Genomic DNA, 138,551 nt, shown 5'->3' on the forward strand with positions numbered 1-138,551 from the left:
CATTTTGCCTTTTGCTCTTCAAATCTTTGGACATTTTTTCAGTTATGTATGTCTTCATTTTTTCTTAAAATAACAAAGTTCTAAAAAGCATATATAATATCTTCTGTGCACTAGCATGTATTTCTCAGAGTAACACATTTAACCTGCTGTGCTTCTGAGGCAAGTAATTGTTTTACCTTTATGTCCAAGAACCACTATCACTCCATTTTGCAACCAGTTAGCAAGTCCCCTTAGAAAGCTCCTTCCTGTGGTGGTTTTACCTTGCTAGGCAGCTGAACTCCACCGCAACCGCTCTCTCACTCTCCCCTCCTCAAAAGAGGAGGGGAAGAAGAAAAGGAAAGAAACAACTCACAGGTTGAGATAAGGATAATTTAATTAAAGGGAAAAATAATTACTAAGGGGAAAATATTATTAATTTAAAAATTTAACTAAAGGGAAAAAGGGAAAAAAAAAACAACAAGCAAAGGCTGTATGGAAGTGCAGAGGAAAGAAATTACTCTCTACTTCCCACCAACGAGTGATGCTTGACCACGTCCTTGAAGCAGGGCCTCAACGCACGTATATGTTGTTCGGGAAGACAGATGTTTTCATGAGAGCCCACCCCTCCCCTCTACTTCCTTTTTCCACCTTTTATTGCTGAGTGTGACATCATATGGTATGGAATATCCCTTTGGTTGGTTTAGGTCAGCTGCCCTGGTGATATTCCTTCCTCACCTCTTGTCCACCCCCAGCCTGCTAGCTCCTGGGGGGTTAGAGGGAGTCCTGATGCTGTGCCAGTATCGCTCAGCAGTAGACACAACACTGGTGTGATACGAGTGCTGTTCTAGCTACAAGTGCAGAACACAGCACTGTATGGGCTGCTACAGGGAAAGTTAACTCCATCCCAGCCAGACCCAGTACACTTCCATACTCCAGAGACCAGATGCTCTTGTTGGTGATTGAAATAAATGCATGCCCCAAAACTATGTATTGCAATTGGAGAAGCCAGAAGCTGGCTTCCTCTAATGGGCACCATGTGGCAAGTATTGAGGATATCTATAATAAGAATACAGACTATTAGTGTGGGGGTCACATAAGACATGGCCACAGTGGAGAGGACATTATTTCTAGATAAGCATCTGCACCCATATTAATTTGGGCACAGCTATGCTATCTCATGGAAACTGCCAGGCTCAACAAGAAAACACTAGTCATAGAAGGGCTCAGACAAATGGGGGTACCCTAAGAACAACATTCTCTACCCATGAATACCTTGCCAACTTTAGAACTGCTACTAGTTCTTCTGCATCTATACGATTGCATTTGTTCTATCAGCAATGTCAGCTCTAGTGAAGAATGAGCACTGTTGCTCTTTATCTTTGCATCATCTTAGCCACCTGACATGGCTGTAAAAATGCTTGTCCACAGCCTACAACCTTAGCTGCTGTAATGGCAGCTCAGAATAGTCTCCTTTGAATGCAACATCCAAACACATCACACATTAGCCAAGGCTCTCAATGCTGTATTTATGTAGAACTATTCATATTAAAAATAGTAGCTGCTATAGGTACCCGAAACACACGTTAATTAGAATGAGTCCACTATGCCCTAAAACAACATATATATTCTAAGAAAACAGGACTGATGTATTGGTTCATCCAGGCAAGTACTGTTTCTGAGGAGTAGGCAGGGAATATGAACAGTCAGTACTGGAAGGAGCTGCACACAGAGGAAGTGTCATCTCAGTCAGGGACCAGAAGTTATCTAGGTCACAATGAGATTTCTCCCACATCACTTTAGCCATACAAACAAGATGCAAAATGTAAAAACAGTGCCTGGTTCCTGTCAGTAAAGTGAGAGGAACATCTCATAGAGACTGATTTACTTTAGACTGCTCTATCCCATTTTAGGGGAAAATAACACACTATTAGGAGGTGATTGAGTTTCTCTCAAGTGGGTCTCAGTGAGTATCAGAAAGCCGATGTCTAATATTTACATGGTAATCAAAAGGAATCCAGCCTTTGTTTCTGTAATTGTAGATGTTTTCTGATACTATTGCTCCCTGGAGTTGCTCAAACCTAATCAAAATTAGGTTACTCAAAGCCCTTTGAACTTCTGGAGCCTTAAAATTATGGATTTTTCAGCTAGTCCAGAAACAGTGCTTTTCTGGGGTGAGTCAAATATATCCATGGGCCTTGAATACGTGCAAAAAGCTGCTTCCAAAAGAAAAAAAATTAATAAGAATATTAGATTGCCAGTTGTGAGGGGGGGGAAAACATGGCTCAAATTTTGTGGTAGTGTTACAGTAAGATGCAGGAGACTGGACTCGTGGCCTTAGACAACTGAGCTGCTTTTTTTCATTCAGTCAGGAGTGCAGCTGGAGCCCCAATGCCAGCTTTTCCAGATGAACTAATGAGGTCTGCCAGGGATCACCTGTGGCTCCTCATAGCACGGCCATCAGGCTTCCAGGACAGCCAAGCCACAGGCTGAGATCTTAGGAAAGCCTTGGGGAGTGAGGGATGGCCAAGCCAGCAGAGTAAGACCAAGAGGGAACAAACAACAAGGAATGACCAAACTGGGAGGGTGAGACCCCTGAAGGGCACAGGGGGAGAAAGGGAGGTGGAAACTGCACCAAAGCAGAGGGTGCCAAAGGAAGGGGCCCTCGCCCCTAGTCCCAGACAGGTCCTGCTGCAGGCCAGGGCACACTCCAAGGCTGTCCCCACAGTACCCCCTCGGGGCAATGTTCGCATCCCGTATCCTTCCTGCTTCCAGGGGCTGCCGCAGGGAGGATTTGCTGCAGATGACATCAGCTGTGGATGCTGGAAAAGCAGCAGTGGCAGTGCGGGGATGTGCTGGCTCCCCCCCTTCCTCCTCCTCCTCGTTGCCAGGTCCCTGCCCTGCACTGTCTCCGTATAAAAGCGTCACCACCCTTCCAGTCGATCTCAGTCCCTACCGCTTGCGGATCTATCGCCGAGCGGCCCTCCTCCCCTCAGAGCCCCGGGGTGGAGCGGGCGACCGCAATGGCCACTGAGGTGGTGGAAATGGACTCGGAGCCATCTTGTAGCATCCCCAACCCTACCTCGTCCAGCCTTTCGCACCGCTTCCTGGACAACAAGTTTTACCTGCTGGTGGTTATCGGCGAGCTGGTGACCGAGGAGCATCTGCGGCGGGCCATCGCCAACATCGAGCGAGGTGAGGCGGCGGCAAGGTGCAGGACGGCCGCAGGCGTGGCTGCACCGCGGGGCAAGCCGGGGCGTCGCGGAGCGCGGGCGGCCACTCACGTCTACTACCGTCCGCCCCTTGCTGGTTGTGGGGAGCTAGGGGAGGAACAACACAAACATGAGCTGCAAAATCTGTTCGCTTCTCATTTTATGAGGGGATTATCGTCCCGCCTGACTGCACGTCCCTCCTATTCCCCCCCCCCGCCCGGTCGTGTACGAGCGCCGGGGCGCGGCGGTCGGAGGCTACGGGCTGACCCCCCTGAGGCGTACGGCGGCGGCTCCTCGCTGCCAGCCGTACAAAGATCCACAATCGTCTCAGCATGCGCCGCTCCTCCACCCCCGCTCTGCCGCTGGCGGCGGGCGAGGGGGGTGAGCCCCCTCCTCGCCATTGTCGGGGTGGAAGCGCTGGAGCTGCGGCAGGAACTGGGTACTTGCCAAGTCCGTCTGCTCGGAGACACCGACGGGTGGGTGTGGTGCAGTCCGCACTGCAGTCCCTATGGCAGCCCAGAGCGGACAAAGGGCACCCGCGCCGCCGCTGAAAAACGCGTTTGGGTTAGGACGGCTTTTCTGTTTTCCCCCCTCGGCTCCCGAGCAAACGGTTCTCCTTCACCGCGAAATCAAACCGACGGAATTCGGGGATTTTTTCCTCTGGCTAGCAAATTCTTCCCGAGCAGGAATGCATCTGTGCCTATTGTGTCTAACTTTCAGCAATGAGACTTTCTATTTGCTACATTTTTTTTTTCAGGACCTAAGCTTTATATACACACTCGTATGTATATTTAAACAAAAATATATAGGTAACAAGGCTAATATCTGAGTGTTCAGCCTCATTATTGTCCAGCTACAGGCTGTTATGAGTCAATGTTTATTTGTGATACCTTCACGTATTGCTGTCTTAAGAAAGAGACAAATGAAATAACTAAATATTATAAGTTCTTGATGTAGTTTCTAATAAAATATATAGCGGTGTACATGGAGAAGGGAAAAAAACCCTGTTGCCATAATAGTGGTATGAAACACAAAGGAAACTATTGCTGGACCCTATAGTTTAATCTCAATTGAAACATGATTTTGTAACATCTATTTTGTTCTGGTCTGATGAAAGCAGAGATCAGAAACCTGCCATTGTTAGAGAGGAGAAAGACCACGCAAGGGGGAACTGGTAGCAGCCTTGTCATGTGGGTGTGGTTCAGCAGTCTAGTTAGGACTTGAATAGTCTCTATTGTTTTCTCAAACGTTGTTGGTTTAGTTGGCTATTTCTCTTGTTTCTTTTTCATGTCTGTTTGTGGTAAAGGGCTGCCTCATCACAGATAACTAGCATTACTGTGACCTGTTCATCTTTATTGTGACTATTGTGTTTTAGGGAGAACTACTGAGGTAGATGCTTTGTCATTCAGAGCCTCTTCAGCATTGCACTTTCCTAATTTTATCTAAGTTTTGATTGTCAGAAGTGACTTGGCTGCATTTTAATTAAATAAAATTTATAGAGCAAAAAACTTCTACCCTCAAGACATCTGATGTCATCCTTCCTCTGAAGAAATGCCCTTCAGTCTCTTCTTGAAGCTTCTACTATACAGTTGCTGCTACCTCCTGTCACTAAGCATAACGCCCACTTACAGTTTTAGATGTTCAGAGGGAATGCTTTGGCTCTTTCATCATTTTAGATTAGAAGTCACCTCACTGCTCCTGGTGTCAGACAGTCTGATGGGGATTTTGCTCACTAGGAAAAAACCTTGATCAAATTTTGCATTGTGTTGCTCTGGATGAGTATACTGGGAGTCTGAAGCTCTATCTGTGTGAGGCAAATATGGACTTGACTAATCTTTCTTCTGGGCAAGTATGCTGTAGTCTGAGGGAAGAAAAAAAAACAAAACAGCTTCTTTCAAGCTTTATTCTCAGCAGAGCCTTAAATGAGTTTAAGGTTCTTGATTACTGCCTTGATGTCTTCTCTTGTACATCTCTTGAGTCATCACTGAAAAGTGTGAATTTATGCACTGAACTACAGAGCAATGTGTCAAAGACAATATTTGCTGATAACACAACAGTGGCGTGACGCTATACAACCTGGTAGAATGCAGAGTCATATCACGAAGCAGGAATGGCTTGAAGCTTCATTTTTAAATGATTACATTTGGGATGACGTTTTTTTTGCAAAAGGGGCAATCCTCCAATCTGCTGTTCACCAAAAAATAAGGGAGGAGTGAAAAGAAAGCTTCAAGATCTTTCCACTGATTCAGCAGATGCTACTGGGTGTGCTGTCTGATTAGTCCTGTGTCTAGTGGCATTGCACTCCTAAGACTTCAGAAAGAAATAGCTCCAGCTCGGTCATACTTCCAGTAGTTAATTCCATCCTGTTAATGCTGTACATCATTGGATTGACCTTGAATTTTACTTCCAGACTTACCTCCGTTCTATTCAAACATGATTTGGTTACATAATGAATATAATACATTATACTAGATTATAATGTACATGTACAATTTTTGCATTCAGAATGCTGAATCATGCAGCTGCAGATCTGGGATATTCTATCTAAATCCCAACTTCAGCTTCTAGGACTACCACGTGCACGGTATGTCTAGGCTTTTTTAGCTATTTATTTTACATCGAGTGGTGTATTTTGGACACTGGCTCAGCAGTTTGACTATGCCTAATCAATCAGAACTTTATCCCTACCACAAATCTGGATTCACAACAAAGGTCTAGCAGAGGCAGTCTTTGGCAATAAGCTGACTAACCTAGTGAGGTGTGCTTTAAACTGAAGGACTTGGGGGGTGGGGTCCATAATAACAATGCTTGTGCCATTGCAACGGACTGGGGAATGAGCCAGGCCAGCCTAATGAGCAACAAATGTTCCTTAGCTGCCTCCAATGACAGAAGCCAGAAGGCCAGCTACTTCAATAGTGAGTATACCTATGGGAAATCCTCTTGCATCCCTCTAGGGATACCTGTACCCCCTGCTTCCCTAAAGTGCCTGTATACCAATGCATGAAGAATAAATAGGAAGAACTAGATCTGTGTGCGGTCACAGGGCCATGATCTCGCCGTGATCACGGAGACTTGGTGGGACAGCTCACATGACTGGAATACTGTCATGGATGGTTATGTCCTTTTTAGGAAAGACAGGTCAGGGAGGTGAGGTAGTGAAACATCCCCTCATGTGAGAGAGCAACTGGAATGTATCGAGCGCCACCTGGAGGTGAATGATGAATGAGTGGAAAGCTTGTGGGTGAGAATTAAGGAGCAGGCTAATATGGGTGACACTGTTGTGGGTGTTTACTACAGGCCACCTACAGGCTTTCTACAGACAGCTAGAAGTAGCTTCATGATCACAGGCATTGATTCTCATGGAGGACTTCAATCATCCTTATATTTATTGAATAAGCAACACTGCCAGGCACACATGATCCAGGAGGTTCCTGCAGTGCATTGAAGATAGCTCCTCTACCATCTGCATCAGAAAGTTAATGAGGAGAGGTGTGCTGCTGGACCTTGCTCTTACTAACAAGGAAGGACTGGTTGGGGGCAGCCTAGGATGCAGTGATCAGAGATAATAGAGTTCAGGATCTTGTGTGGAAGAAGCAAAGCAGTTAGTAGGACTGCAACCCTGGACTTCAGGAGAGCCAACTTTTACCTCTTCAAGGACCGACTTGGAGGTATCCTAGCTAGAGTGTTGGAAGGTAAGGGGGCCCAAGAGAGTTGGCTGACACTTAAACACAGCTTGTTCCAAGCTCAAATTGGTGCATCCCTAAGAGCAAAAAAACAGGAAAAGGTGGCAAAGGGCCTGTGTGGATGAGCAAGATGCTCAAGGATAAACTCAAAGGAAAGAAGAAAGTCTATGAAATGTGGAAAAAGGGCCTGGTCACTTAGGAGGAATACAGGAATGCTGTCAGGGCCCACAGGGATGTGACAAGGAAGGCTAAGGCCCATTTGGAATTAAATCTGGCAAAAGAGGTCAAAGATAACAAGAAAGTCTTCCTTTTACTATTGACATAAAAAGAAAAGCCTAGGGAAAATTTGGGTCCACTACTGAATGAGGTGGGTGCTCTTGTAACAGGGGACACTGAGAAGATGGAAATGCTGAACGCCTTCTTTGCTTCAGTCTTTACTGCTAAGACTGCCCCTTGGGAATCCCAGACCCTGAAGGTAAGAGAGAGAGTCTGGAGAAAGGAAGACTTCCCCTTGGTTGAGGAAGATCTGATCAGAGAGCATCTAGCCAAAATCAGTGCACACAAATCCATGTTCCCTGATGGGATGCACCCATGTGTGCTTAGGGGGCTGGCAGATGTGATTGTTGAATCACTCTCTATCATCTTTGAAAGGTCATGGAGAATGGAAAGAGGTACCAGATGACTGGAGGATAGCCAATGTCACACCAGTCTTCAAAAAGGGCAAGAAGGAAGACCCAGGCAACTACAGGCCAGTCAGCCTCACCACCGGTCCCTGGAAAGGTGATGGAACAGCTTGTTCTGGATGCCATCTCCAAGCAATTTGAAGAGAAGAAGGTTATCAGGAATAGTTAACATGGGTTCACCAAGGGGAAATCATGCTCGACCAACCTAGTAGCCTTCCGTGATGTCATCACTGGCTGGGTAGATGAGGGGAGAGCAGTTGATGTTGTCCACGTGGCCTTCAGCAAGGCTTTTGACACTGTCTCCCACAACATCCTTTTAATGAAGCTCAGGAAGTGTGGGATGGATGAGTGGACAGTGAGGTGGATTGAGAACTGGCTGACTGGCAGAGCTCATAGGGTTGTGATCAGCGGTGCAGAGTCTAGTTGGAGGCCTGTAGCTAGCGATGTTCCCTAGGGGTTGGTACTGGGTCCAGTTTTGTTCAACATCTTCATCGGTTACCTGGATGAAGGGATAGAGTCCACCCTCAGCAAGTTTGCTGATGATACAAAGCTGGGAGGAGTGGTGCACCAGAAGGCTGCGCTGCCATTCAGTGAAACCTAGACAGGCTGGAGAGTTAAGCAGAGAGGAACCTGATGAGGTTCAACAAGAGTAAGTGTAGAGTCTTGCACCTGGGGAGGAATAACTGCATGCGTTAGTACAGGTTAAGGGCTGACCTGCTGGAGAGGAGCTCTGCAGAGAAGGACCTAGGAGTCCTGGTGGACAACAGCAGCGTGCCCTTGTGGCCAAGAAAGCCAATGGCATCTTGGGGTGCATTAAAAAGATCAGGGCCAGCAGGTTGAGGGAGGTGATCCTCCCCTTCTATTCTGCCCTGGTGAGGCCACATCTGGAATACTGTGTCCAGTTCTGGGCTCTCCAGTTCAAAAAAGAGATCTAGAGAGTCCAGAGGAGAACCACAAAGATGATTAAGGGCCTGGAGCATCTTCCATACGAGGAAAGGCTGAGAGACCTGGGTCTGCTCAGCCTGGAGAAGAGAAGACAGAGGGGATCTGATCAACATTTATAAATATCTAAAATGCAGGAGGCAAATGGATGGGAGCCAGGCTCTTTTCAGTGGTGTGCAGCAATAGGACAAGGGGCAATGGCTAAAAATGGGAACACAGGAAGTTCCACACAAATGTGTAAGAACTTCTTTACAGTGAGGGTCACAGAGCACTGGAACAAGCAGCCCAGAGAGGTTGGGGAGTCTCCTTCTCTGGAGATCTGGTCTCAAGACCTGCCTGGATGCTTTCCTGCTCAACCTACTGTAGGGAACCTGCTTTTAGCAGGGGGCTCGGACTTGATGATCTTCAGAGGTTCCTTCCAACCCCTACGATTCTGTGACCCTGTGGTTAGGGATGGTGGACAGGCTCTATCATTAACAGTATTGCTGAATTGTAGTCAATTTTGCTTAACTGATCTCCAGAAAACTTTGAAGCGCCCCCCCCCCCCCCAGCTTGCTGTTAGTGACCTGTTATCTTCTAGCTTCTTGAAGTTCAGCACTCATTCATTCAACATACATCAGCCTCATGATCAATATCAGTTTACTCATCAGTTTTCAAATGCACTGTACATGCATGGTATTACATAGTCTTTACTTTCCTCTTTTCAAATATTCCAACACCTGGAAAACATTAAAGCTTGCTGAGCTGTATTTTCCTGTCAATACCAAATATACCATATGGCCAAGAGGTTTCTGAGAAATGAAAATCAGGAGACTTGCAGAAGGATACTTGTTGCTTATGCCTCTGAACAATGATGCATAAGTGATTAAGTGGAGGTAGATGATCATAGTTCAGTTATATTTTAGAAGAGCTTCAGAGATACATACAGGCAATGCTGTATTTTGAAATCTATGTAAAGCTTAAAATACCAACTACTTAATAGCACATGCTTCTTATGGGGATACACTACTAGTTCATACCTTGACTGTCCTACTGACAAGGAAAAGTGCTCAATGAGTTATCTCAGAAGAGGGATCAGACTCTTGAAATGCAGATATCCATAACTGCATGGAGAACCTCATCAGAGCTGCAATGGGAGATCAGCAGTACAGATCTGGTTTATCTGCTCTTCCCCCTCTTTTTCCTCCTTATCCTTCAATCCTACAACATGGCCTCTACCAGAGTGAGGCTTGACATTTCTGCTGCCTTGAAAGAGAATAAAATATGAGAGGTAGCGTTGACAGGAAAGTTAGCAGCCTGTAGTGCTAGTCTCATGGTAAGGGGTTGGCCATGCACCTCTTCAGGCTTTTCTTCCACCCCAAAAGGTACCAAATCTGAAAGTGATTTAACTCAACAATTTTATGCAAAGACGTGTTCGGGCATGTGGGAAGGGGCCACTAGATCCTTCCTCACCTGCACTCCATTCTATATTTGCCAGTTGATTTGTATAAGTCTAATGACATTCTGTTAGGAATCAAAATCGCAGCAGTACCTAGGCTTACCTTTAGTGCAACTACCTACTCATTATTTTTCAAAGCTAAACAAGAAAATTATAGAAAAATGTTAAAACATATTCTCCTGTTAGTAGTGTTGGAGGTTTTATTTTTTGTTTGTTTGTTTTTTCATAAAAATCTTATGGTAGGAATCTATATGTTTATCTTTTGGCTGCTGTGAAGTTTTTTCTTTTTCCCCAGTCAAATTTCAGTCCTTAAAATCTCTGCTTTCAAAATATCTTTTTATGTTCATATTATGTGTCAAGTGTCTCACTTTTTAAGTAGCTGGGGGGGAAGCTGTAGGGAATAAAGATGTGATATTTATTTTTATTTATTTATTTTTAAAGAAAAAGATCAAAAAGATCTATTTTTAAATCTCAAAACTAGATTTTAATATTTAATAAATAAAAGATCACTTAAATTTTAATTTAAAATATGGGATGCTTCAAAGCTTTTGAATGAAGAGGTCAGCATTTTAATACTTCATATTTAAGTATTAATTTACAATGTTAGATGATGCTCTTTTTCCACAGGGGGACAAATAAAGTGGTCATGGAATGTGGCTAAAGTATCTCCTGAGTGATTCACTCTACAATTTTGTAAATTGCTATTCTAAAGTAAATTCAGGGACATCAATAACTTCTCATAATGTCACTACTAGGATGCAGGGCCTTAAAGGACTGTTACCTCTTGGAAAGGCAAATTTCTTCTTGCTTTTGACTGATCCCTGTCCAGAGTGCTTCTTCTGAGCACTCAGCACTCTGCAGAAGATGATTGTGTGGCTTGAAAGGAAGAGAGGCTGTTTTTGGAATTTAGAAATATGTAAATAACAAGAATGTAAACTGATTAATAGTGAATTGAAACTTCTAGTGTTCATATGTCAAGCTAGATGTTTTGTATTCTGAATTTTAGGAATCCGGTCATGGGACACAAACTTGATTGAGTGCAGCTTAGATCAAGAACTGAAACTTTTTGTGTCCCGCCATTCAGCTCGATTCTCTCCTGAAGTTAAAGGTGAGTTTTTGGAAGTTTGTCAGTTTTTTTGAGAGGAGAATTAATAAATATGCTTAGGTATCTGATGGCCCATTTTTCTCTCTGGTTCTTTACAATGAATACTTTTTTCCTTTATTTTAAAATATGGTTTAAATTTGTCTTAACTTTCTGACAAAAGTAAATGTCACTTACTGAAGCTGTCACTTAAATGAAACTTTAAAATATTGTCTTTTACATTAGCTTGATGTGTATATGATCATGATTACTTTAGCAATGCATGTTAGTTTTGGGACACCAGTAAAATTAACTGAAACTTACTTTTTGACTGAACAGTTTATGTAGTGCCAATCTATTAGTCCCGGAGACTTAAGCTGTTCCTTATTGTGGTAGGTAGAGCATATACAAAAAATAACCTGAAAGCTTAGCTCTACAGTTTGACAGAGCCGGAAATGGTGTCACGGCTGTTGTACAAGTGTAGCTCAAGCTGTGTTTCTCCCTCAATGGCTTGGAACTTTTTCTTGGTATAAAAAGCTGAGGGGTGAAGGGTCTATCTTGACTTACAGGATCTTTGTTTTTTATGAGAAAGTTAACATTTTACAGGACTCATGAGATTAAATCTGCTTCCTTTTCAAGGCTGTCCTTCCTTTAGAGGATTCATAAAATTAAAAATAAAAATTAAAAAAAATTTTGAAGTGTAAAACTTGATTTTGTTCTGGTTGCATGGGACTCAAGTGTTTGGTAAGTTTTAACATTTCATTACTTTAACACAAATGCTGAGTGAGCATGTGTGAAAATTAGTCTTGGTTTTCATATAAAAATATATAGCCTTCTCAAAGGAGTACAGTTTGCTTTCATTGGTGAAATCATTGTGGCCATGTGCACATTGACCAGTACAACCTAGTACTAATAAACGTTATAAATTCCAGCTTCAGCAACATCTCATAAGTATGGTGAAAAGGGCTATGAAATGTTGTATCATACTACTATATCACATTCCTAGTGTCAGTTACTATACACTGTTGACAAAGAGATCGTGATGTCTAGCTAACATGACAGCATTGACCTGATGGTGTTGTATAATGTACCAAAATGTCTTATGTAACTAATTATTCCTTTTGCAGCATAGATTATAGCAGACTTTGTCATATCTGCCCATATCTATAAAGAGTAAAACATGGCCAGATTTAAGGAAAAGATATGCCTCTATTTTTTCCCTGGTTTGAAAACCAACAGATCTAGTGAATACTCTGAAGATTTAGGGTCAAGACATGTAGTTACTGAATTACATGGAAGTAGACTCAGTCCTGGAATACATCTCTTATTTCAGTTTAAATATAGTGATGCAAATTCAACTTTTCAGTGACACCCATTGCCTTGTTTTACAGAGAGGGTATTCTGGTAAGTGAAACTAACAAAATTTATCTTTAAGAAATGCAATGTGTGGTACACCTCATCTTTAACATGTACAAAACTTCATCTTTAAAACTTCAGGGGGAAAAAAGATCCTATGCTGCTTCTTCAGCAAAAATATTCTAGTGTGTTTAATAATTTTTGCTGTCTTTTTAAGATGTTATCTCTTGATAGCATTGCATGAATTAAATACTCTACTTTTATATGGTAAATGAAAGATTATGCCCCTCTTTTTTTTCTTTCTATAGAAATATTATAGAATCCTTTAGGAATTGTATTTTTTGTTTGTTTTTCTTGTTTGTCTAGACCTGTCTGAGCCTGTCATTGTGTTGAATTACAGCTTAATTGCATGTGACTGGAATTAATCAACATCTCTATGTCAACCAGTAATGTATGTGTTTTTTCAGCACTGCTCAATCTTTAAACAATAAGTTGCCAAAACTGATGAGGGTCCTTTGTGTCTTCTCTACTGTTTGATGTGAAGGAGAGCTTTTTTTGTTGTTGTTGTTGCCATATGTTCATAAAATTTTAGAATGCTTCATTTGTTACAATGCCCAAATGTTGAATTTTGGTGAGTGTTCAATCTATGAAACTGGCAACATAAATACTAAAATGATGGTTGTAAGTACATATTTCATTATGGTCTCAAATTCAGAAATTCCTTGTATAAGAGGCTACCCAAATTCTTCAGAAAGTGTTCATCCAAGGTGAGAGGATAGTGTATGGCATGTCAGATGGGATGTAATTAAACAGCTTTTTTTAATTCTCTCCAGTCTTCTGAGACTGAACTCTTTGTGTAACACAAAAATAGGGATAGTTTACTCCTGAGGAAGGGCAGAGGCATTTAGTGTGTCTGCACAGCTCTTACTGTAGTGAGGTTTGACTACTGACTGAAGCCTCTTTATTTATGCACCACCAGCTCAGTACGTGTTTCAATGCGAAGGGTATGAGTCATTCTTAAAAAGGAAGTTTGGAGGAAATGGGGTCAAATCTGTCCCCACACCATATGCCTGCAGTGTTGTGGTGGTTTTACCCTGCTGGAAAGCTGAACTCCACAACTGTTCTCTCACTCCCCTTCCTCAAAAGAAGAGGGGTAGAAAAAAGTGTGCTTGAAAGAAAAAAAAAAAAAAAGTCACAGGTTAAGATAAGGATAATTTTTTCTTCTTTCTTTTCCCTTGAATTAAAAAAACAAGCAAAGGCTGTGCAGAAGCACAGAGGGGAAAAAAATTCTCTACTTCCCATCAACAAGCGATGTTCAGCCACATCCTGGGAAGCAGGGCCTCAATAGATGTGTTGGTTGTTTGGGAGGACAGACATCTTCATAAGGAGAGCCCCCCTCCTCCTTCCCCTTTCCCAACTTCACTTTCCCAGCTTGTATTGCTGAGTGTGACATAATATGGTATGGAATATCCCTTTGGTTGGCTTAGGTCAGATGCCCTGGTGATGTCCCCTCCCCACCTCTTGCCCACCCCTAGCCTACTGGCTGTGGGGGGGGGGGGTTGGAGAGTCTTGATGCTGTGTCCGCACTCCTCAGCAACAGACAAAATATCGATGTGATGCCAATGCTGTTCTAGCTACAAGTGCAGAGCACAACATTATATGGGCCACTGCAGGGAAAGTTAACTCCATCCCAGCCAGACCCAGTACAACCTCCACCACTTATTCCATAATATGTGTGTCAAAATCAGCTTCTGCATATTTAGTATATTTGTATTCCCATCACCACTGTTCCCCGTCCTTTAACAGATATATAGGTACTTTTTTCCATTCCATGGGCCTATCCCAAAATGTCCATAGGAATTGTTTTTAGGCTTCATCTGCCAAAGTGGTCACTCAGGACAGGTGGAGTAGGATTTCTGGATGCCAGTGCCAGCTTAGCTCCAGTTACTGCTGCACTTGCCCGCTTTGTTGTGAAGTTGATCTGTCATTGGTTATAGAATCGTTAAGGTTGGAAAAGACCTTCAAGATCATCTGGTCCAACCATCAGCCTACTACCAATGTCACCCACTAAACCATGTCCCTAAGCAGCAAGTCCAAACTTTCCTTAAACACCCCCAGGGATGGTGACTCCACTACCTCCCTGGGCAACCCATTCCAATGCCTGACTACTCTTTCTGAGAAGAAATGTCTCCTAATTTCATAGAATCACAGACTATCCCAAGTTGGAAGGGACCTACAAGGATCGAGTCCAACTACTGACATCGCACAGGTCTACCCAGAAATTCAGACCATATGACTAAGAGCACAGTCCAAACGCTTCTTAAACTCCAACAGGCTTGGTGATGTGACTATGTCCCTGGGGAGCCTGTTCCAGTACGCGACAACCCTCTCAGTGAAGAACTTTTTCCTGCATAAACCTCCCCTGTTGCAGCTTAACACCATTCCCTCGGGTCCTATCACTGGTCATTAAAGGGAAGAGATCAGTGCCTGCCCCTCCACTTTCCCTTGTGAGGAAGCTGTAGACTGCGATGAGGTCTCCCTTCGGCCTCCTCTTTTCCAGGCTGAACAGACCAAGTGACCTCAGCTGCTCCTCGTATGTCTTTCCCCTCTAGGCCCTTCACCATCTTCGTAGCCCTTCTCTGGACACTCTCCAATAGTTTCACATTCTTTTTGTACTGTGGTGTCCAGAACTGCACACAGTACTCGAGGTGAGGCCGCACCAGCGCAGAGTAGAGCGGGACAATCACTTCCCTCGACTGACTAGCGATGCTGTGCTTGATGCACCCCAGGATACGGTTGACCCTCCTGGCTTCCAGGGCACACTGCTGGCTCACATTCAGCTTGCTATCAACCACAACCCCCAGATCCCTCTCTTTGGGGCTGCTCTCCAGCATCTCGTTGCCTAGTCTGTACGTATAGCCAGGGTTGCCCCTTCCCAGGTGCAGGACCCGGCACTTGTTCTTGTTAAACTTCATGCGGGTTGGTGATTGCCCAGCTCTCCAATCTGTCCAGATCTCTCTGCAAGGCCTTTCCACCGTCAACAGAGTCCACAACTCCTCCCAGTTTAGTGTCGTCAGCAAATTTGCTCAAAACACCTTCTATAGTTCCACATCCAAATCATTTATAAACAGATTGAAGAGGACTGGCCCTAAAATGGAGCCTTTGGGGACCCCACTAGTGATCATCTGCCAGTCTGATGTGGCCCCATTTACCACAACCATTTGAGCCCTGCTCGTCAGCCAATTGCTCACCCATCTTATAATGTTTTTTTTTACCTGTATGCTGGACATTTTGTTGAGTAGGATCCTATGGGAAACCGTGTTGAAAGCTTTACTGAAATCCAAAAAGATCACATCAGCTGGTTTCCCTTGATCGACTGGATGGGTGATCTTATCATAAAAGGAAATCAAGTTAGTTAAACAGGACCTACCCCTCGTGAACCCATGTTGGCTGAGACCAATGACTGCATTGTCCCCCAGGTGCGCTTCAATAACTTCAAGGATCATCCTCTCCATAATTTTACCAGGCACTGACGTGAGACTGACAGGCCTGTAATTGCTAGGGTATTCTTTCTTGTCCTTCTTGAAAACTGGCACAACATTTGCCGGCTTCCAGTCCAATGGGACCTCTCCAGATTCCCAAGACCGTTGAAAAATAATCGAGAGAGGTCTCGTGATGACGTCAGCCAGCTCTTTAAGCACCCTGGGATGAATCCCTTCCGGACCCATGGACTTGTATGGATCCAGGTGGAGCAGCAAATCCCGCACACGTTCAGGGTTGGCTGGGAGTTTATCATTCCCACCGTCACGGTCCTCCAGCTCAGGGCACCCTGGGTCCCAAAGCCCATCATCAGCATTGAAGACGGAGGCAAAGAAGGCATTAAACGTCTCTGCTTTGCCTATGTCCTTGTCTGTGAGGTGACCATCCCCATCAAGTAGCAGACCTATGTTTTCTCTGGTCCTCCTTTTTCTATTCACATATTTTAAAAAAAGCTTTTTATTGTCTCCCACAGACCTGGCCAGCTTCAACTCTAATTGGGCTTTGGCCGCAGAAATTTTCTCCGTGCAAAATGAACAGCATCCCTGTAGTCCTTCCATGTTGCCCGACCCTTCTTCCAGCAGCCAATGACTTTCTTTTTGTGCCTAAGCTCCAGAAGAAGATCCCTGGTCAGCCAAGCCAACCTTCTGTCCCGCCTGCTTGACTTCCGATATTTTGGAATTTCCAACCTAAACCTCCCCTTGTGCAACTTGAGGCCATTCCCTCTTGTCCTATCAGTGGTTATCTGTGTGAAGAGGGCAACCCCCAGATCCCCACATCTTACTTTCAGGTAGTCGTAGAGAGCAATAAGGTCTCCCCTGAGCCTCCTCTTCTCCAGACTAAATAACCCCAGTTCCCTCAGTCACTCCTCATAAGACTTGTGTTCCATACCCTTTACCAGCTTCGTAGGCCTTCTCTGGACATGGTCCAGGGCCTCAATGTCTTTCTTGAAGTGAGGGGCCCAAAAGTGAACACAGTACTTGAGGTACGGCCTCACCAGAGCAGAATACAGGGGGATGATCACTTCCCTGGTCCTGCTGGCTACACTATTCCTGATACAAGCCAGGATGCCGTTGGCCTACTTGGCCACCTGGGCACACTGCCAGTTCATGTTCAGCTGAGCATCAACCAGCACTCCCAGATCCTTTTCCTCTGCACAGCTTTCCAGCCACTCTGTCCCGAGCCTGTAGTGTAAGTAGACCTTATCGCTCTCTATAGGTACCTTAAAGGAGGCTGTAGAGAGGTGGGGGTTGGTCTGTTCTCCCACGTGCCTGGTGACAGGACGAGGGGGAATGGGCTAAAGTTGCGACAGGGGAGTTTTAGGTTGGATGTTAGGAAGTACTTCTTTACCGAAAGGGTTATTAAGCATTGGAACGGGCTGCCCAGGGAGGTGGTGGAGTCACCATCCTTGGAGGTCTTTAAAAGACGTTTAGATGTAGAGCTTAGTGATATGGTTTAGTGGAGTACTTAGTGTTAGGTCGGAGGTTGGACTCGATGATCTTGAGGTCTCTTCCAACCTAGAAATCTGTGTCTGTGTCTGTGTTTCACAGGGTTGTTGTGGTCAAAGTGCAGGACCCGGCACTTAGCCATGTTGAACCTCATTCCATTGGCCTCTGCCTAGCGATTCAACCTGTTGAGTTCCCTCTGCAGGGCAGTTGTGGTTTAACCCAGCTGGCAGCTATGCACCACACAGCCGTTCGCTTACCCTCGCCCCTCCCTCTCTTGGATGGGGGAGAGAATCAGAAAAAAAATGAAAGCTTGCGGGTTGAGATAAAGACAGTGTATTACGACGGAAAAGAAAGGAAACTAATAATAATAATGACAATAATACTACTAATAATAATGTGTAGAAAACAAGTGATGCACAATGCAATTGCTCACCACCCGCTGACCGATGCCCAGCCTATCCCCGAGCAGCCGGCCCCCCCCACCCCGGCTAGCCACCCCTATATATTGTTTAGCATGACGTCAGATGGTATGGAATACCCCTTTGGCCAGTTTGGGTCAGCTGTCCTGGGTCTGTCCCCTCCCAGCTCCTGCTGCATCCCCAGCCTGCCCACTGGCAGGAGAGAGCAAGAAGCTGAACAGTGAGGCCTTCTACTGTCCACTAATTTACTTAGCATTTCTCCTTGTTATGACTACACAACTACCTTGGAATACAGAAAAGTAATTCTCTACTGCAAAAACACAACTTTGTTTCTCACACTGAGTTGCCTGCCCCTTCTTCCAAAGGTCATAAACTCTCTCTTTTCTTTTTTTTTTTTTTTTCCCTGAGTTCCAGAAGAAACTCTCTGTTCAGCCACATTGTTCTTGTTCCCCACCAGCTTGTCTTTCAACATATATGGGCAGCCTGCTCTTGTGCCTTCCGGATTTCATTCTTGAAGAAGGTCCAACCTTCCTGGACTCCTTTGCCCTTTAGAACTGTGTTCTAAAGCCGTCAGCCAGGTCCCTAAATAGGCCAGTCCTGCCCTCCAAAAATCCAAATTAGCAGTTCTGCTGACTGTCCTCCTTGCTTCCCCAAGGATCAAGAATTCTCTCATCTCATGATCACTGGGCACAACATGGCCTACAACCAAGAAAGACATCACCCACAAAGACCTTCCCTGTTGTTGTGTTAAAGGGTAAGGAAGTTTGGCAGGACCTAAACCCCCTTGCCTTCCAGCTTGTCCTCAGGTATCAGAGGGGCTGAGGGTGGCTGGGCTTAGATTCCGAGTGATGCCCAATTTGACACTATAAGTCTGGTCGCATTCAATATACTAAATTATATTAAATTATCACGATTACGGATGCACAAATAGTGTGATACACTTTCAGTCTAGTAAATGACTGGTGTAGTTTATCGAAGCAACAGGAGTACAGGTTCTTTTGGTTTGCCTGCGATAAATACACTGTCTGCAAAGCACGTGCAAATACCCAGAATATGAAAACCACAACCAACTACACATGTACTAACTTATGAAACAACTGTATAGAGAATGTTAGATTTCCCGGGGAAGCACTCGGTATAACCGAGAGTTCGAATCTCACCCAATAGGAGTCCCTGTGGGGGGGGAAGAGAGGTTCAGCCTGTCAACTGATCCCCGAAGTCAGCGATGTCCTTACAACTTATCTGTGATGGTGTCTTCCCCTACATTTTCCTTCTCTTGAGCCATTTTTATACTATTTTCTTACTTTTAGGTGGAACTTGAGTGACTCCAGTCATACGTGTCTTCGTTGATTGGTATAAATTTTTCTCGCTTTTGTTTACAGGTATAGGCTCAGAGAAATTCAGAATGCATGCTCAGTGAAGGGTGGTCGCACCCTGGGAGGTGGGTAGCCTTTGGGATGGAGGTGTGTTTTGGCATTATAATGAGATTATAATGAGCAAAGTTCACCCAGAGGACATGACTTGGTTATCAGTTAGACTAAGGGCTGGCCATGCAATCTGTCAGTTCCATAGTACCATCAGGTTCCCCATCCCTGCAGTGACAGCACAGAGCCTGGCTGCGGTGTCTTCACTCCACCTTCCGTGCTATATCTCTTAGAGTCAGCACACCGAGCTTCCCTGATGCTACCAATACATAAGGTTGCAGGCTATGTTGCCAAGGAGACTATCATGGAACAGATTCAATGCATAACTGTCGTATTTCACCCTGGAAATTTCTTCACCACTGAAGGCAATGGCTCAGCTGAAGTGTATCTACACTAATGCATGCAGCATGGGCAACAAACAGGAGGAGCTGGAAGCCATTGTGCGGCAGGCAAACTACAACTTAGTTGCCTTCACTGAAACGTGGTGGGACCACTCCCACAACTGGAGTGCTGCAATGGATGGCTACAAGCACTTCAGAAGGGACAGGCAACAAAGAAGGGGCGGTAGTGTGGCTCTCTATATTAGAGAGTGTTTTGATGTTCTTGAGCTCGGGGCTGGAAATGATAAGGTCGAGACACTATGGATAGGGATCAGGGGGAAGGCCAACAAGGCAGACATTCTGGTGGGGATCGTTTATAGACCAACCAAAACCAGGATGAAGAGAAGGATGAGGCGTTCTATAAGCAGCTGGCAGAAGTCACACAATTGCCAGAGCTTGTTCTCATGGGGGGCTGTTGTGGTTTAACCTGGCCGGCAGCTAAGCAGCACACAGCCATTTGCACACCCTCCCACTGACCGATGCCCAGCCTATCCCCAAGCAGCTGGTCTCCCCCACCCCGGCCAGTCCCCCCATATTAATTGTTCAGCATGATGTCAGATGGTATGGAATACCCCTTTGGCCAGTTTGGGTCAGCTGTCCTGGGTCTGTCCCCTCCCAGCTCCTGCTGCATCCCTAGCCTGCTCGCTAGCAGGACAGAGTGAGAAGCTGAAAAGTCCTTGGCTTGGTGTAAGCACTGCTCTGCAACAATTAAAACATCAGTGTGTTATCAACCTTATTCTCATCCTAAATCCCAAACACAGCACCCTGCCAGCTACTAGGAGGAAAATTAACTCTATCCTAGCCGAAACCAGGACAGGGACTTTATCTTCCCGGACGTATGCTTGAAATACAATACAGCCCAGAGGAAGCAGTCTAGGAGGTTCCTGGAGTGCGTGGAAGATAGCTTCCTTACCCAGCTGGTTAGTGAGCCTACTGGAGGGGGTGCCCTGCTAGACCTACTGTTCATGAACAGAGAAGGACTGGTGGGAGATGTGGTGGTCGGGAGCTGTCTTGGGCAGAGTGACCACAAAATGGTAGAGTTCTCTATTCTTGGCGAAGTCAGGAGGGGGGTCAGTAAAACTGCGACCTTGGACTTCTGGAGGGCAGACTTCGATTGTTCAGGACACTGGTAGGGGAGGGTCCCTTTGGAGTCAGTCCTGAAGGGCAGAGGGGTCCAGGAAGGCTGGACGCTCCTCAAGAAGGAAGTCTTAAAGGCCCAGAGGCAGGCTGTCCCCATGTGCTGTAAGATGAGCTGGCGGGGAAGAAGACCCGCGTGGTTGAACAGGGAACTTCTGCTGAGTCTCCAGGTGTACAGGATCTGGCTGGGATGGAGTTAACTTTCCCTGCAGCGGCTCATACAGTGCTGTGCTCTTCACCTGTAGCTAGAACAGCATTGGTATCACACCAGTGTTGTGTCTACTGCTGAGCAATACTGGCACAGCATCAGGACTCCCTCTAACCCCCCCAAGAGCCAGCAGGCTGGGGGTGGGCAAGAGGTGGGGAGGGAACATCACCAGGGCAGCTGACCTAAACCAACCAAAGGCATATTCCATACCATATGATGTCACACTGTTCTGGTTTAACCCGGCCGGCAGCTAAGCACCACTCAGCTATTTGCTCACCCTCCCCCTTCCCTCTGGGGGATGGGGAAGAGAATAAGGAAAAAAAATGAAAGCTTGCGGGTTGAGATAAAGACAGTGTATTACGACAGAAAAGAAAGGAAACTAATAATAATAATAATAATAATAATAATAATAATATTAGTACTACTACTACTAATGCGTACAAAACAAGTGATGCACAATGTAATTGCTCACCACTCAACAAGCAATGCCCAGCCTATCCCTGAGCAGCAGTCCCCCCACCCCGGCCAACCACCTCATATTATTGTTCAGCATGACGTCATATGGTATGGATTATCCCTTTGGCCAGTTTGGGTCGGCTGTCCTGGTTCTGTCCCCTCCCAACTCCTGCTGCACCCTCAGCCTGTCCACTGGCAGGACAGAGCGAGAAGCTGAAAAGTCCTTGACTTAGTGTCAGCACTGCTCTGCAACAACTAAAACATCAGTGTGTTATCAGCATTATTCTCATCCTAAATCCCAAACACAGCACCCTACCAGCTACTAGGAGGAAAATTAACTCTATCCTAGCCGAAACGAGGACAATATCCACCCCTTATTCCATACCATTTATGCCATGCTTGGGTCCCACACTTTCCATTATAATATTATGATAATTAATCACCACTTTTCATATATGTATATAAAATGTCCACTGAGTTTGTGTAGTCCATGACTGACTTTGGGCTCCATCTGTCACAACAATCTTTCAGGGCAGATCAGATAGTGTGTGATGTTGGATCGTCGCATGCTGAAGCCTGTTCTGGCTACAACACACCGCTATGCTTGTCCAATTCTAATAACATTCATTCGTTGTTATCTACATGACTGTTAGTGTGATACCATTAATAGGACATATAGCCATCATAGTAGTGATGACATACAGTATTATATAGCAATTAACATCATACAATTCAAATCATATACTATTCTCTTCCCAAGTCAAATCCCCTTCAGGTACATATCCGATTTCCGGATTCTTCTGCATTACCCACCAAGTGCATCCAGGTCCCTGAGCAAAAGCAATCCCAAAGTTTGCCTTTGCCTGAGGCAGGAGTAGCCTAGAGTGCCTTCCCCAGCATGTTTTTTACGTGCACTACAGGGACTTTGTCCCCTTTTACAGCATATAACAGTTTTGATTGGGCAGGTCCAGCTCGACTGTCAGATCCCCTAGTGTCAACTAACCAGGTGGCCTTTGCCAAATGCGTATCCCAATGTTTGAATGTCCCAGCACCCATTGCCTTCAGTGTAGCCTTTAACAATCCACTGTATCGCTCAACTTTCCCAGAGGCTGGTGCATGCTAGGGGATATGATACACCCACTCAATACCATGTTCTTTGGCCCAAGTGTCCATAAGGTTGTTTCGGAAATGAGTCCCATTGTCTGACTCAATTCTTTCTGGGGTGCCATGTCGCCATAGGACTTGCTTTTCAAGGCCCAGGATAGTGTTCCGGGCGGTGGCATGGGGCACAGGATATGTTTCCAGCCATCCGGTGGTTGCTTCCACCATTGTAAGTACGTGGAGCTTACCATTGTGGGTTTGAGGGAGTGTGATGTAATCAATCTGCCAGGCCTCTCCATATTTGTATTTCAGCCATCGTCCTCCATACCAAAGAGGCTTTAACCGCTTGGCTTGCTCGACTGCAGCACGTTTCACAATCATGAATAACCTGTGCTATAGTGTCCATGGTCAGGTCCACCCCTCGGTCACGAGCCCATCTGTATGTTGCATCTCTACCTTGATGGCCTGAGGTGTCATGGGCCCATCGGGCTATAAATAATTCACCTTTATGTTGCCAGTCCAGGTCCACCTGAGCCACTTCAATCTTAGCAGCCTGATCCACCTGCTGGTTGTTTTGATGTTCTTCAGTAGCCCGATTCTTGGGCACATGAGCATCTACATGGCGTACCTTTACAACCAGGTTCTCTACCTGGGCAGCAATATCTTGCCACAATGCAGCAGCCCAGATGGGTTTGCCCCTGCGCTCCCAGTTGTTCTGCTTCCATTGCTGTAACCACCCCCACAGGGCATTTGCTACCATCCATGAATCAGTATAGAGATAGAGAACTGGCCACTTTTCTCGTTCAGCAATATCTAAGGCCAGCTGAACGGCTTTCACTTCTGCAAACTGACTCGATTCACCTTCTCCCTCAGCAGCTTCTGCAACTCGTCGTGTAGGACTCCATACAGCAGCTTTCCATCTCCGATGCTTTCCCACAATACGACAGGACCCATCAGTGAACAGGGCATATTTCTTCTTATTTTCTGGTAGCTTTTTATACAGTGGGGCTTCTTCAGCACGGGTCACCTCCTTCTCTGGTGATATCCCAAAATATTTGCCTTCTGGCAAGTTTACGATCACTTCCAAGATTCTAGATAAGACTTGGAGCAACTTCAGTGAAGTCCAAAGTTGGTGGCTTTGAGTCAGGTGGCCACTATGTATCTTTGTGTTACAAATGAAGATACAACTTAATCTGAATTTAGTAATATTTATAAAAGTCAAGTAAACAGCGCTGGGTGCGCGGGGAGTCTACGCTCTACGAACACGCACACACAACCGTTGAACTTTCTAAATATATAGATCATTGCTTTTACATATTCATAAGAAACCCGAGTATGCCTATACATATGTACAATCAGAAAAGGTATCAATTGAAACATAAACATGACAAAGTTTTCCGAATTCTGGCAAGTGTTTAACAAACAATCCTTTAAGTCTATTACTATTAATGTCCATGACTGGGGGAACATAGCTGGAGAGGGCAATCCTCCTTGAAGTGCTCCCATATCTTCCATGACTTCATTAATTTTTCTCAGATCATATAACAGTCTCCATTTTCCATTCCTTTTCTTGATTACAGATACCGGAGAATTCCAGGGCTAGTCGTGGGAACAATATGTCTCGCTTTAAGTTGTTAAGCAACTCGGCCTTCGGGCCTTATGTATCCTATTCCTCCAGGATCGAAGGGAAACAGATCCGGCTCCTTTTCAGGGCCTATAGGGCCTGGATCAAAAGGAACGTTCAGGTCACCAGGGGGCGTAACAGCAAAGGCCTGCGATGGCAGTAGCGGCGGGGGGGCCGATGGTGTAGCAGAAGGATCGGTGGACGAGCCCGCAGCTCCCTCACTGGCAAACCAAACGTTTCTGATTGTGGTCCCACATGGCTCTTTAAGGCCTCAGAGATTGCTCGCCAGGTGCCGAGCAATCCCACCGCAACCTTGTCGTTTTTAATAGCAGAGTCCCACACCTTGACCTCAATTTGGTCCCATGTTTCAGGATCATAAACTGTCTGATTGTTAATAAAGGGAATAAGCTGTAAGGTTACCAGGACAGTGTTTCTAAGGACATATGATTCCCCATAGTACGCAACTGCTTACCTTCGGCCAGCGAGGGGCAGTTGTGTGCGCGGGTCCGCTTCTCTCAGCTTGAGCTTCCTTCCAGCTCCGGTGCGCCTATTTCCAGCGACTTTCTATACGAGCTTCTTTGAGCTGTTTGCTGAGTTTGGCCGAACCTATCTTCATTAGGCGATCAATGTCCCTGTTCCTGTCCTGGTCCCTGTTCTGTTAGCCTGTCCCTGTCCCTGTTGTTCATGTCCCTGTTTTTCTTTATGTCCCTGTTTGTTTTCTTCAGGTCCCTGTTCGGGTGCCATTTGTGGCGTAACGACCACACGGACACCAGGGTTCTTTTAGGATCAGTAACTGCTACTACTTTATTGATAACAGAACTTCATCATATCGTGTTGCATCCCATATTGAGGACAGGCTCCCTTCTTATACTATTCGCCCCACAGCAGTCCTTTTCCACTAACTCTTCATTGGTCAAACAACTTTGCCCGGCAACAGCAAACCCCCAGCAACTTCCATGCCTTAAGGGCTGGAGAACAAGCAACCAGGAGACGGCATGGGGTCTCCTGAATCACCCTTCTTTGTTCCCTCTCAGCTCTTTACATTCCTGATGGTCTCACCCTTAAGAGTCCGATGTTATCACCAACCATGGGGCTTGTCGACCCCCATGGCCACACTCCCACATCTCCCCCTTCTTTATTAACATCAACCATCTTCTTGACACGAATTATTACTTCATATATCACATTTGTCTAACTTTGCATATGACTATTCGCATTTCTTTTCTAACTACGTTACTTTGTTAACTTCTATTTATATATGAAGCTTAGTTTTGCCTAAAGCAAAGTGTGTGTTGTCTGTCGCCAACTATTACATATGCAATTTCTATGGCAACTAAAGGGAGACAGTTTCTTTTGCTTCCTTTCCAGTGATAAAGACTAGTTCCAATAAACTCTGCCTAATGTCTTCATTTGGGGGGAAGGGTGCAGGGATAACTAAATTGTCAGATCGTGGGGATCTTCTATTAACAGAGCAATTGGATGTTTTATTGTATGTAGCCTTATGTATGCGTTCCTGTTAGGCAAGGAAGAAGAGCTATTAAAATAAAATGAATTACAAAGGCTAATGCCAGAACTGGATGCTACAGAGGGAGACCTGCCCTCTTTCCCTTTCACAATATACGGTCTGTCTCCTTTCAAATAAATACACCAAAAAGAACAGATGTTAAGAAAACTAGCTTTCTTTAAATGAGTTAGATCATTAGCCCCAAGTCTCTAGGCATTGTCACACACAAGACAATAAACAGCAACCCCATCTCACATTTTGAGAACATTCTTTTTTTCCCCCCCTTCTTATTTACTTTCTGTCATTTGATTATAAGCTTACATGCTTATATAAACATGTGTTTATATATGCAGAGCTTCCCCAGAGCAACAGCAAAAGATGCATTGAAATTTGAGCTCAGTGAGCTCAAGGCAAGGAGGATAGGTGCAGGCAGGACAAGGAGAAGGAGGGGTGCAGGAGGGGTGCAGGCAGGGACAGGGGCTGTGTGGGAAAGGCTGGCTACCCACCCTCTCAGACTGCCTTGACACTGCTCTTGTTTTTTTCAGGAATGCAGTTTACTTGGAAGGGAAAGCTATTCTGGTTTTCAGACTAATTACCAGTTTCTCAATGACAACACAGCTGCTAATTAATCTTACTGCAGTTCTCACAGAAAGACATGCTGATAAAGACTTGCCAATTACTGTAAGAAAAAAAATGTCAAGAGTAGTGTTGTGTTTTTCTTGCATCAAATCCCAGTCAGATGAATATCATTATTAAATACACAGACTAAGTATGAAAGCCAATGGGCTGTGAGACTGCACAAAAATTGCCTGCATATTATTCGTCCAGGAGCTAGCTGTATTTTGCATGTCTGTTCACTCTTGTTGCCTATCATTGCTTGTTACAGTTTGTTAGGGGATCCCGTTGTTTCCCCTAGCAGAATGGGTCTCCCCAGGCATCCAGAGTTCATTCAAAGGGTCGACTCTTATTTAAAGCAGCAAGAATTTAATGGTACCCATATATCAGCTTGAGCTGGGTGCCTCCAAGGAGGGACCCCACTCAAAAATTTCCCAGGGTTCTTCTACCTGTGCAGTCTTTATTTCATCCTCTATAACCCATTCGGTTCTTAACACATATATGTTATGTTCCTTCAGATTGTTCTTTGTTGCAAAGGAGGATGGCTTCTGTTAATAGTGCAGGCTCTGATCTGGTGCTGTCCTTAGTGAGCACCCCCCCCTTCCCCCATCGGTGCCACCCAGGCCCCCCAACACAATGCCGCTCACTGTTGCTCAATCACCACTACATACCAGGTTCAGGTGATGCAGAGCTCATGCTGTGGCCTAAGGTTTCACTAAATTTACTCTACTAATGTGAAACAATAGCTACCTGAATTCTTTACATACCGGCAACTTGTTTCCCTTTCTAGTTTTTCTAAGTAGGAGAAAGATTAATCAGTACAGCAGGGCAGTGGGGTAAATATCCAACCATCCTGATAGGGAATTTCTCACATTGTCCTGGTATTAATCAATATTAGGGAAAGGCTGAAAGGGGAGTTTCGTCACCATAGTTTTAATTAACCTGGTTCATTTGATATGTCTGGGCACGTGGGATTTACATGGGATGCTACCTGGCTTGAAGTGCTCCCATGATGCATGATGGGGAGCACGCGTGTGCCATGCAGGACAGTGCTGCTGGTGGTGGGGAGTGGGGGACAACCCCTGTTCTTTGCTCATCTCACAAATTGTGTTTGACAGGCAGTGTGGGTGTATGTTGCAAATATTCACTTTGCTTCTTGTAGGGGAAGTTTGCAGCCCATGCTGACTTTCCAGCTGCTGTGGCTAAGCTGCTAATAGTTCCTGGAAAACCTCATTTAAAACCACCTGTGCATGTTACAGGACTGTGTAGTCTCAGCTATATCTGTGGTGTAGATAATGTTATAAGTGAGACCACACAATTTTTCTGGTCTATCAAAAATGTTTTATTAATCAAGTAATTAAGTAAGCAGACACAAGCAAAACAGCGCTGGGCGGCCAGGGAGTCTCCGCTCCACCACGGCACGCAACTTCCCTTTTTTCGCGTCGCTGTTTTATAGCATCCAAGTTCCGGCTTGTCAAGACCTGTTGAATCTCTTGAGGCTGCGCAGTCCGTTGTTGGGGGTCGTCGCTCCTCTCTCAGTGTTCACGCGTTGTGCTCGTGCTCAGGAAAGGGGGTAGTGAAGCAGCAAACAGGATGCCTTGTGACCACAGAGTCTTTATTTCATCAAGGATGTTTGCCCAGCACCCCCTTCCCCACTATCTACTTTCTTAATCCTCCCCCTTAACAAGACCATAAATTGTGAAACCTTATCTTCTCAGCAAATTCTCTGCATTCCTTTTAGAGACAATGAACAAACACCCGCTAATTTATCACAGATAAGTCCATAAAAATACAGGGCCATATGCTCAGCTGGTGACAGTTATAGTCCCTGATCCGCACCAGCTCAGTGAGACCAAGGTGAGTAACAGGGAGTCCTCCTGTCAGGGAGAAGGGGCAGGACCCATTGCTATTGCCAGTTTTTTTTTCATTGCCTTGAATTTCTGGAGTTTCTGGCCCCTAGGACTGTTGTTTGAAAAAGCGGATCCTTTGCCCGGTGTGCAATAATCCAATTCTCACACACTCAGGAGAGCTATTGCTTTTATTTAGGCCGGGGTGTTCATTGGATTTTCCACAAATCAAGCACACCTAATGCCAGTTTCTTGATTATATTTATCGTCATACTTCTTGGCTCCTTTTCAGGACCTTCTGTGCATGCCTTCCTTTCTCTGGGGGTCCTTGGTGGTCTTTGGTGGTCTTTTCTGATGAAGTACCCTAACCCTTTTTAATCCATATATGGTCACGTGTCACCTAAGGACAACTTAAGGCTACTTTCTCTTGCCAACTTTCTATTGTTTCTTACAGAGGGAGTATTTTGTCCCTGATCAAAGGGAGCCTAGGTTAAATGATAAACATTTTTTGGGTCCTGTACTACATAAATGATACTTGATTATAGGGATGTTTATTTAAACATAGACAATACCTCTTCTTTTCCAAGGGAGAGTTTGTTCCATTACAGGACAACATGATATCGTATTTCTGAAGACATGAGCCAGTTCAGCTGCTGTGGCCAGTGTGTGATGCTCTTGGTTACCAGAGAGCTACTGAATGGTGGGACATATAGCTAGCTCATGGAAAGTGCTGGTTTAAACCATGCTGGATGGCTGGTTTAATTTAAATTTTCTTTTATTTTTTTCTCTGTGCTTGCAGGTCAGAAAATTCTTCACCATAGAAGTAATGTCTTAGAAACTGTAGTCCTGATCAATCCCTCAGATGAAGCAGTTAGTACTGAGGTAAGTCAGTCAGAAATATTTCATTGCATGGACCATAATGTTACCGTAAAAGTTAATCAAAGAAACTCTCTAAGACTCAATTTGGAGTTTTAGAAAGCAGGCATTCTTTAATTGCGGCGCCGGACACACAGGGGATCGCTCCACCTAGTGTGCATGCTGAATTGTTCAAGCTACAGGGGTTATATACAATCAGAATACACATATTCATTAGATTTCCAAGAAAGAATCAACATATTCATACCATTTTGCGGGACTCATTAAAATATGTAAATGTACCTGATGCATGCGCATTTGTTTCTACTGGTGGTCTTTCTGGGTCTTCTGGTGGTCATCGATAGTCAATTTAGGCATGCAGATCAGTCATTTACATATCCAAGGATCTATGCATACCATGAGTTCCTCACCTATTCTTTTTCAGACACATCCTCCAGGCCTGGGTTATCTTGACCTCCTCCCCCATCCTGGGATAGAGTTCTGTATGGTCTTATAGATAAGGCTGACTAATTAGTGGGTAAGGTGACGCTAGAGATACAAAGTTTCTAGACTTCCTTCTATCTAACTAAACATAGTAAAGGTTTGGCTCATCTGTTCATAAAATATTTCAAATCTGGTTCTATTACTCTACCAGGGAGAAAACCATATGTCCTTCTGACTCAGTATCAACAGGAGCTGCATTAAGTGTAAAATCAATTCGCCACTGTTTCCCAGGAACATTTCCCTTCTCTATTGTTCCCATTTGGGGTTTGATTCCTGTCTGTGAGTTATTTTTAAGACATATGACACATTGTTTCAATACCTGTCTGACAATGGTATACAAATTAGGTCCTATCCATTTTCTACTTAAAATCTGATTATTTCAGCTCCCCAGCACGTTTTATTATGTTCCTCAATTACCATCTGATATAACAGTTTGGAGTATATTACGATACCCCCATCATTTATTTGCGCTAAACCTGTAGGTAACATTTTCCATTTACATCTTCAATTAATTGCTTATCGATCTTAGAATATTCTACTTCATTTTCTAAAGCTTTTGTTAATGCCTGGTTTTCTGTTCCTGGTACTAGTACCAAAATTTGACTCTCAGATGCCTGTTCTGCTGCCCCTTTGGTGTCTGCGTCAGCCAATCTATTTCCTCTTTCAATATCAGTATCCCCTGTTTGATGTCCTTTACAGCGCATAATGGCAACTTTAGTAGGCAGGTATACCACTTGGAGTAACTTCAGTATCTCTTCTGCATGTTTAATTGAGGAAGATAAAAGTCCTCTCTCCTTCCAAATTGCCCCGTGTGCATGCACCACACCAAAGGCATATTTCGAGTCTGTCCAAATGTTAATTCTTTTCCCTTTTGCTAGCTCAAGAGCTTTTATCAAGGCGATGATTTCAGCCTTTTGGGCTGATGTTTGTTACTGCATATCCTGTGAGGTGAACTCCCTGGCAGACAAAGCTGCTGCCATCTATATACCAATCCTCCGCATCTTCTAGGGGTGCATCCTTTAAATCTGGTCGGCTGGAGTATACTGTGTCCATGGTCTTGATGCAATCATGAAGGGGTGATCTGGAAACTCTGTTACTGAGGAAAGAGGCTGGGTTCACAGTATTAGTGCCAAAAAAATTTAGTTAACTAATAGTCCACTCTACACATTCTTTTTCTTCTTCGGTAGCTATCAACAGGTCACTTATGTGTTGCAACAGTGTCCCCTTTTCCTGAAGGGGTTTTCCAAGCTTCAAGATCACAGGCTAGTTGGTTCCTGAATATGGTGGGGCTATTCTTGAATCCCTGTGGTAACACAGTCCAAGTAAGCTCAGTTTTTCATCCTCTATTGGGATTTTCCTTTTCAAAGGCAAAGAGTTTCTGGCTTTCAGTCACCACGGGCAGGCAGGAAAAGGCATCCCTTAAATCTAGTACCATGAACCAAACTCGACTGTTTTCTAATTTTGTCAAAAGGTTATAGGGGTTGGCTACTACAGGATATAAATCTTTTGTGATTCCATTGATGGCCCTTAAATCCTGGACTATATGATAGGTTCCATCTGCCTTTCTAACTGGGCCTATATGGAGTGTTATATTCTGACTCACATTCTACTAATAGTCCATATTTAAGAAAGTTACTGATTATTCCTTCCATTCCCCTTCTGTCTTCCACCTTTAGTGGGTATTGCTTTTGGCATACCCTGGGAGCATTTTCCTTTAAATCTTTTTTTTTTTTTTTTTTCAGGTACTGCATTCTTTGCTCTCTCAGGTATTCCTGTAGCCCAAACTCCTGGATACACTTGATTCATACTTACATCCATTGAGGGAGTCCTGTCTGGAGCTTCCTCTGGACTTGCCAGGGATAAACTTCAGAGTTTAATATGTTACTTTTATTTCCATTTTCCCTTGTTCAAAATAAATTTTTGCATACAATTTTTCCAGCAAGTCCCTTCCTAATAAGGGCCTTGGTGAATCGGGTAAGTATAAAAACTGATGTATTCCAATCATTTTTCCCAATTTAAATTTCAAGGATTGCAAAAAGAACACCTTTTCCTGTCAGCCAGTTGCTCCTATTACATTTACAGACTCAGCGCTTTTCCAGAATCAATTTTTGGATTAACACAGGGAAAGAAGCTCCCCTATCCAACAAAAAAAATCCATGCCTCTCTCTTTGTTCCCTAGCTTTATTTAAACCAGTGGATCTGCTAGTGTAGATGCCCCAGTTCCCTGTCATTCCTGCTCTGACTGTTGCAAGTTTATCCTGCAACAACCTAAGGCAATCCCTTTTTTTTTCTTTTTTTTCTTTTTTTTTCTTTTTTTTTTCCAGTGTCCTTCCTTCTTGCAGTACGCACACTGGTTCTGTCCTAATGTTGCTCTAAACCCTTCTAAAGGCCTTTCTTTACCTTTTTCAATTCCCCCTTTGCCGCCCTCCTTCTCTCTTTCTGTTCTAGTGCAGCCACTGTTTGCCGTGGCTATCATCTTAGATAACTTCTGTCCGTCGCATCTTCCCTATTCCTAAATACTTTCCACGCTGCATTCAATAACCATTCTGGGTCTCCCAAATCTTGTCTCTCCAATTTCTGTAATTTCTTTCCGATATCAGGGGCCTATTGCCCTAGAAAGAGGCTAGCCCATTGCCTCTGTTTGTCTTCCGAAGCCAGGTCCAAATTGGTATATATATATGTATATATATTTTTTTTTCATTGCATTTCAAAGTTGGTCCAAAAATTCCGTAGAGTTTTCTTTTGGACCTTGTTGGATACTATACAGGGTTGAATGATTTTTAGCTTTCGGAACTGGTTCTCAATTCCCAATTGAATCAGATTTTGGTATTTACATAACCGTTCAAAATTTCCAGGGTGATTAGGGTCTCGGTGGGGGTCGGTCAGGGGAATACAATCGTCTACAGTTCCCTGAGCAGTCCCATTGGCAATCTGAGCTTGCACATGAACTCAGGCTGTTTTAAGAATTAGCTGATTTTCTGTTTCCATCATCTCCGCCAACATTAGAACAATGTCTCCCCAGTCTGGATCCTGATTTTTTTTTCTTCTCTCTATTAAGTCCACCATTGGTTACAATACTTAATTAAGGTCTTATGATTAACATTTCCTCCAGGTGGCCTATTAACATCCTTCCAATGGGCCAAGATACAACCCAGAGGGGTCTTTTTATCAATAGTACTTGAAATTCTTCCCATTATGATGTCTTTTCTCAATCTCTTACACTTCGTCTGTCTCCAGCCATATTCCTCGCGGAATAGTGGAACCACGGATCAGGACTCCGCACTCACTTCACAGCGATGCTGCATCTCACCCACACAGCACAATCACACAATCACACAAAGAGGCCCCTTACACCTTTCACTCAAGCAACACAAAACAGCAATCACTACTACAAATAGTATCACTTATTACAACAAATTTCCCAGTATAAATTGTGATCCATTAAGAGTTTTCTGTTATTCAATGTCAAGAACACATTCAGAGTCAAAGTACCAGAACAAATCCAAAACTAAAACAAAATACTGACTAAATCACATGGACACACAGTGACTAGTAGTACGGGACCAAAAGTAGAACATCTACAAAACAAAGTACTGACTAAATCACATGGACACCCAGTGACTAGTAGTACATGTGAGAAACACTCCGTAGCCAATAACTTAGGCTCAGGCAAGGATCTCAGTGAAGTAGTAATTTATTCGCGATTGCAATGGCGGGCGTCCCACAAGCAGGAGCGCACCTACTAGTCACACAGTATGGTTTATATACTTTATTTCTCGATGACAGGGACCCTCCCCTGTTTCCCCATTGACTGGGTAATCCAGGTTCACAACCTATCCGATGCTTCACAGACAATACATGGCCTTCAGTTGCCAGCCTGTTAAATTTCAAATTTCTTTTGACTTTTTTACTGTTTGAAGTGGTAATGTTTCTTCACTTATCTGACTTGACTTGACACCGTGATCTTCACCTAACTGTTCTAAGGAGTCTGGTTGTCTGCATTTTAAAAGGTCGCCTGCTAAGTTTTCTTATCACTGCAAGCATATCTCAATACCACATTCCTTACCTTTAAACAATGTAACTCTGTGCAAAAACAACATTTTTATTCCCACAATTCCCCCCTTTTCTTCTTTATAAATTGTTGATTTTTGCAAAACTTTTCTCTAAGCTGTAATTTGGTAGATATCTTCCTCTTCTTCACTTTCTTTGCTTTCCATCTCCTCTAATATCATCATCTTATATGAGTAAGGTGGTGGCTCCATGGTCATTTGTTTCAACAGTGCAGTTTCAGTTAACCACTGTACTAGTCCTCTTACACAGGGGATAATGCAACAACCAGTGGCTGTCAAAACTCCTGCTACTACGATCAAGGATGTAAATATGGACATTACCATCCCTTTCCATTTACCAAACCAAGATTCCAAACATCTTGTGATGGAAGTGTCTGTTCCTAAGTTTTCTGCCAATTCACTGGCAAGGGTGGTAAGCCCTTGCAATGCTCTAGTTACTGTGCCATCCGGGGCAGTATTGTTGGGTATAAAAGTGCAACAATGGTTGCTCAGTATCACACACACACACCTCCTTTCTCCGCAAGCATCATATCTAATGCTATTCTGTTTTCCCAAGCCATTTTGCTGGTGGCATCTAGTTGTTCAGCAGTTCCTCTTATTGCATCCCTTGTATAATTTATGAATCTCTGCTGATTCTAATAAATATAATTAATCCAATCCACATTCTTATTGATTGTTACCCACCAGAACAGTGACTCAAACCCTGCAGCAATTTGATTCCTGGCTTCCTGTTCATCGGGAACTCCTCTAGGCACCCCAATAGAATCTATGTATACTCTATCATCAAATGATTCTCCTAAGCTTCTTTTACTTCTTCTGGGTATTTGTGATGTTTCTCTTTCAAATGCCAGGGTGAAGGGTATAGCTAATTGAACAAGTGCATAAGTGCCTCCCCAGTTAGATGGTAGGGTGGACCGTAAGATCTTCCCTCCCCAGTACCACCAGAGATCTGCCCTGGGGAATCTCAAGTCTTGAGCAGTTTCCCATCAAGTCCTTGGTAGCATTCAAGGTCCCCGTGCACAAGGCAAATTCTCCCAGATGCCAGGTAGCACTCACACCCTGCCGTGAGAGGCAAGCTGTATGGTTACCTATAGCTGTAGAGAATGCAGGGGGAACCCTGATATTGCTATCACGCAAGGAAGGGAACAGCAAAGAGAGAGACTTACAGGCCTCATTTCCCCAGGCAGTCTTTTCTTGGTACAGTGCAATCATACATCGCATCCCCTGGGAATCCTTGGTCCACCCCAATGGGAAGGGCAATCGGGCAATGGGAAGGGCAATCTGGGCACTCGGTCATCCCGAGGCACAAGCATAGCAATTGCTATGGTTGAGACTCTGGACAGTATATTTGACTCATTCTATCCAGGCATTCACATCCCCATACCCTGTGTCAATCTCAAATGTTTGAACTGCCGCATTTCAAAGAGGGCCTCCTGTTTTCTCTCCTGTTTTCTCCTTGAGATTCTGCCTTTCTCTGATGGCAATAGAGGATCGTTTCCATACAGCTATTCTCAATCTGGCTGTTGGGTCTCTCCCAGTTATTTGTTCTCTCTGCTCAAGTGTCGTTGGGCATTTAAATCTCCACAAGCTAACACCTCACAAGCATCAAATGTGACGGATTGCGGTACATAACCCTCTGTCACATTCACCCATATTTTTACGGGGTATCCCATCTTGCTATTGTCTGGTCAGGCCTTTTCCAAGTTGCCAATTGACCAAGGCCTTCTCTGAGGCCTACAATCACTAGAAACAAAATTAATAGTTGATTTTTCCCTGTCATTATTTTTAACCCTTAGGTTTCCAAATAATTATCAATACAAAGAATAAGATATATGTACTCTACTACTAGAACAAAAACCCCTTGGGAGCACTTCAATTCGCTATAAGCCAGTCCTTTCTCTCAATCACAAGTCACAGTCATTAGTTACCTGTGAAAATAAAAGGTTAATTTACAATTGTAAGCTTTTATCCTGCTCAGAGTCCACTATGAGATTTTTTCCTCTTCGATTTCAACTTCCAACAAGTCTTCTGTAGGAACAGCTTCCCAGGTACTAGGGTCGACAGATGCCTTCACTCAAGTATAGTGAGTCCAACCTTTTTCTGCAGTTCTTACGGCTGTTTCAGTGGCTGGTAGTACTTGGAATGGTCCTTCCCATTCAGGCCGGAGTTTTGATTCTCTCCAGGTCCGAATCAGGACCCAGTTTCCTGGGTGATGGTGGTGGATGGGGAATTCCAAAGGTGGGGTTTGAGCCAACAACCCACGGGTCCTGAGAGATGACAAAGAAGAGGACAACCCCAGAATACAGTTCTTAAGAAAACTCTCTTGTTTCGAATTGCGGTATCTCATCCCTTCTGCCCAGATAGGGTAATCCGAACAGCATCTCATATGGTGAAATTCCTATATCCTTTCTTGGTGCTGTTTGAACCTGGAGGAGTGCTAAAGGTAAGCATTTTACCCAAGGAAGTTGGGTTTCTAACACTAATTTAGTTAATGTCTTCTTTAATGTCTGGTTCATTTGCTTTACCTTCCCAGAAGAGGAGGGGTGCCAGGGGGTGTGAAAATCCCACTCAGTCTCTAAGGCCTGCATTAACCCTTGCAGTACTTGTGAAGTGAAATGACTTCCTTGATCTGAATCAATGTTTTCAGCTATCCCATATCTAGGGACTATTTGCTCCAGTGATACCTTAGTCATGATGTTCACAGTGGCAGATACTGAGGGGAAAGCTTACACCCATCCAGTCACGTGGTCAATTAGGACAAACAAGTACTTAAGTCTCCCCGCTTTAGGTAACTCAGTAAAGTCTACCTGTATACTTTGGAAAGGTCGAATCCCTGGCTCCCATCCCCCTCTAGGTGGGTTACGGATGACCTTTTTATTTACCTTTTGACATACGGTACATCCTCTGCATATTTGCTTCACTAAAGTGTATATTCCTACACAGACATACTTTTTTAGCACAACATCACACATTGCTTGCACCTCCCAATGACTCTCTTGATGTAAAACATCGTATTTGCCTCACTGGTGGTTTATTCAGCATTTCTCTCCCATCAGGGAGTATCCATTTTCCTTCAGACTTCGTGGCTCCTGATTCCTTTAAAAAAATCTTTCTCTTAAAACTTTTTTGTTCTTTCTTAGTTTTCAACAATTCCCTGAATCCTCTCTGGATTCTTTGTTTTCCCTCAGGCATTAGATGCCTTAAATACCTGACTTCTCTTTCTACATATTGTAATTTGTTTTTCAATACTCCCAGGCCCTGCTTTCCCAGAAAGTTGAATAGCTTGTTAGTAGCTACCTTCACAACTGTTTTCTCCTGTCCTGACAATAAACAATCATCCACATATTTGTAAAAGTAATTCCTCCTTGGGAGGTTGTAATTGCTCCAAAATCTGTTCTAGAACTTGCCCAAATAAATCGGTGGCCCTGTAAACCCCTGAGGTAAAATTGTCCATTTGTATTGCTGCTTCCACCCCCATTTCAGGGTCTTCCCAGTCAGAGGTGAATATATCTTTGCTCTCAGGGCCTGAGAGCACTCCATTAATAACACTGTTATTCCAGTCTAACAATTTACTATTTGAATGCCCAATTTCATCATCAAATCCCTTCCCAACAAGTTAGTCCCTGCCTTGGGTACATAGAATAATTGCCCAGAGATCATTTTATCCCCTAGTCTCAGCTTGGTATCCCCCAAAGGTGGCACTGTTATCCCAGCCCCTTCTACCCCCATCACTTTTTAGGGTTTCATTAGTTAATTTAATCCCTGATACTTTACAGGCCAGTAATGACCTAGCTGCCCCAGTGTATTGGGTTTGATGGCAAGGTTCGGGGGGGGTGGGCTGCAGTGGCAGCCCCCGCAAGAAAAATCCAGAAGCCTCCCCGTGGCAGATAAGGGACAATTTCAGCTGGCCCCAAAGGGGCCCACCGCTGCCCAGAGCCAAGCCATGAGCAGCACAGTCCGTGCCTCTGTGAGAGCACATCCAAGAAAATAAAAACAAACAAACAAACAAAAACCTGCTGCTCAACAGCAGCTGGGAGAGCGAGTAGTGAGAAACCTCCCCGCAGACACCAAAGTCAGCACAGAAGGAGGGGGAGGAGGCGCTCCAGCCGAAGCCCCCCTGTGGAGCCGGAGCCCACCTGCGGCCTGTGGAGAGGCCCCTGGTGGAGCAGGCTGTCCCCCCCGCCCCCCGCCGTCCCTCCCTGATACTTGGGAAACTGACCAAACACCACAGCAAATATACCAAAACTTCTAGACTGTTACTTAGATAATGCCTACATCCTCTTTCCCTGCTCATTCAACTTCAAATAGCTCTGTCAACCACTACATACCACACCTTTAACACCTTCAATAACCCTTTTTAACACTTCTTTTTATCTTTCTCCAGCCTGTACTTTCACCAAAGGCTCAGTCATTGGCCAACTTAATTCCATACCTTTCTCCCTCCAGGATGCTGAAACAACATATCAGTATAACATATTTCATCCCATTTTCCTTCTCTCCTTCTTCCACTCCGGATATTCCTACCTGAAGTGGCCAGCCTGGCCACACTTAAAACATCCCATCAAAGCCTGTCCCTGCTAAGATTCAGGCCGCAACACAGGCAGCCTTCCTTGTCTGCCATTCCTTCATCTCTCTTCTTTTCCTTTCCATCCTGGCCCCGACTCCCCCTGAAGAGTTTCCTGGGACTCACAGATTATCCCAAACCGTTTGATTTTTTTGATTTGGGTAAAACAAATTTGGCATTGGGGAGATTAATATAATTTATTGCCTATTACTAACAGAGTAGAGCAGTGAGAATCTAAAAGCAAACTAAAAAAACCTTTCCCCTCCATCTACCCTCTTCTATGTCCTCCCCCCGAGCAGCGCAAGGGACCAGGGAATGTGTGTTGCAGTCAATCCATACCACTTCATCTCCACCTCTCCTTCACTGCCACTCTCTTCCCCTGCTCCAGTGTGGGGTCCCTCCCACGGGATGCAGTACTTCCCGAACTGATCCTGCGTGGGCTTCCCACAGGCAGCAGCTCTTCAAGAACTGCTCCAAATATGGGTCCATACCATGGGGTCCATCCATCAGGAGCAAACTGCTCCAACATGGGTCCCCCATGGATGGCAGCTCCTGCCAGATCACCTGTTCCTGTGCGGGCTCCTCTCCACACGGTACAGGTCTGGCCTGGAGTCTGCTCCAGCAGGGGTTCTTCATAGGTCGCAGCTTCCTTCAGGTCAGATCCACCTGCTCCACCGGGTGCTCCTCCATGTGCTGCAGTGTGGAGATCTGCTCTGCCGTGGTACTCCATAGGCTGCAGGGGGATAGCCTGTTCCACCATGGTCCTCTTCACAGGCCACAGGGGAACTTAAGCTCCGACACCTGGAGCACAGCACCTCCTCCCCCTCCTTTTTCACTGACCTTGGTGTCTGCAAGGCTGTTTCTCACTCCTCACTCTCCCAGCTACTGCTGAGCAGCAGGTTTTTCCCCTTTCTTAAATATGCTCTCACAGAGTGTGGTGGTTTTACCTTGCTGGGCATCTGAACTCCACCACAATCACTCTCTCACTCCCCCTCCTCAGAAGAAGAGGGGGAGAAGAAAGTATGGTGGAAAGAAAAAAAAAGACTCACAGGTTGAGATAAGGATAATTTAATTAAAGGGAAAAGGACTAGGGGGAAAAAACAAGCAAAAGCCACAAGGAAGCACAGAGAGAGAGAAAAGAAATTATTCTCTACTTCCCATCAATGAGTGATGTTCGACTACGTCCTGGGAAGCAGGGCCTCAATATGCATAGTGGTAGTTTGGGAGGACAGACATCTTCATAACAAGAGCCCCCCTTTCTCCTTCCCCTTTCCCACATTTATTGCTGAGTGTGACATCATATGGTATGGAATATCCCTTTGGTTGGTTTAGGTCAGCTGCCCTGGTGATGTCCCCTCCCCACCTCTTGCCCACCCCTAGCCTTCTGGCTCTTGGGGTGGGGGGGTTGGAGGAAGTCTTGATGCTGTGCCACTATTGCTCAGCAGTAGACAAAACATTGGTGTGATACCAATGCTGTTCTAGCTACAGGTGCAGAGCACAGCACTGTATGGGCCGCTGCAGGGAAAGTTAACTCCATCCTAGCCAGACCCAGTACACAGAGGCTCAAGCAACATCACTTATTGGCTCAGCTCTGGGCAGCGGCAGGTCACTTTGAAGACGGCTGAAACTGGCCCTTTGTTGTGGTTTAGCCCGGCTGGCAGTCAAACACCACACAGCCGTTCGCTCACCCTCCCCCCTCTCTCTCTGGGATGGGGGAGAGAAACGGGAAAGTGAAGTCTGTGAGTTGAGATAAAGACAGTTTATTAAGACAGGGAAAAGAATAACAACAACAATAATAATAATAATAGTATTAATAGTAATAATGTGTACGAAATAAGTGATGCACAATGCAATTGCTCACCACCCGTTGACCGATGCCCAGCCTATCCCCGAGCAGCCGGCCCCCCCTCCACCCCGGCTAGCCACCCCTATATATTGTTCAGCATGACGTCAGATGGTATGGAATACCCCTTTGGCCAGTTTGGGTCAGCTGTCCTGGGTCTGTCCCCTCCCAGCTCCTGCTGCATCCCTAGCCTGCTCGCTAGCAGGACAGAGAGAGGCTGAAAAGTCCTTGGCTTGGTGTAAGCACTGCTCTACAACAATTAAAACATCAGCATGTTATCAGCGCTCTTCTCATTCTAATCCAAAACATAGCACCCTGCCAGCTACTAGGAGGAAAATTAACTCTGTCCTAACTGAAAGCAGGACACCCTTATCTAACATGGGGCAGCTTCCGGACTCTTCAAATTAGACAAATTAGAGAGCTGAGCAATTGCCAACAATATGAAGTTTAACAAGAGCAAGTGCCATATTCTGAACCTGGGAAGGCACAACCCTGGTTATACATACAAACTGGGGGATGAGATGCTGGAGAGCAGCCCCGCAGAAAGGGATCTGGGGGTTTTGGTTGACAGCAAGCTGAACATGAGCCAGCAGTATGCCTTGGCAGCCGAGAGGGCCAACCGCCTGTTGTGATTGAGAAGGGAAGTGATCATCTTGCTCTAGTCTGTGCTGGTGCGGCCTCACCTTGAGTACTGTGTACAGTTTCGGGCGCCACAGTATAAGAAAGATACGGAGTTGTTAGAGAGTGTCCAAAGGAGGGCTACAAAGATGGTAAAGGGTCTAGAGGGTAAGACATATGAGGAGTGGCTGAAGTCACTTAGTTTGTTCAGCCTGGAGAAGAGGAGACTGAGGGGAGACTTCATCGCGGTCTACAACTTCCTCACGAGGGGGAGCGGAGAGGCAGGCATTGATCTCTTCTCTCTGGTGAACAGCGATAGGACCTGAGGGAATGTTTTGAAGCTGCGAGATGGGAGAGATTCAGGCTGGATATCAGGAAAAGGTTCTTCACCAAGAGGGTGATTGGGCAGTGGAACAGGCTCCCCAGGGAAGTGGTCATGGCACCAAGCCTGCCGGAGTTCAAGAAGCATTTGCACAACACTCTCAGACACATGATCTGTTTTTTTGTTTTAGTTTGTGTTTTTTTGGGTGGTCCTTTGGGGACTCAGGAGTTGGACTTGATGATCCTTGTGGGTCCCTTCCAACTTGGATATTCTAGGATTCTATGAAAACATAGAAGTGGAAGCCAGTTCTTTTATGGTTTGATTACAACTACAGCAGACAGAATTTCAGTAACACACATCAGACAGCCAGCTGCATGTATCTATATTCTTGTCTGAAACAGAAATAAATAAACTTGATCTAGCAAAGATATTGTTGAATTTATAATCATCTGGTGCAAATAGTGATAAACCAGCATTAGTCCTGTGTTTAATTAAAGGAACTTTATGCTGCTGAAGGTCAAGATGACTTATTAAATAAAATAACAATGAAGATGTGGTAGAGTTGGGATCTTCTTTCAGATACGTACTCTTCAGGGGCTGTTTTCTACTTGTACTGAAAAAATTAGTTGTTCAGCAGAGATTTAAGTCAAATCTTCCTGGCGTAGCCTCCCTGGTATGAGAAGGAATTATTTAGAACAACTGATTGCTTAACAATAAATATATAAATTTGAAATTATTGACTATTAGGAGAGATGAGGTGATTATGTCACCTTCATGGAGATAGAGCTTGGATACAATATCTACATGTGGAGTTGTTCCAGATGGACTCTTCTCATTGAGTTTGATACATGGATAACCTTATTCTGAAATCACCATTCTGGTTTAACTTAATTCTCCTTGAACAGAGGAATTGCTACACTTGAGATTCATACCTTACCTTAATTTGAATTGATTTTTCAGTGTTGGACAAGGCTTTTGAAATATTTGCAAAGAGTGTTTACTCAACAGTACATAGTCTTACAAAAGTTTTGTTTACTTTTGTTCTTCAATTTAAGTTGAATTCAGCCAATAGAAGTATACTGAATATATGGATTTTTCTTAGCATACAAGTAAATCTCCCCCTGGGTGGAAACAGGAATTATTACTAGCTGCAGTGAGGATCAAGTAACAAGAATCTACTTTAAAATAGTTGAGTTATTTTAAAATGCAGAAGAAGGTTATTTCTCGGTAGCAAGCTACTTTGAGGCATTAGGCATCCACATAATTTGCTAATGTTTATTGAAAAAGGTCTTTGGCTGCCACACTTTAAGAAGTTATAGTGCCCATACTTAGTGATATCATGAGATGTAAATGATGCATGTGACTGTATCTGAGTGCCTGAAGTTCAAGTTTATGATTATGGTGAAGCAGAATCGTGATTTGTGGCTGTTAATTTTCAGTGATGTTTTTGCAACTGAATGGCAAGTCATGCTGTGTACTGGGAAAAAAAGAATGACCTTCCAAAAACTGAGTCTGACACATGTAGTTGTCCCTCATTACCATGTGTGAAACAGTTGACCAAGGCTGTCCTGATACAGTGCTATTAAAATTCACCAAGTTACATAAGGAATGTATTTGTTCATGAAAATATTATTTTTTCGTTCAAATTTTATTCTCTTCTGCTCCTTGTTCCTTTTTCCATGTTTTGTTTATTCATTAGGCCTTCTCTCTAATCGCTTCTTGTGCCTCCTTTTTTCCCTTTTGTTCCTTGTAACTTGATAATATTTCAACAGTCCTGGAAGACTGGTGCAAAATATGTTTTAAATTAGGCAAGGTAAACTGCATGTTCTCAGAGAAATATAGAAACACATGGTAACTCCCATTATTGATGTGCTTCTCTCCTTCGTTCTAGGTGCGTTTAATGATCACAGATGTTGCAAGACACAAACTCCTTGTACTAAGTGGACAGTGCTTTGAAAACACAGGAGAACTCATTCTTCAGTCAGGGTCCTTTTCCTTCCAAAACTTCATTGAGATCTTCACGGATCAAGAGGTGTGTTCAGAAAAGTGTCTTCCATATGTTGTTATGTGATGGCACAAGTTTCTAGAAGACTAAAAATGGCCCTCTGTTAAGTTAGAGTTAGCACTGATAGCTTGATGCTGATGCTCTTTACTCTTTAATAGAGGATTTCTTTCAAAATGTATTTAATTTACTTTAGCTTTGATGTAAATTGCTTAACAAAAGAACTACATTTTAATTTGGGGAATTAAAATTGTGACTTTGAGAAACAGAAAACCAAGGAACCTTTTGACAATGGAAGGAGATATCTTTGTGTTTAAAGTATACTTTTTTTTTTTAATCTAAGGTGCACTAACAAAGTCAAGCAAGATGTCACACTTAATTTGGCTGCTCTGCAAAGCATATAGTTAAATAAACTATATGGCTGCATCCCTAGGATTTTAGTTTCCAAAATTAATTAGGAGAATTTCAGTGGAGTGAAACTTGAAAGTTTGACACTGAAAAAGCAAAGTTTGCATGAGCTCCAGTGTGACCTTATTGCATCTATTTGTTCCTATTCTCAAAGCCTCTTTGTTCGGCATGTGGTTGTAGAGTTGGGGAAAGAATTGGATTCCTGCTCTCTGAAATGCATCTGACCCCTAAAAGTCACTATCAGTTCACAGTTACTTTTCTGTGAAACCGGAAACCCAAGCTCCTTGCATCTCTGGCTAATTAGTTAAACATAATTACTTTATGACTACATGCAAAACTAGGGGCAAATCCTACCGTTACAGCCATTTCAGTTAAGAAGCCAAACAATTGACTACACATTTCAGCCACCAAGAGATTGCTGCAGTGGCAGGTGTCCAGGGGGTACCTCCCATGGGCTCTGAGGAGGCTCCCTTGGCTCATCTCCACTGGAACCATTAAATACTAGCTTTTAGTTCAGCTTGGAACAGAAAAATAGCTCTTGATACTATAGCATAGAATTTCTTGTTTTCTGTGCCTTTATTTCAGCAGCTGTTTTTGGTACTGTCAAAATTAGTGGAGTCATTCTAGATTTTCACTTTTGTGGTCTGTGAGTTTAAAATCAAAGTATTAACAAGAGTATTTTTAATCCTAACATTTTTTTCTTGTTCTTTCTTTAGTCCTGACTTTATATATATTTTAATAAAATGGTATATATATATATATATTATCATATATTTATAAATATATGCACATATACACCTCACAGTCTCAGAAATACAAAAATTGTGACTCTTTGGATTTCCAAAGCAGCAAATCATTTCTTAGTGTTCTGAAAGACTGCCCTTCAGTCAGTCATACTAATCTCAGAGTGGTGCCAGCTTTTCAGGAGCAAGACTGCAGAAAGAACTGAAGTAATGATGGTGTCATGACATACAGCCCATGTGAGGAGGGGTGGGGAAGGCAACTGCCCCTGGGAGGATGCTGACCTCCTCCAGGCTGCAGGTATTCTGTGCCTGTTAAGAAGATGTGCTGTTTCCCTTAGGTATTTGGACAGCTCTTCTGGATGGACTGGGGCAGCACAGAGACTCTTGAGCCTATGGCAGAGATAGTGGCAGCTCTGGCAGCATTAGCTTCATAGCCCTCATCCCCTCTGAATATAAAAACTTGTACTATCCTCCTATAAAGAGTGAAGGAGGGAAGGGGGAACCTTGGAAAATACTGTGTTCTGGTATTAATTATTAAAAAATGAATCTACATGCATCTTCTTGTGTTTTTGTTTTAAAACCCTAGATTGGTGAATTATTGAGCACCACCCACCCTGCTAATAAAGCCAGCTTAACTCTTTTCTGCCCCGAGGAAGGGGACTGGAAAAATTCTACCCTTGACCGACACAACCTTCAAGACTTTATTAATATTAAACTCAACTCAGCTTCCATATTGCCTGAAATGGAAGGACTCTCTGAATTCACAGAGTATCTGTCAGAATCGGTAGAAGTACCATCACCCTTTGACATTTTGGAACCCCCAACCTCAGGAGGCTTTTTGAAACTCTCCAAACCCTGCTGTTATATTTTCCCAGGTGGAAGAGGGGACTCTGCACTGTTTTCAGTGAATGGATTCAACATGCTTATCAATGGAGGATCTGAAAGAAAATCTTGCTTTTGGAAACTTATCCGACATTTGGACAGGGTAGATTCCATTCTGCTCACTCACATCGGAGATGATAACTTGCCAGGAATCAATAGCATGCTTCAGCGAAAGATAGCCGAATTAGAAGAGGAACAGTCCCAAGGGTCTACTACCAACAGTGACTGGATGAAAAATCTGATCTCACCTGATTTAGGAGTTTTATTCCTTAATGTACCTGAGAACCTGAAGAACCTGAATCCTAACTTTAGAATAAAAAGTAGTATAGAAGAAGCTTGTTTTACTCTCCGGTATTTAAATAAACTGTCTATGAAACCAGAACCTCTTTTCAGAAATGTAGGAAATACCATTGACCCCATCATTTTATTTCAGAAAATGGGGGTTGGCAAACTTGAGATGTATGTGCTCAATCCTGTCAAAAATAGCAAAGAGATGCAATATTTTATGCAACAGTGGAGTGGTACTAGCAAAGATAAAGCTGAATTTCTGCTACCAAATGGCCAAGAACTAGACATTCCATTATCCTATTTCACCTCTGTCTCATCCCTGATTGTGTGGCATCCAGCTAATCCTACGGAAAAAATAATCCGAGTTCTATTTCCTGGAAACAGCACCCAATATAATATTCTAGAAGGACTAGAAAAACTCAAACACTTAGATTTCCTTAAACAACCAATAGTTACACAAAAAGACCGAACTGTAAACATTGCTAGTCTGGCTGTGAAACAAGCAAAGCTGAAACAACGAACAGACAGCAAGGAGAGTCTCAAGCCTGCTGCAAAGACACCACCAAGCAAGATAGTCAGAAAAGAATCTAAAGAAACATGGGAGCCTGCAAAGCCTAGTCCAGCACTGGAAAAGACTCAGAAATTAGAAAGCAAAGAAAAAGTTCCAGTTAAAAAAGAGAAACCAGCAAAAACAGAGACCAAACCTATAGTGACAGAAAAAGATGGAACAAGTAAAGAAGAGCAAATAGTGAAATCTGAAACTCCTGAAAAACAAGTTACAGATGTAAAATCAAAAGTGGCAAAGGAGAAGACAGTGAAAAAGGAAGTCAAAATAAAACCTGAAGAAAAGAAAGAGGAAAAAGAAAAAACAAAGAAAGAGATTTCTAAAAAAGAGGAGAAAATACTCATCAAAAAAGAGGAAAAACACAAAAAAGAAGAGATCAAGAAAGAAGTTAAAAAAGATGTGAAAAAGGAAGAGAAGGAAAGTAAGAAGGAAGTAAAGAAAGATGCTCCACCAAAGGAAGCTAAAAAAGAAGCGAAGAAGGAAATTAAGAAGGAAGAAAAAGAAGCCAAAAAGGACATCAAAAAGGTTTCTAAAGAAGCAAAGAAGACAACTGGTCCTTCAATTGAAGCCAAAAAGCCAGCAGCAAAGCCTAAATCACAAAAGAAGGAGGAGCCTGTTAAAAAGGAAGCAGTACCTGCTGGAAAGCCAAAGGAAAAAGGAAAAATTAAGACTGTGAAGAAGGAGATCAAATTTAGTGGAGCACAAGCTGCCCTTGTAGCAGTTGGAACTGTTGCCACAACTGTAACAGTTCTAGCAGCTGCAGAAATTACAGCTAGTGGAAAACAACTTGAAGTGGAAAGATCCCTTATGTCTTCACCAGAGGATTTAACAAAGGATTTTGAAGAATTAAAAGCTGAAGAAGTAGAAACAATAAAAGAAACAAAACCTCAGATTGCATTCATAGAGGATGAACTGAAACTCACTGGCAAAGAACAAAAAGAGGCCTTTGATTCCCAAAAAGAAAAATTAGAAAATGAAGGACCTTCAGAGTCCTCTGATGAAGGTATAACTACCACAGAGGCTGAGGGTGAGTGTGAACAGACACCCGAAGAACTGGAACCAGTGGAAAAGCACAGGGTTGATGACAATGAAAAGTTTAAAGATGAGGGAACTGGCTTGGCAGAATCATCTGAAGTGGAAGATTATGAGGAAAAGGCAGAGACAGAAGATGCTGAAGAACAAGGTGAAGATGAGGAAGAAAAGACATCATTGGACACCACAAAACTATACGTGGAAGAAGCAAGAATAATGGAAGAGAGTTCAGAAGAAATAATGGTCAAAGAAGATGCTAACATTAAAGATGAAAAATATATTGAAAAGGCAGATTATGAGGCATCAGGTGAACAATATGAAGAAGACGGGGAAGAAGCAGTAGAAAAGGCAGAAACTGAAGAAACTGAGGAAGAGGAGGAAGACAAAACAGAAGGCATCAGAGATAAAGAGGAGACTGAAAAAATAGAAGCTAAAGAAGATTATGTGATGGCTGTTGTAGACAAAGCTGCAGAAGCTGGTGAAGTTGAAGATAAATATGGCCTACTCATAATTACACCAACAAAATGCTCAGAGCCTCAGTCTCCAGCAGTTGAACTGGCCTCTCCAATCCATGATGAGGCATTACCTGGTGATTCAGAAAGTGAAGCTATTGTTTCTGATGAAGAAAATAGAGATCAACCTGAGGAATTCACTGCTATTTTGGGTTATACACAGTCTACCATCGAAATACCCAGTGAACCAACTCCAATGGATGAAATGTCTACACCCCGGGATGTCATGAGTGATGAAACTAACAATGAGGAAAGTGACTCAACTTATCAGGAGTATGCGAACATCACCAAGTATGAGACATCACTGTACTCTCAAGAGTTTGGTAGACTTAAACTTTCTACACTTCTGGATGCTTTTAATGGATTATCTGAAGGAACCAAAACAGAGGCCACAGAAGGTAGAGACTATAATGCCTCAGCTTCTACCATCTCGCCACCTTCTTCATTAGAGGAAGACAAATTCTGCAAATCTGCATTCCAGGATGTATACTGGCAAAAAGAAAATGAAACCCAAGGCACTACTAAATTAGAAATCAAAGAAACCTGTTCAGAAAATGTTGGTGGAAAATGTAGTGCAGCCAAGAGTCCATCTGAGAATTTGTCCCCTCTATCACCAGTTGCCAAAACACCACTGAGTGAACGTAGTGTGAACTTTTCACTTACTCCCAATGAGATCAAGGTCTCGGCTGAGAATGTCCCCATTGCTACATTGCCTGATGTACATCAAGAAGTTGCCAAAGAGCGCTGTGCAAGCCTTGAAGATATAACATTAGAAGTAGTATCTCCCTCACAGTCTTCTGCTGGTAGTGCTGGCCACACACCTTATTATCATTCTCCCACTGCTGAAAAATCCAGTCAGCTTCCCTCTGAAACCAGTGAAAAGTCAACAGAAGCTCCAGTTAGCTTTGAATTCAGTAAAGTCAAAGATGAGTCTTCAAAACCCATAATAAGCCCTATGGATGAACCTGTGCCAGATTCAGAATCTCCTATTGAAAAGGTTCTCTCACCTCTACGGAGTCCACCACTGATAGGTTCGGAGACCACTTACGATACATTTTTGAGCGATGATGTAAAGTGTCCCACCAGAGATTATGGAAATCCCTCTAAGGGAATACCTGAAAAAGAAAAAACACCTGTTCAGATGAGCCCAGCTTCTGAAGGCAGCTCTGTGGGCCTTTGCCAAGAAAAAAAAGATGAAAAAAGCATGGAGTTTATGGTAATTAAGGAAAGCTTCAGCCTAGAAAGGAAAATGGAGGATACAGAACCCAGCAACTCCCAGTCTTCATTGGTCTTGGATGACCGGAAGTTAACAGGTGATCTCTCACCTACTCAAATAAATATCAGTCAGTTCAGTTCTTTAAAAGAAGACACCAAAATGTCAATTTCTGAAGGCACTGTTTCTGACAAGTCTGCAACTCCTGTTGATGAGGTCATAGCAGAAGACACCTATTCCCATATAGGAGTAGCTTCTGTCTCTATAGCATCTGTTGCTACTAGTTCATTTCTAGAACCAACTACTGATGATGTATCTCCTTCTTTGCATGCTGAGGTTGGATCCCCCCACTCTACAGAAGTTGACGATTCCCTTTCAGTGTCAGTTGTACAAACACCAACAACGTTTCAGGAAACAGAAATGTCTCAGTCTAAGGAGGAGTGCCCAAGGCCTATGTCAATTTCTCCACCAGATTTCCCACCTAAAACCGCAAAATCAAAAACCCTTATGCATGATCACAGATCTCCTGAGCAGTCAGTAGAATTTGGCCAGGAGTCCCCTGAGCAGTCTTTAGCAATGGACTTTAGTAGGCAATCTCCAGAATATCCTACTGTAGGCACAAGTATACACCATATATCTGAAAATGGACCAACAGAAGTAGATTATAGTCCTTCAGATATACAGGAGCCAACTTTTGCACAGATTTCCCCTGTGGAGCAGACATCTTACTCTCAGGAGAAGGATATTTCAGAAATTATTTCAGTTTCTCAAACCGAAGCTTCATCTTCAACTTCATCAGCTCATACACCTTCCCAGGTAACTTCACCACTGCTAGAGGAAACTTTTTCAGGTGCTGGTTCACCCAGAGATATGTCACTACATTCTTCTTTTACCTCAGAAAAGGTACAGAGCCTAGGAGAAAGGCTGTTTCCAAAGTCTGACCCATCTCCACTAACTCCAAAGGAATCTTCTCCTCTATACTCTCCTAGTTTTCCAGATTCACCTCCTGTAATCACAGAAGTGGTTTCAGCTAGTTACACAGCTTCATTGTCACTGCAAGTGTCCTCTGACAAAGCATTTGGTAAACAGGCTGTCATATTATGGGAACCTCTAACAAAGCACAGCCCAGAACTTTTATTCAACCCAGAAAAAATAGATTCAGCGATAAGCAGCAGGTCACCAGAAGAGCTTAGTTATTCTTATGAGGCCACAGAGAAAACTACTAGGTCACCAGAGGATATTAGCTACTCCTATGAGGCAGTTGGAAAATCTACTAGATCATCTCAGGCCACAGATTATTCCTATGAGAGAATTAGGAAAGCTACCAGATCACTTGATGCTATGGATTCTTCCTATGAGACAACAGGGAAAACCACTAAGTCACCAGAAGCCATTAGCTACTGCTATGAGACAACTGGGAGAACCACCAGGTCACCAGAGACCATGGCTTACTCCTGTGAAATAACTGGGAAAGCCACCAGCTCACCTGAAGTTAGTAGCTATTGCTATGAAGCAAGTGCACATTTTACTCCAGGAAAATCATTAGCAGAATCTTGTCAGGATGTTGATTTATGTCTTGTGTCCTCCTGCGAATATAAACATCCTAAAACTGAACTTTCACCTTCATTTATCAACCCAAATCCCCTTGAGTGGTTTGCAAGGGAACAGTTTCAAGATCAAGAAAAGCCATTAACTCAGTCTGGGGGAGCCCATCCACCTTCTGGGGGAAAGCAGCAAGAGCGTCAGTGTGATGAAACCCCTCCCACATCAGTGAGCGATTCTGCCCCATCTCAGACTGATTCAGATGTTCCCCCTGAGACTGAGGAATGTCCTTCCATCACTGCAGATGCTAACATTGACTCAGAAGATGAATCAGAAACCATTCCAACAGATAAGACAATTGCATACAAACACATTGACCCACCACCTGTCCCAATTCAGGATCGCAGCCCTTCCCCTAGGCACCCTGATGTCTCCATGGTTGATCCAGAGGCTTTGCCAGTCGATCAGAATTTGGGTAAACCTTTGAAAAAGGACCTCAAAGAAAAGACAAAAACAAAAAAGCAGGGCACTAAGACCAAGTTGTCTTCTCCTGTTAAAAAAAGTGATGGTAAATCAAAACAAGTGGCTTCACCAAAACCAGCTGTAAGAGATTCTTTAGACAAAATTTCCCAAACAGCTTCTCCAAAAAAGGAGTTTGTGGAGAAGAGAACCAAAAATATCTCTAATCCAGATGTAAAGTCCCAAGTGGAAGAGAAAGATAAGGATACCAAGAATGCAACAAATACAACAGCATCCAAGTCAGCGAAGACTGCAACCACAGGTAAAGGCAGATAGGATCTCCCTAGTGTTAAGATTTTCTTAGTTGTTTCAATGAAGTTAGGTTGTGTTTATGTCAGTTGAGAATGCAATTTACAGCAAACACCCAAAGAAAGTCCATGCTTTAAAAATAAATCCAGAGTGTAAAGGCTGCATTTAAATGAATGAAATATGCTGAATTAACTTTTGCAATCAGGGAAACTAGATGCATCAGTTTGCTCAGATGTAAAGAATTAGAGTGAGTACATCAAATATAAAAAGATTAATACTAGCTGTCTAAATTAGTTAACCAACTAATAGAATTAAAAGTATTGCTTTTGTAGGTGAAGTCAAATTAGTAGTAAAGTGACCCATTTTATTCATTGTAAGAATCATGTAGGCATAATGCTCTTAACATAAACCAATTCATTTTAATTTTGTGAGAGGCGAAGGTGATATAGGACATTGGATGTGTTTATTACTTTGCTGGATTCTTTTTAAAGAGTATTTTAAAAATAACAGCAGTAAGAGCACTTTCAGTGAGCTAAGCATGTACATCACATAATCTGGTTAAAGTCTTATGCTATCAATGATGGCTAAACATATGGAAAGTTAATGTTATTTTGAATGACTGTTGTGTAGTCTAAGTAGTAATAAAATATGAACTATATCACTGAAGGAGGCATTGTGCTAATATGTTGTTTCTGGCAGATCTTGTTACAGAGCATTTTGAGGATACTTTGATTTTGCTGTTGTCATCAGGACTGATATTCTATTGAAAGCTTTTTACAAGACGCAAGTCTAGGATTCAGTACAAGCAAACCAGCATTCAGCTGTCTGTAGCTTCCCCATTTTCAGTGGTCTATTGTTCCTTTCATACACCATCATTTGCAGGTCTCTGTTAAGAGATGCTTTTCAAAGTAGTGGTATAGTTCCTCATGCCGTACATTTCTCCAATACTTTAGCTCTCTATTAGATTCTTCTTCCTTGAAGCATATTTCTCAAACATACACTAGAGCTTAAGACAAGGCTCTATTTGATATTGACATTTAGGTGTAAAATATAATGTCTAATACTTTATCCAATGTTGGTATTCACAGTTCAGAAGGTCTGTTGTGGTTTAGCCCGGCTGGCAGTCAAACACCACACAGCCGTTCGCTCACCCTCCCCCCTCTCTCTCTGGGATGGGGGAGAGAAACGGGAAAGTGAAGTCTGTGAGTTGAGATAAAGACAGTTTATTAAGACAGGGAAAAGAATAACAACAACAATAATAATAATAATAGTATTAATAGTAATAATGTGTACGAAATAAGTGATGCACAATGCAATTGCTCACCACCCGTTGACCGATGCCCAGCCTATCCCCGAGCAGCCGGCCCCCCCTCCACCCCGGCTAGCCACCCCTATATATTGTTCAGCATGATGTCAGATGGTATGGAATACCCCTTTGGCCAGTTTGGGTCAGCTGTCCTGGGTCTGTCCCCTCCCAGCTCCTGCTGCATCCCTAGCCTGCTCGCTAGCAGGACAGAGAGAGGCTGAAAAGTCCTTGGCTTGGTGTAAGCACTGCTCTACAACAATTAAAACATCAGCATGTTATCAGCGCTCTTCTCATTCTAATCCAAAACATAGCACCCTGCCAGCTACTAGGAGGAAAATTAACTCTGTCCTAACTGAAACCAGGACAGATATCCACCCCTTATTCCATACCATTTATGTCATGCTCAGGTTACACTCTTTCCAATACCTTCTAATTAATCACCATTTTCATCTATGATATATAGCAACCATGGTAGCGATGAAATACAGTATTATATGATAATTACCATACTATAATTCAACTCATGGGCTATTCTCACCCAGTATTAGGTCCCCTTGAGGTACACACCGGACCTCCCCATTCTCTTGCATTACCCACCAAGTGCATCCAGGTCCCTGAGCAAAAGCAATCCCACGAATGGGCTTGCCTTTTCCTGAGGCAGGAGTAGCCCAGACTGTCTTACCCAGCATGTTTCTTACGTGCACTACAGGAACTTTATCCCCTTCTACAGTGCGTAACAGGTTTGATTGGGCAGGTCCAGCTCGGTTGGCAGATCCTCTAGTATTGACTAACCAGGTGGCCTTTGCCAAATGTGTTTCCCAATTTTTGAATGTCCCAGCACCCATTGCTTTCAGTGTAGTCTTTAACAGTCCATTGCATCGTTCAACTTTCCCGGAGGCTGGTGCATGATAGGGGATGTGATACACCCACTCAATACCATGTTCTTTGGCCCAAGTGTCTATAAGGTTGTTTCGGAAATGAGTCCCATTGTCTGACTCAATTCTTTCTGGGGTGCCATGTCGCCATAGGACTTGCTTTTCAAGGCCCAGGATAGTGTTCCGGGCGGTGGCATGGGGCACAGGATATGTTTCCAGCCATCCGGTGGTTGCTTCCACCATTGTAAGTACGTGGCGCTTGCCGTTGCGGGTTTGGGGGAGTGTGATGTAATCAATCTGCCAGGCCTCTCCATATTTGTATTTCAGCCATCGTCCTCCATACCAGAGAGGCTTTGACCGTTTGGCTTGTTTAATTGCAGCACATGTTTCACAATCATGAATAACCTGTGCTATAGTGTCCATGGTCAGGTCCACCCCTCGGTCACGAGCCCATCTGTATGTTGCATCTCTACCTTGATGGCCTGAGGTGTCATGGGCCCATCGGGCTATAAATAATTCACCTTTATGTTGCCAGTCCAGGTCCACCTGAGCCACTTCAATCTTAGCAGCCTGATCCACCTGCTGGTTGTTTTGATGTTCTTCAGTAGCCCGATTCTTGGGCACATGAGCATCTACATGGCGTACCTTTACAACCAGGTTCTCTACCTGGGCAGCAATATCTTGCCACAATGCAGCAGCCCAGATGGGTTTGCCCCTGCGCTCCCAGTTGTTCTGCTTCCATTGCTGTAACCACCCCCACAGGGCATTTGCTACCATCCATGAATCAGTATAGAGATAGAGAACTGGCCACTTTTCTCGTTCAGCAATATCTAAGGCCAGCTGAACGGCTTTCACTTCTGCAAACTGACTCGATTCACCTTCTCCCTCAGCAGCTTCTGCAACTCGTCGTGTAGGACTCCATACAGCAGCTTTCCATCTCCGATGCTTTCCCACAATACGACAGGACCCATCAGTGAACAGGGCATATTTCTTCTCATTTTCTGGTAGCTTGTTGTACAGTGGGGCTTCTTCAGCACGGACCACCTCCTCCTCTGATGATATCCCAAAGTATTTGCCTTCTGGCCAGTCCATAATCACTTCCAGGATTCCTGGGCGACTGGGGTTTCCTATTCGAGCCCGCTGAGTAATCAGTGCAACCCACTTGCTCCATGTAGCATCAGTTGCATGATGTGTAGAGGGGACCCTTCCTTTGAACATTCAACCCAGTACCGGCAGTCGGGGTGCCAGGAGGAGCTGCGCTTCAGTACCGACCACTTCCGAAGCAGATCGAACTCCCTCATATGCTGCCAATATCTCCTTTTCGGTTGGAGTATAGCGGGCCTCAGATCCTCTGTATCCCCGACTCCAAAACCCCAGGGGTCGACCTCGAGTTTCCCCAGGTTCTTTCTGCCAGAGGCTCCAGGTGGGACCATTCTCCCCGGCTGCGGTGTAGAGCACATTCTTTACATCTGGTCCTGTTCGGACTGGCCCAAGGGCTACTGCATGAACTATTTCCTGTTTAATTTGTTCAAAGGCTTGTCGTTGCTCAGGGCCCCATTCAAAAGCATTCTTCTTACGAGTTACTTGGTAGAGCGGGTTTACAATCAGACTGTAATTTGGAATATGCATTCTCCAAAACCCCATGACACCTAGGAAAGTTTGTGTTTCCTTCTTGCTAGTTGGTGGAGACATAGCTGTTATTTTGTTGATCACATCCATTGGGATTTGACGACGTCCATCTTGCCATTTTATTCCTAAAAACTGGATCTCTCGTGCAGGTCCTTTAACTTTATTTTGTTTTACGGCAAAACCGGCCTTCAGAAGGATTTGGACTATTTTCTTCCCTTTCTTGAAAACTTCCTCTGCAGCGTCACCGCACACAATGATGTCATCGATGTACTGCAGGTGTTCAGGAGCCTCCCCCTGCTCCAGCGCAGACTGGATCAGTCCATGGCAAATGGTAGGGCTATGTTTCCACCCCTGGGGCAGCCGATTCCAAGTATATTCAACATCTTGGAGAGCTACCGTAACTAGCTCGGGGGATAAGAGGGTGGTGAAGGAGAAAGGGAGAGTGAACAGGTAGGAAAAAATATCTTCCCCTGTCCCCTCCAGAGATTGACTCCCTGATGAAAAAAGGCAATAGGTGTAATTGCTAATAGTTTCTGAGATATGGTTTCCGAAGTATAGAGTCGACGACAGTGCTGAGTACAAATACCAGGTTAGAGTCATGACCAGATACCTCATCATTTCATAAGCCATCGTTACACCACACAGTACCATAACAATCTTAAACCAGGGCCCGGAAAGGATAAACAGCACGACAGGGAGCACATACAGAAAGTAACTTGCTATAAAACTCAATTTGGGAAACAGGCACAGCAGACTTGAGATTAAGGCAATCAACATTGTGACTAGCAACTATTAAGCAGGTCGAATACTTATACCAATTTTAGTTTAACACACTCTGGTCAAATCTGTCGATATCTCAACCCTTCGAGCCCCACGTTGGGCGCCAAATGGACTGTTGTGGTTTAGCCCGGCTGGCAGTCAAACACCACACAGCCGTTCGCTCACCCTCCCCCCTCCCTCTCCGGGATGGGGGAGAGAAACGGGAAAGTGAAGCCTGTGAGTTGAGATAAAGACAGTTTATTAAGACAGGGAAAAGAATAACATCAATAATAATAATAATAATAGTATTAATAGTAATAATGTGTACAAACAAGTGATGCACAATGCAATTGCTCACCACCCGTTGACCGATGCCCAGCCTATCCCCGAGCAGCCGGCCCCCCCTCCACCCCGGCTAGCCACCCCTATATATTATTCAGCATGACGTCAGATGGTATGGAATACCCCTTTGGCCAGTTTGGGTCAGCTGTCCTGGGTCTGTCCCCTCCCAGCTCCTGCTGCATCCCTAGCCTGCTCGCTAGCAGGACAGAGAGAGGCTGAAAAGTCCTTGGCTTGGTGTAAGCACTGCTCTACAACAATTAAAACATCAGCATGTTATCAGCGCTCTTCTCATTCTAATCCAAAACATAGCACTCTGCCAGCTACTAGGAGGAAAATTAACTCTGTCCTAACTGAAACCAGGACAAGGTCTATCACAGACTTTTTATCACAGATGATCAAAGATTTTGTAACATATGCATTAGTTAAAATGCTCTAATTCAGGAAAACTTATCATATTATGATGCTTATTTGGCCTATTGCTCTCTGATGAATATCATCAGGTCATGTTAGACAACTGTAATGGACTTTCCTGGCCTTTCAATATGTAACCCTTAATAAAGTGTATTGCTCAGATAATTTAGTTTACCAAACTTCATACTCTGTAATTTCATGGAGAGGCTAATAAAACATAAATGGTGATCATCTAAATACAATTAATGATTGAATCCTGATTGTCAGGTCACTCTGTGATTCAATGTGTGACAAAAGCAGCGTTTTTGAAATATTTTTAGTGCTAGTGTTTAAACTTTGAACTTCCTTTTGACTGAAGCTCTTCTTAGAACAGGTACTACACTATGTATAGCAGCAAAACCACTCTTCCCCTTACTTTTTGCGACGTGGCTAATTTGTGTATGCAAATAAGGAACTAGCAGGCAAACAAATACTTGTTCTTAGTTCCCTGAAGTAATTGAATTAGGAAATTTCACTGTCCTCTCAAGTTCCTCTTTGCCCCTCTTTCTGCTCTCATGTAGTAGCTTCCTGATGCTCCTGTAAGACAGCCTGAAAATATCAACAGCTGCTATGCTGATACCCCAAATCTCAAGACTGCTTAAAATCTACATGACTTCCTGTGTGATCCTAAGTTTTATAATCATGCATACCCAAGACTTTTGAAAAGCTGTGATTCTTAACTTGAAAAATAGAATCATAGAATCATAGAATGGCTTGGGTTGAAAAGGACCTTAAAGATCATCTAGTTTCAACCCTCCTGCTCTGGGCAGGGTTGCCAACCGCTAGAACAGGCTGCCCAGAGCCACATCCAGCCTGGCCTTGAATGCCTCCAGGGATGGGGCATCCACAACCTCCCTGGGCAACCCGTTCCAGTGCCTCACCACCCTCTGAGTGAAAACCTTTCTCCTAATCTCTAACCTAAATCTCCCCTGTCTTAGTTTAAAACCATTCCCCCTTGTCCTATCACTATCAACACGTAAACAGGCATTCCCCCTCCTGTTTATATGCTCCCTTCAAGTACTGGAAGGCCGCAATGAGGTCTCCCCGGAGCCTTCTCCAAGCTAAACAAGCCCAGTTCCCTCAACCTTTCTGCATAGGAGAGGTGCTCCAGCCCTCTGATCATCTTAGTGGCCCTCCTCTGGACCCATTCCAAGAGCTCCACATCCTTCTTGTGCTGGGGGCCCCAGGCCTGCACGCAGTATTCCAGGTGGGGTCTCACAAGAGCAGAGTAGAGGGGGACAATCACCTCCCTCTCCCTGCTGGCCACCCCTTTTTTAATGCAGTCCAGGACATAGCTGGCCTTCCGGGCTACAAGCACACACTGCTAGCTCATGTCCAGCTTCTCGTCCAGAAGGACGTCCATCAAGTCCTCCGCAGACTGCTCTCAAGTTCTTCTTCTCCCAGTCTATATAAATACCTGGGATTGCCCCAGCCCAAGTGCAACACTTTGCACTTGGCCTTGTTGAACCTCATTAGGTTCTCATGGGCCCACTTCTCCAGCCTGTCCAGGTCCCTCTGGATGGCATCCCTTCCCTCTATTGTATCGACTGCACCGCTCAGCTTGGTGTCATCTGCAAACTTGCTGAGGGTGCACTCGATTCCATCGTCTATGTCGTTGATAAAGATGTTGAAGAGCACCGGTCCCAAGACCGACCCCTGAGGGACACCACTTGTGACTGGCCTCCACCCAGACATAGAACCGTTGACCACAACCCTTTGGCTGTGACCAGCCAACCAATTCTTTATCCACCTAACAGTCCATCCTTCAAATCCATACCTCTCCAATTTAGAGAGAAGAATGTGGTGAGGGACCATGTCAAAGGCTTTGCTCAAGTCCAGGTAGATGATATCCATCACCCTTCCTTTGTCCACTGATGCCGTCACTCCATCATAGAAGGCCACCAGATTGGTTAGGCAAGATCTGCCTTTGGTGAAGCCGTGCTGGCTGTCTCGAATCACCTCTTTATCTCGTGCATGCCTTAACATGTCTTCCAGGAGGATCTGCTCCATGATCTTCCCAGGCACAGAGGTGAGGCTCACCGGCCTGTAGTTCCCCGGGTCTTCTTTTCTCCCTTTCTTAAAAGTGGGAGTAATGTTTCCCTTTTTCCAGTCACCAGGGACTTCACCCGACAGCCATGATTTTTCAAATATGATGGAGAGTGGCAACCACATCAGCCATCTCTCTCAGCACCCTGGGATGCATACCATCTGGCCCCATGGACTTATACACATCCAATTTCCTTAGGCGGTCCCAGACTTTTTCCACTGTCACAGTGGGACGGAATCCGCTCCTCTCACCCTCTCCTCGAGGTTCAGGGTCCTGACAGACATAGGAAACTTGACCACCAGTGAAGACTGAAGAAAAACACTTGTTGAGTACCTCAGCTTTTTCCATGTCTGAGGAAGCCAGTTCTCCCGTCTCGTTTATCAGAGGGGGAACACTCTCCTTGGCCTGTCTCCTCCTGCCTATGTATCTGTAGAACCCCTTCTTGTTATTCTTCACATCCCTTGCCAAGTTCAGCTCCATCTGTGCCTTGGCTTTCCTGATCCCATCTCTACACATCCGGATGACACCCCTGTATTCCTCCCAGGCTACACAACCCTACTTCCACTTCCTGTACATTTCCCTCTTTTCCCTCAGTTTAAGCTGCAGGTCCTTGCTCAGCCATGCCAGTCGCCTGCCTCCTCTGCTCGATTTCTTCTGCTGAGGGATGGAGAGCTCTTGCACTCTCAGAAGGGTGTCCTTAAATTTTACTTACTTTACCTTAATTTTACTTACTTTACCTTAATTTACTGAATGGTAATTCAGTATTCACGGCCCGGCGTAGTAATTGTTGGATAATAATAGCATATTACTGGGAAAGGTTTAGTCAGTTGTTGGTTATGTGGTAGTGAGCTTTTATTGTATTATGTAGTTAGTTACATTTATTATTTTTTCCTCTTAGTACAGTCATAACTGGGATACAACAAATCTGGAAAGTGTCATTAGGAGGGTAATGCCATAATTGTTTCAGAGAACACAGAAGTACATCTGTAGCTATGTAATGCTTAACAAACAGCAGCTATTTTAAGGAATATCACCTCAGCAATTATAACAGTAATTAGTAAATGCATGTTTTTAACCAGCCTGTGATATATTCTTTTGTTGTTTTATTTCCAAAGGAACTGGGAATACTAAGTTGGCCAAATCTACGGTGGTGCCTCCAGGACCTCCAGTGTATTTGGATCTGGTGTACATTCCCAACCACAGCAATAGCAAGAATGTCGACATTGAGTTTTTCAAGAGGGTGCGGTCATCCTACTATGTGGTGAGCGGGAATGATTCTACAGCCGAGGAACCGAGCAGGACTGTTCTGGACTCCCTGCTGGAGGGCAAAGCCCAGTGGGAGAGTAACATGCAGGTAAGCTCTTCACTAGTATTTCTGCCTGGAACTTTAAACTTCTCTGGGAAGCAACTATGGGAAGCCAGAGCATCGCTGGAGTGGATGGCGACTGCTCGGGACATGGGATTTCCAGCCAGGGCACCTCGTTTCACCAATAATGTGAGAGGACACCCAAGTGAAGCACAGAGCTGCACCATACTCAGCCACTCTCCCATTTCTGGCCCATCTGACCTGTCCCTGGAGAATAAAACAGTTTGGAACTCCCGGTTTACAGGGCCATTTAGCTGTTTCACGCTATTGCTATACCATATATGATCCAAGTTTGGAAACCTTGCAGTTTTTAAGTAGGAAAGAAAAGTGAATGTTTCATGATTTGTATAGTAATCACATACACTTGGAAACTTCTTGTACCTTTCCAACATGGTAAATAAATAAACAAAATATTTGGCCATAATCTGAAGAGCTATCAGTACAGACAACAGCCTGCTACTTCTCTGGAAAGCTGCATCTCAGCAGCTTATAGAACCAAAGCTGCTTCTTTACAGTCATTTCATCTTATTTACATATTTACTTATTTCCTTTTATCCATTCATTTACCTAAGTATTTATTGCATAAAGAGCCACTCTTTCCAAAAGGGAAACATGCTTGTTGGCCAGGACTTCTAACAGACATTTTTCTTATCAGTCGTTTCTGCTGTCAATTCCTGAGGAGTTATCCTGTTTTGTGTTGCAGGTGACCTTAATCCCAACCCATGACTCAGAAGTGATGAGAGAATGGTACCAAGAGACCCATGAGAAACAGCAGGACCTCAACATCATGGTTTTGGCAAGCAGCAGCACTGTTGTCATGCAAGATGAATCTTTTCCCGCATGCAAAATTGAACTGTAAGAATGAGACCATGCACCACAACATTAAACTTTGTTTCCAGAAATTCTTCAGTTTGAAAACACCTTTTATAAAAATTCAACCCATCTATTTCAGCTGCTGAACTATATACCTGCCAAATGCTATACTGTGTCACAATGATGTAAGTCACTAATATTTTTCAGTCTTTGCTAATTACTAAGGGAAATAACAGTATTCCCACAGTAGGTTTCATAGTACTGTGACAATACAGATCCAGTTTCATCTCCTCTGAATGTTTGGAAAGCATGCACTAGCAACTCCAGCTGACTTCTGTCAGATAGAGGCATTTGCCCTCTAAAGAAACACAAAGAGAGAGAAAGAGAGAGAGGGTTAGGAGGAGAAAGTAATAAAAAATTAGATCTGCTTTAGTCTCACGGCAACAGATGTATCGCTTGATGCAGTTTGCAGTTTTAAATTTGTATCAGTCTGAGCTATAGCAAAGGGGGTCCTTACTTTGCAGAATTGTTAGCGGGAAAATAAGAAGCGGCAGAATGTGGCTGGGAAGGGATATACAACCTAAACTCTCATTAGCAGTTTTCCACTTTAATTTGAACTCTGCATACTGACATACCATAACAATCACAGGCCAAATATACACATAGTCTGAACCCATTCAGAATTTTAAAACCTTCCTTTCAACATGCAGAACTGTTGGTCTAAGGCATGCTCCCAGTGAAAATACACTTATGCCACTCAGAATTGACCAGTCCACATGCTTAACTGTCAACTGTTGATTGACTGCAGTAAAATATCAAAGCAGTTGGAAGTACATACAGTATACAATTTGCCTTAGAACGTGACTTGAATGTATAAAGAAACTTGCACTTATTTTTTACTGTTGAGACATCAAATTTATAAAACATCTGTGTAGGATCATAGTTACACCAGTAAAGTGTGAGTCTGCATGTATGGTACTAGAAACCTATCTGACTAGTCGAACAGCTTGGTGCTATGAATTACATATGTTAGTCATGTGTGCACTTCATTGATGCACCTGGACAGCTCAACAAGGCAAGGCAAGCATTTTTTCCAAAGTTTCTTTTGTATTGTGGAAGCAAGATTGAAGTGGTGTCCAGTATCAGAGTTGCAAAACTTAGCAAAACATTCAGGATGATGAAAAAGGTTACCTGCAAGTCTGTACAGTATTCAACCTTCCTTGGTTTTACCTTGTTTTATTTGTTTAATTTAAGAGTGAATGTGGGAATAAATATACAGAAACCTTTCTTTTAGTGCTGCATGAACTTTTAATAGATGAATTTTTAACAAAAGTTTTAATTTACAGGAAAATGCAAAGAAAAAAATTTCAGGTAAAGGCAACTTTTTCTTAGTAGTTTTGTAGGATAAATGAATAATTTGTTTAAGGTTCTAGTAAGAATAGATATTGAGGTAAAATTTATTGAAAATAGTCAACTGCCAATACCTTGCAGTGGGGGGCACCCTGGTGGTAAAATTAACCTATTGATGATAACAGAAAATGGGATTTGAAATGTTGATTGCCTAATATTTACAAGGGTGTAGCCTACATTCTCAACCCTCACAAGATCTTGAAAAAAGATACAATAAACTAAAACAAGTCTCCTTTCCTTTCCTTTCCTTTCCTTTCCTTTCCTTTCCTTTCCTTTCCTTTCCTTTCCTTTCCTTTCCTTTCCTTTCCTTTCCTTTCCTTTCCCCCCTTCCTTACCTTCTCTAGACTGCTTGCAGAGGAAACAGCATATAGAACAGTTCCATGATTTAAAATAGTTTGGATTTTTTTTTAACCTCAGAAGTTTTACCCCAATAAAAACATATTGTTACATTGTAGAAGGTTTGTGAACTGGAATTTGAAGAATGTGCAAAAGCCTCCAAAATGGAGATATGTGCTGGTCTGTATGATTCACCATTATGGCTGGTATTAAGTTTCACAATGTAGTGGACTATGACCTCATTTTATTTTATTTACTTATAATTTATTTCAAATTTACATTTTGTAGCATATTTTTATTTAATAGGCATATGTTTGCACTCCTAATTTTTGTGATTTTTTTTTTTTGTATACTGCTTTACGACCCTTTAAATGTGGGCTCTTGAGGCCTATTTAATACTGTAAATTACTGTTTGTCAGTTGTTGGGATTTTCAATTTATTTTTAACATTATCTTTTTTTTTTGGTGTCTCTAGTAATATTGCTTTATTAACCTTTTAAGTTGTAAAGAATAACTCAGAATGACTATGGCACAAAAGACAGATGGAAATGTATTGTGAAATTAAGCATGTTTGCTGGGCTCATAATCATTAACTTAAAATTGCCTTTGTAATACATAGCCTTCAAAGGCCTTTCTGCAATTCTTTCTGTTTTGTCTACTTTCTTACATAGGTAAGATTTCAAACTTTTTGAGTGGGTAGGAACAGATTTTCTGATTTTCTGACAATATCTGAAATGTTTTGTACCTCTGCTTTGATAGAAAATCTGTTTTAAGTACAGCAGTGGTCCAGAGACTAATCTAACTTATGCCAATGTGAATCAGGAACAATTTCACTGCAATCAGAGAAGTTACAGTCATTTGGTCCTACAGTAAATTAAATTAGAATCAAGCCTTAAATCTCTCCAAGTAAGTTTGTGATGACTCAAGCATTTGTTTTACTTTAAAAAAAAAATAGTTAAAACCAATCTTAAAATGTACATTCATTTTTTGCTACTACAATAATATTAAAAACCCAGTCTGGCTCTTCTGAGGTAATGTAATGCCTGTTCCATCTATTCCCTTTTAAATGGCAACTGTGTCTGGGTGTAACACAGTGATGAACTCCTCCATTAGCTTCTTTTACCCTTAATGTCTTTCCTGCCTGTGGAACTAATCTAACTAACTGTGCTAGTCATAATACTACACAATTAGCTTAGTAACAGTCATCAAAATGTACTATGTACATTAACAATGAGTGCTGTTGATCAGCATAGATTTCTAGGAGCATGGTTTGTTATTGATTAATTATAAAAAAATCAGTATTTGAGTGCAAAGGACACACCATTTAAATTATAGTATTATACATAATAGCATGCCCAGTCATGATCTTTATGCTATTGCTATACTCTTTCATAAAATTAAATGAAGAATTAACTTTAGAGATCACCTCCCACTCCTGAACTTGGACAGGGTCTCTCTTGCATGCCTTTTCCAAGTCCTGTGGTGGGCCTAAATTCATTGACCTCAGCTTTTCACCCCATCTTTTATAGAATTCACTTTTGATTTTTTAAAATTATCTTACATACTGTGGTGAATGGAGGTAACTGTGTATATAGTTCTTTTTAATTGTCTACAATAGCTTATGCATTTTAGGACAGTTCTAGTACTCATTTGCTAATGTTTAATCAATTTGTTGAATTTTCAATCCCTCCCACCGCAAGCAAGTCAGCTCCACAGAGCACTTATTGTGCATTTGGGACATTTTTGTCATATGCTTCACTTTGTTCATCTGTTGCCAGAGGTTCTTGTTCAGTAATGATGTTTTGAGAGAAATAGTAATTTTGTTGGTCTGGACTTATTAGAAAAGGAAAAAGTATAATGTTTGCACTTGAAAGAAACTGTAAGCTTTCATCTTCACATAATTGAACAAAACACTAAAAGCAACTGGGGTAAGTATTTCTTAGAATGCAGTTGTATTGTTCACCTGGTTTTAAAATGTTTGCTATTTAAAATTAAAAAAAAAAAGAAAAAAGTCTGTTTATTGTGACTAAAAAAACTAAAAAAAACAACAAAAAATACTGAAAGGAGAAAAAAGGAAGGAAAAAAAATAAAAAGCTTCTCTGCACTAGATGGTGGGAGCTATCTGTTCAAGACTGAGCTGTAATCACAAATGAAAAGAACAAATCTGAAATATGTTTTCACGTATTTGCATGCGGCCATTATTTTCCAAGCTATGGAAAGGAAGAGTCTTGTTGCTGTCTGAGAAGCACTTCACACACCTCCTCTCTCTTGTTCTGAATGGTGTTTGTGTTGGTCTGCAGCTGTGTATGGTATTATGTCTTATAATCCTGAATCACTTCTATTCTATCCAGTCATATCTACCATAGAAAAGTAGTTTCCAGTGAAAGTAATATGTAGTGCTTTTATGATATTTGTGTGCAATATCCCCTCTTCCACTGAGGATATTTGATGTAAAGGAAACAAACTCAGTTCCACAATAAAATACAAAAGTGGTAAAGTGGTGTTGACCTGTTTCTTGTCCTTGTGTATGCATGTATTTGTAAGTTTTCCCTTTCCTTCAGTCATGACTACCTACTATACAGAACTTTTCTCAAAAGATCAGTGACTATTTAAACACTAGATAAGAACCAAACTCTATTTAGAAATTGGAAAATAAATGAAGATTACTTTTATTTCTTATGGTGTAAAACATTACTATGATGTACCATGATGTGGCTTCTTTTAGTTCTCATTTCTGTATTCCTCAGTAGCATGAGAAAACACCTCATTTTCAGTAAGTACACATTCAAGTGGCTGTGTCAGAGATGATACCCAATAAAGCTACATCAAACTGAGCCCACCCTGGTTTGAAAAGAGATCTGTTCCACACCAGGGAGCTGCAAGTTAACAAGAGTGCATTGCTTGTCTCCAGAGAACATGGACCCTTCACAACCACTGTTGCCCTGTGATCCTGGTGAGAGGGGATGGGGTCAGCTAGCATGGAGTATTTGGGAGAAGCAGGGAGTCAAGACAAAACTGTACTTTCATGCTCTCAGTTTTTTTTTTTTTTTTTTTTTTTTTTTTTTTTTTTTGCTTTATAGACTCTTGTCCTCTACTCCTGTTAAAGGGATGTTGTATGATCAGGCTTTCTGCTTTTGTAGCCGACTTGAGGCCATTGCCTCACATCCTATCACTTGTCACCTGAGGAAAGAAACCAACACCCTACTTGCTACAACCTCCTTTCAGATAATTGTAGAGAGCAATGAGGTCTCCCCTTAGCCTCCTTTTCTCCAGACTAAAGAGCCCCAGTTCCCTCAGCTTCTCCTCATAGGTCGTTTTCTAGTCCCTTCACCAGCTTTGTTGCCCTTCTCTCTGCGCATGCTCATGCAACTCAATATCCTTCTTGTAGTGAGGGGCCCAAGAAACCACAAAGTACTCAAGGTATGGTCTCACCAGTGCCAAGTACAAGGGGACAACCACTTCCCTTGTCCTGCCAGTCACACTATTTTTGATGCAGGCCAGGATGCCACTGGCCTTCTTGGCCACCTGGGCACACTGCAGGCTCATGTTCAGCTGGCTGTCAACCAGCACCCCTAGGTCCTTTCCTGCTAGGTAACTTTCCAGACGCTTTTCCCCATGCCTATACTGCTGCATGCAGTTGTTCCTTCCTACCCTCAAGCTGATCAGGACTCCTGCCCAACTTGGTGTCATCTGCAAACTTATTGAGGGTGCACTTGATCCCCTCGTCCAGATCACTGATGAAGATATTAAAAAGAACTGGCCCCAGAACTGAGCCCTGGGGGACACCACTAGTGACTGGCTTCCAACTGGATTTAACTCCATTCACCACAACTCTTTGGGCCTAGCCACCCAGCCAGTTTTTAACCCAATGAAGCATACACCAGTCCAAGCCATGAGCAGCCAGTTTCTCCAGGAGAATGCTGTGGGAAACAGTGTTGTTGGGAGGAATGTGTTAAAAACAGCGAGGAGGATGGGATCAGAAGGGAAGACTGGCAAGGAGGATTGTAAATACGCTCAAGTGATCTTGCAGCTGGGAATGCGTGAAGTCTGGGAAGCAGCAATGCAGAAAAATATAAATTATGCCTGCTGCTGTTTGTGCTCTGTGTGTTTGGCAAGTAGCATGTCTGTGCATAGATAACATAGGTGTTTGGGGGACACGGAGATGCCCTATCGAATGCCGTTGAGCTCCCGGCCTTGGTATAGAGAAGATCAAAGGAGCACAGTGAGGACTGCAGCATGGTGGTAAAAACTGCACCTGCGCAAACCCTTGATAAAAACAGGCAAAACCAGCAGGCTGGTGATCTCCTAGCATGGACCCTGTTTAGTGGGTCTCACACAAGTGTCAAAAGCCTTACTGAAGTCTAGGTAGACCACATCCACAGACTTTCCCTCGTCCACTGAGGGCATCACCTTGTCATAGAAGGAGATCAGGTGAGTCAAGCAGGACCTGCCTTTCATAAACCCATGCTGACTGGGCCTGATCGCCTGGTTGCCCTGCAAGTGCCGCGTGATGACACTCAAGATAATCTGCTCCATGAGCTTCCCCGGCACCAAGGTCAGACTGACAGGCCAATAGTCCACCCTCCGGACCCTCTTGTAGATGGGCTTCACATTTTCTAGCCGCCAGTTGACTGGGACCTCCCCTGATAGCCAGGACTGCTGATAAATGATGGAAAGCGGCTCGGTGACCACTTCTGCCAGCTTTCTCAGTACCCTCGGGTGGATCCCTTCCAGCCCCATAGACTTTGTACATCTAAGTGGTTTAGCAGCTCACTAATCCTTGGATTATAAGGGCTTCATTCAGCTCCCCATCCCTATCTGACCAGCTCAACAGGCTGGCTACCCAGAGAACATCTGGTCTTTCTAGTAAAGACTAAGGCAAAGTAGGCCTTAAGTACCTCAGCCTTTTCCTCATCTCTTGCCACTATGTTTCCCCCCACAGCCAACAAAGGGTGGAGATTCTCCTTAGTCCTCCTTTTCTTATGTATTTATAAAAACATTTTTAACTGTCTTTAACAGCAATAGCCAGATTGAGCTCCATATGAGCTTTGGCCTTTCTAATTTTGTCCCTGCACAGCCTCACAACATCTTTGTAGTCCTCCTGAGTGTCCTGCCCCTTCTTCCAAAGCTCATAAACCGTCATTTTCTTCCTGAGCTCTAGCCACAGCTCTCTGTTCAGCCAGGCCATTCTTCTTCCACGCTGTCTCACCTTTCGGCATGTGGGGACAGCCTGCTCCTGCACCTTTAGGCTTTCCTTCTTGAAGAGTATCCAGCCTTCTTGGACTCCTCTGCCCTTCAGGACTGCCTCCCAAGGGACTCCGTCAACCAGTCTCCTAAACAGGCCAAGGTGTGCCCTGTAGAAGGCCAGGGTGGCAGTTCTGCTAAGCCCCCTCCTTACTTTTCCAAGAATCAAAAACTCCATTAATTCATGATTGTTATTCCCAAGACAGCCTCCAACCTTCACATCACCCACAAGTTCTTCTCTGTTCACAAGCAAAAGGTCCAGAAGGGCACCGTCCCTAGTTGGCTCACTCACCATGTGTGTCAGGAAGTTATCTTGCACACACTCTAGAAACCTCCTAGACTGTTTCCTCTCTCCTGTGTTGTATTTCCAGCAGACATCTAGTAATTTGAAGTCCCCCATGAGAACAAGGGCTAGAGACTGCAAGACTTCTCCCAGTTGCTTATAGAATATTTTGTCAGCCTCTTCAGCCTGGTTGGGTGGTCTATAGCAGACTCCCACCATGACACCTGCCTCATCGGCATTGCCCTTGATTATTACCCATAAAAACTCAACCCTGTGTGGTGGTTTTACTCAGCTGGGCAGCTGAGATCCACCACAGCCACTCTCTCACTCCCCCTCCTCAAAGGGAAAGGGGGAGAAAATATGATGAAAAGGGCTCAAGGGTTGAGATAAGGACAGGGAGATCACTCAACAATTATCGTCACGGGCAAAATGGATTCAGCAAAGGGAGATTAATAAAATTTATTACCTATTACTAACAAGCTAGAGCAGTGAGAAGCTAAAACCAAATTAAAAACACCTTCCTCCCATCAACCCTCTTCTACATCCTTCCCTAAGTGGCGTGAGGGAACGGAGAATGGGGGTTGTGGTCAGTCTGTATCCCTTCATCTCCGCCGCTCCTTTGAAGGGATGAAATACATGGACTCCTGATGGCTCTTGAACAGGAGACGTTTATTGCCATTTTTCACCACTACATATACTTTCCCCGTAGCCCCATGCGCTGTCCACGCGCCTGAATCTGTCATACAATTGGTTAGAGACCCTCAGACACGCGCCTTGAGCCAGCCAGCAATTGGCCACTGCCCAAAGCTCATTTGTAGCCAATTTACTTTACCTCATCCTTGTTCAAGTTTTTGTTTCTACCACTTGTTTCCTCATTATCTCTGATTCAGGGATGTGTGAAACAGCGTAAAGCCACCTGCGAATTCCTTTCCCACAATTCCCCCTTTTTTATTTTCAACCAACCAAACGCTTTCTATAGATTTTTCTATCAATCACTGCAGACATTGCAATAAGCAAGGTACAATAAGCAACAGTGAAAATCACAAGCAGAATTACGATTGTAAAGTAGCGTGCCTACTAGAATCTACATCAGTCAACAAGCCACTAAGCGCTAGGGATGTTGCTTCGCAGCAATGCTGCGTCTCACTCGCACAGCACAATCACACAGTCACACAAAGAAACCTCTTACACTTCTCATTCATACCACAAGAAAATATCACTTAAAATAATTTGTCCACGGCTTCAGAAGGTCCTTGTCTACTCCCGCAGTGAGCGACTGAGAGTGGAGACCCCTCCGAGGAAAATGCTCGGGGTGCACCTAGGGGCGTCCGCTCCACAGTCGATCCTGCAGCCGAGCAGAGCGGCTCCTGGCGCAAGGAAGGATGCTATTATAGTTTTGTATAACTACACCAAAGAGATGCATTGCAATAAGGAGCAAGTGTGGCGTTGACCATTTGTTTCATGATTTGGTTTTTGCCCGAGCAATTGAACCTTCCACATGCTGTTGCTGTTACACTTCCCAGGATATCTAATTCCTGTGGCTCTAGGGGCGCTTGCGGCAAGTAGACAGTCCAGTCTTTGTTATCTGCCGGGTTCCCCACCAGACATGTCGTAAACGGGTTGTTAGCACTAGCCAGGGACAGGCACATCGCTTCTTGTCCTGTCATGTTGGTGAGGGTGACCCAGATGTTGCGGCGTGGTTGGGTGGAGACCCAGGGCTGGCAATAACCGATGACAGCGGCGATTGTGAGGAGGAGGCCAACCATGGCCTTACCCCCCTTGCTGGTACCCATCTTGGTCCGTGACCTGTGGAGACACAAGCATACCCTCGACCCCAAGTTATTAGAGGCTGGGGTCCCTCCCAAAGACCTGTATTTAATTTTTTTTACCATCACTAAGGCCTGCTCTGCTTGTGGCACCCGTGACAGCGTGGAATTCATATTTTTGTAATGTTTTACTATGGGCGGTACCTCTTTGTGAGGAAAGGGTAATGATAGGTGATTCATTACGTGAAGTGCCTTTCCCAACCTGTTCTGTGGTGTTTCCTGGGTGTCTCCCCCTTTTTGTTTATTTAGCAGTGTTTTCAAGGTGCGATGTGTGCGCTCTACAATGGCTTGACCCGTGGAGGAATGAGGAATTTCTGTGATGTGTCGGATACCCCAAATTTGAAAAAAGGTTTGAAGGGAGTGACTACCATAGGCGGGGCCATTGTCGGTTTTTATTTCCTTTGGGATGCCTAGCGCCACGAAAGCAACACGGAAGTGAGCCTGGACATGGCGACTAGTTTCACCCACTGCAGCTGTCACCCAAATAGCATGAGAGAAAGTGTCTACCGATACGTGAACATATTTCAAGCGACCAAATTCTGGAAATATTATGACAAAATAATTAATTAGTTTGCATAGCAGCATTTTTTTTCATTTCTTCCAAGACCTATGCAGATATCCATTTGAGATACAAATACTAAAGTTAATAACTTATAAACATGTTAACATCTCATTACCTTTCAGTCTCTTACTTCTTTGAGTGTTTGATAAAGGAGCTCCTAACGTGGAAAAGTATGGGGAAGACTGACAGGATTAAAAAAATGAAAATATGTATAAAGATTTTTAACAATTACCCTTGACATGTGCTTCATCTTGGAATCTGAACACTTTCCAAGTCATTTACTAAAGACAGTGCTCTGAAAATGAAGCACAAGGAGAATACAAGATAGACCTCTCCAAGAGATCTTAGAAATCCTAAATTTTTCGCTCAGGTTCTGAATAAAGAAGTCAAGACAAAACTCCTCAATTAATTAAAAAAAAAAACAAAACCCTAACTGTAATTTAAGACACACACAGTTCATACAAAGAAATAATATTTTCTGTAAGACAAGTTGGAGTAGCTGGGAAAGGGGAACGAGCATTCTGTCGGTCCCTAATCACAGCTCTATTGGTGCAACAACTTGGTGAGGAGACTGCTCCTAAAAGCTTGTCTTTCTTTCCCAGCTACATCAGCTAATCTTATTTACTTCTTTCTCCATGCTCTGTATCCTCTCTATTCTTAGGTCACTGCTATGACAACAGCACTACTATTTACAGCTGAAGGCAGGGAAATCTGACACAGGATATTTAAATAGAGGAAAGTGAAGCTAAAAGCCATTTGCAGGATAAATCATATAACTACTCCCTTTTCTGAGCCCTGCTTATTTATACCCCCTGTAAATATACCCCGAGATTATGAAGTTAATGGAAATGTATTCTGTGAGTACTAGTACAACACAGCACTCACAAGATCATAATTAGTTTGATGCAATACTACAGATGTAAAAGCTAGCCTCTGTGGTTTCACTCTACCATGGAATATTGCAAGCCTACTCTAAGACAGTAGGAAGCATAAAATAAAAGTGATTCATTAGTGATTCAATTTTGACCCCTTTAATTCATTTAAAACCAATAGCTTTCGGAAAAAAAAGCTGTCTACAGATATAGTCCAAATGCTTAGATAATGATATTGCCCAAATGATTTGGGCAACCTGATCTAGTAGGTGGCCTCCTTGCCCATGGCAGGTGGGTTGGAACTAGATGATCTTTAAGGTCCCTTCCAACCCAAAACAGTTCTATCATTCAGTGATTCTATCACAGAATTCTGCTCTCTGATCAGACCAGATGGAAGCATGGACATACTGAATTTTTGTTGAATATAAGGTTTGGCCTGGCCTGATCACAGAATCACAGAACCATCTAGGTTGGAAGAGACCTCCAAGATCACCTAGTCCAACCTCTGACCTAACACTAACAAGTCCTCCACTAAACCATATCACTAAGCTCAACATCTAAACGTCTTTTAAAGACCTCCAGGGATGGTCACTCAACCACTTCCCTGGGCAGCCCTTTCCAATGCCTAACAACCCTTTCGGTAAAGAAGTTCTTCCTAATATCCAACCTAAACCTCCCCTGGTGCAGCTTTAGCCCATTCCCCCTCGTCCTGTCACCAGGCACGTGGGAGAATAGACCAACCCCTACCTCGCTACAGCCTCCTTTAAGGTACCTATAGAGAGCGATAAGGTCATCCCTGAGCCTCCTCTTCTCCAGGCTGAACAACCCCAGCTCCCTCAGCCGCTCCTCATAAGACTTGTTCTCCAGACCCCACACCAGCTTCGTTGCCCTTCTCTGGACTCTCTCGAGCACCTCCATGTCCTTCTTGTACTGAGGGGCCCAAAAGTGAACACAGTACTCGAGGTGCGGCCTCTCCAGAGCCGAGTACAGGGGGACAATCACTTCCCTAGACCTGCTGGCCACACTGCTTCTTATACAAGCCAGGATGCTGTTGGCCTTCTTGGCCACCTGAGCACACTGCTGGCTCATATTCAGCTGACTATCAACCAATACTCCCAGGTCCTTCTCTGCCAGGCAGCTTTCCAGCCACTCATCTCCCAGCCTGTAGCTCTGCTTGGGGTTGTTGTGCCCCAGGTGCAGGACCCGGCACTTGGCCTTGTTGAACTTCATACAGTTGGCCTCAGCCCATCGGTCCAGCCTATCCAGATCCTCCTGCAGAGCCTTCCTACCCTCAAGCAGATCTACACATGCACCTAACTTCGTGTCGTCTGCAAACTTACTGAGGGTGCACTCGATCCCCTCATCCAGATCATCGATAAAGATATTAAAGAGGACTGGCCCTAATACTGAGCCCTGGGGGATGCCACTAGGGACCGGCCTCCAACTGGATTTAACTCCATTCACCAGGACTCTTTGGGCCCGGCTATCCAGCCAGTTTTTAACCCAACGAAGCATATACCAGTCCAAGCCATGAGCAGCCAGTTTCTTGAGGAGAATGCTGTGGGAAACGGTGTCAAAAGCCTTACTGAAATCAAGGTAGACCACATCCACTGCCTTTCCCTCATCCACTGAGGGCATCACCTTGTCATAGAAGGAGATCAGGTTCGTCAAGCAGGACCTGCCTTTCATAAACCCATGCTGACTGGGCCTGATCGCCTGGTTGCCCTGCAAGTGCCGCGTGATGACACTCAAGAGAATCTGCTCCATGAGCTTCCCTGGCACTGAGATCAAACTAACAGGCCTATAGTTCCCCGGGTCTACCCTCCGGCCCTTCTTGTAGATGGGCGTCACGTTTGCTAGCCGCCAGTTGACTGGGACCTCCCCTGATATCCAGGACTGCCGATACATGATGGAAAGCGGCTTGGCCAGCTCCTCCGCCAGTTCTCTCGGTACCCTCGGGTGGATCCCATCCGGCCCCATCGACTTGCGTACATCCAAGTGCTGTAGCAGGTTGCCAACCATTTCCTCGTGGATTATGAGGGCCACATTCTGCTCCCCATCCCCTTCCACCAGCTCAGGGGGCTGGGTACCCAGAGAACAACTGGTCTTGCCGCTAAAGACTGAGGCAAAGAAGGCATTAAGCACCTCAGCCTTTTCCTCATCTCTTGTCACTAATTTTCCCCCCGCATCCAGTAAAGGATGGAGATTCTCCTTAGTCCTCCTTTTTGTGCTGATGTACTTATAAAAACATTTTTTGTTATCTTTAACGGCAGTAGCCAGATTGAGCTCCAGATGAGCTTTGGCCTTTCTAATTTTGTCCCTGCACAGCCTCGCAACATTCTTATAGTCCTCCTGAGTGGCCCGCCCTCTTTCCCAAAGATTATAAACCCTCTTTTTTCTCCTAAGCTCAAGCCACAACTCTCTGTTCAGCCAGGCCGGTCTTCTTCCACGCCCGCTTGTCTTTGGGCACGTGGGGACAGACCGCTCCTGAGCCATTAAGATTTCCTTCTTGAAGAGTGCCCAGCCTTCCTGGACTCCTCTGCCCTTCAGAACCACCTCCCAAGGGACTCTGCCAACCAGCGTCCTGAACAGCTCGAAGTCAGCCCTCCGGAAGTCCAAGACAGCGGTTTTACTGATCCCCTTCCTGACTTCGCCAAGAATAGAGAACTCTATCATTTTGTGGTCACTCTGCCCAAGACAGCTCCCGACCACCACATCTCCCACCAGTCCTTCTCTGTTCATGAACAGCAGGTCTAGCAGGGCACCTCCCCTGGTAGGCTCACTAACCAGCTGCATCAGGAAGCTATCTTCCACATTCTCCAGAAACCTCCTAGACTGCTTTCTCTGGGCTTTGTTGTGCTTCCAGGATATGTCTGGGAAGTTGAAGTCCCCCACGAGAACAAGCGCTGACAATTTCGCAACTATTGCCAGCTGCCTGTAGAGCTCCTCATCTGTCTCCTCATCCTGGTTTGGCGGTCTATAACAGACCCCCCACCAGGATGCTTGCCTTGTTGGCCTTCCCGCTGATCCTAACCCATAGGGACTCAACCTTATCAGTCCCAGCCTCAAGTTCCACAACATCAAAACACTCTCTAATATAGAGAGCCACACCACCACCCCTTCTGTGCTGCCTGTCCCTTCTGAAGAGCCTACAGCCAGACATTGCAGCACTCCAGTCATGAGAGCGGTCCCACCACCTTTCCGTGATGGCAACCAAGTCATAGCCTTCCTGCTGCACGATGGCTTCCAGCTCCTCCTGTTTGTTACCCATGCTGCATGCATTAGTGTAGATGCACTTCAGTCGGGCCATTGCCCTCTCCACCGGCCCTGACACTGTTCCCCCAGGCTCATCTCTAACGAGACTCATTTCATCCCCGTCCCCCTTCTAACCTAGTTTAAAGCCCTCTCAATGAGCCCTGCCAGCTCCTGGGCTAGGATCCGTTTTCCCCTTAGAGATAGGTGGGACCCGTCTGCAGCCATCAGGCTGGGTGCCGAGTAAAGCACCCCATGGTCAAAAAAAACAAAATTTCTGTGATGGCACTAGCCTCTGAGCCACGTGTTTATCAGGTGGGGTTTCCGTGTCCTCTCTGTACCCCTCCCTGCCACTGTGGGGGTGGACGAAAACACCACCTGTACTCCCGCTCCATCCACTAACCGTCCCAGTCCCCTGAAGTCCCTTTTGATAGCCTTCAGGCTTCTCTCAGCAATATTATCACTGCCAGCCTGGACTATCAATAGAGGACAGTAATCAGAGGGGCAAACCAGGTTGGGAAGCTTTCTGGCAACATCCCTGACCCTGGCCCCAGGGAGGCAGCAGACTTCCCTACGGGTAGGGTCAGGCTGACATATGGGGCCCTCTGTTCCCCTGAGAAGGGAGGCGCCTACAACGACTACCCTTCTTTCTTTCTTGGTGGAGGCAGTCTTGAGGCGTGGAGTCGACTTCCTCGCCCTAGGCAACCTCCTGGTTGGACTTTCTACCACATCCTCACCCACCAGTCTCTCAAGCTCCAAGGCCTCAAAGCTGTTGTGTAAGGGCACCTGGGAAGGTGAGGCTGGTAGGGAGGGGGGTTGCCTGCAACGCTAAGCAGGGACTTGTTCCCATTCCTCCTCATCTCCTAGGTCCCCTCCCTCTGCCCGACAGCGACCGGGCAGGGGGTCCACCACTATTTGGGGTGTCTCACCCCGGTGCCTTTCTTTCAGGCCTGGCAGGGAGTTGCTCCACCAGTCTATCTCCCGCTCACACTCCCTGATGGCCCTCAATCTCTCCACCTCCTCCCTGAGCTCTGACACCAGGCGGACCAGGTCATCCACCTGCTCGCACCTCACACACATGGTGTCTCTGCCTCCCTCAGATGGCAGCAACAGGCTCAGGCACTCCCTGCATCCAGAGACCTGAACTGCTGCATTTTTGAGCGGGCAGTCAGTCTGGGTGGTTACAGACTTTCTAGAGAGAGCTCTCTCTGATGCATATATGCCAATTATAACTGTGGTCTCATGATCTGTATGCGTAAGTACAAGTGTGAATTAAGGGAGACAGTGTACATTACCTTTTTCTTGCTGTAGGTTCAACTTTTTTTAGAGGTACTTTGCTTCATTTCAAAGGAAAATAAACAATCACTTTTATATTGCATTAAAAATGTCTTTAAGGTAAGGTAGTTTGTAACTTAGCTGTTTAGCATTCATCTGATGGGTGTACCTGGTAAACTGGAGCTGTTAAGATAAAGAATGATTTGGCCAAGTTCTGTAATATTTTTACTAAAGAAAGATGACTGAAGTCTTCAGTTTGGGCAAATCATATGCGTTACATCGGTCTGCCATAAGTGTAAGGACCGTAGACCTCTAGGGTTTACCGCTAAAGACGGGGTCGAAACATGTTGTTGACAGTCAGGACATGTTTGGAAATCAATTTGGCGTCAGTGGTCGATATAGTGAATTGTTTCGCCGAGACTTTGGTGGATTGATGGAAAAAGGCATGGGAGAACCGTGCTTGCTCCAGCACCTTAGGCACCGGGGCAGTCAGGGTCATATTAGTTAGCTGGTCAGCGTGTGCGTTACCCTCTGTAAAAGTACCGGGTAACATGGTGTGGTTCTGCATGTGAATAATACAATACAGGTGCACTCGCTGCTCTACCAAAAATAACAGCTCCTTAAATTTTAGAAACAAGTTTTCCTTTGGGATGTGTCTCAAACGTGCCCTCTCGATGCGCTGAGCAACACCTACAGCATATTGTGAGTCCAATACAATATTCAAAGGTACTAGGTTTTTCTTTTCTTTTCTTTTCTTTTCTTTTCTTTTCTTTTCTTTTCTTTTCTTTTCTTTTCTTTTCTTTTCTTTTCTTTTCTTTTTTCTTCTTTTCTTTTCTCTCTTCTCTTTTTTCTTTTCTTTTTTTTCTTTTCCTTTTTTCCTTTTTTTCCCTTTTTTTTCCTTTTTTCTCTTTTTTTTTTCCTTTTTCTTCTTTTTTTCCTTTTTTCCCTTTTTTCTTTTTTTCTTCTTTTTTCCTTTTTTCCCTTTTTTCTTTTTTCCTTTTTTCCCTTTTTTCTTTTTTTCCTTTTTTTCCCTTTTTTCTTTTCTCTTTTTTCCTTTCTTTATTCTTCTTTCTTTTTTTTCTTTTTTCCTTTTTTTCTTTTTTCTTTTTTTCTCTTTTTTTTCTTTTTTTATCTTTTTTCATTTTTTTTCTCTTTTTTTTGTTTTGTTTTGTTTTCTGGCTGCAAGGATCCCATGTCCTTGATCACTGTATTGATTCATCGCAAATCATGCAGTAATCTCCATTTCCCGCTCTTCTTCTTGATAACAAACACCGGTGAATTCCATAGGCTGTTTGTCGGAACTTGTTGGAGTTGTTCTTGAACCAAGTCCTGCAGACTGCTGCTCGGAAAAGAATCAATTGAGCAATTCTAGTTCCCTTTGTTATTGACAATGGTGGAGACGGTGTCCAAGCCATAGCTTGGATTTGTCCATTATAATCGGCATCAATTATCCCCGGCAAAACAAACAATCCGGTCAAAGTTGCACTTGATTGTCCTAGCAGCAATACACTACAGTCATTCCCAATTGGTCCTTTGACGTTCAATGGAATTTTATGAATGTGAGTACCCCACAAAGTGGCGTCTGTTACTGTGGAGACATCCACTCCGGCACTCCCTCTGATTCTTGCTGAGAGGGTGTCCACGGTGGTAACCGTGGCAGCGGGGCTGCAGTGTGGAACCCTGCTCCACCGTGGTACTCCATGGGCTGCAGGGGGACAGCCTGCTTCACCATGGTCCTCACCACAGGCTGCAGGGTGTTATAAATTACTCTTAGTCAGAGAGAATTTGAATTAAGTCAATTAGTTTATTGAGTAAGCGATCAGCAAGCAAAACAGCGCTGGGCGGCCGGGGGAACTCGTGCTCCTCCAAGCGGCGCGCAACTTCCCCCCCCTTGCAGTCCCCTTTTATCATCAAGCTCATCCGGGTTCCGTGCGTCAGTTGTTGCTGGGGGTCTTCTCTGTCGTCTCTGTCCCTCTGGTGGTCACACGGATGAAGACAGCCATCCTTCTCTCTCTCCCTTATTTGGTTATATTAGTCCTCGAGACAGGGGAGTACGTTATCGGTTTAGCAACCCACTATTTACACAATGTTCTCTTAGCCATGGATCTGAGATATCCTGTGTCTGGGGGATGTCTCAGCATTCCAGCCACTGTTTGAACAACTCCCTTTGTTCCCTTAATGTAGCAAAATAATGAACAAACATTCTTGTTGTCTATCACACAGGGGACTTCTGCTCCGGCGCCTGGAGCACCTCTCCCCCTCCTTCTTCACTGACCTTAGCGCCTGCAAGGCTGTTTCTCACTCCTCTCACTCTCCCAGCTGCTGTGAAGCGCAGCAGTTTTTTTTTCCCTTCATTTTTTTTTTTCTCTTTCCTACATCTACTCTCACAGAGGTTCAAACAACATCGCTTATTGGCTCGTCTCTGGTCAGCAGTGGGGCCCTTACCTAACATGGGGCAGCTTCTAGATTCTTCTCACAGAAGCCACCCCTATGGCCCCCTGCTACCAAAAGCTTGTCATGTAAACCCAGTACATACCACCCCTCACCTCTGTGAAAAGGATATTTAAGAATAATCACAATATACTCTTACTTTACAATTATCACAATCTTCACAAACTTCACTTACATCAAAAAAAAAAGAATTCCCTGCACCAAAATAAACATAACAGCATCACATCACCGACGAGGTGGACAATTTACACATACACTGCCCCTCGTCCCTTCACCACACTAATATGAAACATATTCCTCACAATTGCTGCTTTCTTAAATTCTTCACAACTATTGCATTCATAAAAAAAATCCAGTCCATGTTTTGCCCGTTACTTCTCTCGACTATCATCCTTATCTCAAATTCCTTGAGCCCCATGTTGGGCGAGTAAAAAACAGTAAGTTATCATGGATTTGGGGTAGGAGGTTTGAAGAAACCAATCTTCCGGCAGTATTGGACAATAAATGGCACAGAAACTATAGTAATGCTGAGTCGTACTGGAGCAAACAATTTGTGAATAGCATATGCCAACACAAATGTGCCTGTACCAGCAGCCCTTTTAGATTGCAGCGATGATTCACTGAAACCAAGTTTGAAGAGAACTGCAGTCATATCCACGCCACTTGACACAGCCAGGTAGAAGATTCCTAGAGATACTAATGAAATTCCAACGTGGAATGAAACCCCTACAGCACCATATTCTTTGAAAACTTTTTTCAGCTGCTGGGATTTATTGAGTTTGCGTTCACTGCTGAGATCTGTGGCTGCCTTTTCAGGGAATCCATCCACATCCTTGGCCAAGCTGCCGGCGGCTCGCAGCGCCAGCAGAGGGGCTGGCGGGCTGAGGGGGGGCCGGGGGAGGCAGCAGCGGCGGCGGCGGCGGGCGGCGGCGAGCGGATGCCCGCAGGGCGGTGGGCCCGGGCGCAGCAGCAGGCGGAACATGGCATCGCCCGGTGCTTGCGGGCGGGCGCTCAAACCGGAGAAACGCAGCAGCCGGCAGCGGGGCGGGCGGGCGGATGCCCGGAGCTGACAACGGGGCAGGCGGCGGCGATGGCGGCGCTGATGGCCGCAATGGCATCGAGCGCAGAGTGGCCGCCATGGGTTGGGATATTGTCTCTGCCTCTATTTCGAAGTCTATCAGGTTTGCTTTCTCTGGCGGTACGCAGTCACCGCTTTCTATTTCACCTGCCTGCGTAGCCTGAGCGGCCGCTGTCTGTACCCTTTTTTCCGCTTGCCATGATCTCAGTGTCTCAGTTGCTAAGCGCCAGGTTGTCATCACCTCAGCAGCTGTTGTATCTCCCCGCGAGGCAGCGTCCCATATAGTTGTCCCAGCATTTTCCCAAGTTTTTAAATCAAACACCGCCGAAACTGTCGACGGGGCCCCATTCTTTTGCAAAAATTTCAACAATAGTTTTATCTTAAACGGATCATATTTCACTCCCCTTTTTGTTAGTAGTTGCATTAATAGTTTTACTATAACCTCTTCTTCTACCACGAGGTTAGCTCCCATGATCAATGCCCAGCCGCTCACCTGTCCTTCAGGTGATGTCCCGGGGTTGAAGCTGCAGTCCAGCTGCGAGCTTGACTCGTTCGGCTGGGTTCTCTTCGGACGCTCGTGCAGCGCTGCTCCTCCCCTATCACGTCGGGGTCATCATTTGAAGGGATGAAAGACATGGACTCCTGATGGCTCTTGAACAGGAGACGTTTATTGCCATTTTTCACCACTACATATACTTTCCCCATAGCCCCATGCGCTGTCCACGCGCCCGAATCTGTCATACAATTGGTTAGAGACCCTCAGACAGGCGCCTCGAGCCAGCCAGCAATTGGCCACTGCCCAAAGCTCATCTGTAGCCAATTTACTTTATCTCAACCTTGTTCAAGTTTTTGGTTCTACCACTTGTTTCCTCATTATCTCTAGTTCAGGGATATGTGAAACAGCGCAAAGTCACCTGCAAATTCCTTTCCTACTCTCCTTCACAAACACTCTCCTCCCCTGCTCCAGCGTGGGGTCCCTCCCACAGGATACAGTCCTTCCCTAACTGATCCTACATGGATCAATTCCCACAAGCAGCAGCTCTTCAAGAACTGCTCCAAATATGGGTCCATATCACAAAGTCCATCCTTCAGGAGCAAACTGATCCAACGTGGGTTCCCCACGGGCAGCAGCTCCTGCCAGTTCACTTGGTCCTGCGTGGACTCCTCTCCATGGGCTACAGGTATGGCCCAGAGTCTGCTCCGTCAGGGGTTCTCCACAGGCTGCAGCCTCGTTCAGGTCAGATCTACTTGCTCCACCGTGGGCTCCTCCACAGGATGAAGCATGGAAATTTGCTCCACTGTGGTTCACCATGGACAGGGGACAGCCTGCTCCACCACTGTCCTCTCCAAAGGTCGCAGGGGAACCTCAGCTCTGGCGCCTGGAGCACCTCCTCCCCCTCCTTCTTCACTGACCTTGGTATCTGTAGGGCTGTTGCTCATTCCTTGCCCTCCCAGCTGCTGTTGTGCAGCAGATTTTTTTTTTTCCCTTTAATAAATATACTCTCACAGAGGTGCAAACAACATGTCTTATTGGCTCAGCTCTGGCCAGTGGCGGGTTCCTTTTGGAACCGGCTGAAAAAAAATGGCTCTTATCTAACAATGGAGTGGCTTTTGGACTCTTCTCACAGAGACCACCCCTGCAGCCCCCTGCTACCAAAACCTTGCCACGTAAACCCAATACACCCTGTCATCGCCATTGTTCAGATCTAGACAATCAAAACGCTCCCTAACGTACAGGGTTACCCCCCACACACACACACCCCTCTCCTTCCTATCCTAATCCTTCTGAAGAGCTTGTAGCCATCCATTGCAGCACTCCAGTCGTGGGAGCCATCACACCATGTTTCGATGATAACTATGTCATAGCTTCCCTGCTGCACAATGGCTTCCAGCTTCTCCTGTTTGTTGCCCATACTGCGTGCATTGGTGTAGATGCACTTAGGTTGGGCTAGCGAACCCACCACCTTTTTGGGGGGAGAAGCCCTAATTCCTGCATGACCATTCCCAGGTACTTTTGTTATTTCTAACCCATCAATGTTTCTTGTGTCTTTGCTTCCACAGGGCTCTCCATCCCCTACCTCAACTGGGACAGCAGACCAATGGACCTTGCTAGCACACCGTCCCTTAACCATTTTCATGTCACCCCCAGGTTTGTCTCTGTCAAGCCTGGTTTTATCCCTTTCCCCCTTCAAATCTAGTTTAAAGCCCTAAAGTCAACTGGGACCTCCCAGTTAGCCAGAACTGCTGGTAAATTATTCAAAGTGGCTTGATGAGCACTTCTGCCAGCTCATTCAGCACCCTTGGGCGGATCCCATCCGGCCCCATAGATTTGTGGGTGTCCAAGTGGTGTAGTAGGTTGTTAACCACTTCCCCTTGGATTATAAGGGCTTCATTCTGCTCCCTGCCTCTGTCTTCCAGATCAATGGGCTGGGTACCCTCAGGAAAATTAGTATTACTATTAAAGACTGAAGCAAAGAAGGCATTAAGTACCTCAGCCTTTTCCTCATCTCTCGTCAGTGTTTCCTCCTGTATCCAATAAAGGATGGAGGTTCTCCTTAGTCCTCCTTTTTGTGAGAAACAAAGTTGTGTTTTTGCAGTAGAGAATTACTTTTCTGTATTCCAAGGTAGTTGTGTAGTCATAACAAGGAGAAATGCTAAGTAAATAAGTGGACAGTAGAAGGCCTCACTGTTCCAAAATAAGGTAGAAGCTTGAGAAAAACAGGATGAGCAGTGTGAGAACAGTAAAACAAAGGTCACAAGTTCTCAAAACATAAGAAAGGAGAAATTAAAGGGTTGAAAAAAAAGAGAAATTGTACATATATGGTATAGAGGAGCGTCGAGTAGCTTGTGAACCTGTAGTACTCAGCCAATGAGGAAACAGGGGAGGTGATCAGGCGTCGGGTAATAGGGAATAAAAGGTTATGATTTGTTTACTAAAATGCGCTCCTGATTGACAGGACGTCTGCCATTGCAATCGCAAATAAAATAGCTTCCCAGAAGATCCTGTCCGAAGAATATTATTTGAGATTTTTCTCACAATCTGGGGGCTCGTCCGGGATCTTGTTGCCTGCTGAAGATTTCTTGCCACCACAGACAAGAAGATGCACCCCGCTGATTTCAGCGGTCCCGTCAGGGGTGGTGGGTCGTCTCGGTATGGCCAGCAAAGGACCGAGACTGTTAATCTGAAGACAGGCTCTGCGAAGCTCTGGGGAGAAGGGAGGCCAGCACAAACATACACAGACACAGCCCACATATAGTCCAGCCCGGATCGGGAACAGGCACGGGGATTACTGCTGATAACCCGGACCAGGAAGCTGTGCACGGCTGTGTTTTCCTTTGGACTTCGTGACTCCTAATTCCTTAAAAACCTCTTTCTCTTAAAACCTTTTACTTCTTTTTAGTTTTGGGTAGGGGTAGCTCAACAATTCCCTGAATCCTCTCTGGATTTATTCTTCATTCCCCCTCAGACACTAGATGCCCTAAATATTTGACTTCTCTTTCTACGAATTTTAATTTATTTTCCAATACTTTCATGCCCTCTTTTCCCAGAAAGTCGAATAGCTTGTTAGTGGCTTCCTTCACAGCTGTTTTCACCTGTCCTGACAATAAAAGATCATCCAAGTATTGTAACAGTAACACCTCCTTTGGAGGTTGGAATTACTCCAGAATTTGTTCTAGAACTTGCCCAAATAAATCGGTGGCCCTGTAAACCCCTGAGGTAAAATTGTCCATTTGTATTGCTGCTTCCGCCCCATTTCAGAGTCTTTCCACTCAAAGGCAAATATATCTTTGCTCTCAGGGTCTGAGAGCATCCCATTAATAACACCATTATTCTAGCCTAACAATTTACTATTTGAATGCCCAATTTCATTATCAAATCCTTTCCCAACAAGTTAGTCCCTGCCTCAGGTACACACAATAATTGCCCAGTGATCCTTCTATCCCTAGTCTCAGCTTGGTGTCCCCAAAAAGTGGCACTGTTATCCCAATCCCTTCTACCCCCATCACACTTAGGGTTTCATTAGTTAATTTGAGCCTTGATACTTTACAGGCCAGTAATGACCTAGCTGCCCCAGTGTATTGGGTTCACATGGCAAGGTTCTGGTAGAAGGGAGGGGGCTGCAGTGGTAGCCCCTGTGAGAAGAATCCAGCAGCTGCCCCATGTTAGATAAGGGCCAGTTTCAGCTGGCTCCAAAGGGGCCCACTGCTGCCCAGAGCCAAGCCATGAGCAATGCAGTTTAAATCTCTATGAGAGCACATCCAAGAAAAGGAAAAAAAAACTGCTGCACAATAGCAGCTGGGAGAGTGAGGAGTGAGAAACCTCCCTGCAAACACCAAGGTCAGTGCAGAGGAGGGGGAGTGCAGTGCAGAGATGCTCCAGGTGCCAGAGCTGAAGCCCCCCCGCGGCCCACAGAGAGGCCCCTGGTGGGGAAGGCAGACCCCCGCAGCCCATGGTGTACTGCAGCAGAGCAGATCTCCACGCTGCAGCCCATTCAGGAGCAGCCCAGGAAGGTCAGCACCCCATGGGAGGGACCCCACACCACAGCAGCTCCCAAAGAGCCCGTTTTTTGCTGCCCGTGGAGAAACCCACACAGGACCAGCCCAGGAAGGTCGGCACCCCACAACAGAGCAGGGGGAAGAGTGACTGTGAAGGAGCAGTGGAAACGAAGCACCATGGACTGACTGCAGCCCCCACTCCCGGCCCCCCCGTGCCACTCAGAGCAGGGAAGAGGTGGAAGAGAGTGGATGGGGGAAGGTGCCCCCAGCTTGTTTCTTTGTTTCTCACTGCTCCAGCCTGTCAGCAATAGGTAATAAATTTAATTAATCTTCTTATTCGAAGTCTGTTTTGCCCATAATGGTAATTGTAGAGTGATTCCCATTGAGGTACACCTGAGGAACCCTGGAGGTACGCCTTTTCATTTATCAGGGAACTAGCTTTCTGAGAAGCCCCGACTCCCCTATTCTGAATTTATAACAGCAATCTCTCCTCCTTCTTCCACTCCGGATACTCCTATTTGAAGTGGCCGGCCTGGCCACACTTAAAACATCTCAAAGCCTGTCCCTGCTAGGATTTAGGCTGCAACACAGGTAGCTTTCCTTGTCTGCCATTCCTCCGTCTCTCTTCCTCTCCTTTCCATCCTGGGCCCTCTGTCTCCAACCCTCTGCCTCACTACCCAGTATGCTGTGAATACCATTTGTTTCGCTCTCTGCTTTTCCTTCTCATCTCCCCTCCTGGCATACACCTTCATACTACCTACACTGTTCACTCCGTCCTCCCACCTTCTGGAGCTTTTTCTGCAGATCTGGCCAGGCTTTAATCACAAAATGAACTTTAAAGAGCCCTTGGGCTACCGGGTCCTCAGGATTCATCCCCGAGTACTTTCTAATTCTGACCCCGATCTCTCATATGATTTCTATGTTGTGGGTTGTTATTATCTCAGTTAGATAAGCGGATATTTCTGCTCTATTGGAATTACTCTCGGTCTGGGGGGGGGGGTGTTAGTTCTTTCCCATTCTTGCATAGCTGCCTGCCGAATCATTCCCCTCCTAAACATTCTTCTCCAGTGAATAACATACCCAAGATTGACATTTCCCCCCCCAGAATACAAATTAGGCCTTAGAAACGGATTTGACTGTTCTGCTAGGCCCTCAGTTAAAGACTTCCATTTCCTTCTTAAAACTCCTAACCTCTCTGCTGGTAAGGGGGGAGTGGCACCGGCCCTGCGTCGGCCCTGCATGGCCCTGAGGCCCCACCAGGACCCCCCCGCCTCTGTTCCTGCCGCTCCGCACTCCCCGGTGCGACTTCTCCAGGGACAGCGTCAATTGCAGTCCCTTTCTCCCCTCCTGGAGCACCTGCAGCTGCCTGCGGTGCAATATTAGGATTATAGGGAGCATAACTTGATTCCTCCTCTGAAAACGGAACCTTATTGTTTACATATAAATATCAAGCTTGAATTTTCATCAGACCCGTATTTTGGCCAAAATACTGAAGTTGTTTTATTAGATTTTCAGACCAGACAATTACACAATATCAAACCATTTTTTTAATTATATATTTTTTAAATTCTTTTCCCTAACTTTTGGGTTGTTTTTCCAAATCCTTATCATTCTCTCTAAAGGGCTATCTTTAGGCACAATCCCGGGGTCTCCAACCCCACCCTGCTGACTCTTGGAACCCTTAATCCCCATCTCTTCCTGACGTGCTGCTGTGGACTTTACCACCCACAGGGTACCACACGCCTTCACCTAGGATTAGGACAGAGGTGGGGTGTACTGCCAAGCATCTCACTTCACCGTGCTCGGGGTATCATACACCTAAGGGCCCAAACCCCCCGAGACTCTCTTTCACTCCTCTCCTCTCTCTTTCATTTCATCCCTCTCCAGCCGAGGGGACTTCATTCGTCTCCTCGCAGGACCACCGAGCCTCGCGGATTGGGACTTCACATTCGCTCCGCACTAAAAGTGCATCTCATTCACACTCACACTCATTCACACCAGAGTCTCCCTGAACCCAACCCGAGGCAAGATACGGTAAAGTTTGCCTTACCTCGGTCCGTGCACGGCTTCCCGGTCCGGGTTTTCAGCAGTAATCCCCGTGCCTGTTCCCGATCCGGGCTGGACTATATGTGGGCTGTGTCTGTGTATGTTTGTGCTGGCCTCCCTTCTCCCCAGAGCTTCGCAGAGCCTGTCTTCAGATTAACAGTCTCGGTCCTTTGCTGGCCATACCGAGACGACCCACCACCCCTGACGGGACCGCTGAAATCAGCGGGGTGCACCTTCTTGTCTGTGGTGGCAAGAAATCTTCAGCAGGCAACAAGATCCCGGACGAGCCCCCAGATTGTGAGAAAAATCTCAAATAATATTCTTCAGACAGGATCTTCTGGGAAGCTATTTTATTTGCGATTGCAATGGCAGACGTCCTGTCAATCAGGAGCGCATTTTAGTAAACAAATCATAACCTTTTATTCCCTATTACCCGACGCCTGATCACCTCCCCTGTTTCCTCATTGGCTGAGTACTACAGGTTCACAAGCTACTCGACGCTCCTCTATACCATATATGTACAATTTCTCTTTTTTTTCAACCCTTTAATTTCTCCTTTCTTATGTTTTGAGAACTTGTGACCTTTGTTTTACTGTTCTCACACTGCTCATCCTGTTTTTCTCAAGCTTCTACCTTATTTTGGAACAGTGAGGCCTTCTACTGTCCACTTATTTACTTAGCATTTCTCCTTGTTATGACTACACAACTACCTTGGAATACAGAAAAGTAATTCTCTACTGCAAAAACACAACTTTGTTTCTCACACTGAGTTGCCTGCCCCTTCTTCCAAAGGTCATAAACTCTCTCTTTTCTTTTTTTTTTTTTTTTTTTTTTCCCTGAGTTCCAGAAGAAACTCTCTGTTCAGCCACATTGTTCTTGTTCCCCACCAGCTTGTCTTTCAACATATATGGGCAGCCTGCTCTTGTGCCTTCCGGATTTCATTCTTGAAGAAGGTCCAACCTTCCTGGACTCCTTTGCCCTTTAGAACTGTGTTCTAAAGCCGTCAGCCAGGTCCCTAAATAGGCCAGTCCTGCCCTCCAAAAATCCAAATTAGCAGTTCTGCTGACTGTCCTCCTTGCTTCCCCAAGGATCAAGAATTCTCTCATCTCATGATCACTGGGCACAACATGGCCTACAACCAAGAAAGACATCACCCACAAAGACCTTCCCTGTTGTTGTGTTAAAGGGTAAGGAAGTTTGGCAGGACCTAAACCCCCTTGCCTTCCAGCTTGTCCTCAGGTATCAGAGGGGCTGAGGGTGGCTGGGCTTAGATTCCGAGTGATGCCCAATTTGACACTATAAGTCTGGTCGCATTCAATATACTAAATTATATTAAATTATCACGATTACGGATGCACAAATAGTGTGATACACTTTCAGTCTAGTAAATGACTGGTGTAGTTTATCGAAGCAACAGGAGTACAGGTTCTTTTGGTTTGCCTGCGATAAATACACTGTCTGCAAAGCACGTGCAAATACCCAGAATATGAAAACCACAACCAACTACACATGTACTAACTTATGAAACAATGCTATAGAGAATGTTAGGATTGCCAGGGAAGCACTCGGTATAACCAAGAGTTCGAATCTCACCCAATAGGCGTCCCTGGTGGAGGAGGAGGTGGAGGGGGGGAGAGGTTCAGCCTGTCAACTGATCCCCGAAGGAAGCGATGGCCTTCCAACTTGTCTGTGATGGTGACTTCCCCTCCATTTTCCTTCTCTTGAGCCATTTTTAGACTATTTTCTTACTTCTAGGTGGAGCCTGAGTGGCTCTAGTCATCCGTGTCTTCGTTGTGATTGGTATAAATTTTTCTCGCTTTTGTTTACAGGTATAGGCTCAGAGAAATTCAGAATGCATGCTCAGTGAAGGGTGGTCGCACCCTGGGAGGCGGGTAGCCTTTGGGATGGAGGTGTGTTTTGGCATTACGATGAGATTATAAGGAGCAAAGTTCACCCAGAGGACAGGATTTGGCAGTTAGACTCAGGGCTGGCCATGCAATCTGTCAGTTCCATAGTACCATCCGGTTCCCTCTCCCTGCAGTGACAGCATAGAGCCTGTGTGCGGAGCCTTCACTCCACCCTCCGTGCTATATCTCTTACAGTCAGCACACCGAGCTTCCCTGATGCTACCAATACATAAGGTTGCAGGCTATGTTGCCAAGGAGACTATCATGGAACAGATTCAATGCATAACTGTCGTATTTCACCCTGGAAATTTCTTCACCACTGAAGGCAATGGCTCAGCTGAAGTGTATCTACACTAATGCATGCAGCATGGGCAACAAACAGGAGGAGCTGGAAGCCATTGTGCGGCAGGCAAACTACAACTTAGTTGCCTTCACTGAAACGTGGTGGGACCACTCCCACAACTGGAGTGCTGCAATGGATGGCTACAAGCACTTCAGAAGGGACAGGCAACAAAGAAGGGGCGGTAGTGTGGCTCTCTATATTAGAGAGTGTTTTGATGTTCTTGAGCTCGGGGCTGGAAATGATAAGGTCGAGACACTATGGATAGGGATCAGGGGGAAGGCCAACAAGGCAGACATTCTGGTGGGGATCGTTTATAGACCAACCAAAACCAGGATGAAGAGAAGGATGAGGCGTTCTATAAGCAGCTGGCAGAAGTCACACAATTGCCAGAGCTTGTTCTCATGGGGGGCTGTTGTGGTTTAACCTGGCCGGCAGCTAAGCAGCACACAGCCATTTGCACACCCTCCCACTGACCGATGCCCAGCCTATCCCCAAGCAGCTGGTCTCCCCCACCCCGGCCAGTCCCCCCATATTAATTGTTCAGCATGATGTCAGATGGTATGGAATACCCCTTTGGCCAGTTTGGGTCAGCTGTCCTGGGTCTGTCCCCTCCCAGCTCCTGCTGCATCCCTAGCCTGCTCGCTAGCAGGACAGTGAGAAGCTGAAAAGTCCTTGGCTTGGTGTAAGCACTGCTCTGCAACAATTAAAACATCAGTGTGTTATCAACCTTATTCTCATCCTAAATCCCAAACACAGCACCCTGCCAGCTACTAGGAGGAAAATTAACTCTATCCTAGCCGAAACCAGGACAGGGACTTTATCTTCCCGGACGTATGCTTGAAATACAATACAGCCCAGAGGAAGCAGTCTAGGAGGTTCCTGGAGTGCGTGGAAGATAGCTTCCTTACCCAGCTGGTTAGTGAGCCTACTGGAGGGGGTGCCCTGCTAGACCTACTGTTCATGAACAGAGAAGGACTGGTGGGAGATGTGGTGGTCGGGAGCTGTCTTGGGCAGAGTGACCACAAAATGGTAGAGTTCTCTATTCTTGGCGAAGTCAGGAGGGGGGTCAGTAAAACTGCGACCTTGGACTTCTGGAGGGCAGACTTCGATTGTTCAGGACACTGGTAGGGGAGGGTCCCTTTGGAGTCAGTCCTGAAGGGCAGAGGGGTCCAGGAAGGCTGGACGCTCCTCAAGAAGGAAGTCTTAAAGGCCCAGAGGCAGGCTGTCCCCATGTGCTGTAAGATGAGCTGGCGGGGAAGAAGACCCGCGTGGTTGAACAGGGAACTTCTGCTGAGTCTCCAGGTGTACAGGATCTGGCTGGGATGGAGTTAACTTTCCCTGCAGCGGCTCATACAGTGCTGTGCTCTTCACCTGTAGCTAGAACAGCATTGGTATCACACCAGTGTTGTGTCTACTGCTGAGCAATACTGGCACAGCATCAGGACTCCCTCTAACCCCCCCAAGAGCCAGCAGGCTGGGGGTGGGCAAGAGGTGGGGAGGGAACATCACCAGGGCAGCTGACCTAAACCAACCAAAGGCATATTCCATACCATATGATGTCACACTGTTCTGGTTTAACCCGGCCGGCAGCTAAGCACCACTCAGCTATTTGCTCACCCTCCCCCTTCCCTCTGGGGGATGGGGAAGAGAATAAGGAAAAAAAATGAAAGCTTGCGGGTTGAGATAAAGACAGTGTATTACGACAGAAAAGAAAGGAAACTAATAATAATAATAATAATAATAATAATAATAATAATATTAGTACTACTACTACTAATGCGTACAAAACAAGTGATGCACAATGTAATTGCTCACCACTCAACAAGCAATGCCCAGCCTATCCCTGAGCAGCAGTCCCCCCACCCCGGCCAACCACCTCATATTATTGTTCAGCATGACGTCATATGGTATGGATTATCCCTTTGGCCAGTTTGGGTCGGCTGTCCTGGTTCTGTCCCCTCCCAACTCCTGCTGCACCCTCAGCCTGCCCACTGGCAGGACAGAGCGAGAAGCTGAAAAGTCCTTGGCTTAGTGTCAGCACTGCTCTGCAACAACTAAAACATCAGTGTGTTATCAGCATTATTCTCATCCTAAATCCCAAACACAGCACCCTACCAGCTACTAGGAGGAAAATTAACTCTATCCTAGCCAAAACGAGGACAATATCCACCCCTTATTCCATACCATTTATGCCATGCTTGGGTCCCACACTTTCCATTATAATATTATGATAATTAATCACCACTTTTCATATATGTATATAAAATGTCCACTGAGTTTGTGTAGTCCATGACTGACTTTGGGCTCCATCTGTCACAACAATCTTTCAGGGCAGATCAGATAGTGTGTGATGTTGGATCGTCGCATGCTGAAGCCTGTTCTGGCTACAACACACCGCTATGCTTGTCCAATTCTAATAACATTCATTCGTTGTTATCTACATGACTGTTAGTGTGATACCATTAATAGGACATATAGCCATCATAGTAGTGATGACATACAGTATTATATAGCAATTAACATCATACAATTCAAATCATATACTATTCTCTTCCCAAGTCAAATCCCCTTCAGGTACATATCCGATTTCCGGATTCTTCTGCATTACCCACCAAGTGCATCCAGGTCCCTGAGCAAAAGCAATCCCAAAGTTTGCCTTTGCCTGAGGCAGGAGTAGCCTAGAGTGCCTTCCCCAGCATGTTTTTTACGTGCACTACAGGGACTTTGTCCCCTTTTACAGCATATAACGGTTTTGATTGGGCAGGTCCAGCTCGACTGTCAGATCCCCCTAGTGTCAACTAACCAGGTGGCCTTTGCCAAATGCGTATCCCAATTTTTGAATGTCCCACCACCCATTGCTTTCAGTGTAGTCTTTAACAGTCCATTGTATCGTTCAACTTTCCCGGAGGCTGGTGCATGATAAGGGATGTGATACACCCACTCAATACCATGTTCTTTGGCCCAAGTGTCTATAAGGTTGTTTCGGAAATGAGTCCCATTGTCTGACTCAATTCTTTCTGGGGTGCCATGTCGCCATAGGACTTGCTTTTCAAGGCCCAGGATAGTGTTCCGGGCGGTGGCATGGGGCACAGGATATGTTTCCATCCATCCAATGGTTGCTTCTACCACTGCAAGTACTTGGCGCTTGCCATTGCAGGTTTGAGGGAGTGTGCTATAATCAATCTGCCAGGCCTCCCGATATATAAATGTCAGCCCTCTTCACAGAATCACAGAATAATTTAGGTTGGAAGAGACCTCCAAGATCACCTAGTCCAACCTATGACCTAACACTAACAAGTCCTCCACTAAACCATATCACTAAGCTCTACATCTAAACATCTTTTAAAGACCTCCAGGGATGGTGACTCAACCACTTCCCTGGGCAGCCCATTCCAATGCCTAACAACCCTTTCGGTAAAGAAGTTCTTCCTAATATCCAACCTAAACCTCCCCTGGCACAACTTTAGCCTATTCCCCCTCGTCCTGTCACCGGGCACGTGGGAGAATAGACCAACCCCCACCTCGCTACAGCCTCCTTTAAGGTACCTATAGAGAGCGAAAAGGTCATCCCTGAGCCTCCTCTTCTCCAGGCTGAACAACCCCAGCTCCCTCAGCCGCTCCTCATAAGACTTGTTCTCCAGACCCCACACCAGCTTCGTTGCCCTTCTCTGGACTCGCTCGAGCACCTCCATGTCCTTCTTGTAGTGAGGGGCCCAAAAGTGAACACAGTACTCGAGGTGCGGCCTCACCAGAGCCGAGTACAGGGGGACAATCACTTCCCTAGTCCTGCTGGCCACACTGTTTCTTATACAAGCCAGGATGCTGTTGGCCTTCTTGGCTACCTGGGCACACTGCTGGCTCATATTCAGCTGGCTATCAACCAATACTCCCAGGTCCTTCTCTGCCAGGCAGCTTTCCAACCACTCTTCCCCCAGCCTGTAGCGCTGCTTGGGGTTGTTGTGCCCCAGGTGCAGGACCCGGCACTTGGCCTTGTTGAACTTCATACAGTTGGCCTCAGCCCATCGGTCCAGCCTATCCAGATCCTCCTGCAGAGCCTTCCTACCCTCAAGCAGATCTACACATGCACCTAACTTCGTGTCGTCTGCAAACTTACTGAGGGTGCACTCGATCCCCTCATCCAGATCATCGATAAAGATATTAAAGAGGACTGGCCCTAATACTGAGCCCTGGGGGACACCACTAGTGACCGGCCTCCAACTGGATTTGACTCCATTCACCAGGACTCTTTGGGCCCGGCTATCCAGCCAGTTTTTAACCCAACGAAGCATATACCAGTCCAAGCCATGAGCAGCCAGTTTCTTGAGGAGAATGCTGTGGGAAACGGTTGTCAAAAGCCTTACTGAAATCAAGGTAGACCACATCCACTGCCTTTCCCTCATCCACTGAGGGCATCACCTTGTCATAGAAGGAGATCAGGTTCGTCAAGCAGGACCTGCCTTTCATAAACCCATGCTGACTGGGCCTGATCGCCTGGTTGCCCTGCAAGTGCCGCGTGATGACACTCAAGAGAATCTGCTCCATGAGCTTCCCTGGCACTGAGATCAAACTAACAGGCCTATAGTTCCCCGGGTCTACCCTCCGGCCCTTCTTGTAGATGGGCGTCACGTTTGCTAGCCGCCAGTTGACTGGGACCTCCCCTGATATCCAGGACTGCCGATACATGATGGAAAGCGGCTTGGCCAGCTCCTCCGCCAGTTCTCTCGGTACCCTCGGGTGGATCCCATCCGGCCCCATCGACTTGCGTACATCCAAGTGCTGTAGCAGGTTGCCAACCATTTCCTCGTGGATTATGAGGGCCACATTCTGCTCCCCATCCCCTTCCACCAGCTCAGGGGGCTGGGTACCCAGAGAACAACTGGTCTTGCCGCTAAAGACTGAGGCAAAGAAGGCATTAAGCACATCAGCCTTTTCCTCATCTCTTGTCACTAATTTTCCCCCCTGTCCTGGTTTCAGTTAGGACAGAGTTAATTTTCCTCCTAGTAGCTGGCAGGGTGCTATGTTTTGGATTAGGATGAGAAGAGCGCTGATAACATGCTGATGTTTTAATTGTTGTAGAGCAGTGCTTACACCAAGCCAAGGATTTTTCAGTCTCTCTCTGTCCTGCTAGCGAGCAGGCTAGGGATGCAGCAGGAGCTGGGAGGGGACAGACCCAGGACAGCTGACCCAAACTGGCCAAAGGGGTATTCCATACCATCTGACGTCATGCTGAACAATATATAGGGGTGGCTAGCCGGGGTGGAGGGGGGGGCCGGCTGCTCAGGGATAGGCTGGGCATCGGTCGTACACATTATTACTATTAATACTATTATTATTATTATTATTGTTGTTATTCTTTTCCCTGTCTTAATAAACTGTCTTTATCTCAACTCACAGGGTTCACTTTCCCGTTTCTCTCCCCCATCCCGGAGAGGGAGGGGGGAGGGTGAGCGAACGGCTGTGTGGTGTTTGACTGCCAGCCGGGCTAAACCACAACAGTCCATTTGGCACCCAACGTGGGGCTCGAAGGGTTGAGATATCGACAGATTTGACCAGAGTGTGTTAAACTAGAATTGGTATAAGTATTCGACCTGCTTAATAGTTGCTAGTCACAATGTTGAGTGCCTTAATCTCAAGTCTGCTGTGCCTGTTTCCCAAATTGAGTTTTATAGCAAGTTACTTTCTGTATGTGCTCCCTGTCGTGCTGTTTACCCTTTCCGGGCCCTGGTTTAAGATTGTTATGGTACTGTGTGGTGTAACGATGGCTTATGAAATGATGAGATATCTGGTCATGACTCTAACCTGGTATTTGTACTCAGCACTGTCGTCGACTCTATACTTCGGAAACCATATCTCAGAAAGTATTAGCAATTACACCTATTGCCTTTTTTCATCAGGGAGTCAATCTCTGGAGGGGACAGGGGAAGATATTTTTTCCTACCTGTTCACTCTCCCTTCCTCCTTCACCACCCTCTTATCCCCCGAGCTAGTTACGGTAGCTCTCCAAGATGTTGAATATCCTTGGGATACTCAGACCAGCATGTTCTTGTTGTTATGTCTCCTGAATGCGCTTCAGGTTTTGTTTAAGGTTAAACAACTACTTAGGAATCTCATCCGGAGATCTGTCTTGAGGCGGGATATTTGCGAGTGGCAGGGAGTGTGGGAGGATATGGGCAGGTTTCTAGGGCAGTGGGCACCTCCAGTGTTTTGGACATTCACCCCTGAACAACTGCAAAATCCTAAAAAACTGGTAGAATGCTTGAAAAAAAGGTGTCATGACTCTGGCAGTTCCAAAGTGACACAAATCACTGTGGCGTGCTGGGGTCTGGCTTGTGCCTATCGAGCTGCAATTGATGCTACTATCAACCTAGTGACAGACCCTGCGGCCGTTCCAGTCCCGGCTCCTGCAGCCACTCCAGCTCCAGCTCCCGCAGCCATTCCAGCTCCAGCTCCCGCAGCCGTTCCGGTTCCAGCTCCCGCAGCCGTCCCGGCTCCAGCTCCCGCAGCTGTTCCAGTTCCAGCTCCCGCAGCCGTTCCAGCTCCAGCTCCCGCAGCCGTTCCGGCTCCAGCTCCCGCAGCCGTTCCAGCTCCAGCTCCCGCAGCCGTTCCGGCTCCAGCTCCCGCAGCCGTTCCAGCTCCAGCTCCTGCAGCCGTTCCAGCTCCAGCTCCCGCAGCCGTTCCCACTCCTGTGGCTGGGTCAGAGAAACGAACTGTAGCAGTGCAAGTTGCCCCTGCAGAGGGTACTCCGACCCCTGTGGCAGACCCTGTGGCTGGGTCGGAGAAACGAACTGTAGCAGTGCAAGTTGCCCCTGCAGAGGGTATTCCAACCCCTATGGCAGACCCTGTGGCTGGGTCGGAGAGGCGAGCTGTAGCAGTGCAAGTTGCCCCTGTAGAAAAGGTGAAAAAATGGTATAGAGACTCAGGTCGTTTAGAACGCAGAAAGTCTTCTGCTAAGTCTGGGTCTGGAGAAGACGAGGCTGGGCCATCAAGTGTGCAGGAGGATGAAGATGAGGATGAGGATGTCAGAAAATCAACAGTAACTACCCGAACCCTATACCAGCGTGAGCTACGAGATGTGCGAAAAGATTTTGGTCGCTGTATAGGTGAACAGCTTGTCACCTGGCTGCTCCGGTGCTGGGACACTGGAGCCAATGGTGTGGAATTAGAGGGCAGGGAAGCCAAGCGGTTGGGATCCCTTGCTAGAGATGCAAGCATTGACAAAGCAATTGGAGATGGAGCACGATCTCACAGCCTCTGGAGGCGTCTCCTGTTAGCTGTGAAGGGAAGGTATCCCTACAAGGAAGAACTTGTATGTGTACCAGTAAAGTGGACCACCATGGAGAAGGGAATTCAGTACCTGAGGGAATTAGCCGTACGGGAAGTAATTTATAAGGACTTAGACGATGCACAATCATCCACAGATCCAGATGAAGTCCAGTGTACTCGACCCATATGGCGGAAGTTTGTACGGAATGCACCATCATCATGGGCCAGCACATTGGCAATAATAACCTGGAAAAACGGTGAAGATCCCACAGTGGGTGACATGGCTAAACAACTCCGGGAGTACGAAGGAAATCTCTCCTCTTCCCTACAGGCCTGCGTCTTGGCTGTGGAGAAACTCTCTGAAGAGTTCCACCAACTTAAAGAGAATTTATTTTCCCCCCCACCTGAACAAACCAGTGGCCACCAACTAAAAGAGAATACTTTGGAGAACCTTTTTGAAGAGGTCCACCAACTTAAAGAGAATTTATGTTCCCCCCCACCTGAACGAACCAGTGGCCACCAACTAAAAGAGAATACTTTGGAGAAACTTTTTGAAGAGGTCCACCAACTTAAAGAGAGTGTATTTTCTTCCCCACCTGTACAAACCAGCGTCTCGGCTATTAGGGGTAAACGTGCATCCGTGCAAAGAAGACAATATGGTGGGTACACACCCCGCGCCACCCTGTGGTTTTACCTACTTGACCATGGAGAGTAGAGAGTAATTTCTTTCCTCTGCACTTCCACATAGCCTTTACTTGTTTTGGTTAGTTTTCCCTTTCCCCCTCCCTTTTCCCCTTTCCTTTTTTTCCCCTTTAGTTAAATTGTTAATTGTTTAGTTAAATTGTTTAGTTAAATTGTTTAATTAATAATAATCTTTCCTTAATAATTATTTCTTTTTTTTTCCCTTTAATTAAATCATCCTTATCTCAACCCGTGAGTTGTTCTTTCCTTTACTTCTCCCCCTCCTCATCTAAGGAGGGGGAGTGAGAGAGCGGTTGTGGTGTTCAGCTGCCTAGTCCGGTAAAACCACCACAGTTCCTCCCAGATGTTACCGAATGTGTGAACCACCAAATATGCGTATCTCGAATTGGTACAGATGGTTCCCTCTTTTCCTTCAAGAAGTTTGAGTGCCTGATTCAAGGCATATAATTCATGTTTCGGCTAGCCAGTTATTGGGCAGTCAGCCCATCTCTTTTACTTCCTCACTTAATCCATCAACTATAGCATATCCATTACACCTTTTTCCCTGTACTACCCTTGAGGATCCATCGAAACAGAATATCTCCTTCCTCAAGGGGAATATCTTGTAAATTAGGTCTCACTTTAGTCTTGTGAGAAAATCTCAAATAATTTTCTTCAGACAGGATCTTCTGTGAAGCTTTTATTTGTGATTGCAGTGGCGGGCGTCCTGTCAATCAGGAGCACATTTTAGTAAACAAATCATAACCTTTTATTCCCTATTACCCGACACCTTATCACCTCCCCTGTTTCCTCATTGGCTGAGTACTACAGGTTCACAAGCTACTCGACACTCCTCTGTACCATATATGTACAATTTTTCTTTTTTTCAACCCTTTAATTTCTCCTTTTTCACTTTTTTTCCCTTTCTTCTGTTTTGAGAACCTGTGATCTTTGTTTTACTGTTCCAACACTGCTCATCCTGTTTCTCTCAAGCTTCCACCTTATTTTGGAACAGTGAGGCCTTCTACTGTCCACTTATCTACTTAGCATTTCTCCTTATTATGACTACACAACTACTTTGGAATACAGAAAAGTAGTTCTCTACTGCAAAAACACAACTTAGTTTCTCACAGTCTGACATTCAATTAAATCCAGGCAGTTATGTTCCATATCCTCCAGCCCTTTCTCCTCTCCATAGGAAGGCAGCTGGATTCAAGCATGATTTTGTGGTTAACACTAAATCATCCCTTTCAATCAGTGTTGCCTCATATTTCAAAATCCTAGAATCAGTCAGCCAGCGCCCAGCTCTCTGAGTCAAGAGCGTCTTAACCTGGTGTGGTGTAGTAACTATCAGACAACCCCCAAAGGTTAATTTCCTACTCTCTTCCACCAGAATAGCAGTTGCAGCTACAGCTTGAACAAATTCAGGCCGTCCTCTGGAAACTAGGTCCAGCACTTTGGATAAATAAGCCACTGGCTGCCGCTTGTCCCCCCCCACTCCTGGGTGAATACTCCCAATGCTGCTTCCCAATCCACAGTAGCAAAGAGATAAAAAGGCTTATTTAATGCGGGAAGAACTAAGACTGGTGCTGTGATTAAGCTCTGCTTCAATTTTTCTATTAACTCCTTTTCCTCTTCTGTCCATTCAAGTATATTAGGCTCCTCCTCTAATAACTTAAGATACAACCCTTTGTCTTTTGAGCATATGCTTCTATCCGTAATTGACATTATCCCTTTAACCCCAAAAGCTTTCTTAGTTCTCTCTTACTTTTGGGTAGGGGTAACTCAGCAATTCCCTGAATCCTCTCTGGATTTATTCTTCATTCTCCCTAAGACACTGGATGCCCTAAATACTTGACTTCTCTTTCCACATATTGTAATTTATTTTGCAATACTCTCAAGCCCTGTTTTCTCAGAAAGTTGAATAGCTTGTTCGTGGCTTCCTTCACAACTGTTTTCTCCTGTCCTGACAATGAAAGATCATCCACACATTGTAACAGTAACACCTCCACCGGAGGTTGGAATTGCTCCAAAATCTGCTCTAGAACTCGCCCAAATAAATTTGGTGACTCTGTAAACCCCTGAGGTAGTACTGTCCATCTGTATTGTTGCTTCTGCCCTGTTTCAAGGTCTTCCCACTCGAAGGCGAATATGTTTTTGCTCACAGGGTCAGGCCCAATGGACAAGCCCAAAAGGCATCTTTTAAATATATCACGCTAAACCACTTCTGCTCATGTGGGATCTTGCTCATCAGAGTGTATGGATTTGGAACCACAGGGTGGCACGTCCTCACTATCTCTTTAATTTTTCTTAGATCTTCTACCAGTCAGTAAGAACCATCAGCCTTTCTTACTGGCAGGATAGGAGTGTTAAAAGGAGACATGCATGGCTCCAATAATCCACCTTTAATCAGCCTTTTTACCACTGATTTAAGACCAGTTCTTCCCTCAGATGAGATGGGGTATTGCTTCTGTTTTATTGCCTCATATCCTTCCTGCATACCTGTCTTCAGGGTAGTGATATTAAGCCCTCCTCTATTTCCTTCCTTGACCCACACTATGGGGTCTATTTCTTTTTCATCATCTTCTGTCAATAACTTCATTGACACCATTATTCCATTCTGACAACTTACTATTTGAATACCCAATTTCATCATCAAATCCCTTCCCAACAAATTAGTCCCTGCCTCGGGTACATATAATAATTATTCAGTGATCGTTTTATCCCCTAGTCTCAGCTTGGTGTCCCCAAAAAGTAGCATTGTTACCCCAGTCCCTTCTACCCCTGTCACCTTTAGGGTTTCATTAGTTAATTTAAGCCCTGATACTTTATGGGCCAGCGATTGGCGTGTTAAAGGGTAAGGAAGTTTGGCAGGACCTAAACCCCCTTGCCTTCCAGCTTGTCCTCAGGTATCAGAGGGGCTGAGGGTGGCTGGGCTTAGATTCCGAGTGATGCCCAATTTGACACTATAAGTCTGGTCGCATTCAATATACTAAATTATATTAAATTATCACGATTACGGATGCACAAATAGTGTGATACACTTTCAGTCTAGTAAATGACTGGTGTAGTTTATCGAAGCAACAGGAGTACAGGTTCTTTTGGTTTGCCTGCGATAAATACACTGTCTGCAAAGCACGTGCAAATACCCAGAATATGAAAACCACAACCAACTACACATGTACTAACTTATGAAACAACTGTATAGAGAATGTTAGATTTCCCGGGGAAGCACTCGGTATAACCGAGAGTTCGAATCTCACCCAATAGGAGTCCCTGTGGGGGGGGAAGAGAGGTTCAGCCTGTCAACTGATCCCCGAAGTCAGCGATGTCCTTACAACTTATCTGTGATGGTGTCTTCCCCTACATTTTCCTTCTCTTGAGCCATTTTTATACTATTTTCTTACTTTTAGGTGGAACTTGAGTGACTCCAGTCATACGTGTCTTCGTTGATTGGTATAAATTTTTCTCGCATTTGTTTAAAGGTATAGGCTCAGAGAAATTCAGAGCGCATGCTCAGTGAGGGGTGGTCGCACCTTGGAGGTGGGTAGCCTTTGGGATGGAGATGTGTTTTGGCGTTATAATGAGGTTATAATGAGCAAAGTTCACCCAGAGGACATGACTTGGTTATCAGTTAGACTGAGGGCTGGCCATGCAATCTATCAGTTCCATGGTACCATCAGGTTCCCCATCCCTGCAGTGACAGCACAGAGCCTGGCTGCGGTGTCTTCACTCCACCTTCCGTGCTATATCTCTTAGAGTCAGCACACCGAGCTTCCCTGATGCTACCAATACATAAGGTTGCAGGCTATGTTGCCAAGGAGACTATCATGGAACAGATTCAATGCATAACTGTCGTATTTCACCCTGGAAATTTCTTCACCACTGAAGGCAATGGCTCAGCTGAAGTGTATCTACACTAATGCATGCAGCATGGGCAACAAACAGGAGGAGCTGGAAGCCATTGTGCGGCAGGCAAACTACAACTTAGTTGCCTTCACTGAAACGTGGTGGGACCACTCCCACAACTGGAGTGCTGCAATGGATGGCTACAAGCACTTCAGAAGGGACAGGCAACAAAGAAGGGGCGGTAGTGTGGCTCTCTATATTAGAGAGTGTTTTGATGTTCTTGAGCTCGGGGCTGGAAATGATAAGGTCGAGACACTATGGATAGGGATCAGGGGGAAGGCCAACAAGGCAGACATTCTGGTGGGGATCGTTTATAGACCAACCAAAACCAGGATGAAGAGAAGGATGAGGCGTTCTATAAGCAGCTGGCAGAAGTCACACAATTGCCAGAGCTTGTTCTCATGGGGGGCTGTTGTGGTTTAACCTGGCCGGCAGCTAAGCAGCACACAGCCATTTGCACACCCTCCCACTGACCGATGCCCAGCCTATCCCCAAGCAGCTGGTCTCCCCCACCCCGGCCAGTCCCCCCATATTAATTGTTCAGCATGATGTCAGATGGTATGGAATACCCCTTTGGCCAGTTTGGGTCAGCTGTCCTGGGTCTGTCCCCTCCCAGCTCCTGCTGCATCCCTAGCCTGCTCGCTAGCAGGACAGAGTGAGAAGCTGAAAAGTCCTTGGCTTGGTGTAAGCACTGCTCTGCAACAATTAAAACATCAGTGTGTTATCAACCTTATTCTCATCCTAAATCCCAAACACAGCACCCTGCCAGCTACTAGGAGGAAAATTAACTCTATCCTAGCCGAAACCAGGACAGGGACTTTATCTTCCCGGACGTATGCTTGAAATACAATACAGCCCAGAGGAAGCAGTCTAGGAGGTTCCTGGAGTGCGTGGAAGATAGCTTCCTTACCCAGCTGGTTAGTGAGCCTACTGGAGGGGGTGCCCTGCTAGACCTACTGTTCATGAACAGAGAAGGACTGGTGGGAGATGTGGTGGTCGGGAGCTGTCTTGGGCAGAGTGACCACAAAATGGTAGAGTTCTCTATTCTTGGCGAAGTCAGGAGGGGGGTCAGTAAAACTGCGACCTTGGACTTCTGGAGGGCAGACTTCGATTGTTCAGGACACTGGTAGGGGAGGGTCCCTTTGGAGTCAGTCCTGAAGGGCAGAGGGGTCCAGGAAGGCTGGACGCTCCTCAAGAAGGAAGTCTTAAAGGCCCAGAGGCAGGCTGTCCCCATGTGCTGTAAGATGAGCTGGCGGGGAAGAAGACCCGCGTGGTTGAACAGGGAACTTCTGCTGAGTCTCCAGGTGTACAGGATCTGGCTGGGATGGAGTTAACTTTCCCTGCAGCGGCTCATACAGTGCTGTGCTCTTCACCTGTAGCTAGAACAGCATTGGTATCACACCAGTGTTGTGTCTACTGCTGAGCAATACTGGCACAGCATCAGGACTCCCTCTAACCCCCCCAAGAGCCAGCAGGCTGGGGGTGGGCAAGAGGTGGGGAGGGAACATCACCAGGGCAGCTGACCTAAACCAACCAAAGGCATATTCCATACCATATGATGTCACACTGTTCTGGTTTAACCCGGCCGGCAGCTAAGCACCACTCAGCTATTTGCTCACCCTCCCCCTTCCCTCTGGGGGATGGGGAAGAGAATAAGGAAAAAAAATGAAAGCTTGCGGGTTGAGATAAAGACAGTGTATTACGACAGAAAAGAAAGGAAACTAATAATAATAATAATAATAATAATAATAATAATAATATTAGTACTACTACTACTAATGCGTACAAAACAAGTGATGCACAATGTAATTGCTCACCACTCAACAAGCAATGCCCAGCCTATCCCTGAGCAGCAGTCCCCCCACCCCGGCCAACCACCTCATATTATTGTTCAGCATGACGTCATATGGTATGGATTATCCCTTTGGCCAGTTTGGGTCGGCTGTCCTGGTTCTGTCCCCTCCCAACTCCTGCTGCACCCTCAGCCTGCCCACTGGCAGGACAGAGCGAGAAGCTGAAAAGTCCTTGGCTTAGTGTCAGCACTGCTCTGCAACAACTAAAACATCAGTGTGTTATCAGCATTATTCTCATCCTAAATCCCAAACACAGCACCCTACCAGCTACTAGGAGGAAAATTAACTCTATCCTAGCCAAAACGAGGACAATATCCACCCCTTATTCCATACCATTTATGCCATGCTTGGGTCCCACACTTTCCATTATAATATTATGATAATTAATCACCACTTTTCATATATGTATATAAAATGTCCACTGAGTTTGTGTAGTCCATGACTGACTTTGGGCTCCATCTGTCACAACAATCTTTCAGGGCAGATCAGATAGTGTGTGATGTTGGATCGTCGCATGCTGAAGCCTGTTCTGGCTACAACACACCGCTATGCTTGTCCAATTCTAATAACATTCATTCGTTGTTATCTACATGACTGTTAGTGTGATACCATTAATAGGACATATAGCCATCATAGTAGTGATGACATACAGTATTATATAGCAATTAACATCATACAATTCAAATCATATACTATTCTCTTCCCAAGTCAAATCCCCTTCAGGTACATATCCGATTTCCGGATTCTTCTGCATTACCCACCAAGTGCATCCAGGTCCCTGAGCAAAAGCAATCCCAAAGTTTGCCTTTGCCTGAGGCAGGAGTAGCCTAGAGTGCCTTCCCCAGCATGTTTTTTACGTGCACTACAGGGACTTTGTCCCCTTTTACAGCATATAACGGTTTTGATTGGGCAGGTCCAGCTCGACTGTCAGATCCCCCTAGTGTCAACTAACCAGGTGGCCTTTGCCAAATGCGTATCCCAATTTTTGAATGTCCCACCACCCATTGCTTTCAGTGTAGTCTTTAACAGTCCATTGTATCGTTCAACTTTCCCGGAGGCTGGTGCATGATAAGGGATGTGATACACCCACTCAATACCATGTTCTTTGGCCCAAGTGTCTATAAGGTTGTTTCGGAAATGAGTCCCATTGTCTGACTCAATTCTTTCTGGGGTGCCATGTCGCCATAGGACTTGCTTTTCAAGGCCCAGGATAGTGTTCCGGGCGGTGGCATGGGGCACAGGATATGTTTCCATCCATCCAATGGTTGCTTCTACCACTGCAAGTACTTGGCGCTTGCCATTGCAGGTTTGAGGGAGTGTGCTATAATCAATCTGCCAGGCCTCCCGATATATAAATGTCAGCCCTCTTCACAGAATCACAGAATAATTTAGGTTGGAAGAGACCTCCAAGATCACCTAGTCCAACCTATGACCTAACACTAACAAGTCCTCCACTAAACCATATCACTAAGCTCTACATCTAAACATCTTTTAAAGACCTCCAGGGATGGTGACTCAACCACTTCCCTGGGCAGCCCATTCCAATGCCTAACAACCCTTTCGGTAAAGAAGTTCTTCCTAATATCCAACCTAAACCTCCCCTGGCACAACTTTAGCCTATTCCCCCTCGTCCTGTCACCGGGCACGTGGGAGAATAGACCAACCCCCACCTCGCTACAGCCTCCTTTAAGGTACCTATAGAGAGCGAAAAGGTCATCCCTGAGCCTCCTCTTCTCCAGGCTGAACAACCCCAGCTCCCTCAGCCGCTCCTCATAAGACTTGTTCTCCAGACCCCACACCAGCTTCGTTGCCCTTCTCTGGACTCGCTCGAGCACCTCCATGTCCTTCTTGTAGTGAGGGGCCCAAAAGTGAACACAGTACTCGAGGTGCGGCCTCACCAGAGCCGAGTACAGGGGGACAATCACTTCCCTAGTCCTGCTGGCCACACTGTTTCTTATACAAGCCAGGATGCTGTTGGCCTTCTTGGCTACCTGGGCACACTGCTGGCTCATATTCAGCTGGCTATCAACCAATACTCCCAGGTCCTTCTCTGCCAGGCAGCTTTCCAACCACTCTTCCCCCAGCCTGTAGCGCTGCTTGGGGTTGTTGTGCCCCAGGTGCAGGACCCGGCACTTGGCCTTGTTGAACTTCATACAGTTGGCCTCAGCCCATCGGTCCAGCCTATCCAGATCCTCCTGCAGAGCCTTCCTACCCTCAAGCAGATCTACACATGCACCTAACTTCGTGTCGTCTGCAAACTTACTGAGGGTGCACTCGATCCCCTCATCCAGATCATCGATAAAGATATTAAAGAGGACTGGCCCTAATACTGAGCCCTGGGGGACACCACTAGTGACCGGCCTCCAACTGGATTTGACTCCATTCACCAGGACTCTTTGGGCCCGGCTATCCAGCCAGTTTTTAACCCAACGAAGCATATACCAGTCCAAGCCATGAGCAGCCAGTTTCTTGAGGAGAATGCTGTGGGAAACGGTGTCAAAAGCCTTACTGAAATCAAGGTAGACCACATCCACTGCCTTTCCCTCATCCACTGAGGGCATCACCTTGTCATAGAAGGAGATCAGGTTCGTCAAGCAGGACCTGCCTTTCATAAACCCATGCTGACTGGGCCTGATCGCCTGGTTGCCCTGCAAGTGCCGCGTGATGACACTCAAGAGAATCTGCTCCATGAGCTTCCCTGGCACTGAGATCAAACTAACAGGCCTATAGTTCCCCGGGTCTACCCTCCGGCCCTTCTTGTAGATGGGCGTCACGTTTGCTAGCCGCCAGTTGACTGGGACCTCCCCTGATATCCAGGACTGCCGATACATGATGGAAAGCGGCTTGGCCAGCTCCTCCGCCAGTTCTCTCGGTACCCTCGGGTGGATCCCATCCGGCCCCATCGACTTGCGTACATCCAAGTGCTGTAGCAGGTTGCCAACCATTTCCTCGTGGATTATGAGGGCCACATTCTGCTCCCCATCCCCTTCCACCAGCTCAGGGGGCTGGGTACCCAGAGAACAACTGGTCTTGCCGCTAAAGACTGAGGCAAAGAAGGCATTAAGCACCTCAGCCTTTTCCTCATCTCTTGTCACTAATTTTCCCCCCTGTCCTGGTTTCAGTTAGGACAGAGTTAATTTTCCTCCTAGTAGCTGGCAGGGTGCTATGTTTTGGATTAGGATGAGAAGAGCGCTGATAACATGCTGATGTTTTAATTGTTGTAGAGCAGTGCTTACACCAAGCCAAGGATTTTTCAGTCTCTCTCTGTCCTGCTAGCGAGCAGGCTAGGGATGCAGCAGGAGCTGGGAGGGGACAGACCCAGGACAGCTGACCCAAACTGGCCAAAGGGGTATTCCATACCATCTGACGTCATGCTGAACAATATATAGGGGTGGCTAGCCGGGGTGGAGGGGGGGGGCCGGCTGCTCAGGGATAGGCTGGGCATCGGTCGTACACATTATTACTATTAATACTATTATTATTATTATTATTGTTGTTATTCTTTTCCCTGTCTTAATAAACTGTCTTTATCTCAACTCACAGGGTTCACTTTCCCGTTTCTCTCCCCCATCCCGGAGAGGGAGGGGGGAGGGTGAGCGAACGGCTGTGTGGTGTTTGACTGCCAGCCGGGCTAAACCACAACAGTCCATTTGGCACCCAACGTGGGGCTCGAAGGGTTGAGATATCGACAGATTTGACCAGAGTGTGTTAAACTAGAATTGGTATAAGTATTCGACCTGCTTAATAGTTGCTAGTCACAATGTTGAGTGCCTTAATCTCAAGTCTGCTGTGCCTGTTTCCCAAATTGAGTTTTATAGCAAGTTACTTTCTGTATGTGCTCCCTGTCGTGCTGTTTACCCTTTCCGGGCCCTGGTTTAAGATTGTTATGGTACTGTGTGGTGTAACGATGGCTTATGAAATGATGAGATATCTGGTCATGACTCTAACCTGGTATTTGTACTCAGCACTGTCGTCGACTCTATACTTCGGAAACCATATCTCAGAAAGTATTAGCAATTACACCTATTGCCTTTTTTCATCAGGGAGTCAATCTCTGGAGGGGACAGGGGAAGATATTTTTTCCTACCTGTTCACTCTCCCTTCCTCCTTCACCACCCTCTTATCCCCCGAGCTAGTTACGGTAGCTCTCCAAGATGTTGAATATCCTTGGGATACTCAGACCAGCATGTTCTTGTTGTTATGTCTCCTGAATGCGCTTCAGGTTTTGTTTAAGGTTAAACAACTACTTAGGAATCTCATCCGGAGATCTGTCTTGAGGCGGGATATTTGCGAGTGGCAGGGAGTGTGGGAGGATATGGGCAGGTTTCTAGGGCAGTGGGCACCTCCAGTGTTTTGGACATTCACCCCTGAACAACTGCAAAATCCTAAAAAACTGGTAGAATGCTTGAAAAAAAGGTGTCATGACTCTGGCAGTTCCAAAGTGACACAAATCACTGTGGCGTGCTGGGGTCTGGCTTGTGCCTATCGAGCTGCAATTGATGCTACTATCAACCTAGTGACAGACCCTGCGGCCGTTCCAGTCCCGGCTCCTGCAGCCACTCCAGCTCCAGCTCCCGCAGCCATTCCAGCTCCAGCTCCCGCAGCCGTTCCGGTTCCAGCTCCCGCAGCCGTCCCGGCTCCAGCTCCCGCAGCTGTTCCAGTTCCAGCTCCCGCAGCCGTTCCAGCTCCAGCTCCCGCAGCCGTTCCGGCTCCAGCTCCCGCAGCCGTTCCAGCTCCAGCTCCCGCAGCCGTTCCGGCTCCAGCTCCCGCAGCCGTTCCAGCTCCAGCTCCTGCAGCCGTTCCAGCTCCAGCTCCCGCAGCCGTTCCCACTCCTGTGGCTGGGTCAGAGAAACGAACTGTAGCAGTGCAAGTTGCCCCTGCAGAGGGTACTCCGACCCCTGTGGCAGACCCTGTGGCTGGGTCGGAGAAACGAACTGTAGCAGTGCAAGTTGCCCCTGCAGAGGGTATTCCAACCCCTATGGCAGACCCTGTGGCTGGGTCGGAGAGGCGAGCTGTAGCAGTGCAAGTTGCCCCTGTAGAAAAGGTGAAAAAATGGTATAGAGACTCAGGTCGTTTAGAACGCAGAAAGTCTTCTGCTAAGTCTGGGTCTGGAGAAGACGAGGCTGGGCCATCAAGTGTGCAGGAGGATGAAGATGAGGATGAGGATGTCAGAAAATCAACAGTAACTACCCGAACCCTATACCAGCGTGAGCTACGAGATGTGCGAAAAGATTTTGGTCGCTGTATAGGTGAACAGCTTGTCACCTGGCTGCTCCGGTGCTGGGACACTGGAGCCAATGGTGTGGAATTAGAGGGCAGGGAAGCCAAGCGGTTGGGATCCCTTGCTAGAGATGCAAGCATTGACAAAGCAATTGGAGATGGAGCACGATCTCACAGCCTCTGGAGGCGTCTCCTGTTAGCTGTGAAGGGAAGGTATCCCTACAAGGAAGAACTTGTATGTGTACCAGTAAAGTGGACCACCATGGAGAAGGGAATTCAGTACCTGAGGGAATTAGCCGTACGGGAAGTAATTTATAAGGACTTAGACGATGCACAATCATCCACAGATCCAGATGAAGTCCAGTGTACTCGACCCATATGGCGGAAGTTTGTACGGAATGCACCATCATCATGGGCCAGCACATTGGCAATAATAACCTGGAAAAACGGTGAAGATCCCACAGTGGGTGACATGGCTAAACAACTCCGGGAGTACGAAGGAAATCTCTCCTCTTCCCTACAGGCCTGCGTCTTGGCTGTGGAGAAACTCTCTGAAGAGTTCCACCAACTTAAAGAGAATTTATTTTCCCCCCCACCTGAACAAACCAGTGGCCACCAACTAAAAGAGAATACTTTGGAGAACCTTTTTGAAGAGGTCCACCAACTTAAAGAGAATTTATGTTCCCCCCCACCTGAACGAACCAGTGGCCACCAACTAAAAGAGAATACTTTGGAGAAACTTTTTGAAGAGGTCCACCAACTTAAAGAGAGTGTATTTTCTTCCCCACCTGTACAAACCAGCGTCTCGGCTATTAGGGGTAAACGTGCATCCGTGCAAAGAAGACAATATGGTGGGTACACACCCCGCGCCACCCTGTGGTTTTACCTACTTGACCATGGAGAGTAGAGAGTAATTTCTTTCCTCTGCACTTCCACATAGCCTTTACTTGTTTTGGTTAGTTTTCCCTTTCCCCCTCCCTTTTCCCCTTTCCTTTTTTTCCCCTTTAGTTAAATTGTTAATTGTTTAGTTAAATTGTTTAGTTAAATTGTTTAATTAATAATAATCTTTCCTTAATAATTATTTCTTTTTTTTCCCTTTAATTAAATCATCCTTATCTCAACCCGTGAGTTGTTCTTTCCTTTACTTCTTCCCCTCCTCATCTAAGGAGGGGGAGTGAGAGAGCGGTTGTGGTGTTCAGCTGCCTAGTCCGGTAAAACCACCACAGTTCCTCCCAGATGTTACCGAATGTGTGAACCACCAAATATGCGTATCTCGAATTGGTACAGATGGTTCCCTCTTTTCCTTCAAGAAGTTTGAGTGCCTGATTCAAGGCATATAATTCATGTTTCGGCTAGCCAGTTATTGGGCAGTCAGCCCATCTCTTTTACTTCCTCACTTAATCCATCAACTATAGCATATCCATTACACCTTTTTCCCTGTACTACCCTTGAGGATCCATCGAAACAGAATATCTCCTTCCTCAAGGGGAATATCTTGTAAATTAGGTCTCACTTTAGTCTTGTGAGAAAAATCTCAAATAATTTTCTTCAGACAGGATCTTCTGTGAAGCTTTTATTTGTGATTGCAGTGGCGGGCGTCCTGTCAATCAGGAGCACATTTTAGTAAACAAATCATAACCTTTTATTCCCTATTACCCGACACCTTATCACCTCCCCTGTTTCCTCATTGGCTGAGTACTACAGGTTCACAAGCTACTCGACACTCCTCTGTACCATATATGTACAATTTTTCTTTTTTTCAACCCTTTAATTTCTCCTTTTTCACTTTTTTTCCCTTTCTTCTGTTTTGAGAACCTGTGATCTTTGTTTTACTGTTCCAACACTGCTCATCCTGTTTCTCTCAAGCTTCCACCTTATTTTGGAACAGTGAGGCCTTCTACTGTCCACTTATCTACTTAGCATTTCTCCTTATTATGACTACACAACTACTTTGGAATACAGAAAAGTAGTTCTCTACTGCAAAAACACAACTTAGTTTCTCACAGTCTGACATTCAATTAAATCCAGGCAGTTATGTTCCATATCCTCCAGCCCTTTCTCCTCTCCATAGGAAGGCAGCTGGATTCAAGCATGATTTTGTGGTTAACACTAAATCATCCCTTTCAATCAGTGTTGCCTCATATTTCAAAATCCTAGAATCAGTCAGCCAGCGCCCAGCTCTCTGAGTCAAGAGCGTCTTAACCTGGTGTGGTGTAGTAACTATCAGACAACCCCCAAAGGTTAATTTCCTACTCTCTTCCACCAGAATAGCAGTTGCAGCTACAGCTTGAACAAATTCAGGCCGTCCTCTGGAAACTAGGTCCAGCACTTTGGATAAATAAGCCACTGGCTGCCGCTTGTCCCCCCCACTCCTGGGTGAATACTCCCAATGCTGCTTCCCAATCCACAGTAGCAAAGAGATAAAAAGGCTTATTTAATGCGGGAAGAACTAAGACTGGTGCTGTGATTAAGCTCTGCTTCAATTTTTCTATTAACTCCTTTTCCTCTTCTGTCCATTCAAGTATATTAGGCTCCTCCTCTAATAACTTAAGATACAACCCTTTTGTCTTTTGAGCATATGCTTCTATCCGTAATTGACATTATCCCTTTAACCCCAAAAGCTTTCTTAGTTCTCTCTTACTTTTGGGTAGGGGTAACTCAGCAATTCCCTGAATCCTCTCTGGATTTATTCTTCATTCTCCCTAAGACACTGGATGCCCTAAATACTTGACTTCTCTTTCCACATATTGTAATTTATTTTGCAATACTCTCAAGCCCTGTTTTCTCAGAAAGTTGAATAGCTTGTTCGTGGCTTCCTTCACAACTGTTTTCTCCTGTCCTGACAATGAAAGATCATCCACACATTGTAACAGTAACACCTCCACCGGAGGTTGGAATTGCTCCAAAATCTGCTCTAGAACTCGCCCAAATAAATTTGGTGACTCTGTAAACCCCTGAGGTAGTACTGTCCATCTGTATTGTTGCTTCTGCCCTGTTTCAAGGTCTTCCCACTCGAAGGCGAATATGTTTTTGCTCACAGGGTCAGGCCCAATGGACAAGCCCAAAAGGCATCTTTTAAATATATCACGCTAAACCACTTCTGCTCATGTGGGATCTTGCTCATCAGAGTGTATGGATTTGGAACCACAGGGTGGCACGTCCTCACTATCTCTTTAATTTTTCTTAGATCTTCTACCAGTCAGTAAGAACCATCAGCCTTTCTTACTGGCAGGATAGGAGTGTTAAAAGGAGACATGCATGGCTCCAATAATCCACCTTTAATCAGCCTTTTTACCACTGATTTAAGACCAGTTCTTCCCTCAGATGAGATGGGGTATTGCTTCTGTTTTATTGCCTCATATCCTTCCTGCATACCTGTCTTCAGGGTAGTGATATTAAGCCCTCCTCTATTTCCTTCCTTGACCCACACTATGGGGTCTATTTCTTTTTCATCATCTTCTGTCAATAACTTCATTGACACCATTATTCCATTCTGACAACTTACTATTTGAATACCCAATTTCATCATCAAATCCCTTCCCAACAAATTAGTCCCTGCCTCGGGTACATATAATAATTATTCAGTGATCGTTTTATCCCCTAGTCTCAGCTTGGTGTCCCCAAAAAGTAGCATTGTTACCCCAGTCCCTTCTACCCCTGTCACCTTTAGGGTTTCATTAGTTAATTTAAGCCCTGATACTTTATGGGCCAGCGATGACCTAGCTGCTCCAGTATCTACTAAAATTTTCAACTTCTTCATTAGGTCCCACCACTATATTTATCAAGTGCTCTCGGTAGGACCAGCTTTCTGAGAAGCCCCAACTCCCCTATTCTGAATTTATAACACCAATCTCTCCTCCTTCTTCTACTCCGGATATTCCTATTTGAAGTGGCCGGCCCGGCCACACTTAAAACACCTTCTCAAAGCCTGTCCCTGCCTGGATTTAGACTGCAGCACAGGTAGCTTTCCTTGCCTGCCGTTCCTTCATCTCTCTTCCTCTCCCTTCCATTCTGGCCCTGACTCCCCCTGAAGATTTTCTTCCTCTTTCTCCAGCCCTCTGCCTCACTACCTGGTCCACTGTGAAGACCATTAGTTTCACTCTCTGCTTTTCCTTCTCATCTCCCCTCCTGACATACACCTTCCGGGCCTCCCACTGAGAGAGGGAGTTAAGAGAATTTTAGTAGTAGGGATGCTGATTAATGAATTGTTGTATTGAACTAGTAGATGTTGCTGCTAACTGTTGTGCAAATTAACCAAAGCAAGAAGTTTTGGGGCCCCTCACAAAGGATAGCTCCTGATAAAGATGAAGAACCTGTCTCAAGAACAGCCGAAACTGCCCCTGTGGTTTGGACAAAGGCCAAGAATTTAAAAGCGCAAGCTCCAGGGAAAAAGGTGAAAAGTTCAGATATGAGGAAGAGAAAGGAAAAGACTTACTTCATCTTAAGGGACCACCAGAGATGACCACCAGAGAGCAGTACGCAGGCGCGGATGGGAGGACCACATGTAGATTAGTTCTTGGAACTAATTATAATATGAAGCAGGGATAGGTTATGCATATGTATAAGTGTATTGGCAAACTTCGTGCATATGTAACTCTTTACTGCATATAACCAAGGCAAGTTGCCGCATTGGGGTGCGCATGCCTTTGGGAGCTATCCCGCATGCGCCCGACACCTAAATAAACCACATACCTACTTTATAACTCATTTGCTTTGAGTTGTAGAGTTCTTCCACGAATCACCACAGGAGGGCTTCCAGTGACTGTTCGCTCCATCCTCCCACCTTCGGGAGCTTTTTCTGTGTATCTGGCCAGGCTTTAGTAACAAAATGCACTTTCAAGAGCCCTTGGGCTACTGGGTCCTCAGGATTCATCCCCAAGTACTTTCTCGTTCTGACCCCAAGTCTTTCCAGAAAGTCATTAGGGGATTCATCCTTTTGTTGTTGGACTTCAAATGCCTTGACAAAATTCTGGGACTTTGGTACTGCTTCCCTAATTCCCATTATTATTATATCCCCTAAGTCTCTCATATGATTTCTGTGCTGTGGGTTGTTATTATCCCAGTTAGGGTCGGCAAGCAGATATTTCTGCTCTACTGGAATTACTCATGGTCCGGGGGGCGGGGTGTTGATTCTTTCCCATTCTTGCTTAGCTGCCAACCTAATCATTCCCTGCTTTTTTCTAGTGAATAACATACTCAGGATTGACATAATTTCCCCCCAGGAATACAAATTAGGCATTAGAAACTGATCTAACTGTTCCGCTAGTCGTATAGGGTCCTAAATTAAAGGCTTCATTTCCTTCTTAAAACGCCTAAGCTCTCTGCTGGTAAGGGGAGGGAGTTCACATAACATATTTGTCCCTTTCTTGCTGGGACCTCCCTAAGAGGATACATAGAAGTGCCAGCACTATTATTATCAGGGAAGGGAAAATTTTCCATGTCTTTTTTTACATTGTTATAACTCTCGTCGGAGCTTAAAGTGTACTTTCTTTTTAGTGACAGTGTGCCCGGTGCAGGACAAAGTACCTCTCTGAGATCCCCTGTGTGCCTATCTGGAAGTGTCCCAGGCTTGCAGAGATAGCAGAGAGAAGACCACAGTTACCATGTCCTCCCTACTCTTCCATCTTTGATATCAGGTGAGAATTAAAAATTTTCGAAGCCCAATGATATGCAAAAGGACTAAGATGACATTGCGTAGTCTCCACACCTTTTACATCTGCAATAAGATCAGACACAATTTGGTCCCAAACTATGAAATTATTGTTTTCAAGCTGCAACAGAAAGCACAAGAAAGGTTGTGCAATAAATGCCTTAGTATGATCATTCTGGCCAGCAGTCAGAGTGCCTCTGAGGATCATGAAGAAACACATGCTAAAGCGAGAGCTCTGCTGCCATTCAACCAAATTCAATACTTCACATGCTGTAAACTAACTTAGCTCAGTTTATAACTGTTTAGAACTGTGAAGTTTTTTCAGGCTCATCTCTCCTTACACTTCTTAAAGAAGTTTGGGGGGCTATTTTGTCCAGGAAAGATCACTTAATGCCTTTCTAAAAATGTTTCCTTAGAAAGAATGTTTACAGCTTGTACTGGAACACTTTCCAGGGATATGTGTCCTTTGACGAACTTACAATACCTAAGTAAACACATGTCCAATTATCCATTCTTTCTTTTTTTGAGAGAGTATTTTTTTCACTTATGCCTAAAATGTTCATCATTCCATCTTCTGTTTTGAAATCAGCTTTGAGTTCACTGTTGTTGTGGTTTAGCCCGGCTGGCAGTCAAACACCACACAGCCGTTCGCTCACCCTCCCCCCTCCCTCTCCGGGATGGGGGAGAGAAACGGGAAAGTGAAGTCTGTGAGTTGAGATAAAGACAGTTTATTAAGACAGGAAAAATAATAACAATAATAATAATAATAGTATTAATAGTAATAATGTGTACGAAATAAGTGATGCACAATGCAATTGCTCACCACCCGTTGACCGATGCCCAGCCTATCCCCGAGCAGCCGGCCCCCCCCCTCCACCCCGGCTAACCACCCCTATATATTGTTCAGCATGACGTCAGATGGTATGGAATACCCCTTTGGCCAGTTTGGGTCAGCTGTCCTGGGTCTGTCCCCTCCCAGCTCCTGCTGCATCCCTAGCCTGCTCGCTAGCAGGACAGAGAGAGGCTGAAAAGTCCTTGGCTTGGTGTAAGCACTGCTCTACAACAATTAAAACATCAGCATGTTATCAGCGCTCTTCTCATTCTAATCCAAAACATAGCACCCTGCCAGCTACTAGGAGGAAAATTAACTCTGTCCTAACTGAAACCAGGACAGATATCCACCCCTTATTCCATACCATTTATGTCATGCTCAGGTTACACTCTTTCCAATACCTTCTAATTAATCACCATTTTCATCTATGATATATAGCAACCATGGTAGCGATGACATACAGTGTTATATGATAATTACCATACTATAATTCAACTCATGGGCTATTCTCACCCAGTATTAGGTCCCCTTGAGGTACACACCGGACCTCCCCATTCTCTTGCATTACCCACCAAGTGCATCCAGGTCCCCGAGCAAAAGCAATCCCACGAATGGGCTTGCCTTTTCCTGAGGCGGGAGTAGCCCAGACTGTCTTACCCAGCATGTTTCTTACGTGCACTACAGGAACTTTATCCCCTTCTACAGTGCGTAACAGGTTTGATTGGGCAGGTCCAGCTCGGTTGGCAGATCCTCTAGTATTGACTAACCAGGTGGCCTTTGCCAAATGTGTTTCCCAATTTTTGAATGTCCCAGCACCCATTGCTTTCAGTGTAGTCTTTAACAGTCCATTGTATCGTTCAACTTTCCCGGAGGCTGGTGCATGATAAGGGATGTGATACACCCACTCAATACCATGTTCTTTGGCCCAAGTGTCTATAAGGTTGTTTCGGAAATGAGTCCCATTGTCTGACTCAATTCTTTCTGGGGTGCCATGTCGCCATAGGACTTGCTTTTCAAGGCCCAGGATAGTGTTCCGGGCGGTGGCATGGGGCACAGGATATGTTTCCAGCCATCCGGTGGTTGCTTCCACCATTGTAAGTACATGGCGCTTGCCGTTGCGGGTTTGGGGGAGTGTGATGTAATCAATCTGCCAGGCCTCTCCATATTTGTATTTCAGCCATCGTCCTCCATACCAGAGAGGCTTTGACCGTTTGGCTTGTTTAATTGCAGCACATGTTTCACAATCATGAATAACCTGTGCTATAGTGTCCATGGTCAGGTCCACCCCTCGGTCACGAGCCCATCTGTATGTTGCATCTCTACCTTGATGGCCTGAGGTGTCATGGGCCCATCGGGCTATAAATAATTCACCTTTATGTTGCCAGTCCAGGTCCACCTGAGCCACTTCAATCTTAGCAGCCTGATCCACCTGCTGGTTGTTTTGATGTTCTTCAGTAGCCCGATTCTTGGGCACATGAGCATCTACATGGCGTACCTTTACAACCAGGTTCTCTACCTGGGCAGCAATATCTTGCCACAATGCAGCAGCCCAGATGGGTTTGCCCCTGCGCTCCCAGTTGTTCTGCTTCCATTGCTGTAACCACCCCCACAGGGCATTTGCTACCATCCATGAATCAGTATAGAGATAGAGAACTGGCCACTTTTCTACAGGGGCAACTTGCACTGCTACAGCTCGCTTCTCTGACCCAGCCACAGGGTCTGCCACAGGGGTTGGAATACCCTCTGCAGGGGCAACTTGCACTGCTACAGTTCGTTTCTCCGACCCAGCCACAGGGTCTGCCACAGGGGTTGGAATACTCTCTGCAGGGACAACTTGCACTGCTACAGTTCGTTTCTCTGACCCAGCCACAGGAGTGGGAGCGGCTGCAGGAGCTGGAGCAGCTGCAGGGGCTGGAACGGCTGAGGGAGCTGGAGCTGGAACAGCTGCAGGAGCTGGAGCTGGAACGGCTGCGGGAGCTGGAACGGCTGCGGGAGCTGGAGCTGGAACGGCTGCGGGAGCTGGAAATTAAGCAGGAAATAGTTCATGCAGTAGCCCTTGGGCCAGTCCGAACAGGACCAGATGTAAAGAATGTGCTCTACACCGCAGCCGGGGAGAATGGTCCCACCTGGAGCCTCTGGCAGAAAGAACCTGGGGAAACTCGAGGTCGACCCCTGGGGTTTTGGAGTCGGGGATACAGAGGATCTGAGGCCCGCTATACTCCAACCGAAAAGGAGATATTGGCAGCATATGAGGGAGTTCGATCTGCTTCGGAAGTGGTCGGTACTGAAGCGCAGCTCCTCCTGGCACCTCGACGGTCGGTACTAGGCTGGATGTTCAAAGGAAGGGTCCCCTCTACACATCATGCAACTGATGCTACATGGAGCAAGTGGGTTGCACTGATTACTCAGCGGGCTCGAATAGGAAACCCCAGTCGCCCAGGAATCCTGGAAGTGATTATGGACTGGCCAGAAGGCAAATACTTTGGGATATCATCAGAGGAGGAGGTGGTCCGTGCTGAAGAAGCCCCACTGTACAACAAGCTACCAGAAAATGAGAAGAAATATGCCCTGTTCACTGATGGGTCCTGTCGTATTGTGGGAAAGCATCGGAGATGGAAAGCTGCTGTATGGAGTCCTACACGACGAGTTGCAGAAGCTGCTGAGGGAGAAGGTGAATCGAGTCAGTTTGCAGAAGTGAAAGCCGTTCAGCTGGCCTTAGATATTGCTGAACGAGAAAAGTGGCCAGTTCTCTATCTCTATACTGATTCATGGATGGTAGCAAATGCCCTGTGGGGGTGGCTACAGCAATGGAAGCAGAACAACTGGGAACGCCGGGGCAAACCCATCTGGGCTGCTGCATTGTGGCAAGATATTGCTGCCCGGGTAGAGAACCTGGTTGTAAAGGTACGCCATGTAGATGCTCATGTGCCCAAGAATCGGGCTACTGAAGAACATCAAAACAACCAGCAGGTGGATCAGGCTGCTAAGATTGAAGTGGCTCAGGTGGACCTGGACTGGCAACATAAAGGTGAATTATTTATAGCCCGATGGGCCCATGACACCTCAGGCCATCAAGGTAGAGATGCAACATACAGATGGGCTCGTGACCGAGGGGTGGACCTGACCATGGACACTATAGCACAGGTTATTCATGATTGTGAAACATGTGCTGCAATCAAGGAAGCCAAACGGTCAAAGCCTCTCTGGTATGGAGGACGATGGCTGAAATACAAATATGGAGAGGCCTGGCAGATTGATTACATCACACTCCCCCAAACCCGCAACGGCAAGCGCCACGTACTTACAATGGTGGAAGCAACCACCGGATGGCTGGAAACATATCCTGTGCCCCATGCCACCGCCCGGAACACTATCCTGGGCCTTGAAAAGCAAGTCCTATGGCGACATGGCACCCCAGAAAGAATTGAGTCAGACAATGGGACTCATTTCCGAAACAACCTTATAGACACTTGGGCCAAAGAACATGGTATTGAGTGGGTGTATCACATCCCTTATCATGCACCAGCCTCCGGGAAAGTTGAACGATACAATGGACTGTTAAAGACTACACTGAAAGCAATGGGTGGTGGGACATTCAAAAATTGGGAAACACATTTGGCAAAGGCCACCTGGTTAGTCAATACTAGAGGATCTGCCAACCGAGCTGGACCTGCCCAATCAAACCTGTTACGCACTGTAGAAGGGGATAAAGTTCCTGTAGTGCACGTAAGAAACATGCTGGGTAAGACAGTCTGGGCTACTCCCGCCTCAGGAAAAGGCAAGCCCATTCGTGGGATTGCTTTTGCTCGGGGACCTGGATGCACTTGGTGGGTAATGCAAGAGAATGGGGAGGTCCGGTGTGTACCTCAAGGGGACCTAATACTGGGTGAGAATAGCCCATGAGTTGAATTATAGTATGGTAATTATCATATAACACTGTATGTCATCGCTACCATGGTTGCTATATATCATAGATGAAAATGGTGATTAATTAGAAGGTATTGGAAAGAGTGTAACCTGAGCATGACATAAATGGTATGGAATAAGGGGTGGATATCTGTCCTGGTTTCAGTTAGGACAGAGTTAATTTTCCTCCTAGTAGCTGGCAGGGTGCTATGTTTTGGATTAGAATGAGAAGAGCGCTGATAACATGCTGATGTTTTAATTGTTGTAGAGCAGTGCTTACACCAAGCCAAGGACTTTTCAGCCTCTCTCTGTCCTGCTAGCGAGCAGGCTAGGGATGCAGCAGGAGCTGGGAGGGGACAGACCCAGGACAGCTGACCCAAACTGGCCAAAGGGGTATTCCATACCATCTGACGTCATGCTGAACAATATATAGGGGTGGTTAGCCGGGGTGGAGGGGGGGGGGCCGGCTGCTCGGGGATAGGCTGGGCATCGGTCAACGGGTGGTGAGCAATTGCATTGTGCATCACTTATTTCGTACACATTATTACTATTAATACTATTATTATTATTATTGTTATTATTTTTCCTGTCTTAATAAACTGTCTTTATCTCAACTCACAGACTTCACTTTCCCGTTTCTCTCCCCCATCCCGGAGAGGGAGGGGGGAGGGTGAGCGAACGGCTGTGTGGTGTTTGACTGCCAGCCGGGCTAAACCACAACAACAGTGAACTCAAAGCTGATTTCAAAACAGAAGATGGAATGATGAACATTTTAGGCATAAGTGAAAAAAATACTCTCTCAAAAAAAGAAAGAATGGATAATTGGACATGTGTTTACTTAGGTATTGTAAGTTCGTCAAAGGACACATATCCCTGGAAAGTGTTCCAGTACAAGCTGTAAACATTCTTTCTAAGGAAACATTTTTAGAAAGGCATTAAGTGATCTTTCCTGGACAAAATAGCCCCCCAAACTTCTTTAAGAAGTGTAAGGAGAGATGAGCCTGAAAAAACTTCACAGTTCTAAACAGTTATAAACTGAGCTAAGTTAGTTTACAGCATGTGAAGTATTGAATTTGGTTGAATGGCAGCAGAGCTCTCGCTTTAGCATGTGTTTCTTCATGATCCTCAGAGGCACTCTGACTGCTGGCCAGAATGATCATACTAAGGCATTTATTGCACAACCTTTCTTGTGCTTTCTGTTGCAGCTTGAAAACAATAATTTCATAGTTTGGGACCAAATTGTGTCTGATCTTATTGCAGATGTAAAAGGTGTGGAGACTACGCAATGTCATCTTAGTCCTTTTGCATATCATTGGGCTTCGAAAATTTTTAATTCTCACCTGATATCAAAGATGGAAGAGTAGGGAGGACATGGTAACTGTGGTCTTCTCTCTGCTATCTCTGCAAGCCTGGGACACTTCCAGATAGGCACACAGGGGATCTCAGAGAGGTACTTTGTCCTGCACCGGGCACACTGTCACTAAAAAGAAAGTACACTTTAAGCTCCGACGAGAGTTATAACAATGTAAAAAAAGACATGGAAAATTTTCCCTTCCCTGATAATAATAGTGCTGGCACTTCTATGTATCCTCTTAGGGAGGTCCCAGCAAGAAAGGGACAAATATGTTATGTGAACTCCCTCCCCTTACCAGCAGAGAGCTTAGGCGTTTTAAGAAGGAAATGAAGCCTTTAATTTAGGACCCTATACGACTAGCGGAACAGTTAGATCAGTTTCTAATGCCTAATTTGTATTCCTGGGGGGAAATTATGTCAATCCTGAGTATGTTATTCACTAGAAAAAAGCAGGGAATGATTAGGTTGGCAGCTAAGCAAGAATGGGAAAGAATCAACACCCCGCCCCCCGGACCATGAGTAATTCCAGTAGAGCAGAAATATCTGCTTGCCGACCCTAACTGGGATAATAACAACCCACAGCACAGAAATCATATGAGAGACTTAGGGGATATAATAATAATGGGAATTAGGGAAGCAGTACCAAAGTCCCAGAATTTTGTCAAGGCATTTGAAGTCCAACAACAAAAGGATGAATCCCCTAATGACTTTCTGGAAAGACTTGGGGTCAGAACGAGAAAGTACTTGGGGATGAATCCTGAGGACCCAGTAGCCCAAGGGCTCTTGAAAGTGCATTTTGTTACTAAAGCCTGGCCAGATACACAGAAAAAGCTCCCGAAGGTGGGAGGATGGAGTGAACAGTCACTGGAAGCCCTCCTGTGGTGATTCGTGGAAGAACTCTACAACTCAAAGCAAATGAGTTATAAAGTAGGTATGTGGTTTATTTAGGTGTCGGGCGCATGCGGGATAGCTCCCAAAGGCATGCGCACCCCAATGCGGCAACTTGCCTTGGTTATATGCAGTAAAGAGTTACATATGCACGAAGTTTGCCAATACACTTATACATATGCATAACCTATCCCTGCTTCATATTATAATTAGTTCCAAGAACTAATCTACATGTGGTCCTCCCATCCGCGCCTGCGTACTGCTCTCTGGTGGTCATCTCTGGTGGTCCCTTAAGATGAAGTAAGTCTTTTCCTTTCTCTTCCTCATATCTGAACTTTTCACCTTTTTCCCTGGAGCTTGCGCTTTTAAATTCTTGGCCTTTGTCCAAACCACAGGGGCAGTTTCGGCTGTTCTTGAGACAGGTTCTTCATCTTTATCAGGAGCTATCCTTTGTGAGGGGCCCCAAAACTTCTTGCTTTGGTTAATTTGCACAACAGTTAGCAGCAACATCTACTAGTTCAATACAACAATTCATTAATCAGCATCCCTACTACTAAAATTCTCTTAACTCCCTCTCTCAGTGGGAGGCCCGGAAGGTGTATGTCAGGAGGGGAGATGAGAAGGAAAAGCAGAGAGTGAAACTAATGGTCTTCACAGTGGACCAGGTAGTGAGGCAGAGGGCTGGAGAAAGAGGAAGAAAATCTTCAGGGGGAGTCAGGGCCAGAATGGAAGGGAGAGGAAGAGAGATGAAGGAACGGCAGGCAAGGAAAGCTACCTGTGCTGCAGTCTAAATCCAGGCAGGGACAGGCTTTGAGAAGGTGTTTTAAGTGTGGCCGGGCCGGCCACTTCAAATAGGAATATCCGGAGTAGAAGAAGGAGGAGAGATTGGTGTTATAAATTCAGAATAGGGGAGTTGGGGCTTCTCAGAAAGCTGGTCCTACCGAGAGCACTTGATAAATATAGTGGTGGGACCTAATGAAGAAGTTGAAAATTTTAGTAGGTACTGGAGCAGCTAGGTCATCGCTGGCCCATAAAGTATCAGGGCTTAAATTAACTAATGAAACCCTAAAGGTGACAGGGGTAGAAGGGACTGGGGTAACAATGCTACTTTTTGGGGACACCAAGCTGAGACTAGGGGATAAAACGATCACTGAATAATTATTATATGTACCCGAGGCAGGGACTAATTTGTTGGGAAGGGATTTGATGATGAAATTGGGTATTCAAATAGTAAGTTGTCAGAATGGAATAATGGTGTCAATGAAGTTATTGACAGAAGATGATGAAAAAGAAATAGACCCCATAGTGTGGGTCAAGGAAGGAAATAGAGGAGGGCTTAATATCACTACCCTGAAGACAGGTATGCAGGAAGGATATGAGGCAATAAAACAGAAGCAATACCCCATCTCATCTGAGGGAAGAACTGGTCTTAAATCAGTGGTAAAAAGGCTGATTAAAGGTGGATTATTGGAGCCATGCATGTCTCCTTTTAACACTCCTATCCTGCCAGTAAGAAAGGCTGATGGTTCTTACTGACTGGTAGAAGATCTAAGAAAAATTAAAGAGATAGTGAGGACGTGCCACCCTGTGGTTCCAAATCCATACACTCTGATGAGCAAGATCCCACATGAGCAGAAGTGGTTTAGCGTGATATATTTAAAAGATGCCTTTTGGGCTTGTCCATTGGGCCTGACCCTGTGAGCAAAAACATATTCGCCTTCGAGTGGGAAGACCCTGAAACAGGGCAGAAGCAACAATACAGATGGACAGTACTACCTCAGGGGTTTACAGAGTCACCAAATTTATTTGGGCGAGTTCTAGAGCAGATTTTGGAGCAATTCCAACCTCCGGTGGAGGTGTTACTGTTACAATGTGTGGATGATCTTTCATTGTCAGGACAGGAGAAAACAGTTGTGAAGGAAGCCACGAACAAGCTATTCAACTTTCTGAGAAAACAGGGCTTGAGAGTATTGCAAAATAAATTACAATATGTGGAAAGAGAAGTCAAGTATTTAGGGCATCCAGTGTCTTAGGGAGAATGAAGAATAAATCCAGAGAGGATTCAGGGAATTGCTGAGTTACCCCTACCCAAAAGTAAGAGAGAACTAAGAAAGCTTTTGGGGTTAAAGGGATAATGTCAATTACGGATAGAAGCATATGCTCAAAAGACAAAAGGGTTGTATCTTAAGTTATTAGAGGAGGAGCCTAATATACTTGAATGGACAGAAGAGGAAAAGGAGTTAATAGAAAAATTGAAGCAGAGCTTAATCACAGCACCAGTCTTAGTTCTTCCCGCATTAAATAAGCCTTTTTATCTCTTTGCTACTGTGGATTGGGAAGCAGCATTGGGAGTATTCACCCAGGAGTGGGGGGGACAAGCGGCAGCCAGTGGCTTATTTATCCAAAGTGCTGGACCTAGTTTCCAGAGGACGGCCTGAATTTGTTCAAGCTGTAGCTGCAACTGCTATTCTGGTGGAAGAGAGTAGGAAATTAACCTTTGGGGGTTGTCTGATAGTTACTACACCACACCAGGTTAAGACGCTCTTGACTCAGAGAGCTGGGCGCTGGCTGACTGATTCTAGGATTTTGAAATATGAGGCAACACTGATTGAAAGGGATGATTTAGTGTTAACCACAAAATCATGCTTGAATCCAGCTGCCTTCCTATGGAGAGGAGAAAGGGCTGGAGGATATGGAACATAACTGCCTGGATTTAATTGAATGTCAGACTGTGAGAAACTAAGTTGTGTTTTTGCAGTAGAGAACTACTTTTCTGTATTCCAAAGTAGTTGTGTAGTCATAATAAGGAGAAATGCTAAGTAGATAAGTGGACAGTAGAAGGCCTCACTGTTCCAAAATAAGGTGGAAGCTTGAGAGAAACAGGATGAGCAGTGTTGGAACAGTAAAACAAAGATCACAGGTTCTCAAAACAGAAGAAAGGGAAAAAAAGTGAAAAAGGAGAAATTAAAGGGTTGAAAAAAAGAAAAATTGTACATATATGGTACAGAGGAGTGTCGAGTAGCTTGTGAACCTGTAGTACTCAGCCAATGAGGAAACAGGGGAGGTGATAAGGTGTCGGGTAATAGGGAATAAAAGGTTATGATTTGTTTACTAAAATGTGCTCCTGATTGACAGGACGCCCGCCACTGCAATCACAAATAAAAGCTTCACAGAAGATCCTGTCTGAAGAAAATTATTTGAGATTTTTCTCACAAGACTAAAGTGAGACCTAATTTACAAGATATTCCCCTTGAGGAAGGAGATATTCTGTTTCGATGGATCCTCAAGGGTAGTACAGGGAAAAAGGTGTAATGGATATGCTATAGTTGATGGATTAAGTGAGGAAGTAAAAGAGATGGGCTGACTGCCCAATAACTGGCTAGCCGAAACATGAATTATATGCCTTGAATCAGGCACTCAAACTTCTTGAAGGAAAAGAGGGAACCATCTGTACCAATTCGAGATACGCATATTTGGTGGTTCACACATTCGGTAACATCTGGGAGGAACTGTGGTGGTTTTACCGGACTAGGCAGCTGAACACCACAACCGCTCTCTCACTCCCCCTCCTTAGATGAGGAGGGGAAGAAGTAAAGGAAAGAACAACTCACGGGTTGAGATAAGGATGATTTAATTAAAGGGAAAAAAAAGAAATAATTATTAAGGAAAGATTATTATTAATTAAACAATTTAACTAAACAATTTAACTAAACAATTAACAATTTAACTAAAGGGGAAAAAAAGGAAAGGGGAAAAGGGAGGGGGAAAGGGAAAACTAACCAAAACAAGTAAAGGCTATGTGGAAGTGCAGAGGAAAGAAATTACTCTCTACTTCCCACAAATGAGCGATGCTTGACCACGTCCTTGAAGCAGGGCCTCAACGCACGTAGCCGGTGTTCGGGAGGAGGACAGACGTTTTCACAACGAGAGCCCACCCCTCCCCTCTTCCTCCTTTTTCCACCTTTTATTGCTGAGTGTGACATCATATGGTATGGAATATCCCTTTGGTTGGTTTAGGTCAGCTGCCCTGGTGATGTTTCTTTTCTCACATCTTTGCCCACCATTAGGGGAGTTAGAGAGAGTCCTGATGCTGTGCCAGCACTGCTCAGCAGCAGACACAACACTGGTGTGATACCATTGCTGTTTTAGCTACGAGTGCAGAGCACAGCACTGTATGGGCTGCTGCAGGGAAAGTTAACATCCCAGCCCGACTCAGTACAGGAACGTGGGTTGACCAAATGTAAGGGGAAGGAATTGGTCCACGAAGAACTCGTAAAGCAAGACCTAGATAATTTGCACTTCCAGTATGTTATAAATTACTCTTAGTCGGAAGAATTTGAATTAAGTCAATCAATTTATTAAGTAAGCGATCAGCAAGCAAAACAGCGCTGGGCGGCCGGGGAAACTCGTGCTCCTCCAAGCGGCGCGCAACTCCCCCCCCCCGCAATCCCTTTTTATCATTCAGTTCTTCCGGGTTCCGCTGTGTCAGTTGTTGCTAGGGGGTCGTCTTGATTCAGTTCTTCCGGGTTCCGCTGCGTCAGTTGTTGCTAGGGGGTCGTCTTGTCCCAGTCACTTCTGTCCCTCTAGTGGTCGCACAGATGAAGACAGTCATCCTTCCCCCTCTTCCTTATTCGGTTATATTAGTCCTTGAGACAGGGGAGTACGTTACCAATTTAGCAACCTATTATTTACACAATGTTCTCTCCGCCATGGACCTGAGATATCCTGTCCCTTGGGAAACTTCTCTGGGAAACAGCTCTGGGAAAAAGCCACTGTGAAAAAGCCATTGTTTGAATAACTTCCTTCGTTCCTTTAATGTAACAAATTAATGAACAAACATTCTTGCCATCTATCACAATCCCTCCTTTTTCTTTTAGTTACTTATTTTGTTCATTAATTCTATGTATGCCTGGTGGCTAAGCATTAAAGCTTCCGCGTCCTCATCTGTCTTTACAGGCTCATATTTAGTACGAATAAGCATCAAATGCGCTGATTCTAAATGACTTTTTACAAGTGCAATTACCTTATTAAAAATACATGGTCCAAAGGTTTACCCTAGCACTAACATCAATAGAGGTCCTGCTACTGTTGACGGTAAGGTTGTAAGCCAAGGTGAATAATTAAACCAAGACTCGTACCAATTCTGTCCAGCTTCATTTTCTTGTTTTCTCTTTTCCAATCCTTCTCTAAGTTTTGCCATTGTGTCTCGTACTACCCCAGTATGATCTGCATATACTCAACACTCTTCTTTTAAGGCTGCACACAGCCCACCTTGTTGTAGAAATACCAGATCTATCCCTCTGCGATTTTGTAAAACAACCTCTGATAATGACCTTACAGATTTCTCTAAGGCAGTAATGGATCGTTCAATCCGGGTTAAATTCTCATCTACGGCCACGCGCAACGAGGTAAATTCTTGGCTTTGTTTAACTAAGGAGGCAACTCCAGTACCTGCCCCAGCACCTCCTAAAATTATCAACGTAGCCAGGGTTATAGCCGTAATTGGTTCTCTCTTTTGTAAGTGGTAATCCATTACGGTATGTTGTGTATATACATATTCCTCAGAATGGTACAGAATTCTTGGTACAATTATTACCTGTACACAGAAATTTTTAGATATATTAAAAAGCTTAAGTGATAAACAAGGAGTAACACCCAGTGACAAACAGATCCATCTAGTATTATTCGCTGGTATTAACCATCCTCCTTTATCCAATTGTGTAACATTTTCTCTAATACCACATAGATGGAACTTCGTACTAGGGACTGTACCTATACACCTGCCACCCCCGGTTATTTGTGTTAACGTTATTCCTACGTCCCTTCCCCAATTACATTGCGGAGGGTCGGCCTCATTCGAACGGGTGATTTCCCCCAGATCTCCAATAGCATCGTAATATGGAGGCCTTATATTAAGGCATAACCAGCAAGGTTTGGGCACATTTGGATTTGTTTGGTTCAACAATTGATAACTAGCGTTCATAATTCTTCACGTTATTCTCAGTCATTCCCTCATTTCCCATTTCGTACTCTGAATCCATAGGTTTGCTAGTAGTCTTTTTTATATAGAATATAGAATATACCTCCCCTGTCAGTCCCGCTTTCATAAAATCTGATTCCCCATTGTTGTCCTAAAATCCATCTTTGGTCGTCCGGCTGAGTTACATTAATGTACAAAAAGCGGCAATTTCCCAGGACAATCTTTCCTGTCGGCAGAGGAACCCCATACATCCCACCTAATTGCATAGTACGTCGGCGTGTGCATCCCAATGGTCCATATCCTACCCTCAGGTATTGATCTCCACCAGTTTCCCAATTTATGGCAATAGTCTCACATCCCCAGTAAGCACAATAGTATTGATTCGGATAATTACAATATGTTTTCCCGGGGTTAGAGCGTGGGCATAAATAAAAACTTGATTGATTAAAACACCTACGGGTCCAGTCGTGGCCCCACGTCACTAAATCACACAATGAGACTTTGAAACTAGGGCCTCCAGTTGTGGTTATTTGCTGAATAATGTAGTGGTCTTCCCATCTACTCAGGCTCCATTTAAAGGGTTCGTGAGGGTGCGCAGACCCAGAGACAGTGGAGACTATCATACCCACTACTATGTATCGCAAAAAGTGGCCAGGGCCCATCTTTCGGGGTCCCGTACCTAACCACATAATTCCCCACCATTTCACTCTCTGCCTCACTTGTCAGTTCGGTTGCAACGAACTACAAGATGCAGGTTCTTCTCGGCAGCAGTAGTGTTCTTCAGGGGATTTTCTCTATAACCACAACCTTTCTCCGATTAAGGTCCCTATTCCCTCTTTTTACAATACATAGCAAGGTAGTGAAATTATACTTATCGAGTCCGTTTCAACATGAGCTTTAAGTCATCAGGGCCTGCAACCATTTTCCATTCGCTTGTCCGGATCGGTCCTTTCACACGACTGGCATGTGTCCACCCCTTTTCAGCTGTCCGGATAGCCGTGTCTGTAGTGAGTAAGACAACATAGGGGCCTTCCCACTGGGGGGTTAAAGACATTTCCTTCCATGTCTTAATTAGAACACTGTCCCCAGGCTGTATTCTATGAAGTGCTATATCTAACGGGGGACGCTGTGCCACTAATCCTTTCGCCTGCAACTCCCTTCGTCGATTCATAAGCTGTATTAAATAGGGTTTCAATTGAATATCTTGTACTTGGGGATGATCGGGTGGCATTTCTAAATCGTAAGGCATACCATATAACATTTCGAAAGGTGAGACTCCGACATCGGCTCGGGGCTGCGTTCGTATATTTAACAAAGCGAGTGGCAAACATTTTACCCAAGAAGTTTTTGTTTCCATCACAAGCTTTGTTAGTTTTCTTTTAATTTCCCCGTTCATTCGCTCTACCTTCCCAGAACTTTGAGGGTGCCACGGAGTATGATATTCCCAACTTGTTCCTAGAGCCTTCATAGTCTCATAGGACACTTTCGACACAAAGTGAGGACCTCGGTCAGAATCAATTGTTTCTATAATTCCATACCTCGGAATAATATTTTCACCACAGTGTGGGCCGTTGCCCTCGCTGTTGGAAAAGCTTCAACAAAGTGCGTAAAATGGTCTACAATTACCAACAAATATTTATACCTCCCTACCTTTGGGAGTTCTGTGAAATCTAATTGGACTTTGGCAAAAGGTCGGTGTGCCAATTCCCGACCTCCTAATACCCTTTTTCTCATATGCCGGGCGTTCACTCTCTTACAGAGAAGGCAGTCATTTACAACTCGTTTTGCTACATTATATATTCCAATACACATATATTTAGTAGCAAATTGATCTACTAATGCCTGAGTTCCCCAATGAGTGTTTTCATGAAACCTCCGTAGCACTCTCAAAGCTGCAGATTTCGGAAGCATCTCTCGTCCGTCGGGCAATACCCATTTACCTTCATCTGTCTCTTTTATACCCATTTGAGTCATCTTATCCTTTTCTAGCAGTGTAAAACAGAACAATGTATATATTGGTCCGTGCAAGTAACAATGCGTATATTTCCCTTTCTCCTCTTCCCAGAACGGACAACTGCATTGTATAGCAGTGAAACCAAAATCCTTCCAGCAATCATAACACGGAAATTCTTTTAAGTCTTTTCCACAGTCTAGGCAATCTTTCCTCGTTTTTATAATTCTAACGCTCATTAGCGCTGCCCTTTTCGCCGCCTGATCTGCCAAGTTATTTCCCCTAACCTGAGGAGTGAGACCTTTTTGATGCCCTTTTATATGTACTACGGCAATTTCTTTGGGCTCTCTAATAGCTTGCAGAACCTGAGTAACCAGTTCCTGATGTATCAAGCCTTTTCCTTGTGAATTAATGAGCCCTCTTTCTTCCCATATTTTACCAAAGGTATGTATTACCCCGTAGGCATATTTCGAATCTGTGTATATGGTACCGCTTTTATTCTTCATTAATTTTAAGGCTCGCAATATAGCATATAGTTCACAAGCTTGAGCCGACCAACTTGGGCTCAAAGGTCCAGATTCCACTACCTCAAATGTTTTCCCATTTACCAACGCATACCCCGATTTTCGTTTCCCTTCAATTATTCGTGAGGAACCATCCACATATATTTGTTCACCATCGGGTAGTTCCACCTCATCTAGGTCAGGTCTCAATTTTGTTTGTTCTTCTATATTTCGGAGCCAATCATGCCCTAAGGACTCATTTGGTTCTCCATAAAGAAATTGAGCAGGATTCTGTAAGGAGGTAGTTTCCAATGTTAATTTTGGAGAGGAAATCAAAATTCCTTCATACTTCAATAATCTGGCATCAGTGATCCATTTCTCTGCTTTTTGTTGCAATACTCCATGTATATTGTGTGGAGATATTACCTTGATTTCTCCCCCAAAAGTGATCTTCTGTGCTTCCTCCACTAATAGGGCAGCAGCTACCACTACCTGCAAACAACTTGGCCAGCCCCGACTGACTGGGTCCAGTAATTTAGACAAATAGGCCACAGGCTTTTTGCTCCCTGCCCATTCCTGGGCCAGCACTCCGTATGCTGTGCCGTCTGCACTGTTCACAAATAAAAAAAACGGCCTCTTTAGATCTGGCAAGCTTAACACAGGGGGGCGTGCCAGTTCTTCTTTTAACCTGTCCAGTCGTTCCTCATCTTAGTCCACTTTAGCAACCCATCCCTGGTTAATTTTTCATATAGAAATTTTACCTTTCTACTATAATCCTCTATCCATTGTCTACAATAACCCATTAATCCCAGTAACTGTCGTACCTGCCTCTTAGTTCGTGAGGATGTTAAAGCCAATATCCCACTGATTCTGTCTGGGTCTAACTTTTTAGTTCCCTTACTTAATTGGTGACCCAGATACCTTACTTCTTGTTCCACAAATTGTAATTTAGATTTTGAAACTTTTAGGCCCTGCAAACTAAGGAAATTTAACAACCGTATACTCGCTTGTCTAACAATAGTTTCATCCTTACCTGCTAATAGTAAATCATCTACGTATTGTACTAAGGTTACTCCTGGTACCCTGTCGTAGTCTTGCAAAATGCATTCTAATGCTTGTCCAAATAAATTGGGGGATTCGGTAAACCCCTGGGGAAGTACTGTCCACCGCAATTGTTGTTTTCGGTGGGTATCTGGATCTTCCCATTCGAAAGCAAAATAGTCTCTGCTTGTTTCTTCCAGGGGACACGCCCAAAACATCCTTCAAATCTATCACACTATACCATTGATCATCAGGATGTAAATGACTTAACAGGGTATGGGGATTAGCTACCACCGGAAATCTAGTTACTGTTCTCTTATTAATTTCCCTTAAATCATGAACCAATCGATATTTACCATCTTTTTTCTTGACTGGTAAAATTGGGGTATTAAAGGGGGACATACAGGGTTCTAACAACCCCTGCTGTAGCAATCTTTCGATCTCAGGTTTTAACCCTCGTCTGCCTTCCTCAGACAGAGGGTATTGCTTTATTTGTATCGGTACACCCGGGTCGGTTGTTACCTTAAAAGGTGTAATATTTAATCTCCCTACACTTTCTGGGGTATACCAAATTTCGGGGTTTATATCCTGCTCATCTTCTACTCTCAGGGGGCACAATTTAACCTTTAATTCCTTATCTACTACTTCCAAACTTATACCTAATTCTATTATCAAATCCCTACCTAACAAATTATAATCTGCCTCAGGTACTAAAAGTAAAGACCCTATCCCCAGTTTCGAATGTGATTCGATCAGCACCTCTTTTATAACGGGGACACCAAACGGTTCCCCTTTTGCTCCAATTACTTGTACCTTCTCCTTTGATATTTTACAACCCCGAGGCAGAACTTGTACCATAGATCTTTCGGCGCCTGTATCTATAAGAAATTCCACCTCCTCTCGCTGGGGACCTACTTTCAGTTTTATCAAGGGCTCACTCTTTTTCTGGGTCCCCAGCAAATAGAGCCCCTGACACCCCTAATCTTCCTTAAACATCCTCTCATCCTCCATCCTCTGTCGACATTCCCTTTTCATGTGACCTTTCTTATTACAATAAAAACAGGTCATGTCCCTCAGTCTCCGATCGGACAGTGTATCTTTTCCCACCAGCCTCCGATGACTCCCTCCAGACCCCATTTTATACTCATTTCTCTTCTGTCCTTCCCTGACCGCTGCCACCATCATTTGCACCTGCTTTCTCTCCTTCTCATCTTCCCTCCTAACAAACACCTTCTGCGCCTCTCTTAGCAACTCATCCAAGCCCCGATCCTGCCAACCTTCTATCTTCTCTAATTTCCTCCTAATATCCATCCAGGATTTCGCTACAAATTGAGTTTTCAACAGGGCTTCTCCGACGGGAGTCCCCGGGTCCACCCCTGAATATAGCTGCAGGCTTTTACGCAGCCTCTCAAGCCATTCCGTCGGAGTTTCATCCCTTTTCTGTTGTTCCCTAAAAGCTTTGTTAATGTTTTGACCTTTTGGGACTGATTCCCTAATTCCTTGTATAATAATAGTTCTCAAATCTTGCATGTGACCGCGGTGTACGGGGTCCTGATTATTCCAATTAGGCCTCTGCAGTGGCCATTTAAGATCTGCAGCTGGGCCCTGTTGGTGCTGTTGATCCCAGATTCGCATCCCCGCTCTCCTAATCATTCCCCTCTCTTCCGAAGTAAATAAAATCCCCAATATGGATTGCACCTCCTCCCAAGTATACACGTTGGGCCCCAGGAATTGATCTACTCGTTCCGCTACCCCAAGAGGGTCTTCCAATAAATTCCCCATTTCTTTTTTAAAATCGCGGACATCCCCGGAGTTAATGGGGACCGCCACATAACCCATTTCAGGTCGCGGACCCCCCATGGATATTTCTCTCAACGGGTAAAGCCCCCCCACACTCTCGGATTTTTGTTTCCTCGTTCGACTCCTAGTTGCTGGTCCTTTGGTAGCTGGATCAGCTTCACGATCCGATTCCCCTGAGGACTGTGAGCTAGTGGACCCTGGAGGGGCTGTGGGCACAATATAAGGAGGTGGTGACATCGGCACCTCCAATTCCCGATTCTTTTTCTTACGTTTTTCCTCCCCTCCTTTTTCTTTTAAAGGATACAAGTTAACTCTGTCTCCGGAGCCAATCCAAAGGCTCGCATATTCACTCTCCTCCTGACAAAACGGTTCCTTTATGTTTACATAAGCATTTAAGGCCTGGCAAACCCCGACGTCAAACGATCCGAATATGGGCCAATAAAGATCGTCACCACGAATTTGTCTACCTCCCCAGACCTCAACATGAATAATTTTCACATTATTCTTTCCCCGCCTAGAAGGGGAATCGCTCCAATTCTTAATCATTAACCCCAGCGGACTATTCGGGGGAATAGGGGGCAGTCTAACCCCACCCATGGGAACAGAAGGCTTACTCTTCTTCTGTCCCATCTTCCGGAGCACCTTCACACACACACACACACGCTTCCCCCTGGTCGTGGCCCAGTCCCTCGCGGGATGTGGGAACCGCACTACTGAGGGGTCCGCACTCGCTTCATCCGCAATTGGACGTCTCACACAGGCGCACTCTGGGATCACCAACCCCAACCGAACGGATCACCAGCCTATACTTACCCACCCCGTGGGTCTTCGTTCGGCCTTCGTGCACAAAGATTACCTAGGGGTTTTGCCGGCTTTATTTGCTTGCTGCCCAAATTTAGGGTTCGTCGGTAAAGGATTCGAATGGGAATAATCCTGGCGAAGGCCGCCGAAATCGGCGGGACGCCCCCTTCAACGAGTCCTCCCAGTCAAATTGCCTTTATCCGAGTCACGGCACCAAATTGTTATAAATTACTCTCAGTCGGAAGAATTTGAATTAAGTCAATCAATTTATTAAGTAAGCGATCAGCAAGCAAAACAGCGCTGGGCGGCCGGGGAAACTCGTGCTCCTCCAAGCGGCGCGCAACTCCCCCCCCCCGCAATCCCTTTTTATCATTCAGTTCTTCCGGGTTCCGCTGTGTCAGTAGTTGCTAGGGGGTCGTCTTGATTCAGTTCTTCCGGGTTCCGCTGCGTCAGTAGTTGCTAGGGGGTCGTCTTGTCCCAGTCACTTTTGTCCCACTGGTGGTCGCACAGATGAAGACAGTCATCCTTCCCCCTCTTCCTTATTTGGTTATATTAGTCCTTGAGACAGGGGAGTACGTTACCAATTTAGCAACCTATTATTTACACAATGTTCTCTCCGCCATGGACCTGAGATATCCTGTCCCTTGGGAAACTTCTCTGGGAAACAGCTCTGGGAAAAAGCCACTGTGAAAAAGCCATTGTTTGAATAACTCCCTTCGTTCCTTTAAGGTAACAAATTAATGAACAAACATTCTTCCCATCTACCACAGAGCCCTTGTCTGTGGGTTCTGCTTATGCCAGCGGGACCCTCCCATACGCTGTTTTTTTGTTTGTCCCTGTTCTGTTAGCCTGTCCCTATTCATTCCTGTTCTGTTTTTGTCCCTGTTCTGGTAGCCTGTCCCTGTTCCTGTTCTTTGTGTCCCTGTTGGTTTCCTTCAGGTCCCTGTTCGCTTTCTTCAGGTCCCTGTTTGGGCGCCATTTGTGGCATAATGACCACACGGACACCAGGCTACTTTCCGGATCACTAACTGCTACCTCTTTATTGATGACATAACTTCATCTCTCTCTTACTGAGGGCATAACTTCATCTCTCAGAGTGAGGGCACAACTTCATTCTATCCCTTATTCAGGACAGCCTCCCTTCCTATAACATTCGCCCCACAGCAGTACCTTTCCACTAACTATTCATTGGTCAACAAATTTGCCAAGCAACAGCAAACACCCAGCAACTTCCATGCCTTAACGGCTGGAGAACAAGCAATCCCAGACAACAAGGTGTCTCCTGAATCACCCTTCTTTGTTCCCTATCAGCTCTTTACTTTCCTGATGGTCTCATCCTTAAGAGTCCCATGTTATCACCAACCATGGGGCTTGTCGACCCCCATGGCCACACTCCCACATCTCCCCCTTCTTTATTAACATAAAAAAGCTCGATTAACACAAATTAAGAAAGCACTATTAACACAAATTGAGAAGGCATGATTGACACAAATTAAGAAGGCAAGAGTAACACAAACTAAGAAAGCACGATTAACACAAACTAAAACACAGAGGAAAACTACCAGGCATACTAATTCTGTCTTTCACAAACTTTGTAACCCCATCCCTGGGAGAGGCAGGCACTGAGTGCTGCCCAGCCGGGGGGCTCTGGCTGCCCCTCCAACTCCTGGAGTCCTTGTTTGTGGGTCCTGCATATGCCAGCGCAACCCTCCCATACGCTGTTTTTTGTTTGTCCCTGTTCTGGTAGCCTGTCCCTGTTCCTGTTCTTCATGTCCCTGTTGGTTTCCTTCAGGTCCCTGTTCGTTTCCTTCAGGTCCCTGTTCGTTTCCTTCAGGTCCCTGTTTGGGCGCCATTTGTGGCATAATGACCACACGGACACCAGGCTTCTTTCCGGATCACTAACTGCTACCTCTTTATTGATGACATAACTTCATCTCTCAGAGTGAGGGCACAACTTCATTCTATCCCTTATTCAGGACAGCCTCCCTTCCTATAACATTCGCCCCACAGCAGTACCTTTCCACTAACTATTCATTGGTCAACAACTTTGCCCGGCAACAGCAAACACCCAGCAACTTCCATGCCTTAACGGCTGGAGAACAAGCAACCCGAGACAACAAGGTGTCTCCTGAATCACCCTTCTTTGTTCCCTATCAACTCTTTACTTTCCTGATGGTCTCATCCTTAAGAGTCCGATGTTATCACCAACCATGGGGCTTGTCGACCCCCATGGCCACACTCCCACATCTCCCCCTTCTTTATTAACATAAAAAAGCTCGATTAACACAAATTAAGAAAGCACTATTAACACAAATTAAGAAGGCATGATTAACACAAATTAAGAAGGCAGGATTAACACAAACTAAAACACAGAGGAAAACTACCAGACATACTAATTCTGTCTTTAACAAACTTTGTAACCCCATCCCTGGGAGAGGCAGGCACTGAGTGCTGCCCAGACGGGGGGCTCTGGCTGCCCCTCCAACTCCTGGAGTCCTTGTTTGTGGGTCCTGCATATGCCAGCGCGACCCTCCCATACGCTGTTTTTTGTTTGTCCCTGTTCTGGTAGCCTGTCCCTGTTCCTGTTCTTCGTGTCCCTGTTGGTTTCCTTCAGGTCCCTGTTCGTTTTCTTCAGGTCCCTGTTTGGGCGCCATTTGTGGCATAATGACCACACGGACACCAGGCTTCTTTCCGGATCACTAACTGCTACCTCTTTATTGATGACATAACTTCATCTCTCTCTTACTGAGGGCATAACTTCATCTCTCAGAGTGAGGGCACAACTTCATTCTATCCCTTATTCAGGACAGCCTCCCTTCCTATAACATTCGCCCCACAGCAGTACCTTTCCACTAACTATTCATTGGTCAACAACTTTGCCCGGCAACAGCAAACACCCAGCAACTTCCATGCCTTAACGGCTGGAGAACAAGCAACCCGAGACAACAAGGTGTCTCCTGAATCACCCTTCTTTGTTCCCTCTCAACTCTTTACTTTCCTGATGGTCTCATCCTTAAGAGTCCCATGTTATCACCAACCATGGGGCTTGTCAACCCCCATGGCCACACTCCCACATCTCCCCCTTCTTTATTAACATAAAAAAGCTCGATTAACACAAATTAAGAAAGCACTATTAACACAAATTGAGAAGGCATGATTGACACAAATTAAGAAGGCAAGATTAACACAAGCTAACAAAGCACAATTAACACAAACTAAAACACAGAGGAAAACTACCAGGCGTACTAATTCTGTCTTTAACAAACTTTGTAACCCCATCCCTGGGAGAGGCAGGCACTGAGTGCTGCCCAGCCGGGGGGCTCTGGCTGCCCCTCCAACTCCTGGAGTCCTTGTTTGTGGGTCCTGCATATGCCAGCGCGACCCTCCCATACGCTGTTTTTTGTTTGTCCCTGTTCTGTTAGCCTGTCCCTATTCATTCCTGTTCTGTTTTTGTCCCTGTTCTGGTAGCCTGTCCCTGTTCCTGTTCTTCGTGTCCCTGTTGGTTTCCTTCAGGTCCCTGTTCGTTTTCTTCAGGTCCCTGTTTGGGCGCCATTTGTGGCATAATGACCACACGGACACCAGGCTTCTTTCCGGATCACTAACTGCTGCCTCTTTATTGATGACATAACTTCATCTCTCAGAGTGAGGGCACAACTTCATTCTATCCCTTATTCAGGACAGCCTCCCTTCCTATAACATTCGCCCCACAGCAGTACCTTTCCACTGACTATTCATTGGTCAACAACTTTGCCCGGCAACAGCAAACACCCAGCAACTTCCATGCCTTAACGGCTGGAGAACAAGCAACCCGAGACAACAAGGTGTCTCCTGAATCACCCTTCTTTGTTCCCTCTCAACTCTTTACTTTCCTGATGGTCTCATCCTTAAGAGTCCGATGTTATCACCAACCATGGGGCTTGTCGACCCCCATGGCCACACTCCCACATCTCCCCCTTCTTTATTAACATAAAAAAGCTCGATTAACACAAATTAAGAAAGCACTATTAACACAAATTGAGAAGGCATGATTAACACAAACTAAGAAAGCACGATTAACACAAACTAAAACACAGAGGAAAACTACCAGACATACTAATTCTGTCTTTCACAAACTTTGTAACCCCATCCCTGGGAGAGGCAGGCACTGAGTGCTGCCCAGACGGGGGGCTCTGGCTGCCCCTCCAACTCCTGGAGTCCTTGTTTGTGGGTCCTGCATATGCCAGCGCGACCCTCCCATACGCTGTTTTTTGTTTGTCCCTGTTCTGGTAGCCTGTCCCTGTTCCTGTTCTTCGTGTCCCTGTTGGTTTCCTTCAGGTCCCTGTTCGTTTTCTTCAGGTCCCTGTTTGGGCGCCATTTGTGGCATAATGACCACACGGACACCAGGCTTCTTTCCGGATCACTAACTGCTACCTCTTTATTGATGACATAACTTCATCTCTCTCTTACTGAGGGCATAACTTCATCTCTCAGAGTGAGGGCACAACTTCATTCTATCCCTTATTCAGGACAGCCTCCCTTCCTATAACATTCGCCCCACAGCAGTACCTTTCCACTGACTATTCATTGGTCAACAACTTTGCCCGGCAACAGCAAACACCCAGCAACTTCCATGCCTTAACGGCTGGAGAACAAGCAACCCGAGACAACAAGGTGTCTCCTGAATCACCCTTCTTTGTTCCCTCTCAACTCTTTACTTTCCTGATGGTCTCATCCTTAAGAGTCCCATGTTATCACCAACCATGGGGCTTGTCAACCCCCATGGCCACACTCCCACATCTCCCCCTTCTTTATTAACATAAAAAAGCTCGATTAACACAAATTAAGAAAGCACTATTAACACAAATTGAGAAGGCATGATTGACACAAATTAAGAAGGCAAGAGTAACACAAACTAAAACACAGAGGAAAACTACCAGGCGTACTAATTCTGTCTTTAACAAACTTTGTAACCCCATCCCTGGGAGAGGCAGGCACTGAGTGCTGCCCAGCCGGGGGGCTCTGGCTGCCCCTCCAACTCCTGGAGTCCTTGTTTGTGGGTCCTGCATATGCCAGCGCGACCCTCCCATACGCTGTTTTTTGTTTGTCCCTGTTCTGTTAGCCTGTCCCTATTCATTCCTGTTCTGTTTTTGTCCCTGTTCTGGTAGCCTGTCCCTGTTCCTGTTCTTCGTGTCCCTGTTGGTTTCCTTCAGGTCCCTGTTCGTTTTCTTCAGGTCCCTGTTTGGGCGCCATTTGTGGCATAATGACCACACGGACACCAGGCTTCTTTCCGGATCACTAACTGCTGCCTCTTTATTGATGACATAACTTCATCTCTCAGAGTGAGGGCACAACTTCATTCTATCCCTTATTCAGGACAGCCTCCCTTCCTATAACATTCGCCCCACAGCAGTACCTTTCCACTGACTATTCATTGGTCAACAACTTTGCCCGGCAACAGCAAACACCCAGCAACTTCCATGCCTTAACGGCTGGAGAACAAGCAACCCGAGACAACAAGGTGTCTCCTGAATCACCCTTCTTTGTTCCCTATCAACTCTTTACTTTCCTGATGGTCTCATCCTTAAGAGTCCGATGTTATCACCAACCATGGGGCTTGTCGACCCCCATGGCCACACTCCCACATCTCCCCCTTCTTTATTAACATAAAAAAGCTCGATTAACACAAATTAAGAAAGCACTATTAACACAAATTGAGAAGGCATGATTAACACAAACTAAGAAAGCACGATTAACACAAACTAAAACACAGAGGAAAACTACCAGACATACTAATTCTGTCTTTAACAAACTTTGTAACCCCATCCCTGGGAGAGGCAGGCACTGAGTGCTGCCCAGACGGGGGGCTCTGGCTGCCCCTCCAACTCCTGGAGTCCTTGTTTGTGGGTCCTGCATATGCCAGCGCGACCCTCCCATACGCTGTTTTTTGTTTGTCCCTGTTCTGGTAGCCTGTCCCTGTTCCTGTTCTTCGTGTCCCTGTTGGTTTCCTTCAGGTCCCTGTTCGTTTTCTTCAGGTCCCTGTTTGGGCGCCATTTGTGGCATAATGACCACACGGACACCAGGCTTCTTTCCGGATCACTAACTGCTACCTCTTTATTGATGACATAACTTCATCTCTCTCTTACTGAGGGCATAACTTCATCTCTCAGAGTGAGGGCACAACTTCATTCTATCCCTTATTCAGGACAGCCTCCCTTCCTATAACATTCGCCCCACAGCAGTACCTTTCCACTGACTATTCATTGGTCAACAACTTTGCCCGGCAACAGCAAACACCCAGCAACTTCCATGCCTTAACGGCTGGAGAACAAGCAACCCGAGACAACAAGGTGTCTCCTGAATCACCCTTCTTTGTTCCCTCTCAACTCTTTACTTTCCTGATGGTCTCATCCTTAAGAGTCCCATGTTATCACCAACCATGGGGCTTGTCAACCCCCATGGCCACACTCCCACATCTCCCCCTTCTTTATTAACATAAAAAAGCTCGATTAACACAAATTAAGAAAGCACTATTAACACAAATTGAGAAGGCATGATTGACACAAATTAAGAAGGCAGGATTAACACAAACTAAAACACAGAGGAAAACTACCAGGCATACTAATTCTGTCTTTAACAAACTTTGTAACCCCATCCCTGGGAGAGGCAGGCACTGAGTGCTGCCCAGACGGGGGGCTCTGGCTGCCCCTCCAACTCCTGGAGTCCTTGTTTGTGGGTCCTGCATATGCCAGCGCGACCCTCCCATACGCTGTTTTTTGTTTGTCCCTGTTCTGTTAGCCTGTCCCTATTCATTCCTGTTCTGTTTTTGTCCCTGTTCTGGTAGCCTGTCCCTGTTCCTGTTCTTCATGTCCCTGTTGGTTTCCTTCAGGTCCCTGTTCGTTTTCTTCAGGTCCCTGTTTGGGCGCCATTTGTGGCATAATGACCACACGGACACCAGGCTTCTTTCCGGATCACTAACTGCTGCCTCTTTATTGATGACATAACTTCATCTCTCAGAGTGAGGGCACAACTTCATTCTATCCCTTATTCAGGACAGCCTCCCTTCCTATAACATTCGCCCCACAGCAGTACCTTTCCACTAACTATTCATTGGTCAACAACTTTGCCCGGCAACAGCAAACACCCAGCAACTTCCATGCCTTAACGGCTGGAG

General features: G+C 45.3%; 2 protein-coding genes and 1 long non-coding RNA gene across 3 annotated transcripts; 2 read left to right on the forward strand and 1 right to left on the reverse strand.

Annotated features, from left to right (window-relative positions):
• Positions 1–787: 787 nt before the first annotated feature.
• On the forward strand, positions 788–64,160 carry LOC121062916 (microtubule-associated protein 1B-like). The gene is made up of 7 exons (XM_040543215.1): positions 788–3,171; positions 10,941–11,042; positions 28,871–28,953; positions 42,739–42,879; positions 44,587–50,815; positions 59,326–59,564; positions 60,280–64,160. Exons 1-7 carry the CDS (start codon positions 2,796–2,798, stop codon positions 60,433–60,435), a joined length of 7,326 nt encoding a protein of 2,441 aa, XP_040399149.1. The 5' UTR covers positions 788–2,795; the 3' UTR covers positions 60,436–64,160.
• Positions 64,161–68,546: 4,386 nt separating this feature from the next.
• On the forward strand, positions 68,547–85,832 carry LOC121062923. Its single transcript, XR_005815736.1, has 3 exons — positions 68,547–68,694; positions 82,111–82,115; positions 85,823–85,832. It is a non-coding gene; the product is annotated as an uncharacterized LOC121062923 (long non-coding RNA).
• Positions 69,022–79,761, reverse strand: LOC121062920. The gene is made up of 2 exons (XM_040543222.1): positions 79,471–79,761; positions 69,022–69,467 (listed from the first exon to the last, which is right to left on the reverse strand). Exons 1-2 carry the CDS (start codon positions 79,716–79,718, stop codon positions 69,050–69,052), a joined length of 666 nt encoding a protein of 221 aa, XP_040399156.1. The 5' UTR covers positions 79,719–79,761; the 3' UTR covers positions 69,022–69,049.
• Positions 85,833–138,551: the final 52,719 nt, after the last annotated feature.

Source organism: Cygnus olor, assembly GCF_009769625.2.
Source record: "Cygnus olor isolate bCygOlo1 chromosome W unlocalized genomic scaffold, bCygOlo1.pri.v2 SUPER_W2, whole genome shotgun sequence".
Taxonomy (NCBI): domain Eukaryota; kingdom Metazoa; phylum Chordata; class Aves; order Anseriformes; family Anatidae; genus Cygnus; species Cygnus olor.

Coding starts and splice junctions, on each gene's coding strand:
- LOC121062916 (XM_040543215.1), top strand. CDS start 2,796: ATGCTGGAAAAGCAGCAGTGGCAGTGCGGGGATGTGCTGGCTCCCCCC. Junction 50,816..59,325: donor AGCGAAGACTGCAACCACAG/GTAAAGGCAGAT, acceptor TTATTTCCAAAG/GAACTGGGAATACTAAGTTG. Junction 59,565..60,279: donor AGTGGGAGAGTAACATGCAG/GTAAGCTCTTCA, acceptor TTTGTGTTGCAG/GTGACCTTAATCCCAACCCA.
- LOC121062920 (XM_040543222.1), bottom strand. CDS start 79,718: ATGACAGATTCGGGCGCGTGGACAGCGCATGGGGCTATGGGGAAAGTA. Junction 69,468..79,470: donor GGACATCACCTGAAGGACAG/GTGAGCGGCTGG, acceptor GTGTCTCCACAG/GTCACGGACCAAGATGGGTA.